This window comes from Felis catus, chromosome D3 (genome assembly GCF_018350175.1).
Source record: "Felis catus isolate Fca126 chromosome D3, F.catus_Fca126_mat1.0, whole genome shotgun sequence".
In the NCBI taxonomy this organism is placed as follows: Eukaryota; Metazoa; Chordata; class Mammalia; order Carnivora; family Felidae; genus Felis; species Felis catus.
In genome coordinates, this window is record NC_058379.1 from 18,799,328 (window position 1) to 18,941,750 (window position 142,423).

The window sequence follows — 142,423 nt, forward strand, 5'->3', positions numbered from 1 at the left end:
TGATGGGACTCGTCTGGAGTTTGGTCTGTATTTATTTATTTTTACTTCTTTAACGGCATCTAGACTTAAGCCTTCCCCAGGTGATTCTCGTGTGCAGCCAGGTTTGAGAACCACTGATTTATATTCTCCTCCCCTGTCGTATCCCCCTGACTTCCCTCCACCCTCACCTACATTCCTCTCACACACACACACCCCCTCCCCCACCCCACCTCCAACACACACACTCCAAGTAACCACCACCCTGAATTTTGAGTAGTAGTGACTGGAATCCTTTACCCTCCTCCTTGCTGGTTTCCGGGACCAGCGGCGTTTGCGATTGATCTCCCTCCCCCCACAAGAGGGCGCCAGAGAAAAATCACAACCTCCTTTCTGTCTGAGCGTCCGGTATCGCGTTGGAGGCGGCTTGGCCCTCGGGGCGCTCCGTCATCGATCTGTTGCCCCGGCAACAAGCGGCGAAACCGCCGGAGTCGGTGCTTGGCGGCCCCGGAAGCGTGGCCGCGGGACCTGTCGGGCTTGGTTGGGGCATGCGGGAGCTCGGCGGGGGCAGTCTTCGGGAACTCCGGGGCGCGGAGAAACGTGAGTCGGGCATTGGGCTCGGCCGGAGCCGGCGTGGGGGCCCGAACGCGTGGAGCCCGGCCGCCGTGGCCCGGTGTTGGCGGGAACCGCGGCGGGCGCCGGGGGACCGGCCGTCGAGTCCTCACTGTTCCCTGCGCACTCTGGGTCCGACACTTTGCTCTGCAAAGCGTACGTGGATGTGAAGGCTGCGTGAAGGAGGCGACTGATGCGGGATCGGAGTCTTGTTTCTTGATTCCCGGCGGAAAGCTTTTCCGCGGGCGGCTTGCAGGGCAAGGAAAAAATCATGTCAGGCGCGCCACAGGTTTAAGACAGGTTATAAAGGGGCACCTGCGGGCCACGTTTGGTCTATAGACGTAGATTATTTCCCCCCAGGTCTGAGCACTGAGTTTGAGGCTTGGCCTGGACCCAGACAGACTTTCCGTAAGCACTGTCGTAACCAGGCACAGTGTAGACCCTGCCCAGGACAGCTCTGGGGTCGGAACGTGTACGGAGGAAGACTGCTCTCTGCTTTCAAGTCTCCAGTTATGGCCCCATTTGCTCCGTGACCCGGGCAAATCGATTTCTTCCTGGGTCTCAGTTTCTCCATCTGTAAGATGAGGGCAGGCGAGGCCGCTCCCTGGGGGCTGCCAGAGCCAGGGCTTGTTGGTCCCAACAGGCAGACTCTTGACTGGGCCCTGGCCTGAGAGTGATATGAATTAGGATCCCACCTCTTTTATTGCCTCTCCTTCCTGGCTCTGTGGTCTTGGGCAAGTCACTTTACCATTTCGAACTTAAGTTTCTTCACCTGCCAAATAATGGAGTGATTATAACAGTGAAAAAGATCATTCATATAGGTCAAGAGCTTGGTACATTTTTTGTCCCTGAGATTATTATTCCTGTTACTTTGTGGGGAGCATAGAAAGCCCCAAGTGCTTGGTCCAGCATTGCTAGGGCTGGTTCCCGGTCTTCGTCTGTAGCGCCCTTGATGATGTCTGGCTCACAGCTGAGTGGAGTCCAGGCTTGTTTAAAGTGATGCTTTGCAGGAGCACCTGGGTGGCTCAGTCTGTTGAGCATGTGACTCACGATTTCAGTCAGGTCATGATCCCAGAGTGGTGGGATGGAGGCCTGTATCTGGCTCCATGCTGAGCATGGAGTCTGCTTGAGACTTTTTCTCTCTTTCTCTCTGACCCTCTCCCCGGCTCACGCTCTTTCTCTCTAAAAAAATTTAAAAACAGTGATGATTTGCAGACTTGATGGCACATGATTTTTAAAATGCTGATGCCTAGGGTGCCTGGCTGGCTCAGGGGGAAGAGCATGCTAGTCTTGATCTCAGGGTTGTGAGTTCGAGTTCCACGTTGGGTGTAGAGATTACTTAAAAAAAAAATAAAAATAAAAATGCTGATGCCTGGGAGCCTGAGCTAAGACTTCTTTGATGTCATTGGTCTGGAGTGGGGTGATTCTAGGGGGCAGCCAAGGGATGAGGACCACTCATTAGGGGGCTGCAGCAGGCTCATTTTCCTACCATTGCTACCATTCCTCAGATGGCACTCCCCACGCTGCCTTCCCAATGGTGCAGCCGGAGACTCCTAGACCAGCAGATGGCCCGACAGCGACACCGAGAGCAGGAGGCCCGGCTTCGGCAGCAGTGGGACCAGAACAGCCGCTACTTCAAGATGTCTGATATCTGTAGCTCCAAACAGGCGGAGTGGAGCTCCAAGACATCCTACCAGCGAAGGTAACTGCAGTGACCTTGATGGGATGGAGGCAGGAAACCACTTGTTGTTCAGGGGATGTGGCTGTAAGAACTAAGAAATCAGCATGTTTTCTTGAGGAAGTTGCATAGATTGCATGCATGGTGATGTTTTCCAACTGAAAATTGAAAAAAAAAAAAAAAGATCATCAGTGAATAATACATTTGCATTGAAAAAGAGAAAACAATAAGAAATATGTGTAGAACCTGGAAGTCTTCTTGTAACCCCGTGTCCCCAGAGAGAATCACAGTGAACAGTCTGATACACCTGTCCTCCCATGCTTTTCCCCATTTGTGTGTGTATAAATATTCGCGCACACACGCGTCCATTTTTGCAGAAATACATGTAAAAAACATGAAAGTTAAAAGCAAGGGCTTTGGAGTCAGACAAACCCAGATGGAATTCCTGACTGTCACTTGCTATATGAATGAGCCTCAGTTTCCTCATCAGTGAAGTGGCTAAAACAGAACCTACTTTGTTGGGTGTGTGATTAATAGAAAGCTATCCCTAGATATAATACCTAGTATATAGGAATTGCTCAAACAATACTAGCTAGTACTGTTACCACACGCATATGTGAGACCACTGTACATTTTCTTTTTCTTTTCTTTCTTTTTTTTTTTTTTTTAGTTTATTATTTTTGAGAGAGAGCGAGAGTGCAAGCAGGGGAGGGGCAGAGAGAGAGAGAGGGAGATCATGGCCTGAGCCGAAGTCTGACGCTCAGCCAACTGAGCCGCCAAGGCGCCCCCGCTGTACATTTTCTTTCTTTTTTTTTTTTTTAATGTTTTATTTATTTTTGAGACAGAGAGACAGAGCATGAGCAGGTGAGGGGCAGAGAGAGAGGGAGACACAGAATCCGAAGCAGGCTCCAGGCTCTGAGCTGTCAGCACAGGGCCCAGTGCGGGGCTCGAACTCACGAACCACGGGATCATGACCTGAGCCAAAGTTGGACGCTCAACCGACTGAGCCACCCAGGCGCCCCCAATGTACATTTTCTTATGGCAAAAGCAAGATTCTGTCGTGCACGGTGGTCTGTGACCCGCTGTCTTCACTTTAGCCGGAAGACACTTTACCGTGTCACCGCGTCATGTCCACCTCAGCCTCTCTTACCCACGGCAGAGAGTGTGCCACGTGTGGCTGTAGCGTGACTGACGTGGGGAGGGCTCCTTCTCACCCAGCATGCATGCCTATCAGCGTGAGAAGCTGAAGGAGGAGAAGCGGAAGCAGCTGGAAGCCAGGCGGGAGAGACTGAGGCAGCTGCTGCTGGAGGAGCAGGCCCTGCTGGCCAGACAACTGGAGGAGCTAAGGCTAAGCATGGACGCGAGGGAAGGCAGACTCCGAGAGCGGCATGGCGATCTCAAGTCGGCCCGAGAAGAGCAAAGGAAACTGGTAACTCCTCCTAGCCCTTCTGGAGCCTACGGAGCAGGAGCGTCCCCAGCCCGTCAGTGACACACACGCGGGGTCCCTGGGCACACTGGTCTGATGAGACAACGGTAAACTCCAGAGCCTGCAGGGCGAGGTGCTTTGTGCTACGTTGTTCTCCACGTGTGTTTTGCACGAGTCACCTCAGGTCATTACATCCGAGTCCTTTGTCTTTATATCAGTCCTGTGGCCCCAGCAGGCTGCGCGCTGGTATGTTTGATCTTCCAAGTAGCTGTGGGGAATGGTGAGCCCCAGTCTGTGCTTTTAAGCCTGCTGTATATTTTGAAGCAGATTGTCACATCTGGGACCCATCTGTAGCATCAGATCTTGGCGCCCTTCCATCACCACTGTGGGAGTCATTTGTCAGAGCTGTCTGGTTCCACTCTGGTGTCTCCCAGAGCCGGGGATGCAAGGCAGGCAGTAGGTCCGAAGGGCAGGCGCAGTGACAGCGTGCCAGCCGAGGGGCTCTCCGCCTCAGCTGACGCCACTGTGGGTTATCCAAAATGTGAATGAATTTGAAAAGTGACATCAGGCTTCCCTCTTTGTGTTTCCTTGACAGATTGCCGAACAGCTTCTGTATGAACACTGGAAGAAGAACAACCCCAAACTTCGAGAGGTGAAAACCAGCGAGATCCTTTGCTTTGCCTAAGTAGATAAAATCATGTTTCTCCTCTTGTTTTTGAACTTGCATCTCTTGCTGGGGTGGAACAGAGAACACCCCGGCCACCTGAACGATGCCACATGCAGATCTGGTTTCTTGGGTGTTCAGCCAATACTTATTGAACATTTGCCACATGGTCCAGCACCTGGGCACGTGGCGATTAGCTGGGGTCCCCCCTTCTTAGGAACTTGCGGTCCAGTGTGGGTTGCAGTGGGCTGGAAAGGCCCAGGAGGATGGGCATTTGGGACAGTGCCCCCAGCTCAGTTGTGGGTCAGAGTGGCATCTCAGGACTTGCGGGGATGGAGGAGTCTGGAAGGACTTGGGTGTTAACTTGATGGTGTAAAGGTGAGGAAAGGACGTTCCAGATTGAGGCAGCTGAGCGAGGAGCAGGCCGGAGTCACGAGAGCAGAGTGCGTCCAGGGAGTGACGAGTGGCTGAGAGTTTGTGATGTCATATGGCGAGCAGGGGCTGCAAGAGTTGAGGCTGGTGAGGCACGTGGGCCTGGACCCCAGCCAGCCCTGTGTGGCCTTCTCCTGGAAGCGCTGGGGAGCACCTGGATGATTTTAAGCAGGGCTGTGGCAGCACCCTGGCCGCATTTCAGATAGTAGTAGCTTTGGCAGCAGTGTTGAGGTGAGCAGGGGGTGGTGAGACCAGGGCAGTGACGGCGGAGACCAGAACAGGGTGGCAGGAGAAAGGAGGACAAATATGCAAGATCCTGGGGCAGGTGGGGGGCGGTCTGGCTTGGGTGGCATCGTTCTGTGGAGATGGGCCTAGAGGAAGATGATCCGTGATGATTTCACTGATGTATTTTAACTTAAATTTTGCGTATATGTTTGGTGGCATTAATTTATTTGTAATTATATTTAGAAAATTGCCAGCCACTAAGTAATAGAACAATTTGGTGCTTTTGAGCCTTGTGCAGTTAGCACTAAGCCATGGGAGGTCTCCTTTCCCTGGCCATTTGAGCGTTTAGGTGGGTGCTCCAAAGTCTTTTACTCAGAAATGTTTATTTAGAACACTCAAGTTGGTTGCGGATGTTTACATTTGTAAGTTGAGAAAGAGATTAAAAATTTGTATAAACAATTTCCCAAACAAAAGCTTTTGGATAGAGTTCCAGTTCATTTTCTGATCCAACAGATTCGCTAAACCCATATCTCTTCTTAATAACCCCAAATGTGTTACATCTGTTGCTGTGGGGAGTACATGTTTATACAGCCACCGCTTTGCAGAGGATGTTTCGAGGAGCCAGGCAAAAGGCTGAGTCTGGGCCTCACCCAGCTCCTGCTGTTCTGGGCCCTGGCATGCTTCAGACCAACCAGGGGTGGCCTCTGAGATCGTATTTCCATTCCAGTGTCTGCTGACCTGCCCCTGCACAACCCCCAGGGTACTGGGAGAAAAGTTTGTGTTCCTTTGTTACAACTCCTCAGATCTGTTTCAAACTGCCTGGTCCTTTGGTTTACTAACTGAGTTGCGTTCCAAATGTATATGTTGGGGTCATCTTGTGCTCCCTTGTAAGATACCTGGGCCCCTCTGAGTCCTTGCCTAGGGAACTTCTGGTCACCTGCCAGGGCGTAGCACTGTGCTCTGCAGCGTCCATCTGTCGGATGAACCAGTGAGGACATGAACATTCTCTGCCTTCTCACCCTCAGATTGAATCAGCCCTTCACAAGGAGCACGTGATAAACTCTTGGAAAATGCAGAAAGAAGAAAAAAAACAGGTGTGGTATATGACTCTGGAAATAGTCCTACATGGCATGGTGCAAGTGCTGTGACTCCAGGTCTCTCAAGTTTTCTTGTTCTGGATGTTAATGAGTCCAGTCCAGGAACAGACTTTATCTCAGTTAACTTTAACACGTTAAAAGCAGACGTCTGTTGCTCCTACATGTACGAGAATCCTTTCCGATCATCCCCAGGGCAGAATAACACCAGTGGCCAGCCACTGGCAGGTGGAAGGTGCATCTTAAAGGTCGCTTTTGCTGCCGGCAGTCTCTTTTGATGTAGCACGCTCATAAACTCTCAACCCGGGCTGACAGCAGCAACCCTGGGGACAAAAGTTCACACCTCCGTGAACCCACAGCTTTGCCTCTGGGTTCATTGGGGAGACTTTTGGAAGGGAAGGAATCCTGACATTGTTGAGCCCCTCCTCTGTGCCGGGCACCGTGCTGAGTACTTCCCCAGCACCACCTCTGAGGGAAGGATCACTCCATGGTTCCCACTGTGAGAACAGAGCCGGGGAAGACGCACCCTCACCCGGGGTCACGCAGCTGAAAAGTGGCATGACCTCCTCTGTTGTAGACACGTTGGAATGAGGAACAGCGGCGGGGAGCCGGGTCTTTGCTGGCTATGTGACAGATTCTGACCTCCTGTGTTCATCTGACCCCATGTAGCAAGAAGCCACCCAAGAGGAAGAGAACAAACGGTATGAAAATGAATATGAAAGGGCCCGAAGGGAAGCACTGGAGCGGATGAAAGCAGAAGAGGAGAAGAGGCGGTTGGAGGGCAAACTCCAGGCTGAGGCGCTGCTCCAGCAGGTGGAGGAGCTGAAGCTGAAGGAGTTGGAGGTGAGGGCATGGCCTCCTCCTGCCGCCGCTTGCCGTCATAAAGCAGGCATTTAGGAAGCGGCACCAAAAAGACCATATTGGGGAGGGGTGGTTCTAAGAAATGCAACAGTGCTGGGTTTTCCCTTTGGACACATACTCCTCGCTGTGGTTTTTCCATCCCCTTAGGTTGTGCGTCCAGATCCTAGAATGTTCACAATATGGAGCTAATAGCTGTTCTCTTACGTGTGTTTTAGGCTCTATGTGAGAGCCTTCTTAGAACTTGGATTTTCCTGGGGCACCTGGATGGCTCCATTGGTTGAGTGTCCAACTCTTGATTTCGGCTCAGGTCATGATCCCAGGGTTGTGGGATCAAGCCCCACGTCAGGCTGCATGCTGAGCATGGAGCCTGATTAGGATTCATTCATTCATTCTCTTTCTCTCTCTCTCTCTCTCTCTCTCTCTCTCTCTCTCTCTCTCTCTCTGTCTCTGCCCTTCTGACCCTATACCCAACTCACATGTGCTCTCTCTCAAAATTTATACAAAAAAAAAAAAAAAAGGGAACTTGGATTATCCAGTGCACTAAGTAGACTTGACTTAGTCTGACATTCTAGCATGCAGCTACAGCTCTCCCCAGCTAGCATGTTTTGGATCTCAAGGCATAAACCATGAGGTCTTTGGTTTCGGAGGCTGTTCTGAGAATACTGTGCAGTCTCCCTGAGCTAGATACCTGGGCTAGATTTTCCCATCTGGCTGAGGGAAAGCCCGTCCTTCCTTAGGCCCAAATGATTCCAGAACCAGATCCTTAATGCCCACTCTCTGCTAGATGCTGAGCACTGAGCTGGGTGCTAGAGATACAGCTGTGAGCAAGACCCACGGTCCTGGCCTTCATGGCAGGAACCGTGCCAGGTGCGGAAGGGAATTAAGTTATAGGAAGGTGTGAACAAGTACAGGGTCCTGCAGGAGCATGGAGCATGGATCTGATCCTTGTCCACAGGCCTGGGAAAGGCTCTTGCAGGAAGCGAGTGCGCTGGGCCAAAAGGGCTCAGAGCCCAGAGGTAAGAGGGAGTTCTGATCACCAGGTGGCCGGGCCAGCCCTGTTGCCTGGCATCTGCCGAAAATGCACATGAAGAGTGAAGGAAGCTCCGTTTCTGATGACCTTAACTGGGTGCACTGTTGTCACCACAGGCCACCAAACTGAAGAAGGAGCAGGAGAATCTGCTGAAGCAGCGGTGGGAGCTGGAGAGGCTGGAGGAAGAGAGGAAGCAGATGGCAGCCTTCCGGCAGAAGGCGGAGCTGGGGTGTGTGCGCCCAGACGGGCAAGCCTCGTGCTTTCTCAGACTTGCATTGCTGTCCCAAACCAGAAAGATCTGTAGTAAGTAGCTATCTGGCCCCCGCTAATCGTTCATAAGACACTGAAGGCAGACCATATTTTGCTTCTTTCTAGACGTTTTTTGAGACATCAGTATAATGTGCAACTCAATAGGCGGGCACAGCAGATCCAAGAGGAACTGGTAAGTCTGAGTCAGCCTGGCATTTCTTTCACCCTTTTTGGAAGAAAATGCTTTCCATCGCTCAGAATGAGTGCGTTCTTGCAAGAATATCACACTAGGGGAGATTCCCCCTTGATGAGCTCGTGACCCCCACCCCTCCCCAGGGGGGTCTGCTTTGTTGTGTATTCTAGATACATTTACCCAGCACACACAGAGGCAGTGGTGGGGTTCTTTAAAACCTGAGGTGGCATTCCTCAGCACAGTCACCTAACAGTAAACCTCAAATCCTTGGAATGAGCTTGTTCTTTTTACTGGCTGCTCAGTGTTCCTGTCAGGTATGTCGATGGGCTCTCTAGTGACACGGGGACAGGGATAGTGAATAAGAGAACCCGCCTACCTCTATCCCTGCCCGCTACTGTCAGGGTGGTCCAGGGGTGGCAGCGCCACTGCTGTTCCCGAGTACATTTTTCCGTCCCAGGACCTCCCAAGTCCCTTGTTCTTTACTGCATCTCGCTGTGGACATGTCCACTACAGCCAGTTCCCTACCGATGCGTGTTTGGGTCATTTTTTTTTTTTTTTTTTCAAATTTTTTTTTCAATGTTTATTTATTTTTTTGGGGACAGAGAGAGACAGAGCATGAACGGGGGAGGGGCAGAGAGAGAGAGGGAGACACAGAATCGGAAACAGGCTCCAGGCTCTGAGCCATCAGCCCAGAGCCCGACGCGGGGCTTGAACTCACGGACCGCGAGATCGTGACCTGGCTGAAGTCGGACGCTTAACCGACTGCGCCACCCAGGCGCCCCTGGGTCATTTTTGTTTTTCCTCTACGGGACCTCTGCAGTGAGCAAAGCAGCCTCCAGGCTCCCAGCTATCAGCACAGAGCTTGATTCCATCTCCTTTGCATTTGGTTTTGTGCCTTTGGGTCTCTAGTCCATATTCTTAGAAGTGAAACTGTTGTCCAGCCGTGTTCTCAAAAGCTGTGCTACCAGGCATGTCCGAGGGCAGGGACAGGTGCGTGGTGGCAAAGGGGCCTCTCCTGCGTTATTTTAAACCACTCCTAAGTGGTTATACCCTGACTCTTCCCATCTCTATGTAGGGAAGCTTTGGAAGCATCAGGAACGTCTGCTGTCAGTGCTGAGTGCAGAAAGGGGGCGCTGTGGGAGCTGCGGTGGGGGGGGGGTGCTGTGGCTGCAGAGGGGCGCCCACCGCGCTTCCTCCTCCACCCTCTAGGAGGCGGACAAGCGCATCCTGCAAGCGCTCCTGGAGAAGGAGGACGAGAACCAGCGAGAGCACCTGGCCAGGCGGGAGCAGGCCGTGGCCGACGCGGCGTGGATGAAGCAGGCCATCGAGGAGCAGCTGCAGCTGGAGAGGGAGCGGGAGGCAGAGCTGCAGCTGCTGTTGAGGTGAGAGGCGATGCCTGCCTGGGCTGGACCCTCCCAGCCTCTGCTCTGGTCCCTTATGTCTCCGCAGGCCACCACCAGGGTCTCCTGTTGTCCCTGAAGCATCCGTCCTTGTTAATCTGCCCATGGGGAGGAGCACATGTTTGCTAGCAGACCCGGCTTGCAGGGGTGTTTCCCTTGTTATTTAAGGTGGAAATCACTAGGGTTTAGAGTAAGGATCTGTTCATTTAAGATCTTAGAAATTTGAAAGGAAATTGTTACAAATTATGGAGATGCTGAATGCTTCTTAGGTCTTTTTTAAATGGGTCTGGATCCTAAAAATCTAGTAGATTGAAAAAATTGAATAACATGTCACATTTATTGGGCACTTCTTGTGGGTCAGACACCATGCAGAGCGCTTTACCATCCTCCTCTTATTTAATCCTGATATCCATCCACAGGGTAGGTACTCAGATCACTTGAGGAGGTCACTGACTTGCCTCAGGCCACAGGGCGAGCTAGCAGTGACCCCAGGAGCAAAGTGACAGAGCTCAGGCACAGCAGGGCTCCTCTGACTCTCCAGGGTCCTGGTGGCTTCATTTGCCATGGTGTCTAAATGGCCTGGGTGCAAGCCATCACAGTTGTGTTTTGTAAGGACGTGGGAGCATAAGCCAGGCAACTTAAAGTACTTCCTGTAGGCGTACTCTCCATGAGCTAGTCCAGAGTTGTAAACTGTGAAGAGTTTGCGTGCAGAAGTGGGTTTGAAGGTTGGCCCTGTGGAACGTGTGTACCTGATACGCTGGAGCCCTGTCACGTCTTTAGTTCTCGTCTGCCATCGGTGGTGGCAAGGAGCCTGCTGTCATCCACTCTGTGTTCCCAGGGAAGAGGCCAAGGAAATGTGGGAAAAGAGAGAGGCGGAGTGGGCCCGGGAGAGGAGCGCACGAGACAGACTGATGAGCGAGGTAATCCTGGCTGCGAGCGCGTACTGACCCTGCCAAATGTTCTGGAACACAGGCCTCTCTGCTTATTTTAAATAGACTTATTTAAAAAAAAATTTTTTTTTTGATGTTCTTGAGAGAGAGAGAGAGACAGAGCATGAGCAGGGAAAGGGCAGAGAGAGAGGGAGACACAGAATCCAAAGCAGCCTCCAGGCTCCCAGCTATCAGCACAGAGCTTGATGTGGAGCTGGAACTCACAAACCACGAGATCATGACCTGAGCCGAAGTTGGGAGCTTAACCATCTGAGCCACCCAGACGCTCCTTTTAAATAGACTTCTAATGTCATTGTGAAAGTAGTATCAGCTTTTTAGAAGAAAATTCAGGAGTACAGGAAGTAAGAACAAAGTCACTCAGGTCCTCATTATTTGCATAGTTGCTGTTACTCTGTTTCCTTCCACTCTGTGTGGAAACGTGCAAACATGTCTTTCTGCATATTCCTTATTATACTGTCTGTTGAGTTCCAGCATTCTAATGCACTATTCCATCTCCTTTGTAGATATTTTGATGATATCACACTTAATATATCACGTTGGGTGTACTGTGGGGTTTTTTTCCTATTCCCCTCTTGTGGGTGTTCTTTTTCTGATTTTTATTCTGATTTATTCCCGAGGTGTTACAAGAAACATTGCAGTGAACATCTTGGTTCATAAGGCTTTCCATTTTTAGGAAATGGAAATTTCCTAAAAAAAATCCTATTTAGGATTTTTTTCTTTGGGGTGCATAACAGAAGTGGACTCTTGAAAGAACACAACTCGTCAGTATTTAAGTAATGCATTAAGACGTACCCCAATTTAAAAGGAATGAGGGGCACCTGGGTGGCCCATTTGGTAGGACACGTGGCTTTTGATCCCAGGGTCATGAGTTTGAGCCCACGTTGGGTGTGGAGATTACTTAGTTAAAAAAAAAAAAATTTTTTTTTTTAAAGAAATCTTTTAGAAAAAATCTTTCATTATCCATGTATTGAAAATTAAAGTGGCTTAAAAATGGAAATATTTGGTGCATGTCATTTTGGAATCCGTGGGAAGTCCGGTCCCAGTGGGGCTCTCTCCCTTCTGTGAATACCGGTACTCTGCAACACCTTTGATTTTCCCTATTAAAAACGTTCCTCCTCTTGTGTTGAGCACTGGGTGTGATATGTAATTGATGAATCACTAAATTCTACTCCTGAAACCAATGTTACACTATATGTTAACTAGAATTTAAATACAAATTTGAAAATGAAAAACAAAATTCCTCCTAGTTGTGGCCACTTCACGTGTCCTGTCCCGGGAGCATAACTGTTGGGTACGGCAAGTGGCTTCCCACCGTTCTTGATTCTTGAGTCCTGACTGCTCTGGATGTGATCCTGTGCTGTGGCCAGGTCTCAAGCCCAGCAAGGTTTCTGCAAGTATTTAGATCCCGAAGGTTGAGGGGATGACCCAGATTACTTCTGGTCATCTGTGTGGCTTGTGGTTTCTTTCTTTTTCTGGAACCTACCGAGAGGGAGTGAGGCTCACAAGCTTGTTGCTGTTTCTGTGCCTGGGGAGGGAGCTCCATCCGCCTCCTTGGATCTTGTCAGTGCCCAGCTGTCTCTCCCTAACGCGTGGTCTGTGTGCATTTTCTGTGTGGTGGGGACGGTTGGGAAGCCGGGCTGACGTTGCATGGGCCAGTGCTGTGATCTGACTTGCCTTCACGTGGGGTATTCGGGCCTGAGGCTGAGGACGAGGCTCAGGCAACTGTAGCCTGTCCACAGCTTGTGGAATAGGGAACTGCTAAGTCGAACTGAAAGATGCCCTTTGCCTTCCTGCTGAGGGTAGGTTCTGACCGGGAGACAACAACAAATACAAGCAAAGCTTGAACAAAACCGACGGGCACAAGAGGAATCCCTGAGACACCGGGAGCAACTTATTCGAAATCTTGAGGAGGTCAGAGAGTCAGCTCGTCGTGAGAAAGAGGAGAGCAAAGAACTGAAATCGGCCAGGAAACAGGAGCTGGAGGCCCAGGTGGGCTGAGCCTGGTGGGGGAGGAAGCCTCAGCAGGGGAATGTGAGCGGCAGGCCGCTTGCTGTGGCCTCTGCACCGTTATGGCACCGGATGCGGGGACCCTTGACGTATTTCCACATCCAGGCACTAAGACCTTGTCCGAGAGGCCCACATTTGTGAGCTCAGTGCACCCATTTCATTTCCAGCGGAAACCCCGACCCTCCTGATTCGTTCCGGTGCCACTCCAGGTCCTCCATGTATGTGGGAGCGAGGCTGCTGTGCCTACCTGTCATCCCTCTCCTGTCTGCCTCCACAGGCATGTGGCTCGCTGGGCCACCGTTCTCCGTTCAGTTTGGAACCTGGTAGAGAACACAGAATCTTCCAAGCACGTGGCCACACCCGGAGCTTTTCACAAGCTGCACATTACCATGCGTGCAACCTTTCCAGTCTCATCAGTGCCCTTCCCTCTTGCACTTGCCATCAGTGTGCCTTAGCTTGGATTCTCTGACTGGGGCAGATCCACAGGCTTTCCCTCGTGACCTGAAGCAGGGCTCTGCCCAGGGAGCTCGGTCCCGGCTGACTTTGTTCTTGGTGGCCAGGTTGCAGAGCGCCAGCTGCGGGCATGGGAAGAGGACCAGCAGGAGGAAGAGGAGGAAGAGGAGGCCAGGCAGGCAGAGCAGTTCACTGACGCCTTACTGCAGCAGGAGGTGAAGACGATGGCCAAGCAGGGCTCCTGGCCCAAGGTAAGGAGTCTGAAGGGCACAGGCTGCTGGCGCCCAGCCTGGCCCCTGCTGTCCCAGGCCTGTTTGTAGCCCCGTCCTAAGCTCTGCTTCCCAGCCAGCTCAGATTCCTCCCTCGTTCCTCTTCTCTTGTGTTTCTCCCTTCTCGACCAGTCGGGAGCCTCGACATGTATCTTAGCCCTTGTTTTGGCCTCAGGCAGCCCTTGAGGAGATTTTACTCTGGGCCCTGACTGCTGAGGTGCATGTCACTTGGCCCTGTTTGGGACCAGGAGCCATCTAAGAGCTCTGGCACGGCAGGGGAGAGGTGAAGAGGCAGCTGTCCAGACAGTAGTGCCCGGGCGAGCAGGGGCCTGGTTTCCCTTCCTCTCAGCACCTCTGGTTGCCCCTCCCCTCCCTGATCCGCTTGTCCTCTTCCATCCTTCCCTGTCCTCGGAAGTACGTGAGAGGCCCCTATGCACGACGCACAGAGAAGCGAGGGTTGTCCCCCTACTCCCAGAGAGCTGGTAACTAATGAAGCCCCTGGGAGCTGGGGGAGGGCCTGGCGGGCATGTTGCGTCTGCCCCTCCTTTACCAGGGCCGCTCAGCCACCCTGGCGCTCCAAAGTGCTGCGAGACGAAGAGGCTGGCTCCTTTGTTTTCAGGTGACTCTGGGAAGCCTGCCCACGAGACAGAGCAGGTGCTTCACCTGCCGCCGAACTGCTTTGTCCTCATCGGCTGGGGCTCTTGAGGTGCAGGCTAACATTCTGGCACGACACTTTGGACCTTTCGTGTCTTGGGAAGGTCTCAGCGACACACAGTCCCATAATAGACATATAAAGTCAGATTCTACATCAATGCTAAGAGCTGTGGGCTGTGTCCTAGGACAGGATATATGGTTTCCTGTTGCCTCACCCTAATTGTAAGCTCACTTGACCAGGGATCATTGAGTGCCTCAGGATCAGGTTTTCACGGAGCACATGTGGAAATGTTACAAAAAAGGTAATAAAGTACCTCATTTGTGCTTTAGGGTCCAAGCTTTCTCAGTTGTAAATGAAAACAGCCAACTATGCCAGGCTTTCAGCTCTTATTTCGGTTGGGATCAATTCCCAATGCTCCAGAGACTGCTGATCTAATCAGGCTTCTGTTTTCTTTCTTTTCTCAGCCCTACGGACATCCCAGAATTGCTTGGAACTGACTTTGTTGGTGTTGGAAGCACAGAGTGAGGTCCCTGAGGCCTTTGATATGCAGGCACCAGACAGCTGTACGGTGTTCGGTTCGAGTGTTCGGGTCGCTGTGTAACAGTTCACTGAGCCTGTTGGGGTCCACAGTCAAACAGAGCAAGGGCCTCACCAGCCAGCGTTCTATAGACATGCAGCACCCAGCAGGAGGCCTTTTCCTGCCTTTCGTATCCAAGAAAGGGGCTCTTACAGTCACATGCTGAGAGTGCTGCCACACGTCCCATGAGAGACCGATAATTGTCAACCTCCAGTAAAGACTCCAGCTGGAGAAATGAGGAAAGTTTCTCAGTTTTTAAACTTGCCACTTAAATTTCACTATTCTGTCGATAACAGACTCCTAAGTGTCAGTTCAGTTTCTTTCACAGTTTATTAATTTAGTGGCCCCAAAAGGATCATGTCTTATTTTCTGGAAGAAGAAAAGCTGTGTTCTCTGAGACAGTCTCATGTGCTCCACGGATGCTTTCTAGAAGGGTGTCGAGAAATAGGTCTTTCCTCCTTTAGGAAACGTGGTGGAATTTCCATGGAGCACTCTGTGTGGTGATCCCAACATGTATGTTAGTTACTAAGCCCCAAAAGGGGGCCTCAAAAGGCCACCTGGTTGGCTAACGTTTTGGCACGACACTTTGGACCTCTTGTGTCTTGGAAGAAGGTCTCAGCTACAGGCAGCCTTGTAGGATTTATGTGCCCAGAGGAAGGGGCACGGGGCCTGAAGACTAGATCACACTCAACCAGATCCGCCAGAACTTTCTCCTCCCACTGTTCTAACAATGTGACACAGTTCTAGATTAATCTCTACAAATAGCTACAAGTTCCTTGCAGCAATAACCCTATTTTTATTTGTATTTTTTTTTTCATATTCTTCCTCTGAGGTTTCAGTTTTCATTATACTGTATTTAAGGTTCCACATTTCAGTAAATTATAGCTAATTATAGATAGGGCTGTGTGCCAGGTTGTTAAAAACCAGAGTTTATTTTTTAAAAATCCTGAGTGTAAAGGCTGCATTGCCTTTCACATCCATTGTGCTATAAAAACAAACGGAGCAGCAAACTGCATCCTTAATCTGTTTTTCGTTTTCTTGTCTTGAATTTCTTTGGATAGGACCCCCTGAGCACCACTTTCGTTATGCTTGCTCATATTTGCTCCCTCCATTTCAGATGTTCGTTTATCGTGAAATAAAGTTTTGGTCTGACAGCATGGCTTCCAGACTTTGTTACTGTTGCTTGTATTAATTATCGCAAAGTGGGTTGTATGGAATGATAGGTTTTTACTGATTTAATCCATCTCTCCTACAGCTTTCCATATTTTCTATGACTGCTCACATTTTCTAGGTTCTACTCATTTTTCTTGTGAAAGTGGTGTTGTCTCCCATCCAATTTCCACTGGATCCTCTTTTAAGTAAACCACAGGGAATTATTAGGAATCCTATACTGTCTGAGCTCCAGTACAGAGTAGATGTGGACAGATGGGAGATAAGAACATAAATATTTACTGAATATTTTTTATTTCTTTGAATATCTTGTTTTGGAAGCCTGCTGGTAATATTCCTTATCGGCACTAAAAATCTGTGTTGTGCTGGTTCTCTACCCTAATTCAGTTGGTTAAGCGTCAGACTCTCGGTTTCAGTTCATGTCATGATTTCATGGTTTGGTTGGTGGGATCCAGCCCTGCCTTGCTTGGGCTCCAGGCTGACTGCAGGGAGCCTGCTTGGGATTCTCTCTCTGCCCCTCCCCCGCTATCTATCTCTGAAAAGAAAGAAACAAAAAATAAATGTTTCTTTAAAGGAAAAAAAAAAATTCCTAACCTCGGCCAAAATAATTGTTTCTAAGTTTAGAGCTCCCAGGATAGCCCACACAGTCCTCTTGTCTCATGCATAGTTTGTGCTGTGATTACGTATGTATATCGGCTTTATTGTTTTTAAGCACCTTTTTCTACTCCCTGTAAAACTAGTGATTTCTTGGGGCACCTTGGTGGCGCAGTCGGTTAAGCGTCCGACTTCAGCCAGGTCACTATCTCGCGGTCCGTGAGTTCGAGCCCCGCGTCGGGCTCTGGGGTGATGGCTCAGAGCCTGGAGCCTGTTTCCGATTCTGTGTCTCCCTCTCTCTCTGCCCCTCCCCCGTTCATGCTCTGTCTTTCTCTGTCCCAAAAATAAATAAACATTGAAAAAAAAATTTTTTTAAAACTAGTGATTTCTTAGGTTATTCTTCACAGATCTTCTGCGCAGTTCAGTTCCTTTAGAACAGATGGTGCAGAAGCCACTACTAATATAAAATGCTTATTTTTTGTATTTTTACTCTTTCTGCTCATTCAGCACATATTCTGGGTTAATTCTTGAGAAGGGTGTAAGGTCTGTGTCTGGATTCATGTGTTTTTGGCCTGTAGGTGTCCAGTTGTTCCAACACCATCTGTTGTATGGACTTTCCTCCTTTGTCAAAGATCAGTTGACTGTATTTACGTCCGTGTATTTCTGGGCTCCTCACTCTGTTCCATTGATCTGTTTATTCTTTCGCCAATAACACAAACTTCTATAATCAATACCACTGTCTTGATTACTGTTGTTTATTGTAAATCTTGAAGTCAGGTAGTAGCATTTGTTCTTCTCCTTCAATATTATGTTGGGTCTTTTGCCTTTCCACATCAACTTTAGAATCATTTGTTCAATATCCACAAAAGAACTCGCTGGAATTTTTTTATTTTTAAGTAGTCTCTATACCCAACATGGCACTCCAACTTGCAACCCCGAGAAGAAGAGTCGGTCTCACGCTCCACTGACTGAACAACCAGCCAAGTGCTCCAGTTGCTGGGATTTTGACTGGGACTGTATTGAATCTTAGAGCAAGTTGGGAAGAAGTGACATCTTAACCTTCCTATCCATGGATGTGGAATATTTCTCCATTTCTTTCTTTTCAGAAATTTCATTCATCAGAATTTTGTAGTTTTCCTCATCTAGCTCTTATACTTTTTTTTTTTTTTTAGGATTTATACCTACAGTATTTCATTTTTGGGTGCTAATGTAAATGGTACTGTGTTTTAAATTTCAAATTCCACCTCTTCATTGCTAATGTATAGGAAGATAATTCATATTTGTACATTAACTTTGTATCCTGTACCTTGCTATAATTGCTTATTAGTTCCAGGAGGTGTTTTTGTTAATTCTTTCAGATTTCCTACATAGAGATGATCATGTCGTCTGTGAACAAAGACAATTTTATTTTTTCCTTCCCAATCTCTACAGCTTTTACTTCCTTTTCTCCTCTTCCTGAATTAGCTAAAATTTCCAGTACTTTGTTGAAAAGGAGTGATGAGAGGGGACATCTTTGCCTTGTATCTGACCTTAGTGGGAAAGCTTTGAGTTTCTTACCATTGATATGATATTAGCTGCAGGTTTTTGTAGTTTTGTTTTGTTTTATTTTGTTTTTGTCAAGTAGAAGTTCCCCCAGAGGCACCTAGGTGTTTCAGTCAGTTAAGCATCTGACTTCGGCTCAGGTCATGATCTTGCGGTTCACGGGTTCAAGCCCCGTGTCAGGCTCTGTGCTGACAGCTCGGAGCCTGGAGCCTACTTCATGGATTCCGTGTGTGTCTCTCTCTGCCCCTCTCGTGCTCATACTTTCAAAAATAAATAAAACATTTTTAAAAAGTTCCTCTCTATTCCTATTTGCTAAGAATTTTTATTATGAATGGGTGTTGAATTTTTTCAAATGTTTTTTCTGCATCTATTGATATGATGTGATTTTTCTTTTTTAGATTAGTGATGTGATGGATTACATTAATTGAATTTTGAATGTTGAACCAGCCTTTACACCTGGGACAAATCCCACTTGGTTTTGGCATATAATTCTTTTTATGCACTGTTGGATTCGATTTGCTAATATTTTGTTGAGGATTTTTGCATCTGTGTTCATGAGATACTGATCTGTAGTTTTCTTCTCTTGTAATGTCCTTGCCTATGTTTGGCATTAGGATAATACTGACCTCACAGAATGGGTTGGGAAGTATTCTTTCTGCATCTATCTTCTAAAAAAGATTATGGGGAATTGGTATACTTTGTTCCTTAAATGTTTGGTAGAACTCACCAGTGAATCCATCTGGGCCAGCCTGGTGCTTTATGTTTTGGAAGGTTATTATTGATTGAATTTCTTAAGTAGAGATAAGCCTGTGTAGATTGTTTCTTCTTAATGTGAATTTTGACATCATGTCTTCCAAGGAATTGGTCCATTTCATCTGGGTTATCAATTTGTGGGCATAGAATTGATATAGTAGTCCTTTATTGTTTTGATTTTTATATCCATGGGAACTGTAGTGATGTCCCCTCTTCATTTCTGATATTAGTAATTTGTATCCTCTCTTTTTGTCTTAGCCTGGCTAGAGGCTTCTTGATTTTATTGATCTTTCTAAGGGACCATTTTTTTGGTTTTGTTGATTTTTGTCTATTGATTTTCTGTTTTCTAATTCTGTTGTAGTTAACATACAGATTTGTTGCTCCATCTGGGTTGACAATACAAATGGGGTTCTTTGGGCACTTATGCAAAGTCACTCTAGCCTTTGCCAGTTGTAACCCGTGGAGTGCCAGCCTTTAGTTCCAGGCCTCTCTTCACCACACAGGCCCTTCCTACGTGATATGAGCCAGGCTTCTGGACTCCAGCGCCATCTCCACATTAGTATACCCTGGATCTGTATCTCTAATCCATACTTCTATATCCACCACCACTTTTACATCCCTACTTTGATATGCATCTCAAAGGTGCCTCAAACTCAGCACAACAAGACTATCAAATGACCTTTCCTAACTCCTATCATTAAGTAAAGCAACAGCAACAACCATCTGGCTCTTCTCCAGTGTTCTCAGATAAGTCAATGGCACCACCATCCATCCTGCCAGCTGCAGGAGCCATAAGCCTAGGGGCAGTGAGTCCTGTTACTCTGACCTCCTGCAGCTTCCATCTACTTTGCTCCCTCTGCCCCTATCTTTCATGGCTACCACTGACTTCTGTCTGAAGTCACTCCTTCACCTCACTTTCTTCTCTAGAATGTATGTGCCATGCTACCTCCTGGCCCAGGAAATATACATAACAATCAGATTGGTACAAAGGTTTTCCTCACAGCATTAGTTACAATAGCAAACACTGATAACCTGGATGTCCAACACTGGGAGGCTGTTTGAGTTTTGGTTATTATGCGGTACATTAAAATGAAATGGAATGCTTAAATTATTTTTTTTTAAGTTCTGCAGAAATGTTCATGCTGTGTTAAAATGTCCAAAAGTGGGTTGCCTAGCTGGCTCAGTCAGTAGAGCACGCAACTCTTGATCTTGGGTCATGAGTTCAAACCCCACATTGGGTATAGAGGTTAGTTTTAAAAAGAACTAAAAAGCCCAAAGGCAATATTTACATAATTCAAGGGCCCTTTTAAGGAAACAAAACACTCTGTGGGTATTTCTAAAAGTTGGGATAATGGCTATTTTTCATTTTGGGTGCTTTTCTATATTTTACACAGAGAACATAATCTTTGAAATAAGGGGAAACTTTTTTAAAAAATGAAAAAGGCAGGGGTGCCTGCGTGGCTCAGTTGGTTGAGCGTCTGACTCTTGATTTTGGCTCAAGGTCATGATTCCAGGGTGGTGGGATTGAGCCCCACGTTGGGCTCTGTGCTGACAGAGGGGGAGCCTCCTTGGGATTCTCTCTCTCTGCCCCTCCCCTGCCTATGCTTGCTCTCTCTCTCTCAAAATAAGTAAATAAACTTAAAAAGAGAAGGAAAATTCCTATGAATAATAATAATAAAAACAATAAATAGAATCTAATGGAAAAATGGGTAAACACTCAAATAGGCACTGCACAAAAAAAATCTAAATGGCAAATAACACGGAAAAGCACACAACCATATTATAATCACAGAAATGCACATTGAAACCAGGAGATACTACCACAAACCCACTGAATTGATACAAAGCATTTTAAGATTTTATTTTTCAGTAATCTCTATCCACAATGTGGGGCTTGAATTTACAACACTGAGATCAAGAGTCACACACTCCACTGACTGAGCCAGCCGTGTGCCCCTGGATTGACAAAATTAGTAGAGCTTTTTATACCACTGCTCATGAAGATGCAGAACAATGGGGAATCTCATATTCTGCTGGTACAACACTTTGGGAAAAGGAATAAAAACAGCATTACTTTTGGAGATGCACATTCTCAATGACCCGGGAGGCTCCACACCCAGGCATATATGTATCCCCTAGAGAAGTAGAGCCCTATATGTACCAAAAGACATACCTTTCAAAGCATTTTCTTAAGAGCCAACAACTAAAAATAACTCAAATGTCTGTCAATAAAATACTAGATAAATAAATTGTGTGTATACGTTCCACGAATGCTACACAGCATGGAAAATCTAAGCAGAGGCACGCACTTTGACCTAGTTAACTCACAATGTTGAGGGAAAGAAGAGAATACATCCGTAGGGTTCCATTCACATATTGAAAACCGGCGAAACAAAGCTCTTACTTAGGGCTGGGCACACACACGGCGTGGAACCAAAAAATGAGGAAGCAGTGTGCACGAAAGTCTAGGGGAAGGAGGGGCCCACGGGGACTCTTAGGTGGTCACTTTATAATTTGATGAGGATGTGGCAGACATATTTCTGTATTTAGATTCATATGGGGGTGGTGGCAAAGTGTATGGGTGAAGAGCAGAGAGCATGGCCCTGACTGGCCTGGGCTCTTGTCCTGACGGTCCACCACACAGAGGCCAGGTGACCCCTCTTTGGGCCCAGTTCTTCATCTGTGAAATGTGGAGAACAGCAACGTGTGTGTGTGGTAAGAGAAACAATGCGCAAAGGACAAGTGGACCTGTTTTCCTGCCAAGCGGGTACCTCCCTGCCCCTAGGAAACAACCTGCCTATGGCGGAATCACCCTTGTCTCTGTCGTTGGACTTGGGCAGGATTTTCATCTTGTTTTAATTGGAAGAAGCAGGTCAGATTCAGGCTTCCACCCTCAATGGGGAGTTGTCCCCCTGTTCTAGGGCTGGGTGGACACCCCTCTACCCTGTGCCGCGCTGTGAATAGAGTCCTCCTGCTTCTAGCAGCAGGTACAGGGCTTCTCCTTCCAGAAGGGCTGACTTGGGGCAGTCAACATGCCATGTGGAATCTGTGAGGTCCCCCAATCACTGAAACTGGTGAAACGGGCAATGTCCTCCACTCACAGATCAGTCTCACTTGAGCAGCGGTTCCCGAGTGTCTCAATTTGAAGCAGACCAAAACGATTGGAAATATTTGTGGCAATAGTAAGGAATGGAAAGACTCAACACAAACACGGCCACCCAGACTCCATTCCTCCAGGCCTGCCAGGCGGGCAGAGGACCACACAGAGACCAGCATCGGTCTTTCTGTTCTGACACTCCCAGGCAAGCGGAATGTTTGGAGATGGGGGCCACCGAGCCTGCTCCACGTCTCCTTCCCACCTTACCTCTGCCAAGGTCTAGGCTGGTCTTCACCTTCTTCTGCTTCCAGAGGCTCTGCCGCCTGCCTGTTCCTCCAGCCGCCTTCCTCAGATGGTCCACTGCACCAGCAGAGCCCCGTAATTAAGAGCACAGGCCCCATGCTCTAACTTCCTGCACCGCCACCAACTGGGCTTTGAGGTCTGAGCCTCGGTTTCCTCATCTGCAAAATGGGGGTAGTTTCAGTTCCTACTTTACGAAATGGTACCCACAGTATGTGCTAGTATTCACTCAGCCCCTGTGTGCAGGAAGGGGGTAGGTGTTGGGGGGAAGTGTTGAAAGGGTCAGGGCCTGGGAAGGGCAGGGCTGGAAGAGGGAAGCAGATAACAAGTGTGGTGCAAGGGGAGGCCCAGGCCAATCTTAGATCTGAGGTCCGAAGGGGGTCCAAGTTAGACTTCAAAAGTTCCCTGTCCTTAAGGTGTTCCGGGCCCATGGGCCAGACAGGGCCTGCGGGACAGAGCAATGGGGAAAGGCCATGGCCAGGGAGGAGCTCTGAGGGGGATGGGTACAGAGCTGGCCAAGGGGAGGGCAGGACACGGATCCCTGCTATAAGAACGGGGGAGGGGTGCTGAGAGGGAAGAGAAGGGGAAGAGGAGTCCCTAGGGAGGGAAGGTGCTGGAAGGGGTGAGAAGAGGGATTTTGGAGGAGGAAAGGTGGGTCCTAGGAGAGAAGCTGCATTTGGGGGAAACGGGGCAGATGTTCTCAGTGTGTTGAGGCAGTTTTGGGGGCCTGGGAAGGGAGTACAGTCGGGAAGCTGTGCAGCAAGAGCCTGGGTGGGAGCGAAGATGGCAGGGAGGAGGGAAGCAGCAAGGTTCGCACACACCTCTCCTTGTCCCCAGCAGCCCCTCCCCTGGGGACCTGCTCCGTGGTGGCTGATCGAGCCCCTATAAAGCAGTGAGGAGGGAGTCTGTCCCACCTCATGTGGCCCTGGCTTTTGGCGGGGTGGCTGGCTGGCAGAGGCATGGACCACAGTGTCCCCTGCCTGGCGTCTGTGGGCCACGGGGCCCGACTTCCAGACATTCCCGCACGCCAGTGTGTTGGGCAGCGGGTCACCGTCGGGTGGTTGCCGAGTTGTCCCTGTGGTGAGGCTGCCACCGTGCAACCGCACAGGTGAGAAAGCGCTGCTCACAGTACTTGGGAGCCAGTGGACAGTCTTCATGGGTCATCTGGCAAACGCTGGAGGGGTCCCATCTTAGGGGTCACAAGCCGACTGTGCCCCACTTGTCCACAATGTCACGTCACACACCGGTCCCCCTCTGATCTCCGATCTCGACCCTGGGGGAACAGGGCCACCCCCTGGCTTCTCCACATTTTCTGAGACTGCGGTATGGGCCAGGGTCAGGAAAACCCAACTGGGCCGATTAAGAGGAAGAGCGACTGGACTAAGGATAAGTCACACGCTCCCCAATGTGGGGCCTCAACTCCCCAGGGGGTGATCTTCCCCACCGCACAATGGAACAGCTCCTGCTGCATGGGGTGCGGGGGGATTAAATGCGTGAACACGTGGGAAGACCCCAGCACAGTGCCTCACAGGGCCAACAGCTGATACAAGCTAGCGGTCATTAGAATTCTTATGAAGACATGTCTAATATCAGAAGGCAAGGAGGTGTGTGGTGGGGGGCTGTAGACGGTCTACAGCAGTGCTTCTCTAGTGTGGGTCCAGACCGGCAGGCGCAGCACCTCCTGGGAACCTGTCAGAAATGCCAACTCCCCAGCTATGGTCCGAGTTGGAGGCTGTGTTCCAGCAAGCCCTCCCGGGGGCCATGACGCTGGTGCCTGTGAGAGCCTCCCGGGTGTGAGCTGCTGGGTCTGGGGCCTCAAACCGGCTCACAGAGAGAGAATGCTCCATTTTCCCCAGCCTTGTTGCTTGGAAAGGCACTGTGATGGCCAGGCCCCGCCCCTTCTTCTGAGAGAAGAGACCCGAGTCACCTCCCCAGAGGACAACTGTTGGGGACTAAGGGTGGCCCTGATTGAACCCAGGTACATCCCATCATCCCTGTGGGAACCTACCTTAAGAGACCGAAATAACCCCACAACTCCTTCACCTGGTAAAGGAGGTGAGGGCTACTGTGCCCGGCTGGCTTTTGCTGAATTTGAAAAATTAAACTTTAGGAGTGAACACATCATGGTAAGATCAATGGAGCAGATAATCCTGATGCACAATTTCTTTTAAGAAAGCTACCTGCTAAGGGGCGCCTGAGTGGCTCAGTCGGTTGAGCGTCCAGCTTCAGCTCAGGTCATGATCTCACGGTTCGTGAGTTCCAGCCTCGCGTTGGGCTCCAGGCTGACAGCTCAGAGCCTGGAGCCCGCTTCAGATTCTGTGTCTCCCTCTGTGTGCCCCTCTGTTGCTTGCACTCTGTGTCTCGCATTGTCTCAAAAATAAATAAACATTAAAAAAAAAAATTAAAAAAAAAAAAAAGCTACCTGCTAAGCACAAGGAGGAAAAAGGTCGTAATTCCTGTAAACTCACAAGAGTCCCCCGGGTAGAAAAATACTCACTACTGTCTCATTAAAGATTAGGCTATGGGAGAACTTTCTTGAAACTTTGACAGAGTATCTGGAAACATCACCTCATTGACGTGAACAGAATTACCACAAAGACACTATAGAGCCTGTTTATTGCATAACTAGCAGGCACAAATTCCAAAACGATTTTACAACGCTTACAGGGTTGTACAATAATTACAGGAATAGAATGTACAATAAACACAAAAAGTACAGAATAACGAGTGACATGGATAAAACACATCTGAACAAAAGGCATTTCGTTTTTCCTATGCAGCATTTTCTTTTGTAAAAAAAAAAAAAGGGTGCCTTTCACCGGGACAAGGAAAGAAGGAACATTCTATGATTGGGGAGCTCACAGCCGCTGTGGACAGACACATGCTAGCCTCACTCTTGGTTCCGCAGCATCAATCCCTGGAGGCATGGGGTAACAGCTCCCGAGGTGCGCGTCTACACTTCCAATTTTATGAAATGCCGCATTTGATCTTTGGGCCCAATTCCCTGTTCTTTGGCAAATAAGAACTATTTGCATTCTGAGGCAGAGGAGGACTTCAGCTAAAGGAGCTTCGGGGCGGAGCGGTCTCCTCTTCAGCAAGCGCCAGTTTCATAAAGTGCACCTCCGTCCTCTCGGCTCGGGCGGGAGGAAGATTTGAGAACTAAGAGTGACGAGTGACCTTAGAGAACGCAGACGTTAGTGCAAGGCTACGGGACACACGTGCAAAAGATGGTGAACAGCCGTTCAGACAACAGAACTGGGTCTCAGAAGAGGTGAGGAAGTGTTCAGGGCACCAAAGGGAGGCTGGCAGCCCCTCTGTCATGCACGTCACTCCACCTAGAACTTCCTTCGGGGCGTTGGCACTGTGGGTTGACAGAGCAAACGTCTGCGCCGCTCTTACAATCAGAGATGCTCTCTGGGTCCCACACTCTTGGACTTTGTCTAGGGGCACAGAGACAAGGTCCTCCATCACCAGTCCTTGAGTGTTCTAGTGAAGACGCCACCACACCCACCGCAGACAACTCATTATTTAGAAGCCCGCCCTCCCTGGGAGGCCAAGGCACCAGCCCAGGACTGCCATCGGGCTTCCCCGAGGCCCCTGCATGGGCCCAACATGAGGGCAGGTGTGTGCAAGAAAGAGAAGGGACAGCTAAGTATGTGCAGCATGCAGCAAAGGTTATCAGATGGGGCTCGAACTTAATTTAAGGTAGAAGGCATCCCCTCAGCATCCAACAGGAACATGGCACTTAGGATTGTGCAGAAAAGTGGATGAGTCTTTTGGAGGTGTGGACCCTTTCCCCGCGCTACTCAGTGTAGCAAAATCTGGCAAAAGCATCCACACGCTGGGCCTTAGTAAACCAAACACCATCACGGTGCTTCCTTCATGACAGCATACGGTCAAGCTATAAAGATGTTTGTGAATCAAACAGTTCTGTGAAAACACAGGCTTATTTAGCACGTATTTAGGCAACTGTGATTACTTTGACTTCTTCACGTGTATGAGCACTACGGGACAGAATACATGGGTAAGATGAGGACTCAAAGCAACTTAACACAGGGTAGGGGTGGCCACGTTACAGGTAAGGCTCGGAGGTAAACCAGGTGCGACCTCATACTGCAGCTGACAGGACCCCCGGGCAGAGGCTGTGAGCTGGCAGCCCAGAGGTCACAGTTCCCCCGCACGTGTGCTCTGAGAATGTTTAGTCACCAACATTTATAAACAGAGGAATGGCACAAATAATATCCATGTTTTGGGGGTCTCTTAAAAAATCAAAGCTCCGGCCAGCTCGGGCCCACTTTTCCACAAGGCAGCCTGGGTGAGGCCGGGGAGCTGCTGTCCCCATCAGGTGCACCGTTGCTCCCTGACTGTCCTCCGCCCCTGCTCTACACCTGGCTCACTTCATTCATCTCCATCAATGCTGCCTGGCCCCTCTGGTCTAGGTCAGGGTCTGAGCCACACCCACGCAACTGCCGCAATAAGCGGGGGCAGGAACATGCTTTAGCATTCAGAACAAGAAAGGTCTTTTCTTCAGTAGCTTAAAAACCAACGTCAGTATGTTCCAGAACTTAAACCTGTGCTTTTGTAGCTTTGGGATAGCCGGTGGTCAGCTAGAGCACACTCTCTAAGGAATTCATGAAAGAGGATGTCTCATTTTTAAGTACCAGAGAGACAATGGAGGAGAAACAAACTCAGATGACCGCAGACACCTTACCTTACGAGAAGTCCTTAAAGGTGATGAGATTTACCAAACAGGCCACGTGACGAAGCTTTCGTGGTTAAAGGAGTAATCGAGTTCTGGGGAAGAGATATGTTACCACGTCAGGGAGCGGCTAATTTCTCTTCCCATGGTTTATGGCAGTGGTATCTGAATGGGGTGGCACAGAGTAAGTTATGGCTTGTGGGACGTGGCTCCTCCTTGCCGCACGTCTGGAATGACACATCTGGTTTCCTGTGAGAAGGCAGAACCCTGAACCACGCGTGATGATGTGGCAGCACTCCCACCTGGACTGGGCCACAGGACACGTGACGTGGGGGATGAGTACTTATCTGGCACCACGGAGACTTCAGGATGATAGCAAAATAGAGACAGAAGATCAAGACAGAAACATCAAATAAAAGAACGTCTACCAAGACAGAATAGGTAAAACAAATGGAGCAGTCCATTGTTTCCAAGTGAGACTGTTACGCTACTTTTAGAGAGTGGCAAAGTCCTTTCTCTATATCCATGTTTGGAAACACCCTAAACTTAAAGATTCCTGCACTAGGGTGGAAAAACTCGCTTATTGCACAATGCTTGGTAGGGAACAGATGAGGTGGAATTTTTTTTTTTTTTAACCCAATTCTCTCCAGAAAATGTTTCACTAAAAATCTCATTTATAGTTTTAACCCTAGACGGGCAGTTTTAAAGGGATGGAAAAGTTCTAACAAACTTGAAACGATGAAGCTATGCTTTTGACTGACTATGACCATCAACTCAACAACAGTCACGGACAGCACAACAGAACACTGGAGAGGAAACTGGCAGACAGGCACAAAATAAGGCAAGTGGGTTAAATTAATAGTCAAAAATTTTGTTAGAAAACATGCAAAAATAATACTGAGTTTCTTAAAAACAGTTTTAAACTTTCATTCATTGAATGTCTGTTTCTGTAAAAACTGCCAGAATTCCACGTCTGCATCTGAAACTGGACTTTTAAAAAGCCTAGAAAATAGGAGGGCTGGCGCCGAGCTGCTCAGTTGTTGTTCTCTTTGGTGGTGATGGTGACCAGCTGCTTGGCGGCCTTGGCAATGTCGTACGCGCACTGGATGACCTGCTGTGTGACCAGCTGGATGTCCGTGGGCGGGCCGGCGTCCCCCGGGAGGGTCTTCTTGCACTCTGACTGAAGTCGGTAGGCGCTGGACGTCAGCAAGCGCAGGGAAGTCCTCACCGTGTCAGACTTGGGTTTCTAAACGGAAGAACACAGTCATCTGCCGTGAACTGCAGGCTGGACGCCCAAGAGCGGGGACGAACCTTCTTGTGAAGACAGCTCAAGCTGTTCCACGGCAAACGGCGGTTCTGTCACGCCCTTCCCCAGAGGCAGCGCACGGGACACAGCAAGCTGCCCGGCCCACAGCGTGCGAGATGCCCACGTGCTTGCACTCAAAGGTCAAAGTGCATGCAGTGTCAATTTAGTAGGATATCCTATTCGGAGGTGGTTTTTGACAATGTTAATCCACTTGGATGAAATATTCCAGACACCATTTTAACCTATTAGTGCTTTGCCTTTAGCACGGTGCTCACACATTCTTATTAAAACCAAGATCCGTGTAGGACAAAATTATTCCCATGTTTGCATATTTAAAACGTATGCTACAAAGAGGTTAATATAAAAGGTCCTGAGAAAATTTCTTTCAGTTCATTTAAGAGGGTCTGAACCGACTGGGGTGCCTGGGTGGCTCAGTCGGTTAAGCATCCAGCTCTTGATTTCGGTTCGGTTCATGATCTCGTGGTTCAGGAGATTGAGCCCCACGTCAGGCTCTGCAATGACAGCGCAGAGCCTGCCTGGGATTCTCTCTCTCCCTCCCTCTGTCCCTCCCCTGCTCGCCCACTCTCTCTCTCTCTCAAAATAAATAAACATGAAAAGAAAAAGGGATCTGAACCAAGTAGGAAGTGACTTACTTTGGGGAATAATGCTGCCATTTCAGTAACAGCTACGTGTATCCTCTCTGAGCAGGGAATATAACTGCAAGAATATTGAAGAGGTTATTCAAAGACAGAAGAAATAACGCAGAGACAGAGAGTACCAGGGGGCTAGAATGGGTTCCCTTTATATGTCCCCCACGAAGGGGCTGAGGCTGCAGACAGCCCACCGTGGATGTCACCCCAAAAGAAGCAGGGTCCACACCCTTTCTCCAAAGTTCATTCATTCTGATAAAAAGTCTCCACACATGGGACATAGGTGACATACACGACTAGTTAGGGGAAGCCACAGAACAGTCTATAAAGATATTCACACTTCCTCCAGTAGGTCATTTGTTTTTCAGGTGCTTCATCTCCCTAATTTCTTGAAAGACAAACAAGGATTCCCATGCACAGGCCACAGAACTTAAAAATAAAAGACTGGAAAACATTTCTTAAAATTACAACTGGAGCTTGGGGCACCTGGATGGCTCAATTGGTGTCCAACTTTGGCTCAGGTCATGATTTCACGGTTTATGGGTTCGAGCCCTGTGTTGGGCTCTGTGCTGACAGCTGGGAGCCTGGAGCCTGCTTCGGATTCTGTGTCTCCCTCTCTCTCTGCTCCTCCCCCATACATGCTCTGTCTCTCTCTGCCTCTCAAAAATAAAGAGAACTAATTTAAAAAAAAATTTTTTTTTTTTAAATTACAGCCAGAGCCTATACCTCAACACCCACATGTTGGTTAAAACTGAAGGACACTTGTAAATTCCTTCTATTCAAATGCATCTCAACCATTAGGGAATTGAAAGCTTTACTTTGGGTAAAGAGAAAACACTGAGTCAGCTCTTATACTGGATCAGACACTTACCTACTTTCTCATGAAGCTGCCATGACTGTTTGTAACAGGCAGCCATGAACACAGCCGGCACTCTCTCTGCTCGCTTCACGAGCTCTAAGAAGACAAAGCGCATTGGCTCTGCCTGTCCTCATCCTTTCCACCAGGCCGCCTGGCCTCCTAGGGACCCCCTAGATGACAGTCTGAGAGCTGAGGCTTCAGGAACACTGATGCAGTACCAACTCTGTTCTCAGCACTTCGTGGAGACTCATGTGCTCCTCCCAATGGCCCTATGAGGCTGGTATTATTAACACACCCATTTTTCAAATGAGCAAACTGAGGCCTGGAGAAGGAGAGAACTTGCCCAAGGTCCCACCACTGGTGAGAGAGAGCTGAGCTCAAACCCGGCTGTCCAGCACCTGGGCCTGGGCCTCTCACTGACACATCACAGTCCTCTCTTGGGATCAGAGACACAACAGATTTACGTCTTTCTTTATAGCAAGCCTCTTTCCACTCGTGACTAGTGATTCTGACTTCTCATGTGATGGGAACTGGAAGAATGGAGACTTCGGTTTCATTCAGGATTCTTATTCTTGATATTGTAATATGCGACATATGAGGCTAGTTTCCTGCGCCTTAAAAACGTTAGGCTTCTGCCCTGAGTAGTATGTTTTACAAACTACTACTGCAGAGAAAAGACAGACTGAAGATGAGACTGAGCAACAGTTCTGAGACAGCACACTGCCACCCAGGCTTGGGTTTTGTTTCTGGGAGAGCTGACCCACAGAGCCCAAAAGGGAAATGCAATATGGGAAAAACTCTTTGGTAGCCTGTTGGTGGCATGTTAGGAAATACAGTGCAAATATTCAGGTTTGGCCTTCCACAAGCACCCATGTGGCTGTTTAAAAATTTCCCTTCCAAGATGGAACCAAATCCTGTTCAGCATCCAGCCTAACAACTAACATTCTTTCCCCATTTTTTAAGTCATGAAGTTAGCTTCTGCTTAAAGACTGTCATAAGCACCTCTGTACTTCATCTTTGTAAGAAATCTAGTCTCAAAACTATTTTAATTAAGACTGGGGCATCTGGGTGGCTCAGTCGGTTGAGAATCCAACTTCGGCTCAGGTCATGATCTCGAGGTCAGTTGAGTTTGAGCCCCGTGTCAGGCTCTATGCTGACAGCTCGAAGCCTGGAGCCTGCTATGGATTCTGTCTCCCTCTTTCTCTGCCCCTCCCCAGCTCACACTCTGTTCTCTCTGTCTCTCAAAAACAAATAAACGTTTTAAAAAATTGAAAAAAAAAAAAACAACTGTTTTAACTAAGACTGGCTATGTTTTAGTTAAACCATTACATTTCCAGAAAGTGGTTTATATTATCCCAAAATACTTTCAAATGGGAAATCCTGACTTTTACCTTTGCAAGCAATTAGAACCACACACCACATCGTAACAAAATGGCCCACACAGAGGGGTTATTTCACTTGTAAATGTGAAGGGGCAACGACCCATCTGGTCACACAAATGCTCAGAAAAAGACCCTCTTATAGCAGCCACTGATTCAGGCCTAAATGTTACTTAAACCAACATGCCCATTACATTAACACTGGTTAACATCTTCATTTTGACTCCAAAATAGAATTCAACCTTCCCCTTGCTGCACAGAAGCAGGGACGCCTTGCTTTTCCTAAGGATACCTCCCCAAAACTCACTCAGTATGAAATACTTTAGGATGTCCTCAATGAACCACAAAAGCAAGCATGCACAGAGTAAGGAGAAAGTTCATGTTCACAACTTCCAGCTCTTATCTTTCCTCAAAGAAGGCTTGTGTGCATACTGTGAGGTCTAATAGTGTGTGCATGTGTGTGTGTGCGAAAGAGACAGAGACGGACCAGGAGTGGGGCTGTAAGCTCAGGGTGGACACCAGACTCAGAGAAAGCTGTGGGCAGCTTGCTAGGCTCAAGGGACAGGGGCAAAGCCTGAGTGTGCCCGCATGGGCTGCTGGTCTACTCAGAGCACAGGTGACAGATAAACAAGAGGAGAAAATAGGAGGAAAAGGCATAGGTTTAATCAGTACAACTCAGAGTTATAAATGAAAGTGTCTCGCACATGTTAAGTAACCACAGACTTCAGTAAAGCAGTGGGCAATTCGTAAAACATAAATTCTCTAGGTCAATTCTGATTTAAACTAAAAAGAGTGAACTAATGATTAAACTCTGCATCATCCTCTCAGGGTCTTAAAAAAATCAGATCTTCATGTTTTTGCATGGATTTATACATCTTAAAAAAAAAAAAGGTGTGGGGGGTGGAACTTCCCCAATTGTGCCAAGCACCGTATTTCTTTCGGTTGAGGACAGAAATGGCCTCCAGGCAGATGTTTCTTTTTTTGACAATGCAATGTAAACATATTTTTTTGTTTGTCTGAAATACAAGCATGGTACTTGTGAACTAAAGTAAATCTGTTGTCAACTGGTAAGCACCAGCAGCTTGTGGAGTGCGGGGGATGGGGAGGAGCAGTGTGTGATAAAGAGGCTGCCTGGGAAGGAGGGAGATAAACAGGCGCCTAATTCCCATGGACCTCTGAGGACCCTCCAGCAGTCCATCCAGGAGGACAAACGCTCATCCTTCACTGAACACAGACTGCTCCTTTCTCACCAAGTAGGAAACAGTGACATTAGGGAAAGTCAGAACTGCAGAGAAAAAAGGGAAAGGGGAGAGCAGGGCAGTCTAGCCTGGCGATACCGGGAATACAGAGAAGGCAAAAGATTCTGGCCCATCTTTATGTGGAAGGAGAGAACAGAGAGGACCAAGAAGGAGCAGTACCGTGTCCCCTGAACAACTTCTGTTACTGCACTGCACGCAAAGGAGCTCTTCACCCGAGCACTAAACTTTACTGACCTACGGAAAACAGTGAGATCGTTCTGGGGTTTCGACGGACCTCTGCTGCTTTCTTAAACCCAACGGGAGGATGTTAAATGCTTCATGAGTGTGTCCAGATGCGGCTGGCCATGTGAAACTAGGACACTGCTCAGGACAGTTAACGACCCACCACTAGTTCTCAGAGAACCCGTGCTCAGGGAACAAAAAGATGAGCTGGAACAAGAGCCAGTCCCTTCTCCACCGGAAGAAATAACTTTGCAGGATATGGTTCTGCTCAGAGTAAGATGAATCTCATTTCAGGAGCGCAGGTGACGATTAGGTCAATTGTTATTTGTAAACCACTTGTTTCTTAGATGTTTATGCACGCGTACACGCATGAACACACATACACGCACACGAGGGAGGCCTAAGAAATCAAGTTCATGCCAAGATACCTTTTATGCCAGGGGCGCCTGGGTGGCTCAGTCGGTTAAGTGTCTGGCTTCGGCTTAGGTCACGATCTCACGGTTTGTGAGTTCAAGCCCCACGTCGGGCTCTGTGCTGGCAGCTCAGAGCCTGGAACCTGCTTCAGCTTCTGTCTCCCTCTCTCTCTGCCCCTCCCCCACTCATGCTCTTTCTCTCTCTCTCTCAAAAATAAACACTAAGAAAAAAAAAAAAGATACCTTTTATGCCAGCCAACTCAACTCTAGCAAGGGCACACACAGGGAGCACAGTGGCTGGAAGAATCAACGGCAAGCCCTAAGGAGCAGCTTCTTGCCCCTCACCATCCAGCACCAGCAATATCACTACCCCAACCATGCTGCAATTTTACTTCTAGAGGCATCTGCTTCCAGAGCCCTTCATAAGAATGCAGAAAATTGAAAACATCATGTTAAAAAAAACTCACCACCCAAATCTACAAATCTGTTCTTAAGCCTGTTGTGTAAACCTGAATTTTCAAAAAATCTTAAAAAAAAAAAAAAAAAAAATCAGTATATCGGGAAAAAAAAAAAAAAAAAAAATCCCTGTTCCTAATGGAGCAGCCTCTCTTGCAAAGCATGTCCATTTTTCCGGGCAGGATTTTCAAACCTCCTTACCTGTCGTGTTTATTTTCTTGAGCTGCTCGTAGGAGCTCCTGTATGTTTTTGGTGATCTGTTCAGTTTTCCGGATGACGTCTTCTGTGCTGGGGAGGATGGGGCTTGGGGCTGCGTGGGGTTCTGCCGTATCTGGTACTGAGCCATCGCCTTGCCACACCACACTCCTCTGCCTTCCTTTTCTGCCTGACCTGCCAACATTAAAGAAGTGGCCTGCTGTGACAGGTGCTCATGAGCTGCTGCTCTGCTTCTAGGAGCCACTGCATGTGCATCTGCTGCTGCATGAGCTGGCTGCTCTTGTGTCTTGTGGTTTCCTTTATCCTGTCTTGCAGGGGACTCACAGTGAGGCTGTGTCAACAACAGGCGGCCACAGCTCACGGGGCGGCTGTTTCATTCTACCACGGGGCTGGAAATTATGACTCCCGGAGAAAGGGTAAAGATGGCAGCAGGGAGGAGGTGCTGTCATTAAGCCATCCCTAATCCAGCTCATCCCTTGGGGTATAAGCATAGAATGCGACCTGATGTTGACTTAAGATACCGATTTTAAGCACACTATAGACACTCAGAGATGGTCTGTGACAGGCCGGTAAAAGAACAGGCCCCTGGGGTAAATATGGAATAAGAGGTTGGACTATGAACTTATGCGTCCATATTTCATGACCTTATGGGTCTGAACATAGAGTGGAGACACGTGGGGGATGAATTGCATCCCCTAAGCATGGCCACTAGGTCTCAGGTTTGAGAGCCCGCCCCAGGGCAGTCCTCCCACACAGTACCCTGTGTCGTCCGGGTCTGTGTCATTGGGGGTGTTGTCATAGTCACTTTCAGGCGTGCTGTTCTGCTTCTCCAGCCTGGATGCCTGAGAGAGAAAAAGGCAACACCCGTTAGTTTTGAGCACAAGACATCTGGGAGCCTTGCCTAGGAATCATTACCTGTTAGGCCACGGGGCCTTTGTGGCCCAGATCTCACTTGGGCCAGGAGCCAACCCTTTATTGAAAATTTAGTAAAAGATGAATAGTAGACCCAGAAATGGTTTCTCTTTTTCTTGGCACCATTTTCTTCTTAGCTCAGTGGCAACTCCATAAACAGATCCTTGGTATAAACTAACACAGACATGCAAGGCAACACCCATGTTTGGTTCTCTAAGGAATATGGAGTTTAACTATAATATAATGCACAGGCCAGCGCTTACATATCCAGAGACCGCCAGCACTGGAAGCCAGCTGTAGATTATCTACTCTAATACCAGATGAGAAAATGAAGGGCCAAAGAGCTGGGGGACAAAGCCAGTGCCACAGAGTCAGCAGAAACCCAGCAGCGAGAACCTAGGTCCTGTCTCCTACCACCTCCACTATTCCATGCCTTGCGCCCTGACGACTGTCACCATTCCAAACATTTAGGGCTCTCTAAGAACTGCCCTCAGACACAGTTTATACGAGCCACACAAGAAAACCAGCACTATTAACTTACTGCTGCATGTCGTTTGTGAACCAAAATGGGTTAACCCGGCACGACACTTGGTCTCCAACCACTTTTATGTTTCCCAAAAAAATCTATCTCTTAGAATATAAATATCTGATGCAAATGTGGAGATCAAAAAATGGTGCACAGATTCAAAAGAGGGATCCTAAAAATGTTTTGGGCAAATGGCAGCATGGCAAAGTACAGGGCCTTCCAGGGTGACAGAATTTGAAGGGGAACACATTTCTCTGAAGGAGACTATGTTAGTTCTGGAGTGTTTAATAAACATAATTTCCCCTCAGTATTTATTTTATCCATAGTGCTTGAGAATTTCTTCATCTAGAACAGGTGTCAGTGGAAGCTGATTCAAAACCTAACCTGATTACCTTGCAAAATACAAATATGAGCAATTTCCATCTTTATACCTGAATTTAATCCAAGTTAATCATGTGACTAAGGAATTTTATCAATGATGCAATAAAATGTGGCTAAAGATACAGCTGTAAACTAAGACCCTTGTTTAAACCTATGGAGACCTTGTAGCTTCATCCCAAAAAAAATGGCTACCACAGAATTGGCCAGTTTTAAGAGTCTATATAAGGTCCAATTATTTGCTCCTTGCTGGTAATGCTGCTTGGCCCTCTGAAGGCCGGATGCAGACAGGCAAGACCGTGAAGAAAGACTCCTTATTCACACCACATTTTGCTTTACTCTCCCCATAGCCTCTTTCTCCTCCCAGGGCAAGGGCTCCTTTCTTCTGTGGGCTGAGGTTTTCCCACTTTTCTGAGGGCTCTATTTGGTCCTAGCCACTCTAAGATAAGATACTTGCTAGGCTCCTAAAATTCAACGTGAACTCATACTTCTCCCACTCAAACGCATCTGGCAAATGATTTAAAATACTGGCTTGGTGCCATAGGAGAGTCTGTAAAGCTGAGTTCTATAAAATCTACAACCTTCCAGATCCCTGTGTTTACTACCAGTAAGCAGTTCTACTTCAACCGCTGCCTTATTCTGACCTGGCCTTATGAATCTATCAGTGAGTTACTGACCACTACAAGTGTAGCTGGAAGACCAAAGCTAGGCACTGTACCTAGTGCAGGGAATGGGGACAGCTGGCTCTTCCAGAGGTGATCTAAAAAAAGCTCCCCCAAAACAAACAAAAATACCCCATCTTACCTTTCACAGGGAATGCTTAATCTTTAAATTTCTTTTCCTTTAGTTTTTATATATGCACATACAAGGATGAGTGTATGTGTGTGCGTGAGTGTGTCCGTACACACACACATGCACACACATACATAAATGAAATGTAAAAAACTTGCACTTAAATAATTATTCTAGAAAATTCATCCAGAGCTGCTCCAGTGGAAATATCTAGAAAACAGAATTAAACCCAGAGAATCTCACATTTTTATAATCAATCTTTTTGCTTTCCTTGAGGTAAATGTGATAATTACAAATCAAATGCATTACCCCACGATTAACAAAAGCACCAGGTCTCATTTAAACATTTTAGAAGAGTAACAACTCATATATCTAATAAAAGTACTCAGGAAACGTTCCTCAAGCACAGAAAACAACATATGGCAGTAACCATCCAGGAAATCAGTTACTTACGGATTCAGTCTTTCATCGTTGTCAAACAAAAGCACAGGACAGGATTTCAAATTAGCCAGCATTTAATTTTATGAAAATTACTGTACACATGCAGAGCTAAGATCAAGACCTATTAGTTCAAAGTGCTGCTCTCTCAAAGATGTTAGTAGAAAAGTTACCTTCTAGCTGGTGCTGGTTCAGTTTACTGAACAGATGTGCAGTTGTCTCTGAATACAGACATGCCATAAATACCTAAACTCATAAAGAAGCAGTCAGGAATAATCAAGATTATCAGTTTCAATGATGTAACTGTTAATCTTGTATAAAACACTGTCTCAGCAAGCAGTCCTTGCAAGGATTCTCAAAACTACCAAAGACGACAGACTTTTTAAAAGACAAATCTCCCAGTGGGCAAAAGAGGTCTACTTGACTCTTATTAACAAAATTTCAAAGGAGAGGTTTCATTTCTATTTAACTGTCCCTTAGTTTAACCGAAAAAAACCATAATAAAAACATCGCAGTTCAGAACTGCCAAGACTCAGTATTGTACATCAAGAATGCTTTTCAACCGACTACCTCCAAGTGCGGAAGAGAGCCCCAAAGGGCCCCGATGAGCCATATGGCACCTGCAGTGGGAAAGAACCACTCTGTCATTCCTACTGATGTGGAGGGAATGGAAAAAGGCCCAGTGCAAACCCCACCCTATCTGTGAGGGTAGCTCCTCACGCACAGCCACCTTCCCTCCTCTAGGATTGGTTACACTATCCTTCTATTAAAGAAAGAGTGAGCCATGACCTGAACTCAGGCCATCAAAACATATGCTCTCTCCACCATGATCCCAGCTTACCATCATGCACTCTGTGCAGGAAAGGGATTTTTTTTTAAGTTTTTTTTTTTCTTTTAAATTTAAGTAGTCTCTACACCCAACGTGGGGCTCAAATTCAGGACTCTTGAGATCAAGAGTCCCACGCTTTTCCAACTGAACCAGTCAGGTGGCCCAGGAAAGGATTTTTTAAACTGACGGTGCCTTTGGGAGCAGGGAGTCCCTAGGACCCTTTGACTTACCAAGAGGCTGGGTGTGGAGGAGGTGCTTAATAGACACTGCTGTCTGCCTACTCTAAAAGAGCTTACCTGAATCATGTGTGGTTACTGAGAATGTAAATTACACATCAGCAAGCTGGCCTTGACCAACTCATCAAGTGAACAGCTTCATACTAACAGCCGCCTACACCTCAAATGCTGCCACATGTTGCAATCCTGATGTAGGACACAGGGACTGCAACACCTGGGTACATCAGGTATGGCATTCACATAAAAAATGCAACAGGTTAAAAAAAAAAAAAAACAAAAACCATGATGATGTCTTAGTGTTTCAGTTGGTCCAAATATCTGATAACTGTTGCTCTGGACAAATTTGACATGTTTGCCTTGCTACAATATTTAACCAGCAGCCAGCTAATTTTCTGAAGGTTTAAAAAGACCATGTGTTTCAAATAAATGTTATAGGGTGAACTGCAAACACTGTTAAATATTAAGGGAAACTGAGCAACGTTGGGTTAGACCAAAGGGAGACCGCTTCGGACAGACATGCGCGTGTGCGTGTGCCTGCGCGCCACTGTGCTGAGACACCAGGGTGAGCACTGCCTCATGCAGGACAGAAGGGCAGTTAGTGGAGGGACAGGAGGGCCAGGGGAAGCACAAAGCGCCCAGGAGCACTGCCCCTCCTCCAGAGAGCAGACAGGTCAGAGTGTACTTAACCCTTCGGGCGCTTTCATCCCTCGACCAGGAAAGTGTGGAGGGGAAGGAAGGCAGAGACGAAGAGGAGGTCACAAGCGCACTCCTCCCGATCTGGAAGGGGAAAAAGAAACACGCTCGGGGAAAATACAAAACAAACAAAAATCCCTACCACCTACCCTGGCTTCAGCCTGGGGTTTCCTGGTCAAAGAATCCTAAACAGCAACTCACTACGTGAGATCAGTGCTGAAATTTCTGTGACAGGCAGGCTGACTGCCATGTTAGCTGATGACAGGTCCCCAGAAATATTTACTCCTTTAGTGAGATACCTCCCAGAAATTACTCAGAATTTATAAAGCTACTTTTCCATAAGAGAAAAGAGAACACCTAGCATAATTTATGAATTTTGTCAACAGTTTTTTTTAATGGATAGCCTAAACAAGTATTTGTTTTTTAATCAGGACATACAGGAAATGAGAAACTATATAAATGGTTAAGTTGGTTTATGTTATAAATCTACTCTTCAATACAGATACAGAACTTTTGCAATAAAGTGACATCACATTCCAAGTGTTTCTAAAGTAAAAAAGTATACTATGAAAACTGACAAAGTGGCTTTTCCTAACTTTTGTTTTTAGCTAAACAAATATAAGATTCTTCCGTTAGTTCAATGGCATTTCTATGACACCAAATGTATCAAATCAATTGCCTTAGAATGTTTTGGTCCAAACAACTTAAAAACTTGAAATAAAGGAGACCTAATTACAATATAACATCACTGAAATTTTACCACACTAAAGCTTGACAAAATTAAACTAGGGTTTAATTTACTAGACCATATCCTTTACTCTGCATTTACTCTGAGAATTTTTAGAAAACTCCTATAAAATTTGAAGAAATAGTAACTTTCACATTCGAAACGATAAAGACTACTCTCTGAAAAAACAAGTTCCCAATGTCTATAGCGTCCTGTCAAAACATGGGTTTTTAAAAAATAATCCAAGACAGATGTAATATTTGAAAACCTCACAACACAATACTCATCCCACTGTAAAATAAGATTGTTAGCAGCCTGTTACGGAACACAATCTTTGGAATACAATCCTTGTAAAACCAGTGTAGAGTTTTTACATTTCATTTGTGTGAAATGACAAAGCCACATTTTCTCCACCAAGGGGACAAGGGGGTGCAGAAGTTAAGCAGGCAGGCTGACCACACGCGGAGAGGCTGCGGAGGCCCAGAGGCTTCCAGACCTGCCCACCGGCAGGAGCAGGGAAGCACCTTGAATTCTAAGGGCTCCATTTCATAAAGGGGCAAGTGCCTGTCTACCTCAAAGAAGACAGCACTTTTGCTGGTGACCTTCATAATTTGTTTTTGTTTTCAGAAGTGGGGAAGGAAGCTTGTTACAAAGAACGTTCCAGTACTGGCTGGCTGGGAAAGATATTATGGATATGAGGGAGAGCAGAGGGAGAGGAGCTGAACAAGAGCCAGAGTCCCAAACTTTGTTGGGAAACTTTCAGCCAACGGCCCTATCTGCTTGTGGGAATACAAGCATCTGTTGACATGTTAATACAGCAAACACAAGGATAACTCTCCTAGCCTAGTTTGGCAAAGCAGAGACACGGGGATGTGCTGGTTCAGAAGAGAGAAAGCAACGGTCAGGATGGACAGAGAGTGAACAGCAGAAGCGCCAGTGGTGTTACTTACGTGCGCGGGGAAAGGCTGGAGTCTCGTCCTGCTCTCTTCGGGGTGGTTCACTTCTCCCATTGGGAGATATGGTTTCTGACCTGATCCCGTCTCGTACATGGACATGGGCCTACTGCCCCGGGCAGACGGACGTCGCTTTAAGGAAGAGTGGTTGGAAGTGTCTGTGTACTCAGAACCAGTTTGCACCTGATATATATTGGTTGTGGCCTGTTTCCTGAGGTTCGAATTTTCACTCTGGAGTGTTTGAAGCTGAAAGAAATGTTTGGCAGTGGGACGGTGTTTTTCTACAGCAAGCAGAAAAAGCAAACACCAAGTAAACGCATACAACTACCAGCTTTAAACAGTAAGAACAGTAACGGCTAGCTGGGTCGAAAGTTACAGCAACTACAAACGAGAACTCTTTCTCCTAGAATGAGCGACACGCAATCAACTCACTTCATCACTTCGGCAAATTAAACAGCTTAGTTTCTCATTGTGGCAAAGTTGCAGTTTGGACTTGTTAAAAACGAAATGTCTAACTACTTAAAAACTGGTCATGGTGGGCCTGGGAAATGTTTGTGGGCAAGCTGTATTCTGGAGTGTTCTTAGGCTGTTTCAAGCAAGAGTTTGATTGAGATCATTAAGACGTCACTTAGGTAACTCGCTTTTCAAATGATTCCTGAGCGATTTGCAAATGCCAAAAATGCCAGCAGACACCATGGAAGCAGCACAGAGATAACCAGGGTTGCTTTGCAAAGCAAGAAAGACAGTGAAGTTCAGCTTATGAAAAATCAGATGAGCTACTGCTTCCCAAAAAGCCAACAAGGAAAATTAGGATCAATAAATTTTTATTGCAGAATACTCTTGATATTCCAAACAATTTAGCACTTTTAAAAAAGAGAGGGAACTGAATCACGGTACGTTTGCTATATTAACATATCACAAAGAAAACTGGAGGCCTATCGAACTACGTTAACATCTTCGTCTGAATGCTCCACGTAGCACGCGTGCTTCCCTCTGGTGATCGGTCATCTTTCCGCCAGGGCCGGGATACCTGGCTTCGCTCTCCTTTGGCTTTTGTCACTCAAAAACGCGACCATGGCAGTGTCAGCTTTAAACACTCTAATGTGCCTGGCACCACCCTACTTTAGTTAGAGGCTGTCACTTGGAGACCCTGATTGCTCTTTCCATTCCTCACATGCAGGCTGCTTCATGGTGTTTGATGAATTAGAGTTAGGGGGTCAGCAAGGAATCGTGTCACTCCTTAGCGTCTGGCATTTCAAACACAATTAACTGAGTCCAGTCCTGCACAGTGTCCTTCCTCTCTGGTGCTCCTTCATCTTCCATGACAATTTATAAGCTGGGGGTGGTGTAAGTTCAGCTGTCTACTCTTTGACAGAGACTGTAAACTCTGACCAAATTCCCCACCAGGGCCAAGGCTTAAGTCCGCAAGCAAATGTATTTGCACCAGAAGATCATTACTTTCTCAATAGCAAGCCCACTCAGGGTTAGGAGTTACTTTCAATTTTTATTTAGAAAGCACCGATCTGTGAAAAATACACCAATAGTGGCTGCTCCTCTTCATTAATTAGCATCTTTTCCAAGCAACTGTTAAATATGAAAGATCAGATACAAATCATGCTACTTTGTCAACTATAAATATACAAGAACGTTTACCTAACTTTGAAACAAAACCAACACATCTTTGCAAAATAAGCAAATTCTACATACTTTATAGTCATAGTGCCAAATTTTTGTGACAGTCTGACTTACTGCTTCTGCCACAGAAATCCCCTCATTTCTTGTTTTTTTTCTATATGTGATCCACTAAAGAATGGCAGACAGATTGCTTCTATACCACAAAGGCTTTCAGGGTATAACTTCTATCTGCGACTTGTTTTCCAAAGAAAGAACAGCTGCAAAGTGATAAGCAGCCACTGAAAATTCCTACATTCCAGGACAGAGGCAGGCATAAGGTGCCTGTCAAACTATTTATTAGAGAGCCCCCATCCTAAAGTGAAATGGACACAGTGCAGGGAGTGAGGAGAACAGACACATGCCTCTGGATGAGCAACTGGGGTGTCTGGTCATGTGTCTGTGTAAAAACCTTCCCTTAGGGTTTTTTAGACAAGGTTTTGAAACGTGAAACTTCATCTTAACGCTTTTCATGCCTCTAAAACATCCAGCGTGGATTTTACTTGAATGTGTTTTGATGAGCACAAGTTCCTTGTCTTGATTTCAAAAAATTTTAGTCCTCTGTATTTAGAGAGATGTTCTAGAATAAATTTGATTGATGCCAATCTTAATAAGAATCAGATCATACTTTTTGTTTGGAAGGAGTGTAACAGGTAATGAAAACTTACAGATAATTCAATAGTTCCAGAAATCAAGAGCATTTCTAAGAATTGAGGAGATAATCCATGAGCAATGGCAAATAATTTCACTCTGCATTTCTCAAGATTCAAGACATTTGTTTTCAAAGATACGAGGTTATCTCTGGTGACTTCTATAAATACTAAAAGAGCCTTTTAGAAAAAAAAATGAAAATGAAAAAAAGGTGATGCTTAGCAGACTGATTTATACTGGCAAAGTCGGCATGTTTCAGAAAGAGTCACCTCAACAAATTTATTAGTTCAGTTAATGGGACAAACTATAATTCATTAAATAGAAGATACTTCAGAAAAGACAGAGGAAGTGCAAGCCCTCTATGATTACACAGCAAAAGGGCTCTTGGTCTGCCTTGTTCATGGCTGCACACCAGCCCTAGACAGGGCCAGGCTGGCACAGAACAGGTGTTGGATAGAAATCTGGTTGATCTTGAGGCAGTATTGTAGGTTTGGAGCATTTTTCTAAAAAAAAAAAAAAGGTCTAGATCTCAACATCAAAAGAATTCTAGACCAAGCCCCAGGTGAGAGTGCACTGCGGTGCCTGTCCTTGACAGGCAGAGGGGACAGACTTTTTAGTTCTTTGGCCTTCCTTTAGGGAGCGTCACTGGAAAGGGCCCAGTCACAAAGGGAGCGAACCTTGTCCTCTGTTCTTGATAATGATTCTGAAACACTACTCTTCCAATGACAGAATTAAGGCACAGACACAAACTTTGTTTTGTTTCTGCTTAAGGGAAGCGTATAAAATCTCATCTTGTAGAGAATTGAATGATGGTAATAGCACCCACAAAGTCTTGGACAGAATTGAGAATTTTTAAAGCTTCCTTTTCTTAGCCTTCTCGTAAAGAGTTATGTCCATAACCCCCCTCTTAAGCATATTCCTTGCTACTATTAGCCACACTCCTTTTAGAGATTAATATGTTCATATATTTCTCACTCTCCCAAAAAGGAGTGAATGAGAAAATGCCAGACAAATGGGATTTGTACAGCTCTCACTCATGCACATGAAAAATGTTTTCTTGTATTTACTGAGCGCCTACTCTGTGGCAGGCCCTGCTGTAGGCTCTGAGGATATCATAAATTAGAAGTACCGGTGGAAAACAGAGCGGGGGTGTGGGATGGGGCTGCTGGAGCTGGTGGGTAACAACTGAGACTAAGAGTGAGCAGGGATGACAGCCCCTGCACGGAGTGCTGGTCAGCACAGACACCTGTCCGGGGCTTTTGTCCGCTCTGTCTTCACGGTGTGATTAGTCTTTAGAAGGAGCAATAAACAGCAAGGACTGCATCCCTGGAGGGGCATGCAGATTCCCAGGGAGCACGGAGTAGTGCAAAGGTGGCCGCAACTAGGTTATTACGTGTCAACTACTTGGGAAATTCACTCTGGATTTATTTCCCATCAAAACCACTTCGTCTGAACTCCAAATACACACTGCTCCCAAAAAGACAGCTTGGCCAAAGGTTCTTAGGTCTGTTACAATAACTGCTTTTCTCCCCCCTCTGCCCACAAGCATCGTGCCTGGGATTCTTCCTTATGCTACAGGGTTAAAGAGTCAATCATCCTGGCATTTATTGACATGTTACCTTTTTCTGCATAATTCTCAGCTCGTCACTCAAGTTGTTATTCACCTTCATTAGCTGTTGTATCTTGGCCTCAGAAGCCACTAGAGCGTTTTTGACCTCCATAAATTCCTGCACAGTGACTGGTCCATCTGATAAATCTGAATCTAGGCTCTAAAAATAAATTGGGGAAAATGTTCACAATCGGAGATGATGATAACATTCAAGACTCACAGCTAAAGAATTTCTAAAGTCTGACCATGCCAGCTGGACTGCAAAGTTAATCAAACCAAATCAAGCCTTCAGGGAGTAATGCAAAAATAAAACATAAAGGTAGAATTACTGTAATACTTGAAAAATACTAGAGTCGATATTTTCTAACAGAACAGGAGGTGCAGCCCTAAATCTAGTCTGACGATGACTCTCTCAGTGCATTTTTCTGGTATTGCCTGACTTTCTCTTGCCCATTCCTTTTTCTTTAAAGGTTTTAAGTAATCTCTGCACCCTATGTGGGGCTCGAACTCACAACCCCAAGATCAAGAGTCACATGCAACTGAACCAGCCAGGTACCCTCCTTTTCTTTTTAAAAATTCGTTCTTTCAGTAATTCCTTCATTCCAATCTGTATTGAGCATCAGGCAGTGTTCTAGGGACTTGGGATATGTAAAAAGGGAAAACAAAGATCCCTGCTTCCACAGTGTTTGCACCCCAGCAGAGTGGGAGAGAGACAGAAGATGACAAGTGCTGTGGAAAAGAGAATATGGAGCAGGGTAAGGGGCTGGGGAGAGAAGCAGGGGTGAAGTGGGTGCGTTTTAATAAGGCAGGTGAGATAAGCCTTTGGGTAGGTGAGACATGAGTAACAGCCAGAAGGACATTAGTCAAGTGGAAGGACAGTAGTTGAGTGACTGTCCGGAGGAGGAACGTTCTAGCCAGCAGCAGAGCTCAGCTAGAGGGCATGGGTGTGCAAGGCAGAGAGGAAGAAGCCAGTTGGTAGGATCTGGTCATGACTTTGGCTTTTGCTCTGACTGAATCTGGTGCTTCAGGGACACTGGACAGAGGCGGATAAGATGGGGCAAGTGACCTCTGCTGTCCCCTCCGCATCCCCTGCATCTGCCAGGGGCTCCACCCTTCTTACAGTCGTGTGAGCTAGACAGCTCTGGACACATCCTTTTTAAGTCCATACCCCCACTGCACACATCCAACTTATCACTGTTTATTTGTCTTCCTGTCCACCTGTTCTCAAACATTTGCTGAGCCCCTCTGTGGGCCAGATCTGGGGCAAGGTCCTGGTGACTCAGCAGTGGTGAACTGGCCAGGCCTCTACTGCTTCTCCCTGGGCCCACGTTTACTCTGCTACCAAGACTTCCCTTCCACCTAGACTCTCTCAGCACGGGGCCCGTGGTGGCCCGCGTCAGCTCTTGTCTGGACCTCCAGCACTACCCCACCTGGGTTTCTTATCTTCCTCCACTCTCTGACCCGCCGAGAACAGTACTCCCAAAAGAGAGGAACCCAAACTGCTGACCTTAGCTCTCCTCACCTGCCTAAGAGCTTCTCGGGCTCTGTGCTGTCCGCCAAGGTATGGACTCTTCAGCCTGGTGTCACATTCCTCTGTGGTATGAGCCCTGCCCTCTGCTGCAGCTCTGAGTTCCACTCATTTTTGGCTGTCTCTACACATGAGCGGGTTGGGTTCCTCCAGATGCCCTCTTTCACCTTCCCTCTGCCTAGACCACCCTTCTCTGCCTCTCCACATGCCTAACCCTGTGCATCCTTTAAGGCATATATTAACTGCCACCCCACTTACACAGCCTCCCCTGACACCTGTCCTCAGCAACAAGCTGCATCTCCTCACACACCCCTACCCCCCAGCTTCCGTTTGTGCTTCTTATGACACTTTGAACCATTGAGAGCAGTTCTCTCTCCTACTAGGCAACTAGGCAGGGAGAGCCTCACAGGAAAGGGACCAGGCCTCATTCGGGAGAGTATTATCCAGAGAAGTCACTCAGTAAACATTTGTCGGAAGAATAAAATGCACTGGTCCCTGCTCACAAGTTTTATAAAGTCACAACTAAAGCTGTGATTTGGCAACGGACTTAGAGACACGGACCCCCTGTTGACCTCACTGGTCTAAGCTGGTAGTAAGCCGAACAGTACCTCCAGAGCACTTTTCACAGTGGTTGATAAATAAGGCGATTTTGCAGGAGGAAAGATTTCAGAAAGAAACATGTTCTTCCTTTCTGTGTGCAACATGTCACCTCACCTTCTGCCTATTTGCCTTGCTTGCAGTAGGTTCCAGATCCGTGTCTTCATCTGAGGCCACACTGTCATAGTCCGGCTGGTCATTGTCTTGACTCTCGACACTGTGCTGGTTACTGATTGTTTTCAGTATGAGCTCCACGTTGTCTATCAACAGAAACAAACAACTTTTCTTCAGGCCTAAAAAAACTTTTATCCCCAAAATCCACTGGGAGGATTTTTGGGTTTAGCCATTTAAAGACTAAAAGAAAACGACAGAAATAGCAATGTTATATTCACACCAAACCAGGAATCACAGAGGTTATCAACCAGAAAGGGCCTTACTATCAACTGCATGGAGGTATTTAAGCATCCCTGCAGGCCACTTAGCAAATGTGGGCAAATTAATTAGGTGGTTTAGGAAAAGTGCGGCTCAGATTGAGAAGGCAGGCTCCCAAGTTTCTCATTATTCCAGGAGACAGAGCACAGAGCTTAGTTCCAACTCATGGAAATAACACTGTAACTACTATAAGATTAACTGGGATTCTATTTTAATTGTAACTCGTTTACAAGGTAATGACATGGAAAAGAAACTGTTAAAATGGAGCCTAGTGAACTTGGTGCTCAAAGAACAGGCTCCTGGCATTTAGTCAGCTGACTGCCAGAGAGGAGAAAACAACTCAGTGGACACACATACCCATGCCAGGAAGGTATGGCCTACAGAGGAGCAGGGATGATTCCACAGGCTCTAACACGCTTTGAATAAAACATTTCACAAATTATCCAAGCCTCTCCAACTTCTCTCAGTCAACTCAAGCTGACCTCTGATTTCCAGTGTTATTTCTGGTTTGTATCTGGGTGACAAATTATGGTTACTCAAAAGGAATTTTAAGTTTTCAAATTAATATTTAAAATATATGTATCATCTGACTACAGAAATAATACTCAATGCTGGGGTGCCTGGGTCGCTCAGTCAGTTGAGCGTCTGACTCCTAATTTCAGCTCAGGTCATGATCCCATGGTCCTGCGTTGGGCTCTGTGCTGAGTGTGGAGCCTGCTTAGGATTCTCTCTCTCTGTCTCTCTCTTTCTCTCTCGCTCTCTCTCTCCCCACCCCCTTACCCCTCTACCCCACTCACTCTAGCTAAAAATATATATAATAATAATAATAATAGAAAAGAGGCAATACTCCATATAGAATAATGGTAATCACTCCTAGCTATTGATCTATGTTGGTCTATACCCTTCCAGAGTTTTCCCTAAACATATACATATAAAGAGCCAATTTCATCAATAGCAGTTGGTATGGTATAGAAAGTTGCTGTGAAGACTAAATTAGCAAATCCTGAACCAGTGACCATCGTTTCTGTGGAAACACAGGGTTGGGTTCCTGCCAGCCTCTGGTCACATCATTTCTGTCAACCAATCAATATAGAACCTTACTTTATGTGTGTTTCTGTTTAAAGGCACCTTTAGAATATATATCTATATATTTTTATGAGCGCCTGGGTGGCTCAGTGAGTTAACCATCTGACTTTGGCTCAGGTTATGATCTCACAGTTTGTGAGTTTGAGCACCACATCGGCTCTGCGGTCAGCGTAAAGCCCGTTTCAGCACCTCTGCCTCGTCCCTCCCCCACCTCACTTATGCTCTTTCTCTCTCTCTCCCTAAAATAAATAAACATTGAATATATACATATGTGTTTATTTATATTTATGTTTAATATAATATATATTTATATTTAATGTTTATTTATTTATTTTGAGAGAGAGAGAGCACGCACATGCAGAGGGGCAGAGAGAGGGAGACTGAGAGAATCCCAAGCAAGCTCTGTGCTGTCAGCGAAAAGCCCAATGTGGGGCTCAAACTCATGAACCATGAGATCATGACCTGAGCCAAAATCAAGAGTCAGACACTTAAACTGAGACTGAGCTACTGAGGTGCCCCTAAAAACACCTTAAAAAATTTTTTTGTTTTTAATGTTTATTTTCGAGAGAGAGAGGGCAAGGCAGGAACAAAGAGAGACACACAGAATCCAAAGCAGGCTCCAGGCTCTGAGCTGTCAGCACAGAGCCTGACGTGGGGCTTGAACTCATGAACCGTGAGATGATGACCTGCAGAGCCAAAGTCGGACACTTAATCAACTGAGCCACCCAGGCGCCCCATAAAAACACCTTTAATATACATTGTCGATTCATTAACATTGAACTGACAGCGAACAGCACTATCCAATTCATGTGCGAACGAACCTTATCTCACACAGGTATTTTCTCCATAAGGCACATCACAGCCTCCTTGTGCTTAGGAGCCCCAGAGAGCACTTGAGTACAATGCCGCGGGCCCATTTTAAGCAGCAAAATCATCAACAAAAGGCACAAAAATGTAAAAATGTGGTACTAAGTAGACCTAAAAAGGACACTTATTAACAATATGAGAATTGAGACAAAAAGGCAGAGCACGGCCTAGTTCAGTTTCAGCTGGGAATGTGTGTTTTGGGTGACTCAAATATTTTGCCACTCTGCACATGTCCACGAGTTTCCATGGGGAGTACTGATGTTGAGGTTACAGATAAATTTCAGTTAACAGATAAATTTGCAAATATGGGATCTGCAAATAACGATGGCTGATTATGTATTTACACAGTACTTCCAGGTGATATATTCACTTGCACATATGTATGTGTATAAATGGTCTTCTTACAAAACTGCGATTACACTAAACCTTTTTTAGAAAAACTGATTTATTACTTTATATCACTCTATATTCTTTGGGAAAAAAAGGTTGCACTACTCAAATATATTCAAATTCTCACTGCTTACCTGTTGCAAACTGTTACCTGTTTCTAATGTTTTCAGCGTTACATATATGTGTAACATCTTTGATTATTTACCCTCAAGTTAGCTAGAAATGGAACCACCAAATCAAAGAGTATGTACATTTTGACATTTGAAATTTACATAAGGACCTTTACCACTACACCTTTGCCAAAATTTAGTAAATTTCCTTAGAATCTGCTTATTCCTGTTGAACTAGTAAAATCAAAAACTGATGTCAGTTGATGATTATTGTCTTTGGGGAACACGCTGCTAACTGAAAACTTAATTTTTATAGTCTGTACTTCTTCCGTTTAAATGCTTTAATAATAGGGACACCTGGGTGGCTGAGTCAGTTAAAGCATCTGACTTTGGCTCAGGTCATGATCTCCCGGTTCGTGGGCTTCAGCCCTGTGTCAGGTTCTGTGCTGACAGCTCAGAGCCTAGAGCCTGCTTCGGATTCTATGTCTCCCTCTCTCTCTGCCCCTCCCCCACTCATGCTCTCTCTTTCTCTCTCTCTCTCTAAAATATAAATAAACATTAAAAAAATTTAAATGCTTTATAATAAAAAACATATTCTACGGGCACCTTGGGGGCTCAGTCAGTTGAGTCTACTCTTGATCTCGGCTCAGGTCATGATCTCACAGTTCGTGGGATTGAGCCCCACATCAGGCAGGCTCTGTACTGACAGCATTGAACGTGCTTGGGATTCTCTCTCCCCTTCTCTCTCTGCCCCCACCCCCCCCACTTGTGTGCACACACCTTCTCTCTCTCTCAAAATAAGTAAACTTAGGAAAAAATGTATTATATATAATTAGAAAAAAACCAGTAAGTATAGAGTAACGGGAGATGGGGAAAAGTGTGTTCCTAAGCACAGACTTAGGACGCTGAGCTACTGAACTAGATGCAACAGGGCACCTTGGAAATGGGGCTTGGTGCTCTCTACAATTTTAAACCACAACAATTCTTACTGAAGACATCTAAAGTTTATAGTAACAAGTTTTAATTATTTAGAACTCAGTTTTGTATGTAAGCAACAGCAGGTAAGCTGTAATATCAATTAAGAGGGTTGATTTTCTTATGCCCTTTAATAAGATCTAAGTAAGACTTTTGGGTTAATTTCAGGATGCATTTTTTGTTTTTTGTTTTTTCAACGTTTATTTATTTTTGGGACAGAGAGAGACAGAGCATGAACGGGGGAGGGGCAGAGAGAGAGGGAGACACAGAATTGGAAACAGGCTACAGGCTCTGAGCCATCAGCCCAGAGCCCGATGCGGGGCTCGAACTCACGGACCGCGAGATCGTGACCTGGCTGAAGTCAGACGCCCAACTGACTGCGCCACCCAGGCGCCCCTCATTTTTTGTTTTTTTAACTGGGAGGAGTTGGGGGGTTTCCAGTAAGGACTGGAAAACCTGACAGACAAATTCTAAAAGAGCTGTAACACTCCGGATGCAATTCTATAGGAAGATAGGTGATCTAAGAGGAAGAAACATATAAGGTAAATTTGAATAGCAGTTAGTAACACTGAAATATTTATCATTCATCAGGGCTCAAAAAAGGTAAACTTTTCATTATGACTGCTTTAATTAGTTTGTCATTTTAAACTTAACACGTGTGTCAAGTTTAGAAGACCACAGAAGCAAACATTTAGTGCTTTGAAACAGTTACCTTTTGAACCAGAAAGAGGACTGCCTTGCTGTCTCCTCTTGGCATCACTGAGAATGTCGATGACCAGTGTGGCAAACTCATGGGCGTTAAACCGAGCTAGTTTCTGTCTGCCCTGAGTGAGAAAATAATTGGAAATATTTCCACATGTGAAAACATATGCGTCAATATTCACATAAAACCAGTTACACTATCGTCAGATTTCAGCAGACTTCCAAACATGATCAAAGTACCACCGCAGGTTAATGGAGTCACACATCAATGTTTTCCTTGCAAATAGTCTAGAACCATCTACATAAGAGAACTAGATACGATTTAAATTCTCACAGTGCACATTTCTGAAAAAAAAAACAAAATGTTTCTACCTGATGCTTTTTTTCCATTACAATTCAATTTTAGAGTAGACCCAATAATGAAAAATTTGGAAGAAAATTGTAAAACTTCAAGGTAAAGTTAAAAATGCTGGGAACTGCCATTGCCATTAATCAATAAACATTAACTTAACAGGAACCCATGGGGGAGGGGAAGGAAAAAAAAAACAAAAACAGGTTAGAGTGGGAGAGAGCCAAAGCATAAGAGACTGTTAAAAACTGAGAACAAACTGAGGGTTGATGGGGGGTGGGAGGGAGGAGAGGGTGGGTGATGGGTATTGAGGAGGGCACCATTTGGGATGAGCACTGGGTGTTGTATGGAAACCAATTTGTCAATAAATTTCATATAAAAAAAATCAATAAACATTAAAAACCCTTCCCAATTTACTCAACTTTTCTCCTCATTATGGGTGCTTAGGCTGTTTTGAATGCCCTATTATTTTATACAGTGCTTTGAAGAAAATCACCGTGCATAATTCTTTTGTATTTTTATTTTACTAGCATATATCCCCAACTAAAGATTTCTGGTGTGAAAGGGTGGACTTAATTTTGAGGCTTTTAAAATCAGTTAACAAACTGACTTTCTGAAGTCTACAGCAACAGAAACTCTTACCTGCAGCATCAGAAAGCCCATTTCACCATACCCCTACCAGCTTCAAGTATCCTTTATTACATTCTTTATTAATTGGGTTGATGAAATTTTCATTAATGCCTTTTCATTAATGCTTTCTTGGATCACTAATAAGGTTAAACATTTCTTCACATTTGTAAGCCATTTATATTTCCTCCGTGAATTGTTTCATATTCTTTGACAGGCTTCTGTTTACATTTTTTGCTTTTCTTACCAATTTCTTGAGTTTTTTGTGCGCGCGTGTGTGTGTATATATATAAAGGACAGTTAACATTTTAATCAAACAAAAATGTAAAATACCTGTCCTGGGAAAATGAAATACCATGTTATCAGCCATTCTCCAAATAACACTACCAGTTCCTTCTCAGATTCGGCCACTTGCCTGATTCCGTGTTGAAGAGTACTCAGGATTGACCGGAAGGAAGGGGACGACAGTTGTCTCGGTTACCAGGGTGCTGTGGTTTTGCGTGGCAAGCCAGACTAGCCAGAGGAAAGAGCCAGAGATAGAATCTTATCACCATGGGTGCGCCACCGCCCCTCTGACAGCCGCGGCTCCCATGTCATGAAGGAGACTCGGGGAAGCACACTCCGAAACCAACATACACAAAAGTAAATGTCGACACACGCATCATCAGGACAGGAGAAATCAGGCAAGTAAAACACTGAGGTGGGTAGCTTGTCACTGCCCACTGACAAGAGAAGCTTATTAGAAAAAGCCACGTGTTCAGTCACCTGCATCAGTCTCTCGCCTGTCAACTTCATCGTACACATCCATGGCAAGTTCTTCAAACAAATGATTACTTAGCTGCAAGTAAAAAAATATCAGGAACACAAGGGACAAGGATTAACACTAGCAGAATGAGTGGGCATTGTGACTTATTCACCCTTTGATCTCCAATGTCTTATCCAAAGCCAGTGCTTAGTAAAATACCGACTGTTAAACAGACAATAACATTTCCAGAACAGTACAGCTCCTCTAAAAATTTCTGCCTCCCACAGCAGCCTCACTCCTTTGTAATACGTAGACAGGGGTGTGCTATGAAGGAGTAAGAGGCATCTGAAGTGCACAATCTCAAAAGTAGGGTCCAGTTCTCCACTCTTCGCGTGACATCACCCTTTAAAGTCCCCCTCTTCTGCTCGTGAGCAACTGCCAGTGCCTCTGAATATAAAGAATCCTAAACCCTTGATGGGACAGAGACACCAAAACATGCCATTCTGAAAAGATAAAACATGCCACTGAAAAGATAAAAGATAAAAGCTACCACCCAGACTTCGGCAAGTCTCTGCTGTATTCTTCAGTAAGCAGGATTCCAATCCCCCAAACCAAGTGTCCCCAGCAAAAAACACCTGTCTATACTCAGTACATCGTGCAGTGTTGGCCAACAAAACAATCTCCACACTGCCTGGAACGCCTGCCTGGCGGCCACTGGGATAAACAAGACACTCGGGGTCTTCCTCAAGCCACCTGAGGCTAAGCATCCACCAGGTGGCTCTAGTTCTCTGCATTTTTCCCCTCATAAAAAACACCCAGATGTTTGGTGGCGGTCACTTTTTAGTTGACACTGAATGTCTTTTATTCCTGACCGTATTCCTTACGTCCACGCACAGTACCTGGCACAGAGATGGGGCCCAGGAAATATCCAGCACACGCTGACCAGAAGGTATTTTATGTGGCAATTTAAAATGCTGGCTACACAGACCTTGTGAGAGCTTGCTAAAATGAATACAATTGCTGGATGAAAGAAGCAGGATATAAAATCCTATAATTATGATTGACCTTCCATTAAAAAAAAATGATAGGCATATGAAACGAGAATTAGAAGAAACTTATCAAAACACTGTGCCTGAATCCATTAAGAATACAGTGAATGAAAAGGATTCCCCTTGCCTATTTTCCAAATTTTCTCTAGTGTGGTTAACTTATATTTGTAATTGAAAATAAGCTCTGATAGCGTTTTGCTGGATAAGGTGACGAGCGACTAGAGACCTAAACTTGCATCACAAATATCGGTCTCTTTCCAATAAGGGGCTACAAGCTAAGATTATTATTACTGACAGTAACTACAACAGCAATACTGAGGGCTCACACCTCAGGTACTGTGCTACTGTCATCATATTAATACTCATGACACTTCTGTGCAGATAGAAACTATGATCATCCCACCCTACAGACAAGGAAATTGAGGCCCAGAAATTAGCAGCTTGCCTAAAGCCACAAAGCCAGCAAGTAATGGACCTGAGATCCAAGTTTAAGTCTCTCCAAATGTTAACGCTTAACTAATTCAAGAAACACATTAGTCTAATTATATTTTTCTCAGTTTCTTATCAGGGAGGGAGATACTGTGGGACAACCACTGAAGTGGCACTGATCAAGCTGTCCCTTGTGAGGAGACCACTGGGTGGGGTCAATAGGTATTGACAGCAGCCGGTCTCACTGAGCAGTTCAGATCTGCAGCCACTGATGGATCGTAAGTCCTCTTTCCAGGAGAGGACACCACAGCGCACAAAGGCTAAGGAGCTTGTCAGAGATGAGCTCTTTAACCAGTCTGACCACAGCCCAGGTTCTTGGGATCTGTACTCAACTTTGTTCCACATATTTGTCTAGTGCCTGCCACATGCTAGAGATATTACAGACATAACCCCACCTTTATGCGGTTTTCAGTCTAGCAAATGTAGGTTAGTTAAGGGAGCCGGAGTATTATCTATAACGTCTGAATTATTTAAAATAAAAATTGGCTTATATACTCTTAAGTAATTAAAATGAAATCACAGGCTATTTGGTGCTATCTGATTCCAAAGGTTATCATCTTAATCATGCTACCATATGACCGCCTTAATTTAAGAAAGGTGATAAAACACACAGACACACAAAACCACAGATACAGAACACAGAGACACCAGATTGCATAAAATACATTTATTTCATATCACAAATACTAGTAACGATAGACTCACTTGTATGTCATATTCAGTACTTAGTATTATTTGGAGCGCTAGTGAAGAGGAACGAGGAGAAAGTCCTACATTAGGGGAGAGGTGCAGCTTCAGAGTCAGGCTTGGGGAAACTTCCACCTATACTGTCAAGGTGGTCAGATTTCAGTTACTTGAACGACAAAAGGGCTGGAAGCTGGGGAAGGAGAAGACTGCAGAAAGACAGGATTCCCGAGAGAGGTCCTGAAGGTGGCCTTAGAGAGTGTAAACCCAAAAAGAAACAAACACTTGCGCTTGCACACATGTGTGCATGCACACACACGCACAAACACACACATGCATGTGCGCAGGTACGCAGCGGGAATCAGATGGAAAGCAGGGCAAAAACTGAATGGTGAGAACTGGATGACACTCTTTGAGGTGAAGAAAAGAAGTTAGGAATCTTGGTTCAGATCCAGAGGGCTGTGAGGACAGCCAGAGGTGGGAAATCTGGTGGTTACAGTGGTTGGGGAAGCACCCTGGTGAGGCTTCAACTGGGGGGGGGGGGGGCAACAAAGGGAAAGCGCTCCCAGAGAAGCTGGCTGGTCAGGGTCCTGACTAGGGCTGAGGTGGGCAGGCTGGAAAGAAGTATGCAGACCGAAGGGAGCTGGGTGAGCTCTGAGTGCACACCCGGGGCAGGACCACCAGCCCTCGACAGCATGCACTTACAAAGCTCTGATGAATGAAGCGGGCTAAGCAAGACCATGATACTGGCGGCTGGACCCCAGATGGCAGCGGGTGGAGCTGCGGTACTCACCATTCCAGTACCAAATTGTGCCATTCCCTAGTGTGCTATAAGGCTACCGGAAGGAATCCTACGAAGTGTGTCCCGCTTACTGTTTTACAGGGAGAGAAACTAAGGAACTCTTATGAAAAGAAACAGCTTCCTAATGTCAAAGGCACAGTCTTCACTTTGAAAATGACAGAGAAAAAACGCCATTACTTGAAGCAGAGCCAATAAATTGGATCCACTAAACTTAATAGTACTTCCCATCTTCTTCTCTACATACTCAGTGCTCTGCTTCTGATTTAACAACATCTGAGAGTATGAAAAGTCATCTGATGTAACAGGTAACGGGCTAAGGATAGGAATTAGCAGGATGCATGAACTGAACTCCACACTGAACTTCACTAGGAAACAGAGATACTCACAGATTGAAGCTTCTTCTTAGCAGCTTTTGCCAATTCAGACAAATCCAGGCTGCTAAGAAAATGTACAAAACTAATAAGCACATAAATAAAAACCATTTTTGTGAGCTTGGCAGAAGATTAAGATAGTCAAGGCATCAAGACATTAATTACAGTTCATGGACATGGTCAGAAACAAAAATTCTACAGCCCATTAGAGTTAGTGAGAAAACTCTGAACACAAAAACTTGTAACTCCTTTTAGAAATATCATGCTCAGGTAACATAGTAAAGGGAAAAATAATCACCGGATAACTAAAAGACAAAAACTACTGCCAGGCTAGTCGCCAACCCCTTTATGTGAGAAGTCACAATTCTTAAAGTATTAAAAAAAAAAAAAAAAAAAGCACGACAGAAGGAAATACGAAAAGGGCAGAATGAGAAAAACCAGAAGGGCAAGATTACATCTAGAACAGCAGCTAATCATTTCATAAACTCTTGACAGTATTTGTGCAAAGGTAATTGGTTAAATAAGAATTTCAAGTTCATTCCTGCAGCTGTGAACTCATCTAACCTCACAGACCAGGGGTAGGCAGATTATAGCCCATTTTTTTGTTCGGTTCCTGAGCTAAATGTTTTTACATTCTTACATGGTTTGGGAAAAAAAAAATCCCAAAACAAAAGAAAAATATTTCATAATGTGAAGAATTCTATGACATCCACATTTCAGTGTCCAGAAATAAAATCTTCTTGCAACTGATATGCCCTTCATTTACATAACATTCACGGATGCGTGCATCTACAATTGGCAGAATAGTTGTGACAGAGGCTGTGTGGCCCACAAAGCCTAAAATATTTATTATTTAGCCCTTAAAAATTTTGTCAGTCATGGTTATAGACAAAGAATATCTTCTATTACAATACAGAAATATTCCGAGATATCTATAGACACAATACACTGTCCCAACTGGCTAAAATTGGGACATCCCTAACTCCAATTTTCTTACTAGTAAATTTGTTACGTGTACTCTTTCAAGCTTAAGTTTTACATGGTGGTTTACTTACAGCCGTCTTATTTCCAAATTGTATAGCCATAAAAGAGAAAAATGTATGGGCTTTGTTAAATACAAAATATAATACACTTAAACACTATACAACCAAGGAAATAACAGTGACAGATAAAATTGATTGGTATTTCAACAGCCTTACCTGTCTGCCATTTGAGGTATTATAAAGTGCTGTCCATTTTTGTGATCTGAAAGAGAAATCAAGCCAAAGTTTTGGTCATAGAAACACTGATAGGATCTATAAAGGAACACCATCATTATTTTTTCAATTTACATTTTGCAATTAGCATTTTCTCATAATTAGGAATTATGTGGGAGGGGCAGAGGTTGCCAGTTTGGCTACAAACTCCCTAAGGCGTGGCCAGTAGCAAGAATCACAGTCCCATTTTCAACTGATACAAAGGTCCAGACACCATTAGGCAGAAAAGTTATGTTCACGTTAATCCTACACTTCATCCATCCCCAGTATAACTGATGACCTTTAGTTATGGACAGAACTTGTGGGGAGCTGAATCAGCTCAGAGCAAGCTTCCATCAGCTCTCCATGTGGGATGGGGGAGCACCCTTGGGGTCTTGTAGCTCACCTTCAAATTAATCAATTAGCATAAAACCATCAGGGCTGAGGCAGGCGGTCTTGGCAGATCCAGGCAGGGCTTAATGACCTAGTCCTCACCTAGCTTTTGGAGGGCACTGATCACATGCCAATGAATAAAAAGCCATTCTATGCATTCACATATAGGTTTTTGTGTAACTATCAGTCTTTATTTCTCTTGGATAAATAGCTAGCAGTGGGGCTGCTAGGTTGTGGGGGTATTAGGTCAATGTGTGCACAACTTGGTAAGAAACTGCTAGACTTTTTGACAGAGTAGCTCTATCATTTTGTTTTCCAACCAGCAGTGTATGAGAGTTACAGCTGCTTCACATCTTCCCATTCAGATTGCCAGTTTCTTAGGGGTTTTTAAATTTCAGTCATTCTAAAAGGCGTGTAGCAGTACCTCACTGTGCTTTTAATTTGCATTTCCCTAATGGCTGATGATGCTGAGCGCCTCACTTCATGTGCTCATTTGTCATCTGGATATGGTCTTTGCCCGGTTTTTATCGGGCTGTTTGTTTTCTTACATTTGAATTTTACATATTTAGGTATAAATATTCTAGATCCAAGTTCTTTGTTGGACATGTGATTTTCTAGTATTTTCTCCCAGGCTGTGGCTTGTTTTTCACTCTCTTAATTAGTTTTTGCAGAGCAAAAGCTTTCAATTTTGACAAAGTCCAATTCATCAGTATTTTCTTTTATGGATTGTGCTTTTATGTTACATCTAAACACTTCACCTAATGCAAGATCACAGATTTTCTTCTAGACATTTTATAGTTTTACATTTAGATCTATGATCTATTTTTAGTTTTTATGCCAGTGTGGGAGGTACTGAAGTTTCTACTTCTGCACATGGATGTCCAGTTCTTCCAACACTGAAGACTGTCTTCCTCCACTGAATTGCCTTTGCAACTATCCAAAATCAACTGAACATATTTGTGTGTCTACTCCTGGATGCTGTCTACTGTTTCAAAGACTTGTATGTCTGTCTCTTCACCGTCTGAGTACAGCAAAACTTGACAGCAAGAGTTAAAATTGGATGGTGTGATTCTGCCCACATTCTCCTCCTTTTGCAAAATGGTCTCTTGGCTATTCTAGTTCCTCTGCCTTTCCATGTAAATTTTAGAATCAGCACATCCAAGTATGCAAGAAAATCCTTGAATTACACTAACTTTACAAATTAATTTGTAGAGAAACGACATTAACTCTATTGAGTGTTCCAACCCATGAACAGTTCTCTTTCCACTTATTCAGGTCTTCCTAGATTGCTTTCAGCATTTGGTAGTTTTCAGCATGCAGATCCCACAAATATTTTGCCAGATTTCTACCTAAACTTCCAATGTGGAGCTATTATAAATGTTACTGTTTTTCTAGGTTCAGTCTCCAATTATCCAATGCTAATCTACAGAAGTATGATTGATTTTTGATTGCTTCCCTTGTATTCATTCTGCAACCTTGCTAAACTCACTTATTTGTTCTAAGAACTGTAGATTCCTTGGGATTTTCAACATAGAAACCATCTCATTTATGATGAATTGTATCTGTTTCATTCCAATCTATATGCCTTTTGTTTTTCTTGCCTTATGGCACTGGTTAGGATTTCCAGAGCAATGCTGAATAAGAGTGGTAAGAGTAGACATCTTGGCCTTGTTTCTGATAGTCAAGCAAAAACATTCAATCTTTCGTCATTAAGGAAGATGTTAGCTGTGGGTCTCTACTGATACTCTTTATCAGGTTAAGGAAGTCCTTTCTATTCTAAGTTTGCTCTTTTCTTATCATGAAAGAATGTTGAATTCTGTTACATATTTTTCTGCATCAACTGATAAGATTGATGCCTTTTTTTCAGTCTGTTAATGTGATAAATCACATTAAATGATTTTTTTTAAATGATTTTCAAATATTTAATCACTTTTGGCATTTAGAAACCTCACTTGGTTATGATATATATATATATATATATATATATATATATATATATATATATATATATAGAGTCGGATTTGATCTGCTAACACTTTGTTGAGGATTTTAGTGTCCATGTTCACGAGGGCTATTTTTTTGTGCTGTTTTTGCTGGGTTTGGTACCAGGGTAACGGTGGCTTCACAAAATGACTTCAGAGGTGTTTCCTACCTTTTATTTTCTAAATATCATGCAGAATTAATGTTATTTCTTCTTCAAATACTTGGTAGAATAGTTTCATTTAATGTGCAAAACCTGAAAAGTGAATTCCTAACACTTAAAAATACCCATTAAGTATCATAATTGCAAAGCTAGCAAATCACAGGAGTTATCAAGCATATCTGTTGTATAGTTATATGGCAACACCACTTCAGCTAGTTCACAGTACTTAACAGTGAAATCATCTGGGTTGGGGTTTTCTTAAATGGAAGATTTTAAAGTACAAATTCAAATTTTTTAAAATGTAAGATTATGGATTTACATGATCTCTTTCTTATTGGGTGGTGGTTGGTAGTTTGTGGTTTTCAAGGAATGGTTACTTTTTTTTTTTTTTTTTAATTTTTTTTTTTTTTTCAGCGTTTATTTATTTTTGGGACAGAGATGACAGAGCATGAATGGGGGAGGGGCAGAGAGAGAGGGAGACACAGAATCAGAAACAGGCTCCAGGCTCTGAGCCATCAGCCCAGAGCCCGACGCGGGGCTCGAACTCACGGACCGCGAGACCATGACCTGGCTGAAGTCGGACGCTTAACCGACTGCGCCACCCAGGCGCCCCTTAAGTTTATTTATTTTGAGAGTGGGAGGAAGGGAGAGAGAGAGAGACAGTGAGTTCACATGCATGAGCGAGCAGGGAAGGGGCAGAGAAAGACACCGCGCTGTCAGTGCAGAGCCTGACACAGGGCTTGAGCTCACGAACCGTGAGATCATGACTTAGGCCAAAATCAAGAGTCTGACACTTAATCGACCGAGCCACCCAGGTGCCCCAGGAATTGGTTAATTTTATCTAAGTTGTCCAATTTGTGTGCATAGAATTATTTATAATATGGGTAGACCTTTATCAATTTCATTGAAATTTTCAAAGAATCAGCTTCTGGTTTCATTAATTTCTCTCTACTGCTTTCCTTTTTCAATTTCATTGATTTCCACTCTTATCTATTATTTCCCACCTCCTACTTGCTTAGAGTTTATTTTACTCATCTTTTCAGATGAGTAAGCAGTAAGAAACTCATAGTTTCTTAAGGGGAAAGCTTAGGTTGAGGACCTTTCTTGTGTTCTAATGTAAGAATTTAATACTATAAAATTTCCTCTAAGCATTGCATTAGCAGCATCCCTTAAATTTCGGCATGTTGTACTTTCATTCATCTGAAAGTATTTTCTAATTTCCCTTAAGAGTTCCTCTTAGACTTATATTTAGAACTGTGTTGTTGGGCACCTGGATCGCTCAGTTGGTTGAGCATCTCACTCTTGATTTTGGCTCAGGTCATGATCCAAGGTGGTGGAATCGAGCCCAGCATTGGGCTCTGCACTCTGTGTGGAGGCTGCTTGGGAATTCTCTCTCCCCCTGCCCTTCTCTAACTTGTGCTTTCCCTCTCTCTAAAAATAAAAAATAATAATAATAATAAAAAAGAACTGTGTTGTTCATTTCTAAGCATCTGGTTATTTCCAAGTTATATTTTTATTATTTATTACTAGCTTAATTCCATTATGGTCAGAGAATATACTCTGTAGAATTTTAATTCTTTTATTTATTTTTAAGTTTATTTATTTTGAGAGTGAGTACTCACGTGAGCACAAGAATTCATTTTATTCTGAAAATGTTAGGCAGAGCATGCTATAAATGTCAACTAGATGCAGTTGGTTGACGGGTTTCAGCTTGCTATCTTTGCTGATTTTAATTAAATTAATTTACTTATTTTAAATAGGCTCCATGCCCAACATGGGACTTGAACTCATGATCCCAAGTTCAAAAGTTGCATGCTCTACCGAATGAGCCTGCCAGGTGCCCCGTATCTTTGCTGATTTTCTATCCACCAGTTCTGTTACTAAATGAAGACTGCTGAATGAATATCCAAGAATTGTGGATTTCTCCTTTCAGTTCTATCAAAATTTGCTTCATGGATTTTGAAACTCTGTTGCTGGGTGTATACACACTCAGAACTGTTACATCTTGGTGAATTGACTGCATCACCAAGTTATGTCCCTCTCTATCCCTGCTAATTTTCCTTGCTCTCAAAGTCTACTTTGATGTTAACACAACCCCTCTAGATTTCTTTCACTTAGTGTTTGCATGCTGTATCTTTTTATACCTTTCTGCTTTTAAATTACCTCTATCATTATATTTAAAGTGGGTTTCTTGTAGATAGCACATAGTTAGAGCTTACTGTCTTAAATCCATTCTGACAATCTTATTAGCTTTTTAGTTGGTACATTTAGATCATTAACATTTAATGTAATTATTCACATGTTTGGATTTAAGTCTATGATTTTATTATTTAGTTTCTGTTTGGGCCTCAGTTTTTTGTGCCTATCTCTCCCCTTTTCTCTCTTTTCTGGATTGTTTTGAATTAAAATATCTTTTGATAGTATTTGAGTAATTTTTAACATTCAATTTTATCTCTAGATGTTTTGACTACATATCACTGTATAGTCCAATTTTAGTGATTGTGCTAGGCATTACAGTACACATAACCTTTTAGTCTACTTAGAAATAATATTTTGCCATTTTAAGATGAATGCAGAAACCTTATCTCTGTATTTCTTTTACCTGCTTCCTTTTTATGTTGTAGCTATCAAATGTATCCCAGTGACATAGGCTGAAAATCCCACTAGACAATACTGTAACTTCTGCATTAAACTCACTCATATTTCAAAGAACTTAAGAGGAAAATATAATCTCTTATATTTATCCAGATATTTATCACTTCAGTTGTTCTTGTTTACTCCTGAAGTTCCAGATTCCCTCTGGTATCATTTCCCTTCTACCCAAAAGACTTTCTTTAGCATTTCTGTTAGAGCAACTAGTTCTCTTACCTTCATCTTAAAATATATTTTGCCTTCGTTCTTGAAGGTTCTTTTCACTGGAAATGGAATTCTGAGCTGACAGTTCTTTTCTTTTTTTCAGTACTTGTCTCCATGGTTTCCAATTAAAATCCATAGTCATTCAAATAACTGTCCTTTTATATGTTATATGTCAGTTTTTTTCCTTGGCTGCTTTCAAATGTTTTGTCTTTAGTTTTCAGCAGTTTGATTTTGATGTGTCTGAATGAGGATTTCATTGAGTTTATCCTGTTTGGGATTCTCTGAGCTTTCTTGAATCTGCAAGTCTGTCTTTTGCCAAATTTAGAGTTGTTGTGAACCCATGTTTCTTCAATATTTTTTCTGCACCACGCTTTCTGATCTCTTTCTGGGAGTCTGAAGATAAAAACATAACTTTCTGATATGGTCCCCTACATCCCTGGGGCTCTGTGTTCAGTTTCTTTTTCCTCCCACTTTTTTATTCTATTGCTCAAACTGGGTAATTTCTAGTGATGTATTTCAATTCATTGAGTTTTTTCTTTGCCATCTCCAATCTATTAAGCCCATCCATGAGTTTTAAATTTTTAGTTACTGTATTTTTCAGTTCAACATTTTTTTTTTCATGTTTATTTATTTTTTAGAGAGAGAGAGATTGAGAGATGGTGTGGGCAGGGGTAGGGATTGGGGCGGAGACAGGAGAATCCCAAACAGGCTCTCCACCGCCAGAGCAGAGCCCAATGTGGGGCTCAATCTCACGACAGCGAAATCATGGTGAGCCAAACTCCAGCGGGGGATACTCAACTGACTGAGCCACCCAGGTGTCCCACAGTTCAACGTTTCTATCTGGTTCATTTCTATATCTTCTGTTTTTCTACTAAGACCTTCTATATTTCTATATGATTCAAGAACATTCACACTTACTTACTTCTTTAACCATGATGTTCCTATTGCTTTAGACTGTGTTAATTCCAACATCTGTGTCATCTGGGGATGGCCTTTGTTGACTACATTTTCCCCTGCAAGTCTTTTGGGATTTTCCTGGTTCTTTGTATGTCAAGTAATTACGGTTGATATCCTGAACGTTTTGAATATTATATTGTGAGACTCTGAGTCTTCTTTAAATTCTATGGAGAATGTTAACATTTTTGTTTTAGCAGACAACAGAGCAGGTTAGGCTCTGCCTCCTGGGCCAAGTGGTGAGAGAACAGAGAGAAAAATAAAAGCAATCAGAATTCCTCTCACGCTCTTGGTCAGAGACTCAGGCAGCTGTGCTGCCATTGCTGCAGCCACAGGAGTGCCCAGGGTCTAGGGTGGGAGGAAAAGGAGGAGGAGAAAAAAAAACCCAGGGGAATCCCCCACCTCTCTGTCCTGTAGGAATCTCATTTACTGCTCCTTAGACCAGAGAGAGAAGGCTTCTTGCACCTGCTCCGCACTTCCAGGTTTCAGGCCATCTCCAAGGCCATCTCAGAAGTAAAATAGACAGGACACTCACCACTAGCTCCGTGGTACTTTGAGTTCCTAAACCACCAGCCAGAGTCCTCAGATAGCTAGTCCACGCATTTGGTCCAGGGTTTTTATCGTATTAGCAGGAAAGAAACGGTGGGGTATGCTCACCCCATCTCACTGGGAAGTAGAACACACCAGGGGCTCTTAACTCTGTAATACAGCCAGGTTAGGGAACTGCTGTATATGTGCACGAAGATATCCTAATCAGGAACTGGCAAACTTTCTGTAAGGGACCAGACAGTAATATTTTTGGCTTTGCAGCCATATGATCTCTCTTGCAAATACTCAACCTATTCCTTTCTTTCCTTCTTTAATTACGTAATCTCTGCACTCAATGGGGAGCTGAAACTCGTGACCCCAAGATCAAGAGTCACATGCTGTGCCAACTGAGCCAGCCAGGCTCCCCTCAACCTACTCAGTTCTGCTGTAGTAGTGTGAAAGCAGCCGCAGACAATATGTAAATGAATAGGCAGGGCTATCTTACAACAAAACTTTATTTAAACAAACAGGTGACAGGCTAGATTTGGCCCATAGACCATGGTTTGCTGACCCTAGTTCTACTTCATAAATAAAGTTGGCTAATGGCAAAGTTTACTTTTGACCTCTTTTCCATTCCTTTTTTTTTTTAAGTTTATTCATTTTTGAGAGAGAGAGAGAGAGAGAGAGAGACAGAGACAGAGAGAAAGTGAGTTAGCGGGGGAGGGGCAGAGAGAGAGGGAGGCACAGAATCTGAAGCAGGCTCCAGGCTCTGAGCTGTCAGCACAGAGCCTGACGTGGGGCTCAAACTCATGAACCGTGAGATCACGACCTGAGTCATAGTCAGACACCCAACCGAGCCATCCAGGCACCCCTTTTCCATTCCTTTTATAGCAGAATTCTTCAAATAACTACACAAGTTACTGCTCTGCTCTTCCGATCCCAGTTCCATTGTGTGCAAGAACTATGGCGTACATTCAATTTTGGTTCAATTGTGCTGATTCTTGAAACAGTCACTCCTCTGGAGCTAAAATAAAGTCTTAGAGACTAAAATTCAAGGAGATTTGACTACCCTTATATCCTTTGCATGGAACTGAAAATGCTATAGTTATTTCAAGAAAAATCCTTATTTATTTGTACTTTTCTTGAGGATATGTTAAAGCAGTGGTCTTGGGTAACAGTGTCCCAACTTGTTTTTCCAGAGGCTGACTGACTGAAGGTGTGGAGAGGCCACTAGCCTTTCACTCACCTGGTTTCCTGCCGCAGAGATAGAAGGCTAGTCTGTCAGTCAGCTCATACTGTATTTCTACAAGACGCTCTGCCAGCTCATGGTGCCCTCCTTGCCTATCAAGAGAAAACAAAGTACCAGTTATATTCCTCACCAGCCACTGGCTCTAGAATAAAAAAGGACAGAGATGTCTTCCAAGACACCTGAGCAATTTACCAAATGCAACTTCTCAGAATAATCAACCTTTTGTGTGAGGTAAACTTCCAAGGTCTACTCTTATTCCCACCTCTATAAACTATTTGTAATCTGAACTACTCTCTTTCCTTTAATTTACAAAACAGGATACTTAATAAGGAAATCATGGACTTCTGGGAGGGATGAAGAATAACTTCATCTAAGGAGGTACAACATAAAACTAATAAATGGTCTAGAGTACAGGTTCTCAAAATTGAATTAGAATGCTTTAGAAAACATACAGATATCCAGGCCCCAACCTCGGAAATTCTGAATCAGTCAGGATGGGATGAGTGTGAACATCAGTATTATGAAGAAGGTCCTTCCCCTAGAGGCTCTTGCAGCCAGTCTGACTCTGGATGAGTTCAGTAACCACTTCAAGGTCTTTAATTCAGGGAGAGACCAAAAAGAACACACAGCTCACACCTGTAACTATTTTACATCCTTAACTTCAATTTCCATAACAGAAAACATTAGGTTTGCCTTTAGTGTCTTATGAAATAAGTATTTAAACTGTTTGAAATCCTTCTGGTAACACGGCACATAAATAAGTTATTACATTGAGAGACTATTATACATGCAAGGTACACATGAGGAAATTCCAATGTAAGTGATAGTACCATGTACCTAGGGCTCACTTCCTCTTAAAAGATAAAGCCTAGTTTCTGTCAGTTTCTCTTCCCACCATTCAAGACACTACAGAATATTCCTCCAACATACTACACGTTTGATTTCTGAGATACGCATCTTTTTTTCCTCATTTTTTTAAACAGCTGTGAAATTAGGAAGTATGTGACAATTGATGATACATCCATCATTTTTTTTTTAAGTTTATTTATTTATTTTAAGAGAAAGAGCAGGGGAGGAGCAGAGAGAGAATCCCAAGCAGGCTCCACGCTATCAGCACAGAGCCCAATGCAGGACTCTAACCCACAAACTGCAAGACTGTGACCTGAGCCAAACTCAAGAGTCAGATGTTTACCAACTGAGCGACTCAGGTGCCCCTATCCATCATTAAATTGTCCGAGTTTTTTCTCATTTTTTAGTGGTATATGAGATAATTATGACCCGTACAATCGGCGGAGTCTCAGATCTGATGAAATACTATATTCCTCGGTATCTCAGCTCACCCTGCTCTATCCAGTGAAGCACTTTGCTGTGCTGAACATGCCCTATCCATCCCTCCCTCCTGAACTTGACTCAGGCCTTTCTTTTTCACCTGGAATGTCTTACTTAGCTTCTCTTTCACACCCCCAAATCCAACCCATTTTTCAAAGTCCAACTAAAGAAATTTCTTAATGATTTAGGCCACAATGAAAAAACCCTATATATGCCTTTTAAGATGAGTTGTCCATTCTGGCAATGAATTCCATGTTATCTTGCTTCATTTAACTCTTTCATGCATTTTTGAATCATCTCCTCTATGAGATAATAAATTCTGGGAAGGCACAGTTTTGTCATCTCACCCATTTTATCCTCTGCAGAAAAGAGTACAGTGCCTTGCAGTTAATAAAGTTAATTTGCAAGAAGAAGAAAGATAAGCCACCTTCTATCATTTAAAGGATATTCAAGACTAATTTATGGATTTGTTTATTCTTCCAGCATTTCACAGTCAAAGTTTTTAAACCAAGAAGAATTTTATAGCAAGCACTCATATGTCGGCTACCTAAAACCTACAATTAACATTTTACCCTGTACTTGTTTAATCATAGATCTATCCATACAGATCTGTTCTTAAGTTCAAGCAATGACTAAACATGTTAAAAAACTGAGGGGTGGGGTCTGCAATTCTTGATACTTGATTTGGCTCAAATACCACTGCATTTTAAGTCACGTGAAAGACTGAAAGCTAACTGGTTAATGGCTCTACCCTCTGTGACTTTGCCAGCCTCTGCGCTCGTTTGTATCTGCAAAATAATAGGACGCAAATCCTTAACTTCAAGGGGTTAAATGTTAACCATATGCAATTTAGCCACCTAACAATGAATCATACCCAATATAAATAATCCCTAACCAAGGGAGCGACCAGAATCTAGGTCTCTTACCTTGCATAATCAACAGGAGTTTTTCCACTAGAATCCTGTGTGCCCGGGTCTGCTCCATATACTGCCAATAATTCCGCCTGTAAAATCTGCCCTGCTTTGGAGGCAACATGGAGTGGGGTGTTTCCTTTTTCCTGAGTATTAATAAAAAGTAGGCAAACAAGCAAATTAAATAAAACTAAAGGCTACACAAACACAACCCACTTAGTTTCAATTTAATATCTGAATCAATTCATGCTTTTCTCACAGGGTGAAAGAAGTTGGCTTGTGCTCCTAAAGATAACAGCCTCAAACAGGTTTCGAGATTCCCTGTTCTCACGCTTGAATGGAGTTGCTGAAAAACACAAACCAAAAAAATGTTTACTAAAAGCATAAAGAACGGTGTACTAGAGCAACTGGCAGATCATTTTAACATAAATTACGTGAGTAACAATCTTCATTTAGCTCAGTAAGATGGATGAAGCAGTCTCTCCCTTGCTGGTCACAACCACCTCTGGGCTCTCAGGTGGGGCCAGGTGCACTTTACTGAGAAGGAAACAAGGGCTGGGAAAGCCGACAGGCCCAGATACATGATCTGTCTAGGGGGCACAGCCAGACCTGGAGTGACAGGCAGTATGAGAAGGGGGTTGAACATGGTTCTGAAGTCTCAAAGACCAAAATTTCAAACCATACACCCTTCAAGTTGTGTGACCTTGCGGAAGTTCTTTAAGCAATCTGAGCCTTCGTTTTCTCATCTCTAAAATGGTGATAACGATGCCACCTATTATTCACAGGGTTACTGTAAGGAGTCAATGATATAACAAAGTGCTTTGCATGGAGCCTGGTACACAGGAAATGCTCAAAGAATACAGCTGCTGTTGTTTTTATAACCGTTGTTATCATCCGCTGTTGTTATTGGCCCGCTCCATATACTGCATATCCCACACCGCATAAACTACAGGATTCTGCCTTATAGCACACCCTCTCCACAACACCACTCTTGGCGCTGTATACAATACTTTAACCAAGTCTTTCAGGGTCTATTGAAATAGGCCTGTGTATACCAAATTCTGTACCACTGCAGAAAAGCTTTTACACATGCAGAAGATGAGCTGCTTTCCTTCAAGTCCAACCTAGAATTGTCCAAAATGCCGTATCTCTTAATCTAAGAATGCAGAAACCTACTGCAGCAACTATATCCATGCCTTATTTTTAAAATTAACTTATTTAATAATTTTCAATTGGTAAAAAAAAACCCATGCCAAGCCTTATTAATTAACAGAAACAATTACATGTACTTCTTTTTTTTGGAATGTTTATTTATTTTTGAGAGAGAGGGACAGAGCATGAGCCAGGGAGGGGCAGAGAGAGAGGGAGACACAGAATCTGAGGCAGGCTCCAGGCTCTGAGCTGTCAGCACAGAGCCCAACGCGGGGCTCGAACTCACAAGCCGCAAGATCATGACCTGAGACGAAGTCAGACGCTCAACCGACTGAGCCACACAGGCGCCCCCCAATTACATGTACTTCTATGCAAACTTTAAAAAATCTGACTTGTGAGTGCCCGTGCTCTGCGTGAACATTTCCTAAAGGCAATGCTTTGAAAATAAAGATACGTATTTCTCAGGGCATCTCTCAAAAACATGCAAAGGCCCACATAAAGAAAGCCGTCTACTCGTTTTGCAAGTATAATAAAGAATCCTGAGCACTACAGCTTTGAGTCATCCTGCTTCCTGAAGACTCTACTCAGTATACAACCTGGATGCCTAAAGAAGTCCCTCAAGCTTTCTAGTCCCTTCTAGAAACAACTCAAGGATGGTTCCTATTTCAAAGTTAATCAAAAAACTTATAGAAATATAATTGTGTTGTTTTATTAATAAATATTTTTTTAAGTTTTATTTATTTATTTTGAGAAAGAGAGAGTATGAGCAGGGGAGGGACAGAGAGAGAAAATCCAAGCAGGCTCCACACCGACAGCGTGGGGCTCAAACCCATGAACCATGAAATCCATGACCTGAGCCAAAGTCAAGAGTCCCAGATGCTTGACCAACTGAGCCACCCAGGCGCTCCTAGAAATACAACTTTAAAACTGTACCTGAAAAACACAAATTGTTTTCTAGATACATACTTATTTTTTCTCTTTGCCCTTGTACCTCCACTAAGATGAATGGCTGCCATTTCAATTAAGATTAAAGATGAAACCAATTCCAAAAAAGGCTGTTATTAATTATTTAGAATACAGAAAGGAGTTTTTGTGCTGTTTTTCCCTTCTTCCTCTTTAAGTTTTTTTTCAAGCAAAACAATACACTGTTTCATCCAGCAACAGTAAGGATTTTAAAAGGTGCGGCCCACCTTGCTAAGGTCTTTGGCAGTCACACTGTCGTCATCCCGGCAAGGCAAGCGATGCACAAACGCCAACATCTGATACTTGGCTCTGATGAATTCTGCTTTATTAGGACTGTTCGAAAACAAAAAGGAAAACAGCTCACTTGCAATGCAGATGCAACATTCCCCATTCTTCAGGTTGTAAAAAGAAGAGGAAGTGACCCGTATCTCCCACTCGAGAAGAAAATGAACAATAGAGAAATAAATTCCAGCAGGAGTTTAAGACGTGCAGTCTCAAAACATCGATTAGTCATTCTCATGGCCAGGACTGCAGAGGACTTGCTTTTTATAGCACCTCTCCTCTCTTTGTAATTCTCTTTTTTAAAACTTTTTTTTAAGTTTATTTACGTATTCTGAGAGAATGAGAGAGAGTGCACAAGAGGGGGAGGGGCAGAGACAGGGAGAGAAAGAAGCCTAAGCAGTCTCTGTCTGCACTGACAGTGCGCAGAGCCCAATGCGGGGCTCAAACTCATGAATCGTGAGATCGTGACCTAAGCCAAGATCAAGAGTGGGACATTTAACTGACTGAGCCACCCAGGGGCCCCTCTTTATAATTTTAGTAATTGACCTAGTGGCCTTGCAAGGAAGGGGCATTTCATCCCATCCTTTAGGTGAACCATCAGGCAGACTGGAGCCCAGAACCGAGATTTCTGGTCTGACTGCCTCTTGTTTGAGCACCTAAGCTTAAATCTGATTACATGAACAGCCTCTGAGCCTTTGTCTCGAACTGGAGAAGCCACTGACTTGTGCTATGCAACCATGCAGAAGAGATGGTCCTGTGCCCGGTCTTCTGCATTTCTAAAAGCAAAAGGCTCAATGCACAACTGAGGTGTACCCACCTCCTGTGCTGCCCTGTGAAAGCTGGTCAAAAGTAGCTATGCACCTTTAAGTGGGCCCCGTGTGTCACAAAGAAATAAAAGTATTAAACATTCCACTCACTGTACTTTATCCTGTGGATTAGCTTTACGTCTTCCGCTCATAACAGAGGCAGGGTCCAGCAATGAATGCTCCCATATAGAATTAGCACCATTATTATACAAGGTTTCAACCATCTAAAACCAAGCAGTGTAAAATCATATTTTAATTTCTTTCCACAAATATTCCCTGGGAATTGTAGTAACTGAACTGGGAAAACCAAGCCCCATTACAAATACTAGCATGATGGGGATATCCCACAAATCACTGCTTTCTGATTCTAGAATGAGAACAATGAACCTGCATGCAGGATTCAGGTTTGACCAGGAGGACAGCTAAAGACCTAAGAGGGTTTGATTAAATTGTTTTTATAGATTATGGAGGAAGAGTACTTTGGCATTTTAGTGCAGTATTTCCCAAGCCTGATCATCCAAATACTATTTTCAAGATTCCTAACAACCCACATACTGTCTAGACTATCCACCTAATATTTTTCTTTAAATCCACCCATTTTTTAAAACTTGTACTAGCAATTGTGGCTTGATGTGCTAGTTAAAGTTCTCTTATACACATTAAAATAATGCAACCATTAAAATAAATACTTGAGTATTACCTACATCTGTCTTGAGTACCACTGGTGGTTCATGTGCCATACTTTCAGAATTGATCTTTTAGGGTCAAGCCTGGCATTTTAAACTACTCATCTCTGGACTTTCTTCAGGCCCTATAATGAAATCTGTAAACAAAGACCTGAGAGCAGTAAACACCTACTTTCACATGAGATGGAGCTGTTAGAAACTTCTCAGCGTAAGTTGTTAATAAACCATACTTCCAATGTCATTTCAAAGCACGCTCCTGACACAGCCCCATCTGTGCTTTGTATTGGTGCAGATACCATCACATCAGAGACCCAAACCCACTTGTTTTGGCTCCTTGGTTTATATGGGTAAGTTTAAGGGACACGTTGTACAGCTGCCACAGATCTAGTAAAATATGTACTCAAGACAAATGAAGGCAAAACACATGCTAAATTCTGAGTTCCAATGGAACTTGAAGAATGTGTACCCCAAAATAGAAGTACAGGTGACATGACATTCAACCCCAAATAAAACAAAGAGCTCACTTAACACTTAGCAGGGTGTTGGGCATTCAACTGACACATGTTAACTTAATTTGGTCTCTAACTGGTTAAGAAAAACTTCAAGAAAGCTTAAATCACATGTTTCGGAAATTTCTGAGGAATCTCAGTTCATGCTTCCAACAAAGCAGGAAACGTAATAAAAAGTTTCTGAGACTGCAGCCTTCAGAAACATTTATCATAGCATAGGGAAAAGATGGGCCATTTAACAACAATTTCTGGTGACAGTCTAGAAAGTCAGCAGTGAAACATTACCAAAAAAACTTTAACAATTATTTATCTATCTATAATTGAGCTTCAGGGGCCAGATTTATTTGTTAGGAGAGGGGGAAAAAAACAATCGTAAACAACGAATTCAGTTCTCACACACAGCACTGATAGGCACGGCACCTCTATTCAGTTATGATTCAAACACTGCTGTTAAGATTTAAGAAGCACAGTGGAAGAAATGTTAGTTGCTAAAAGCAAGAGCCCCGAAAGCTCCAATTACATTCTGGGTGAGTCCTTACTCTTTACCTGCAGCAGCGTGGGAGGCCACGGCGCGTGCTTCAGGTGCCTTACTTGGGAGACGTGGCGCCCCAGGCTCCGGTGGACGCTGCAGCACTCGTCACAGATAAAAGTCCCCCGGTTTACTGATGCCCAGGAAGGGTCTGGAAGGAAGAATGACATCTCAGTGGCGGGGACACCGGAGACTGCTATGCTGCCAGACAGGCCCAGGTGACCGAGGTTTGGTTTTTCAGAAAAACTAGACCTTTCTGCTGCTCTAGAATGCTAGTGGACATACCAAGCTGGTGAGCCTGTCTGATGGTGCCACCTATGTTGGCTTGACTCGGCACAACGTGAAATGAGACTAAACACGAGTTGAAGCCCTAAATAAGCAGCTGTCCCCTTTCCGGTCCAGGGCCACAGTCTGTAGCCCTGATGGGATCTACCATCTCAGATGCTCGCTCCTTCATTCCACGTAAGACAAGCAAACTGAGAGGGTACGCATGAATCATCTCAAACCCATCTCCACGAAGGGCAAGAGAACATAATCATGTCACTGAATAATCCACATTATCTGAAGCATTACCTGAAGCAAATCTACTAATCTACTGCCATACCTCCACACAGCTCCATGCTTAGCAGAAAGCTGCAAGAAACATGACAACAGACCTGCTTGGCTATGTGGCTCAAAGGACGGACTGAGGAACCTGGCCTTTGTTAGGAAATGTTCTATGACATCCATTACTCATTTCAAATAAACGGCCGAGTCCCCCCCTCCCCCTCCCCACCTTACAATTGATCTGAAGGAACAGAAGCTGTAATGGCAGCAGCTTCACAGAGGCAAAGATGTAAAATAAAAACGAGTAATATTTTTGGTGCGGGTACAATACTTTTTTCCCACGAAATCCCACGGAACTTCAGCAGACATCCTCTGAGACAGGAATAATTCGCACCTGGTAGGCAGTAAGAACAATCCACACCAGGCAAGTAAACTGAACACATACTTAGAAACCCCAGATAAAAACAGACTTTCTCCATGTCGTCAGACTCACAATGGGGTGACAATAGGTGCCACTCAAGCTGCCTGATCTAAGAATTATATTTAAGAATTCTTCAATGTCCACAAAAATCTCTGAAATGCATGTACACCATCTTTACCATGTTTAACAGTTTATTCAAACCCTTTCCGACCGTACAGTGAAAAGTTATGATTTTAATCAGAGACAAATCCTGGGAGTCAGAGGGTGTGGTGGTTGAGACGGTGGTTCTGCAGACAAGCAGTCTGGGTTGGAACCCCAACTCTGCCACTTCCTGCACAATGATCTCAGGCCAGTAATTTCTTTGAGCATCCTCACCATGGATCAAATGGGAATAATAGGGGGCGCCTGGGTAGCGCAGTCGGTTAAGCGTCCGACTTCAGCCAGGTCACGATCTCGCGGTCCGGGAGTTCGAGCCCCGCGTCAGGCTCTGAGCTGATGGCTCAGAGCCTGGAGCCTGTTTCCGATTCTGTGTCTCCCTCTCTCTCTCTGCCCCTCCCCCGTTCATGCTCTGTCTCTCTCTGTCCCAAAAATAAATAAACGTTGAAACCTATGAGGGGTCGTAATGGATGTAACAATCATAAAAAAAAAAACTTTAAAAAAAAAAAAAAGTGGGAATAATAGCATACCTCAGGCGAGGGTGGCCAGAAAGGGTAAAGTGCCTTGTATATAGTAAGTACTTAGTAATATCAACAGTTCTAACTTTTCTAAATTATTTTCTAAGTAGTGTTCAGATATTTTCAAGAGGCCACTGAAATTCATGACAACTGGAAAAAGGTTTTGTCAATACTTAAAACATCAAATGTGTCAGATAAACACAACTATAGCGAAAAGACTCAAGTGGGGTTTCTGGATAGGTGGGTGCAGAGGAGGAGCTATTTAAAATGAACTAGATTCGGGGCGCCTGGGTGGCGCAGTCGGTTGAGCGTCTGACTTCAGCCAGGTCACGATCTCGTGGTCCGTGAGTTCGAGCCCTGCGTTGGGCTCTGGGCTGATGGCTCAGAGCCTGGAGCCTGTTTCTGATTCTGTGTCTCCCTCTCTCTCTGCCCCTCCCCCGTTCATGCTCTGTCTCTTTCTGTCCCAAAAATAAATAAATGTTGAAAAAAAAAAATTAAAAAAAAAAAAATGAACTAGATTCACTAAAAAAAAAAAAAAGAGTAAAATATTTGCTAAGATGTGATCATGGTCAAGTGCTTGCCATGAAATAAAACAGAAACAAAATCATTCAATGAAGTAGAACTCTGTCAGTACGAGTATAGAATCCTGAAAAACAAAAATTGAAAATATCAAAGTGAAAGATACCTACAAAGATACATAAGAACCCTTCTTTTTGTAGTACAGTACTCATGCTACTACTATGGTGGGGGGAGACTAGTTTGAAACCTAGCTTTGGTTTTCAAACATCATTCAGAGGATTCACAGTGTTCTTGGAGAAAACTAAACAGGAACAAGACGACAAGGATTTAACACCCAGTAAGCAAGGTTCTCCATCACTTCAACATCATGGATCAGAATCCCACGGAAAAAAATGTTAGAATGTTCACAACAGAGTAAAATCAAAATCGAGTTCTTATGACGTTGGGTAGAACCTTCCCAGTTTACCTAAATGTTCTGTGCTGGGGCTTCCTGACCAGGACTCCAAGAAGAACACAAATGAGCTTCAGAAATGTCTGGGACCCCATGAAGGAATTATAACATGAATTCCGTGTGAAAGAGTGACTAAATGTGCATTTTCCAGAGAGAAGGGCTTCGCAGTCATCAGAATTTTTAAAGGGACCCCTAAGAGAAAGAGGTGACTCTTTGACTAGGGCTCTGTAGAAAAGGCAGCGCAAATTCCTAGCTGCTCAAGTTCACACAACATTTCAAGGTAGCCTAATTATATTCAAAACAGGAAGGAAATGACTCAAGTCTCTGTAGATTAGGCATTTGAGACAACTAAAACGATACAATGGAAGAGAAAATGTTCTGAAATACGCACAAAATGCTGCACAAGGGCAAGACAGTCATAAGCATGGCAATGGAGAACTCAGCTTTCCTTTGTCCCCTACCAACTAGTGGGGAGTCAAGAACACACGTTCCAAGAGGAAGTCTGAATCTAGACTCATGTGAATCAAACACATCACAGAAAGTTCAACTGCAAACAAGAAAATAAGGAAGTGGAACAAATAACTTTTTTAGAGAATACGATGGAGTCTGTATAACCCACACTAACTTGAGGTCCTCTTTTTCAGCTATCCACCCTCCTCCCCATCTTCAAAGGAAACTGGTAACCCCACTTGCACTACACAGGCCATGAAATAACCACATAAGGTTTGAGTTATCACAGTACTATTTAAAATCAGTCTCCACTTCCATATGACAAGATGAAGTTCAGAGCAGTTGCAAAAACACTGCTGTGCAATGATTACGTTATGGTTGTTAATTGGACACTAACATACCAAAGAAAGCCATCTTACCTTTGAATGACTTCAAATTTCAAAGCACTCAAAATCCAAGCACAGAAAATAGCATAGAGACCTGTCAATTCAGTTCCGATTGCTAAGAGGGATCTGAACTCTAAATCTGAAAATTACACAGGGAAGAATGGTTTTGGCCTTTCAACGCACCCATATGCCTATCCTGCCCGAATGCCCCCAAGTGTGTCTATTTGCCAGTGATTTTGTTTGTTTTGTAGGTTGTAATTAATGTAAGATTCAGAGACTCAACTCTAGCTTTAAGAGACTGCAAAGGTTCTGTACCAAACACCACAATACAAAAAAGAAACAAACTTTGATGAGATAATCCTAAGAATATTCATTGACTCTTACCACTGAATGTGGTTCTCCCAATTATCTCCATCGGAAAATTAAGGAAATTAAGGCCGGGCCAAATGAAATCACCAGCCCAAGGTCACCCACAGGCAAACCTAGTTTGAACCCAGGCCGTCCAGATCCCAAAACTCAAGACACGCACTGCCTCCCAAGTGCTGGATGTGTTTCCAAGACCCCGAAGTCCTGGAGATTCTCCCGGGTGAAGGTGGAGTGGGAACCGGGATGTTAGGAGCAGGGAAATCATCTACGGGAGTCCCCTGGAGAGTATCGGTGGACGGAAGCGACGAGTGCGCCCACCCTGGGCAGGGCCCCCTCGCAGGGCGGGGGTCCGGGGGGGACTGTGAGGGGAGGGAGGGAACACCTGCAGCCTCTGGGGGCCGCAGCCGGGAGAACGCTCGCATTTTACTTCTGTAATTGGCCTTCCTGTGCATTGCCCAAGCCCCTTCCTGTTGGGGAAGCGGCCCCGACCCCGCAGCCTCCCCGCCCGGCCTGGGACAGAGAAGACGAGAGGGGATGAGTGGGGATGAGAGGGGAGGGAGGGACGGGAGGGCGGCGGCCCCCTTTCCCGCCCGGCTCTGACAGGCCCGGGACGGGTCCCGTTCCGAGGCCTCCCCGCCTCTTCCTCCCCGCGACCCCAAGTGTGGGGTTCGGCCGCCGGGACCCGCCCGACCCGAGGGGGCGGCCCCGGGGCAGGGGTCCCTCTGAGTAGAGCTGAGCAGAGCGGGCCTGGCCGGTGCGACTCACCCGGCCCGCTACAGTCCGCGCACACCTCGCTGCTCCGAAGCCGCTTCGACATGGCTCCCGCCTCCCACCTGCCGGGAATCAGGGTCCCGGGGACAGCGAAGGCGGCGGCGGCAGCGCTTCCGCTCTAACGGGTCCCCGCGGCGGCGGCGGCGCTGGCGGCGGCGCCTCTCCCCTCAGCGCCTCGCAGCCGCGGCGCAGCACGCACGCGCGGGGAGGGGCCCTTCGTTGATGGGCAGATCACGTGACAGGAAGGGGCACGCTGCCTTGTCGCCATCTTGAGTGAGGGCAGCATCTTCTGCCCTGCTTACAAGTTTTCTTCAATTTGGGTTTCCCTTTCTGGAGGAGATTCTTTGTCCCCGCACTGATTAATACCAAGGGAAACAGCAAAATCTAGTGGCCAGAGCTCTGCAGCCACAGCCTTCCTGAGGCAATCAATAGTTAAGTCACTTAATATAATTGGTCAAGTTCACTCACTTATTCATTCTTTTGGTCAATAAATACTTATGGAGCATCTATGTTCCACACACTGTTCCCAGCGCTGGAGAAAAAATTGAGCAAAGAAGACAAAATTTCCTGTCTTTATGGAGCTTATATTATGTTGTGGTAGATCTACAATAAAATATGTAAACTTAGGAACGTTAGATGTGTCTTTGAATGCAATTTTAGTCTCATCTGCAAAATGGAGCTGATGGGACCAGTTGTTTTGTTTCGTTTTGTTTTGTTTTTTTGCATGTTATGCCACATAAGAATGATTCTTACATTTTTAAAGTGTTGTAAAGAAAAAAAGAAGATGAAGTGGATGAAGAATATTCCATGAAACTCATATATGGCCTGCAGAGCTAAATATTTATTGTGCGACTAAAGACAAATGGAATCACTTAACAGAAAAATGTGGTGTGCCTGCCTCATAGTAAGCACTCAATAATAGTAGCTCCCACAATTATTGATATTTGGTATTACTATTCTTTTCTAATCTCAATTTTTTTTTGTTTTTGAGAAGAATAATAACCTACAATGATTTATGGGATGGTGTGAAATGAACACAGTGAAGGGAGATTAATCGGCATGAGAGAAGAGATGTGACCCTATGCTAATGAATATTTATTGTATGTCTTGTATGTAAATGCAACCGTGATCTCCATTCCGCAAATCCTGGATGCCTTTTAAGGGTCAGGCACTGTTTTGACTTTAGATATTCTGTGGAGTTTTTCAACTTATGAATAGGAGAGATGTTTAATAAACATGGAACGATGAACAGAAAGATTAAAGATTAAATTGCACAAAGCATCTGAAAAGATAGGAAGTCTTGGAAGAGATCAAAGAAGCCCTGGTTTTGGTCCATCTCTCCGTTTTTGTTTTTGTTTTTTTTTTCAATGTTTATTTATTTATTTTGAGAGAAAGAGAGTGTGAGGAAGAGGGAAGAGAGAGAATCCCGAGCAGCCTGTTGGTGGGGCTTGATCTCATGACTGTGAGATCACGACTTGAGCCTACATCGAGTCAAACCCTTAACCAACTGAGCCACACTGGCGCCCCCAGCCACCTCTCTATTTTGATAAACGTGTGGTGTAGGAATAGCTGCATAATTCCCACACATTCCAGAGTGAGAGCCTCGGGGTGCCATCCTGATGCTCCTGCATCCTGTTTTGGTTCACAGACTCACAAATCTTCTGGACTCAACACGTGTGGACAATGGATTAGGCCAGGCTTCTTGAACAGCTGCTGTTGCAGGCATCTGAAAAGCTGGATGTGCACAAGCAGGGGAGGTGGAGGGTATGCTTTCAGGATGCGTTAAATAACTTTGCCCAGCTGTGTGGTCTCGTTGTAGACAACTGTGCAAATAGCTTACGCTGGTGAGTAGCTGTCAAGTTGACTTGGCTCTTCAGTGAATCAAAGAGCTGTAGTGCCTTAGGTTGAAATCCAAAGAATGAACTTAATATTTGCAAGCTGTGGTCACGTTTGGGTAGTATCTACCCAAGTATGGCCTTTTCTGCCATAATCCAAAATTCAACTGGCTAGCTTCAAAAATAGATGAGCCTCATATGTGGGATAAACCACTGCCATAGGTAACTTTGAATCTTAACCCAGTTCGGAGTTCAGATGGGGACAGTGGTTCTCAACTGGGAATGATGGTTCTCTTCCAGGGGTCATTTGGCAGTGTCTGGAGACATTTGGGGCGGGGAGTGCTAGTGGCATCTCGTGGATAGAAAGGCATCCTACAAAGCACGGGACAACCCCCACAGAAAGAAAATTGCTCACTTTAAAACGTTCAGATGTTGAGAAACCCTGAGAAAGAACTGTCTCCTTGTTAGGCAAATCTTTAACGCCACTTCTCCAGAGTTTAGAATCCTTCCTTTAAATTTGTTTGGTGTTGCCCACTTCCAAAATGGCTTCTGGCCAATCATGCACGCACTGCCCAGTTCCAAAAAGGCTGCAAGGGAGTCAGTTACTGGAATGGTTTGGTCCAGGCCTCCGCTGTCACCCCCTGAACTCAGAGCCGATGGAAGAGGCCCAGTTGTGGGCCGAACCATGTGAGCTTGCTGGAGCAGGGGGAAAGGGGCTGGTGACGGGTAGGCCGAGTTTTCCACGTCGAGATCATGGGCTAAGGAAGAGAGCTTCCTCTCCGTTTTGGGATTGCACTGTGTTTCCCGGTGCGCATCTGGGGGTAGGGGGGATCGGGCCGACCAAGGGCCGGGTGGCTGGCCTCGGCTCCCCCCGCCTCGGTGTGCGGTGGTTCGCCCCGCGCACTTCCCAGTTTGGGGCAGTTCGGCCCGCAGAAGTCGGTTCGAGAGCTGTCAGCGCGGGCGGGAGCGCGGCGGGGCGCGGGGTGGGCGCGGCCGACCCCCGTCCCCGACCCGGCCCGCGACCCCCGACCTCCCGCGCGCCCCGCACCCGGCCCGTAGGCCGCCCCGCCGCGTACCGTGCCGCTCGCTTGCTGCGTTTTCTCTCTCTCTCTCTCTCTCTCTCTCTCTCGCCGGCCTCCGGGCGGGCACCGGAGACCCCGCCGAGGCTGAGGCTTGTCAAGCGGGCGGTGAGGGCCCGGCTGCGGCCTTCTCGCCATGTCCTCGACCCGCGACAACAGCGGTCACTTCCCCTTGCACCTCCTGGTCTGGAACAACGACTACCGGCAGCTGGAGAAGGAGCTGCGGGGCCAGGTGAGGGGCGGGGCGGGGGTCCGCCCACGGTGAGGGGTGGGGGGAGTCAGGGGTCGCTTCGAGCCCCTGAGCCCATCTCTAGCCCTCTGCCTTCGGGGCCCCTCAGACCCCTTCTTCACCTCTGCAGCCGTGGGACAGTAATAGTAGGACGTGTATCGGAGTGCTTACTGTGTGCCAGGCCCTGTGCCGAGGGCTTTATATACCATCTATACTGCCTTTCCAACAGTCCTAGGAGGTAGGTACCTTTATTACATTTGCCATAGAAGGAAACTGAGGCTCTCAGAGCTTCTGTGCCTTGCGTAAGGTCGCCCACCTAATAAATACCAAGTCGAGATTTTAACTCCGGCCGACTGGCTCCAGAGTGCACGGTCTTAACAAATTAGGCTCCACTGCCTCTCCCAAAGAGGTGAGAGCAGCACGCACCGCTCACCCCCACCCCCCTCCTCCCAACCCTTTTTGTATGAAAGGGCTTGGTTGGGGTTTGGAGTCCAGGTTCTAACTCGCCCTGTGACCTTGGGCAAGGCCCGTTCCCTCGCTGGCCCAGGGAGGCTGATGATACACACCAAAGTTTGAGAATCTCTGGTGCACAGGGTTCTTAAAATCCCTCTGGTCCTAAAGTGCTTTGATTCCTCGTCTTTTATTTATTGCCTTCTCTTTAAAGCAGTGGTTCTCAATTGGAGGTGATTTGAACACGCACCTCCTGACTCCCAGTGGTAATGCATGGAGACATTTTTGTGTTACAAGTAGGGAATGGGAGCTACTGGGATCTTAGAGGTAGGGATCAAGGGCGCTGCCCACCGTCCTACGCTGCACAGGACAGCTCCCCGCAACAGAATTATATGGCCCAAAATGTCAGTAGTGTTTTGCTTGAGGAACCCGGATGTTAAAGGCACCTCAACAATTCTGGGAGTTATTGGTGCAGTCAAGTTACAAGCTCACGTACTTAGCAGTTAGGGTAAGGATTTGTACTTTGGTGTAACTCTTGTTGACTTCATTTTATCCAGTGTGTTGCTTAAAAAATCTGTTGAGCACCCACTGGAAGTCAAAAGTTGCTCTTTTTTCATTTAAACCCTCTGTCCAGACAGAATAAACTTTTATTGGAAGAGTCATTGGTCTTAATTAGATCATGCCCCCAGAGTAAATGACTCACCATTAGGTGTCCCGGTATACCTGGTGAGTTAATTCCCTTTCTGTTACTGGACGTGGCCCAGAGGGAATCCTCCATCACTTTGCTCTCAGCTGAAAGTGTCTCACCTTGGACAGTTGAAAAATGACCCAGGCAATCCTGCTGTGTTTTGCATCTGCACTTCCTCAGTATTGGGGCTACCCCCAGTTTCTTGTGAAATAGTGAGATAAAGTACAAAGAAAGTCCTAGAACTAAGCTCCCTTTTGCTGGACAATTTTGTCATTATCATTAAACCACATACTTTTTCAACACTGATTCCTGAAAACAGCAGGCTTTCTAGTCATTGGAGATGAAGAAAAGAGTTTGAGTGCCGTGCAGTTTTTCTCTATAGAAAAACTTGTTTGATAAGAACACAGTGTCGGTTATAGTCTAAAATGTGGTAGGGGCGCCCGGGTGGCTCAGTTGGTTGAGCGTCTGACTTCGGCTCAGGTTCATGAGCTCGAGCCCTGCATTGGGCTCTGTGCTGGCCGCTCAGAGCTTGGAGCCTGCTTTGGATTCTGCATCTCCCTCTCTCTGTGCCCTTCACCTGCTCATGTTCTGTCTGTGTGTCTCTCTCTCTCAAAAATAAATATTTAAAAAAATGTGGCATAGTTATCTCCTCATTCTGTAAGCTGTGTAAAAAAAAAAAAAAATGTCCATTGAAAGTTCTCTGTGCTTCTTCCCTTGAGAAATGTTAAGCACATTCGTGATGAGAGAATTCTAATTTTGCAGCAGATTTTCCTGGAGTGAACTTGTACTGTCAAGGGAGTCAAAGGAACAATACTCATTCTTGCTAATTATTCGGTTTTGCCTCTGTTACCGGTTATCACTGTAGACCATTTCCCAGTATACCAGTTTCCTCTGGATAAGAGGTAGTTAAGTGTATTCATAAAGAACATCTTCCCCCTGAAAGCTTGACTGTCATGACCACATCGTCTAATCTCAGTCCCGAAACTTGGCCACTGAAGGGGTCGAGATGGGGCTGGCTGGCTTCAAGGGTGTGTGTGCTACCTGTGGTCAGCAAGGGCCTGTGCTTGGTTTAATGCTCTGCTGTCACTGTCATGAAATTCCTCATTATTTTTTTTTTTTTGGAAAAGGAGCCTTGCGTGTTCATTTTCTGCTAGGCCCTGCAAATTATGTAACCGGTTCAGGGTTAAGAAGTTGAACGTGGCCCTCATTAAAATATGTGACAGGAGATACTTCGTTGCTTTCTTATTTGTCAGGCTCTCTTGATGATGCAACAGCTTCCTACTTCTGTGACTTAAAGGCAGTTCTGTTAAATGCTGATTACGTTGTGAGCCTGGGCTAGTTATTCACCCTTGCTGGATTGTTTCATCTGTAAAAACAGGGAGAGTAGCACTGCAAGCCTACTCTTTTGCCAGGCACTGTGGCAAAGTGCTTTACATGCACTTTTAGATTTGATTCTCACACCGAATCCCCTGGAGTGAACGCTATCACGATCCCCATTTTACAGATAAGGAGACCAGATGAGGTGGAGAGGCTCAGTTGCATGCGTAGCCAGTGGCTGCACCAGGGTGTGGACTCAGAAAGCTGGACTCTGCCCTAGTGCTGTATTCTTAACCCTTCCATTCTACTTCTTTCCATAAAAGTACCTCCATTTCACGGTTGTGGGCAAAAAGGCAGAGAACAGATCGGAGAGTGCGGCCACGTAGTAAATGGGAGTAACCTCCTGTGTCATCATTGCTGCTGTGATTCTGTTTCTTTTCTGTATGCTCCAGTTTTTCTGCAAGGAACCTATACTGGGTGCATAATTAAAAACAAAAAGTTCCTGTCGCCCAGCAGTACAAGCAGCTGTTTCACTTGGCGTTTCGTTTGCCAGAAAGCCTCTGCTGGCCGGTCCTTCATTCCTTCCATCCCACGAGTGAGACTTGAAGCAGGCACACGGGTGGCTGTAAGAATTGTGTTTTGTTCTAAGAGCAGCAGCACAGAAAGAATCAAGTTCATCCAGAGGAAGAGGACAGGCACGTTTGTGAGTGTGTGTGACTCAGCCCCCACCCCGAGGTCTTGCTGCAAGCCGGAGTGTGGAGTTTGCCAACTCTGCAGTAGTTTTAGGCTTTCCATGTTGGCTCAGCAGAAGCACTTTATTAAGTGCCTCTTAACGCATCAGCTCTCTGGTCTTTAATATTCAGTGGGGCCTTGAAGTTGTGCAGTGGAGATGATTTGTGTCATGGTTATGATGTTTGTCATTTAGGTAGAGAGGTCTGTGAAACATCTCCGGCCTTCTTACAGATGCTGGGAGAATGAGCAAACACTTAACAGGGACATATGTAAAGGTCAGCAATGTACCTTATACGTGTGGCGGGGTGGGGGGGGTACCCAGGACCCAGTAGGGTGGAGGGTGGCAGATGAGGCCCAACTCAAGGGTCAGCCCCCAGTTGGGAAGCCAGCAGGTGAAAGCCCACCACCATCAGGGCAAGAGGAAGAGGATGTTCTAGGCAGCAGCAGTACTCAGAGCTGAACAGGGAGCCACCCCGGGGTTCTCGCCCCAGTCTACGGCAGGCCAAGTCGGGCACTGGGTGCACATTCAGGTTGGCGCCTGTTGGCTGGCATCCTGCCAGGAGCCAGGCATCCAAGATGAAGAGCTAGCCTGCTCTCGGGTGCTCTCCCGTGGCCCTGGGGGCTCAGGCTCACCGGAGGGAACTACACCCATGGATACCATTTCCTGCCTGATTTCGGGTGGGGGAGTCAGTGTGGGCCACAGCTGCAGAGGACCAGGGCAGTCTGAGATGCACAGGAATGAGGGTGGTTGACTCTTGAGAGAATGGAAGGCCAGTTAGCAGCCTCTTCCCGGAGGCCCTGCAAGAGGTCACAGTGAAAGTTTATGAAGCACTTGCTTCATGCGAGGTGCTAGGTGCTAGGTGCAGTGGGGAGGCCCAGAAGGTTTGAGAAATTCACCTGAGGCCGGTCAGGGCCTGGAAGCGGGCCTGTCATCTGGCTCTGCAGCCTACACTCAAAGCTTGGCCTCTTCCTGCCTCCGGAGGGCGGCAGGATGTAAACAAGGCTTGGAGCAAGCAAAGTTAGTGGGCTTAAATTAGCACATAGGAAGGAGATGTGCAGAACTCTCATTCCTGTTCCTCTTTGGGGGAACTGTTATAATTTAAAGAGGTGAACATTTTTAATTTGGTACAGTTCATGATTGAAGAAAGCTAAAGGAAAAACCAAAGTGATCAGCTTCCAATGTGAATTCCAGTTTAATTCCAAAAGCTCTCGCCCACCGAGCTAATGTCGTTGGTTGGAGACCCTTATATTAACTGTAATGAAATTTGAACAGATCCCTGTTAGGGAGAAAGTTTCAGCTTATATGAAACTCCATATGTGGGTGTATGATAATAAGAGCTAATTCTTAGTGCTTCTACGGGGTTAAGTATTGTGCCCTAACTCTTGTAAGAACTCTGTAAGGTAGGTGTTTTTTATTGTTCCCAGTTTACAAGGGAGCAAACTGAAGTCCAACCGAAATTAAGCAATCCGTTAAACAGTATACAGATAATAGGTTAGTTGTGCGTATTACATAAAGCACATACATACGTAGGATTTTTTTTTTTACGTAGGTTTTTGTTTAAACATCTTTGTTGAGATATAATTCACCCATTAAAGTGTATCATTCAGTGGTTTTTAGTATATTAACTGAGTTGTGTCACCATCACCACTATCAAATTCCAGAACATCTTCATTACCCCAAAAAGAAACCCCATCCCCCTGAATCACTCCCGATTTCCCCTCAGCTTCTTCAGCCCCAGGCGACCTCGAATCTACTTGCTGCCTCTATAGATTGCCTATTCTGGATGCTTCCTACAAATGGAATCATACAGTATGTGGCCTTTTGTGTCTGGCTTCTTTCATGTAGCACGTTTTGGAGGTTCATCCACATGTGGTATTTATCAGTACTTCATTCTTTTCTATGGCCGAATAATATTCCATTGTCCGGGTGTACCACATTTTGTTTATCCATTTACCAGCTGATGGATATTTTTGTTCCCCCCTGCCACTATTTGGCTATACGAATAATGCTGCTATGCACATTTGTGTATAAGTTTTCATATGAGTGTGTTTTTCTTTTTCTTGGGTAAATACGAGAGGAATTGTGGGGTCATATGGTCACTCTATGTTTGACTTTTTTTTTCTTTTAACCCACACTTGAGTTATTTTTTTTTTTTTAGTAAAATTTTTTTTTAACGTTTGTTTATTTTTGAGAGAGAAAGAGAGATCAGGAGAGGGGCAGAGAGAGATGGAGGGGACACAGAGTCTGACGCAGGCTCCAGGGTCTGGAGCTGTCAGCGCAGAGCCCAACGCGGGGCTCAAATTCACGAGCTGCGAGATCATGACCTGAGCTGAAATGGGGTGATTAACCAACTGAGCCACCCAGCCGCCCCTATATTTGACATTTTGAGGAACTGCCAATTGTTTTTCCAAATTGGCTGCACCCATTTTACATTCCCACCAGCAGTGGATGAGGGTTCCAGTTGCTCCACGTTCATGTCAACACTTGCTAGTCTTTATGACTGCAGTCATCCTAGTGGGTGTGCAGTGCTACCTAACTGCAGTTTTGATGGACATTCCCCTAGTGGTTAGTGAAATTGAATCTCTTTTCACGTACTTCTTTGCACTGGCATATCTTCTTTGAAGAAATGTCTATTCCAATTCTATTTTCATTTAAACATTGGGTTATTTGTCTTTTCTATTCTTGAGAAGTTAAGGTTCTTCATATATTCTGGATACTAGCCCCTTATCAGATAAATGACTTGAAACTATTTTTTTCCCATTCTGTGGAATGTTTTTTTTTGTTTTTTCCTTTTTTATGATATCATGTGAGGTACAAAAGTGTTCAATTCTGGTGAAGTGCAGTTTGTCTGTATTTTCTTTGGTCTCTTATGCTTTTGGTTTTGTATCTGATTAGATTTTACCTAACCCAAGGTCACAAAGACGTACTCCTATTTTTCTTCTAAGAGTTCTGTTGTTTTAGCTCTTACATTTGGGTTTATGATCAACTTATTTTTTTTAATTTAACTTTTTTAATCTTTATTTATTTTTGAGAAAGAGAGAGAGACAGAGCATGAGCTGGGGAGACGCAGAGAGTGAGGGAGACACAGAATGTGAAGCAGGGTCCAGGCTCTGAGCTGTCAGCACAAAGCCCCATGTAGGGCTTGAACTCATGAACTGCCAGATCAAGACCTGAGCTGAAGTTTGACACTTAACCAACTGAGCCACTCAGGCGCCCTTCAATTTATTTATTTTTTTAAGTTTATTTATTTATTTTGAGAGAGAGTGAGAGAGAGAGAGAGCGAGCAAGCAAGCACCAGCCGGGGAGAGGCAGAGAGAGAGGGAGAGAAAGAGAATCCCAAGCAGGCTGTGTGCTCACGAACCGTGAGATCATGACCTGAGCTGAAGAGTCGGATGCTTAACTGCCTGAGCCAGCCAGGTGCCCTGGGCTGATGATCAGTTTAGAGCTTAGTCTTGTTTGGGCTGCTGTAACAAAATACCATAGACGGCATAGTTTATACACAATGGAAATTAATTTCTTACAGTTCAGGAGGCTCTAAGTCCAAGAAAATGGTGCAGCAGATTAGGTGTGGTGGCTGGAGAGGGCCCTCTTCCTGGTTCCTAGCAGTAGCTTTCTCACTGTGTCCTCACATGGTGGGAGGGGGGCTGGCAAGCTCTCTGGGGTCTCTTTTGCTAAGACACTAATTCCACTCATGAGGGCCCCACCCTCATGACCTAAGCACCTCCCAGAGGCCCCACTTCTAATACCATCATCTTTGAAGGTTAGTATTTCAGAGCACATTCACATGCATCTACTGAGATGATAATGCGTTTTTTATTTTATCTTATTCTATTGATATGATATATTACACTAATCATCAGATGTTAATCCACCTTTGCATTCAGGATAAATCTCACTTGGTCCTGGTGTTGAACAGCTCTTTTTATGTGTTGCTAAATTTGTTTTGCTAATATATTGTTGAGGATTTTGCATCTATGTCAGAGGTAGTGGGCTGTGGTTTTCTTTTTTTGTGATGCGTTTGTCGTCAGGATAATACTGGGCTCGTACAGTGAGGTGGGAAGTTTTCCTTTATCTTCCATTTTATTTTGGAAGAGTTTGTGAAGAATTGATATTAATTCTTTGAATGTTTGGTAGAATCCACCAGTGAAGTGATCTGGGCCTGAGACTTATTTTCCTGGGAAGTTTAAAAATTACTGATTCAGTCACTTGTTAGAAATTGTTAAGATTTTCTGTTTTTTCTTCAGTCAGTTTTGCTAGTTTGTATCTGTCTAGGAATATGTGCCTTTTATTTAAGTTCTGTTACTCAGTTGGCGTACAGTTGTTCATAGTATTCCTTTTAAATATTTTGTGTTTCTGTAGAGTTGGTAGTGATATCCCCTCTTTCATTCCTCCTTTCAGTAACTGGAGTCTTTTCTCTTTCATTTCTTGGTCAAACTAGCTGAAAGTTTGTCAATTTTGTTGATATTTACCAAGAACCAATTTTTGGTTTTGTTGATTTTTCTGTGTTGATTTGCTATCCTGTTTTGCTAATTTCTACTTTAATCATCCACTGTTTAAAAAAAAAAAAGTTCAAAGTTTATTTATTTGGAAGGAGAAAGAGAGCATGAGTCAGGGAGGGGCAGAGAGAGAGAGAGAGAGAGAGATTGAGAGAGAAAGAATCTCAAGCAGGCTCCACAGTGTCATTGCAGAGCCAGGCACGAGGCTCGAACCCACGAACTGTGGGTTCATGACCTGAGCTGAAATCAAGAGTTGGATGCTTCATCGACTGAGCCCACCCAGGTGCCCCTGGCACAGTCATCCGCTGTTTTTTTTTTTTTTTTTTTTAATTTATTTTTTTTTCAACGTTTTTATTTATTTTTGGGACAGAGAGAGACAGAGCGTGAACGGGGTAGGGGCAGAGAGAGAGGGAGACACAGAATCGGAAACAGGCTCCAGGCTCTGAGCCATCAGCCCAGAGCCTGACGCGGGGCTCGAACTCCCGGACAGGGAGATCGTGACCTGGCTGAAGTCGGATGCTCAACCGACTGCGCCACCCAGGTGCCCCACATCCGCTGTTTTTAATAACAGTCACCATAATATAGTATTCTTCTTTCCTTCTCTCCTTTCAAAGGGGAAAGAGACACATGAGGCCCTTCAGAGCTACAATTAGCAAAATACACAATGTGCTGCTGTCCATCTCATACATGTGGTTTTACCTGTGGTTCGAAATAGGAAAGAGCCAACAACTTAGTGTATTTGGCTTTGATTTTACACATCATATCTAGTGGTTGCCCAGGAGCTTGGGTGTCAATCCTTAGTCTGAGATGTTAGTTTTGTTCTGGGTGTGACCTGCATTAGGTAGAATTTCCCCATTTCTGTGATAAATATTGTTAAGCATTTCCTGTCTGTCAGGCCGTGTCCTAAACCCAACACCTTTCCTGTAGACTGAACTTGTTCGGTGAGAAAACAGTCTATATAACAGACGTGTAAGGAAATAATGAATTTGCTAATTATTTCTTTCCTGCTAAACTTCAACTCGGTTAAAAGTCTTAGCTGTATTACTTTTTTAAAAACAATGATTTACTGCAGAGTAGAGACTAGGGTGGTGGAGGAAGGTAAGAAATATAACACTTGGATCTGGCCCTTTGGAATTCTCAGTCTTTGGTGAGATAGACAAGCCATACCCTTGGGAAAAGCCAGGGAATCCTGGGAGGTGCCCTGGGCCCCATGCCAGGAGATGTGTTGGTATTCCAGTGCCTGAGAGAACACTGAGGCCTGGGATTGGTCCAGGAGGACGTGTGTTCACTCAGCAGAATGCCTTCCGCCACTGCTGTTATTCCTCGATAACAGTTCCTGTCTTCACTGCAGAGTGGCCATGATGCAATTAGCGAAGCAGGGAAGTTCAGTAGCTGGTGGACAGCAGTTGCCTCGTTCTGCTTGCCTTCCTCCCCTGTGGCCAGTACGTGGCATGTTCTGGGTATCTGTGGAGGCTGCGTAGCAACTGGCATCTCAAATCAAGAGAAGGCACATCTTCTAAGAAGTAGATGGCACTTTTATATCCCAAAAGTCCCATGGCAGTTTACTGTGTCCTTGGAAGAACGTTCAGTGTCATCTTTGGAAGGCAGCATTCAGCGTTCAGACTGAGCTCCCGCCAGAGAAACTGCCACTTGGCTCTGGCCACCCAACGCAGGTGGCAGAGGGCGGGCCGGAATAGGCATAAAGAGCGAAAGCCAAACCGCTGTGTCTGGCACGGGGAAGAAAACCTTCAAGGGGAAATGGACCAAAACGGCATGTGCTTGTTCTCACATTTACCTATAAATATGTCCACATGCACGCCTGGCAGGTCATGTGTGTCACAGGACCCGTGGATGCTGCTACGTTAGGGCGCTTGGAAATCCGTTCAGAGTAATGAGAGTGGCGTTTTGGTGGGAACCCAGCTAGAGAATGTAATTTTATTCTGACCCAAATTATCTTCTGAACTTTCAGTTTTGCTTGAAGTCCTACACTTCCTGTTCTAGACCTGAGTGCTGACATATGCTTGAGAAATCCCCCATGTTCTGTGTCAGAGGGTGGCTGCATTTCATGAAAGCTCCTAGCCTTTACTTAGTCTTACTTTGAGTGCCGTTGAGAGCAAAAGATGTGTTTCATTATCTGAGGCTTATAGCCAACGTTTATTTATTAGGCATTTAACTTTATAGAAAAAGGAACTCAGTAGTTATCATCTTTATTTATAGCCAAATTAATATTTCAACCACGCCCATGTGCAAGCATTCATTTTCCTACATATTTCTGTAGTTAATGTGTAAATACTATTTTCTATTTTTATACTAAATTAAAAAAAATTTTTAAGCTTATTTATTTATTTTGAGAGAGAGCGTGAGCAGGAGGGGCAGAGAGAGGGGGGAGAGAGAATCCCAAGCAGGCTCTGCACTGCCAGCTCAGAGTCTGACCCGGGACTTGAACTCACGAACCGTGAGATCATGACCTGAGCTGAAATCAAGAGTCGGACACTTAACTGACCGAGCCACCCAGGCGCCCCGATTTTTATACTAAATTTTATCTCATAAACACATTTCCATGTTTTGATATAATATACAGTATACGATCCTGTAAACACTAGTGTTTACTTCACAGAATGTGGAGGCTCTGGATCCACGAGGTCGAACCTTACTGCACCTTGCTGTTTCTCTGGGACATTTGGAATCTGCTAGAGTCTTGCTCCGACATAAAGCAGATGTTACAAAAGAAAATCGTGAGGGATGGACAGGCAAGTATACTTTTAAAATCAAATTGAAAACCTTTTGTTTTGCTTTCATCTGAAACCAAACTGAATAAAGGCCAGTCCCAATTATAATTGTCCTCAGGTTATCTTTACCTTAAGACTCTTTCTCTCTTGGGACCAGGGACCGGGGTGAGTTGATGAGGGCCTTGGAGGCTTGCTGGCTGGCCTGCAGCACGATGGTCAGAATTGTGTCCTGGGCCAGAAGCCCTCAGTAGAGGGTGACTCCTATCCAGAAAGCAGCTCTGAGTACAAACCCTTGTACCATACACGAGTATGGAGGCCGGACTCCCTCTGAGGAATGTGATGTTAACTCCAGTGAATCTGTCAGCATAGGCAAAATCAAAAAGAAATTATGGCTAAAAGTAGCCTTTTCCAATGAAACTCTGGCATTTCACTTGACTGCAAGCTATCTATCATACTGTCGGTCAGAGTGATTTTATGTTGGCTGAACAAGGAGATGCATAAGCGCTACCTGCCCGATCCCCACGTGACCACAGTTGTGCGATCACACAGATAAAGCCAGCTCAGCTCTCTGAAGACACGCAGGATTTCAGAACCAGTGGGAAGAAAGGGGGTGTGGGGGGAGGATCGAAGTTGGTTTGATCAAGAGGCTACGAGTGCTGTATTTTCTTTTCACTGTTAAGAGCTAGCTATAAGCAGCCATGGTCATAAAAGTGAGGTGGGACTGTAGCCTCTGTGTCTCTGAAGAAAATGTTAGTCTTTGATCTGTAGATTCTTTTCAGACTGGCTGAGGAATTTGTCAGAGGGCATGAGACTACTGGGCGATGACGTTTCACCATTTTGGTTTCCAGTTTTACATGAGGCTGTGAGCACTGGTGACCCCGAGATGGTGTGCGCCGTTCTGCAGCACCGGGACTACCACAACACGTCCATGGCCCTGGAAGGGGTGCCTGAGCTGCTCCAGAAGATTCTCGAGGTATCCATAAAAATCTGACGATGCCATGATGTGGGTCAATTGCTGACAGCGTAGCCGGAGACACAATTGGACATCCACGTGTACCTTCGTGAGAGTTTTTCAGTCATAAACATGCTCTGTTTAATACCAAATAGTATTGTTGCTTTTCTACTAAATGTATGAGGTCTTTCACAAATTACGTTTCTGGGTCACTAGACCTACCCTTTTAAGTGCTACTTAAACATGATAGCTTAAGACAAATATACATCAACTAATTTGTCTGGGTGCTCGTCTTCTTAACAGTGGCCTTCTGAGCACAGGTCATCTTGAGGAAATTGTGATGAGCATTGGTTACTGTACCGGGGTTTCCAGGGCCCGTGAGCTCCGATGTCTGTGTGCACCTTCTCCTTGCCACACCTGTTGACTCCAGCCATTAGCATTTTTTGACTTCAAATCTGTTGGCTTCGTTTGTTGACAGCCCAGTGGCTTTTGGCCAGTAATGACAGTTATCTGTGAATTAAGGTTTATGGGCTCTGATACTCGAGGGTCATTTTTATAGCAGTTTGCCTCCAGGCTCATCGACCATTTTGCATGATGGCTGCCATTTTTCAGACAGTCTTTGTTACCTGCAGCAACGTTCTTAGGAGTCAGTTGTGCAATATTCTCAGGGCAACAGGAGACAAGAAAGGACCTGTGCCTCAATCTTCCTGTCATTTATTCTCCATTTAAGCACATGAGTGAGCTTCCCAAAATATCTCCAAAGATATTTGCCAGATAAGTCTGCTGCACAGCTTTAGTCAATATTTCTTGAGAAAAATTTTTCTTGAGAAAAATTAACAGCTCTGTTGAGGAAAGGAACAGTTTTGCAATGAGTAAGCCAATCACTGCCCGTTATCTGAGCACTCTTTTTTTTTTTTTTTAATTTTAATTTAAAATTTTTTTAAATTTACATCCAAATTAGTTAGCATATACTGCAACAATGATTTCCGGAGTAAATTCCTTAATGCTCCTTACCCGTTTAGCCCATCCCCCTTCCCACAACCCCTCCAGGAACCCTCAGTTTGTTCTCCATATTTATGAGTCTCTTCTTTTGTGTCCCCCTCCCTGTTTTTATATTATTTTTGTTTCCTTTTCCTTATGTTCCCCTGTTTTGTCTCTTAAGTCCTCATATGAGTGAAGTCATATGATTTTTGTCTTTCTCTGACTGACTAATTTCACTTAGCATAATACCCTCCAGTTCCATCCATGTAGTTGCAAATGGCAAGATTTCATTCTTTTGTTTGCCGAGTAATACTCCATTGTATATATATACCACATCTTCTTTATCCATTCATCCATCGATGGACATTTGGGCTCTTTGCATACTTTGGCTATTGATAGTGCTGCTATAAACATGGGGGTGCACGTGCCCCTTTGAAACAGCATACCTGTATCCCTTGGATAAATACATAGTAGTGCAATTGCTGGGTTGTAGGGTAGTTCTATTTTTAGTTTTTTGAGGAACCTCCACACTGTTTTCCACAGTGGCTGCACCAGTTTGCATTCCCACCAGTTTGCAGTGCAAAAGAGATCCTCTTTCTCTGCATCCCCACCAACATCTGTTGTTGCCTGAGTTGTTAATGTTAGCCATTCTGACAGGTGTGAGGTGGTATCTCATGGTTTTGATTTGTATTTCCCTGATGATGAGTGACATTGAGCATTTTTTCATGTGTCAGTTGGGCCATCTGGATGTCTTCTTTGGAGAAGTGTCTATTCATGTCTTTTGCCCATTTCTTCACTGGATTATTTGTTTTTTGGGTGTTGAGTTTGATAAGTTCTCTATAGATTTTGGATACTAACCCTTTGTCTGATATGTTGTTTGCAAATATCTTCTCCCATTCTGTTGGTTGCCTTTTAGTTTTACTGATTGTTTCCTTTGCTGTGAGCACTCTTTTTTAAAGACATATTTGTATGACACTCAAGCAAAAGCATTCCTAGAGATACTCCTTTTTCATGGGCTGCATGAATCCTTCCATGAAATACGAAATGGTTGTATGCATTGTTTTTAAACAGTTGTGTCTGGTGTGCAAAGACCAAGTGGGTTTATTGTTTTCTTATCTAACGTACCAGAGGAGGAACTAAAAACACATCTGCCCACTCAGCAAAACAGCAAATGACTTAATGTGGACTCACCCTCTTTTAAAAAATTCAGTGTAAAGGACTTTCTTTTCTTACCTGTATTGATCCATAGCAGTAAACTGCATTGTACTGTGCTCTCTGCTTGAAGGTGTAGACAGCCTGTGAATGACCTGTGTGCTCAGTGGCACCAGATGCTGTGGTAGACATTTTGTCTTTCAACAGTCTCCTTAAAACAAGCCCACCTTTTCTTGTGTGCTGCCCCTCAGAGGGCCTTTGTCCATCACTGGAATTCTGGTTTTACTCTAGGCTAGATCCTTGCCCTTCCTGTCCTGTCCTGTAAAAACTGTGACAAACCACGGGGGTGGGAAGGAACAGAACAACATCTGGGATTTCTAGCATTTCTCTTCTTGGATGGTAACTGCTGGACTTCTTAAGAGCTCTCCAAGAACCTTCTGTAAAAATTCCTGGCAGGTCAGGGGCGCCTGGGTGGCTCAGTTGATTGAGCATCCGACTTTGGCTCAGGTCATGATCTCATTGGTGGGTTCGAGCCCCACATCGGGCTCTGTGCTGACCGAACCTGCTTTGGATTCTCTGTCTTCCTTTCTCTCTCCTCCTCCCCACCCCCAACCCCCTCACCCCCTATGTGTGCACACTCTTTCTATGTCAAAAATAAATAAACATTAAAAGAAAATTACAGAATTCATGGTAGGTCAGAAAGTCATCCTAAACAGGGCTGCTCTGGTGGTGTAAAATTTTATAAAGCCAAGTACTAAAAGTTTAAGAGGAAAATGAGGGCAGAAGTCTCTTCACTGGAGGGAAAATCAATTTCCTGGGGAAGTGATGTCTGGCAGCCTCTTCTGGTTTCGAGGTCCAGTGAATATGAAGCACTTGCCAGCACACAAACTTTTACAGTCAAGTTCCCTGTAGAATAGACGGACTTGACATTCCTTTCTCGCTGCCCAGGACAGTCTGTTACCCACACTGCCTGGCAGTGCGTAAGCCCATCTTCCAGGCTCATCTTTCTGCTACTGTTAGGAACCAGACTCTCCTAAATCAGATTTGATTTTATCCCCCTCTAACCTTGTTGCCTTCAGTTAACTTTATTGACTGTCTAGACATATTTTATATCGAGGTAAAATATCAGCCTGCGTATAAAATAAGCACTTATTTTTGACGGGTTTGCATTTTATGTTTCTTCTTATTTTCTCTGTTCTCTCCTCCTCCCCCTCTAAAACCTCATTAACCCTTACCATGTTTGCGTTTAGTTTATAGCGCCAAGGGTCATTTACTTTAAACCTTTGTCCTTCAGGCTCCGGATTTCTATGTGCAGATGAAATGGGAATTCACCAGCTGGGGTGAGTGGCTCTGGGCTTAAAATTTATTTGTTTCCAGATGTATTGACCCTGAATAGAAGTTTATTTTTCCTTTCTAAGATTTTAATGTGTATATATTTTTAAGTCTAAGAAATGCATGGTAAAAAAATAAAGAAAAACCGTCACCTATAGTCTCACTTAAGCACAACTTAAGCTGTTAATGCTTTGGATGTTTTCCTTCTCGTTTTTGCCCCTACGCACAGAGATTTTTCTCCCAAGTATCTGTAAATATAATATAGAGACAGTTTTTTCTCCACTTTTTGTCACTTAATAGGAGACACTTGTCCATATTATTAGTTTTTTAAGATGTCACTTTAAATGGCTACAATTTTAGTAAGAAGATTTACCCTAATTTATTACTCATTTCCTTATGTGGTTCAACTTGCTTCTTTTAAACTTGTTATTAGAAAGAAGAGGAGGAGATGGATGTTGGAATAGCTTGATTTTTCACAAAGTGGATGTATTGCTCCAAAATCTTATATAAGGCGAAGTGACTGACAGTAATTTTCATAGATGTTCCACTTTTATTCTTTGTAGATCAGTTAATAACAGCTCCTAACTCCCAGGCTGCCAGCCATTTCACTCTGACTTCCCTTCCAGGCAAGAAGTCACATTCGTAATGAAACATTTAAATGAAGTAAAAAAGTTTTGGAAAGAAGAGAACTTCAGGTTCTTCTGGAAAACTTACAAGTTCTTCTCTCATGCAAATATCTGCATTTTTCAGATATTTTAGGTTTGATATTTTGAGGGGCGGATATGCCAGTGTGTTAGGGCACAGCGACGTGGTAGGAGCAGCATATGTGAGCAAGAAGGCCAGATGGACACATTCGGTAGCCCTGATGATGGTCAAAAAGACAGGTCCGTGTTGGGATCAGGGATGTCCTTGGGAAATTCACGTGTCTGGACAAAGACACATCTGCACCTCCATAAAGAGCTACAGAACAAAAGGTCCATTTTTAGTTTTGAAAAGTGGCTTCCCTATTGTAAGTGGGGGAGCCACACCCAGTTCTGAGGGTCACCGTCATGCGTGCCGCTCCTGTCTTTTTATTATTAAAGCTGGAATCCTGATTCCTTGGGCCTGTGTGCTCTGCTTGGCCCTCGAGTTTTTCCTCAGTAGTACACTTCTCTTCTCCAGTGCCCTTGGTTTCCAGAATATGCCCGAATGATGTCTGTCGCATTTGGAAAAGTGGTGCCAAACTGCGTGTGGATATCACGTTGCTGGGATTTGAGAACATGAGCTGGATAAGAGGGAGGCGCAGTTTTATATTTAAGGGAGAAGGTGAGTGATTCTATTCAGTTTTCATAATCACTGTTCACACTAAGTGACAGTGATTTTTAATTTTTTTTTTTTGTTTATTTACTTTTTGAGAGAGAGAGAGAAACAGAGCTTGAGCAGGGAGGGGCAGAGAAAGGGAGGGAGGGAGACACAGAATCTGAAGCAGGCTCCAGGCTCTTAGCTGTCAGCACAGAGCCAGACACGGGGCTCGAACCCACAAACCGTGGGATCATGACCTGAGCTGAAGTCAGACGCTTAACTGACTGAGCTACCCAGGCACCCCGACAAGAGTGATTTTTAACCATCAAAATGTGTTTGCATTCCTATACCTTATCTGATACTGTCTGGGGCATGTGTTTTGTGTTTTTTGTTTTTGTTGGTTATTCTTGTTAATTATTCAACTCTCAATTCCTCTATTTCTTTTTTGGATAGTTCTCTCTCTCTCTCTGTTTCTCTGGGGTTTTGTTTGTTTGTTTGTTTGTTTGTTTGTTTGTTTTTCAGGGGTCTTCTGGTAAGGACCGGAAAGCCTGCTAGACAAATTCTAAAGGAGCTGTAACACTTTGGATAGTTCTGTTCATTCTCTAGCCCCTATCATTTACCACCAAACACTCTCACCATTTGGAATGTCCCACATTCCTGAGCCCAGAATTTGAGACTCTGTCTTATATCTCTTTATATCCTCTCTGTAAGCAGGCATGATCCTCCTATCAGAGGGTGAGAAAAGTGGCATTGCCAGCCCAATGTTGTGCATAAATGATTTATGTTAATTGTGTAAATGGTATATTTTAAAAAGTACACAGATGTATTGCTAACAAATAATGCATATTGTTGTAAATGTCTGCAACTTTGGGGAAGACGGCCCCGAGCCTCCTGTGGGTTGTGGCAAACTGGCCGGATAATCCCCATGTAAGTAGGTGGTCAGTAATCATAGTATTCAGGTTTTATCTGGTAGGTGGCCCTTGGTGGGGGGCAAATGTGAAAGACAATGCATTTTAACTTGTGAGGCTTCCTTGTTTTTGCATCTTGCTGGCATGGCCCTTAGTTACGCTCTTGTTTCCATTAACAGACAACCGGGCGGAGCTGATGGAAGTCAACCATGATGACAGGGTGGTCACCACCGAGCACTTTGACCTGTCCCAAGAAATGGAGCGCCTCACCCTGGACTTGATGAAGCCAAAAAGTAGGGAAGTTGAGAGACGGCTCACGAGCCCAGTCATTAACACCAGCCTCGATACTAAAAATATTGCTTTTGAAAGGTACGCATTTAGGTTCTGCATTTTAATGTCCGATCCCTTTACTGCCATCTTTGGTGGCATGTAGATATGAATTGGAAATTATGGGTGGATTGGGATTTCTCTAATATGGCATAATAAGCACTAGTGGATTTTCAAGTTGCTCTCTGTTCTAACCAAGAAGAAGCCATAGCCGACATCCTCTTTCATAGATCATTTTATAGACATTAACGTTGGTTAAGTCTTGGAGAAACATCTTCATACTCTTTTATGGGCCCTTTCTAATGGATTTTACTTGAATTTTATTTTTGTTTTGGTGTTTGGGGACCCACAAGACCCCTAGTCCCAGACCATGGAGCTTTGCGAGTCTCTGGAAGCTAGAATTGACCCAGTATTGATTGTGGTTGTACTGATACTAGTCAGATCCACACTTACCATATAGTTAAATGTGGTTCTCTTCCCCTGTGAGGCCTAATAGTTTAGAGCCAAGAGTCTGGAGGGATTGCAGTTCTATTCCAGACTCCACCAGAAGAAGCTTCTGAAGAGGTTTGTGCCTTGGTTCACCTGGATGAGAACACTGTCTCTGGTCATCTGCCTCTGAGCCCTGCAGAGGCATGAAGAGGTTCGGAATGTAAGGGAAGCGGAAGCTGTCAGAGCTATTTGCCTGAGTGATTTCCCCACAGAACGCACTGAGCTGAGGGAATCTGTAAGAGCCCTGAGTGTTTGCCTAGGATGTCACATCCAGCTCTCTGTAAACCAAAGCAGCATAACCTGAGCTAACGTGGACACACATTATCCTGGATCTAGGCTTTCTTTACTCTTAATGAATATACTAACTCTCCTCTTTTTTTTCTTTTTCTTTTCTTCTTTGTTTCCATAAAATATGTTAGTGAGACAAACTTTTCTGTTGAGTCAAACATAAGACTCAAGTGCCCTTTTTCTTCTGATTTAGATGGAGCTGTGGAATTAGGGCATCTGTTAGCAGTAGAAGAGAAAGCCAAATGCCAGCCCACGTGATGTCCCAGTACTGCTGCTGTGTTGGCAGCGGTAGCCCTGGGAGGCAGGCTCAGTCCCCCATCACCAGACTCCTGGCACCCCAGCCTTGCCAGGTGACGGCTGTCTGTCAGGAATGGGCCGTGGCTTTACCTGGTAGCATCTCGGGAAGACTCCTTCAGGCTTCGGCACACACCTCTGTAGACAGGGAGGGCCCCTGCAGCAAAGGGCTCTGTTCGTAAAGCTGGGAAATAGCGGGGCCCGTCCTCAGTGCCACGGCCCGGCTGCGGAGGTGGCAGTTGGAAGGACTGAATGCCATGGGCAGGGCTGCTAAGTAACCATGTAGCTTTTGGGAGGTGTCTCTGTCTCTCCACGTTTCTGCTTCCTTACCTGAAAGAAAGAAAGGAGTGAATCTCGAGATGACGTTGGTAAAGCCCCCACGGCTCTACGATGCCATGAGGAGAGCCGCCGTTCCCTCTGGGTCATCGGCAGAGTTGCTAGAGTCACTGTTCTGACATGTAACTTACAAAGCGTGTGCCGATTACTGGCGGCTACCCCACGGAGGGCAAATGGGAAACGGTGGCACTTCCCATTTTTACTGAGGGCTGAGGCACCTCTGGGATTTGTATGGTCACAAGTTCTTCAGACGGTTCGGGTTAACCTCCTTTGGCAACTGACAGCGGGTCTCTGAGAGAGGATTTCTGGAAAACAGCTGCTTTTTTTCTGTGGTGCTCAGAACTCAGTATATGCAGTCAGTGAGCTGCTTATGCATCGAGCAAGGGTTTGAGCCACTTGAGTGTGAGATTTGCTGGTAGAGAAAGTGCACACCTCCTTCTTACTGGAGGTGGGAGCATGCGCTTGATTGACTTCGGAAGGTGTGCTCTCTTAGGACAGTTGTTTTCGTCCATTCCTTTCTTCTGATCTGTTGCTGAGAGCTTGATGCTTGCTTCCTGCATGAGTTTTTGGCCTGCCAGTATGTCCCCTCTGGCTGCAGTCTGGGTTTTTCTCTTCTCTGAAAGAGTATGCTCTGGCAACCTAAAGCAGAACATTCTCTGCTGCCCTCAGAGCCTCTCTCTGAATTGCATAGCAGCCTCCAAGCCACAGGGCTTGCTCAGCGGCTTTTGGTGTGGCAGCCTCAGCGGAGAAGGGCAGAGGTAAAAATGCAGAGGGGGAGCTGGGTCTTGCCCTGTCATCTTCAGATGCCTCTGTGCATAAAGTTAATCAAGGGTTGAGGAGTTATTAGAATTTGGGGCTTAAAATAGGATGCCGAATTTAATAACCAAGCTGTCAGCGTGGGGATGGAAAGGGAGGCAGAGCAGCCAGGATTGCCAGTTGAGCGGATGCAAAGGAGTGAGCAGCCTAGTGGTCTCCAGGGAGAGGGGGCGGCTCCGTCTCCCCAGCATGCTCACGGGATGAAGCGGGGCAGACGGAGTCATCCTTTGGTACCTCGGCAGACCGTGTGCCAGAAAGCAGTCCTTTCCCAGGCCAGAATATCAAGTGACTAGGTGAACGGCAAGGAACCGAGGACTGACTTTGTTAACTATAAAAGGACGATCTTGATTTTCAATTATTGAAGCTAAGAGGGGACTCTGGTTTGTTAATCAGTGTGGACCCTGCCCCCCGCCCCCAGGATTGTGGTTTTGTTTCTGAAGTGTGAAGTGGAGATAAGCTAGCATTTGGTGTAATCCCTTTGGGGTTTCCCTCTCTCCCTCCGTGGGTCATGCTGCACTAATTGTGGACAACTACTTGGAAAATTAAAGCCCTGGTCCTTCCTTTCTCTGATGAGCTGTAACATACACGTAAAACTCTGTATGCCCTGTCTGGACTAATGAAACTGGAAACACGAGACGCAAATTACACGGATCTTTGTGAGCTGGCTAATCTGCTGGCTCCCGGAGCTTCCTGCGTGATGTCCCCACTTTCCTCTGGGGTCCGGGTGGAAGGCAGGCAGTTGTCCTACGCAGGGCCAAGTGCAGCAGTCACAGTGGAGCTAGGATGTGATGTCCTAGACAAAAGGGCAGACCAGGCTTGTCAGGGCTTCCCTGTGAGTGGTAGTATTTCCCAGGACGCGCTGCTTTGAAAAAGAACCAGAACCTCTTGGCTGCTCTTGGTTCCTAAATGCATTTTTCCCCAGGAGTATGTTGAGTCGAATCACTGGGTTTTCAGGCACTTTAGCAGTGCTGTCGTTGCTGCTGGGATGCTAGGCTACTTTAATAGCAGTCCTACAGACCTGGAGTCATTGTCTGGGCTGGAAAACTGCTTTTAACATCCTTTCCCCTGCTGCACCAAACCTGGTAAAACGTGTGACTCCCAAGCCGTTTCGCAGGCATTAATGGCTTCTCCAAGCAGCTCGCCACAGTGAGGAGTTCCTGCCCCACCCGCTCTCTCCTGAGGAGCAGGATGGTCTGTGCCTCGTTGTTCTAAGAATTCCTCAGTTGAGATGCGGCTGCTCATGGGGACAGAGCCACTGATGTCCATATCCACAGTTAAGGTGATCCGGATAAATGCTCTGACCCAGATACCACCTCGTGGCAAGCCCTTGGACGCTGGTCATCTTCACTCATTTCTTTAGGACAGCTGTCCAGTCAATGTCACCACCTTTGTCGCCTGTGCTGGCAGTTTTTGTAAAGACGCCAAGAATGGAGGCTTTCTATGCCAGGGGTGAGGCGAGCTGATTAGTAACAGTGGGAGGGGGTGGGGCTACTTAAGCCATCTGTCACTGAGAGCATCCTTTTGTGGACAGTAGGACCGTAATCTCCAAGTGTCCTTCACCAACTTAAGCTGGGGGAAATAAACTGTAAAGGCTGCAGGGATAAATCTGAATGGCATATTGTACATGTAGAAATTTGTGGTGTTCACTTTTTATCAGAACTAAATCCGGATTCTGGGGCTGGAGGACAGATAAAGCAGAAGTTGTTAATGGTTACGAAGCAAAGGTAAAAGGAAACTCTTAAAATAAGATTTAATATAGCTATTTAGCTTCTATGCAAATGAGGAGTCTGTTGAGATTTTTTCATGCATCTGTGCCGTGGAGATGCTCTGGGGGAAAAAGTGCTGCTTAGTGTCTCTCACTTGGATTTGTATCTGATCTGATGTGCAGAAAATGGGCTCGCATGTCCTGAGGAGGTCCCTAGGTATGCCAAAAGAGAAACTATGTCGTAGAGAAATGAACACGGGTGCCAGTTGTCCCCAGAGGAGTGACTGTTCCTTTAATTCTTTAAGCAGAAAAAGAAAGGATTAGACTGAAACCTGCATGTTGATCTTTTTTTTTTTTTTTTTAATAACCTGAGTGGGTTAAAAAAAAAAAAAAAGTAAAGTAGCTTTAATGAGCCTCCATTTTCCTAGTCAGCCTAATTGGAACCAGTGGCCTGACACCCACTTACGTGACATCAGTGCGTTAAGAACGTAGTTGTCATAGTGCAGACAACTGTCAGTCGAGTCATCTGGCATCTTGTTAGCTGGGACGCCTCTGTCTCCTGGCCTGTCGTTAGCCCTGCAGTACAGCAGGGACTGATGGCTCCCGTGCCGGAGTGCGGTGCCGCAGGATCCTCTGGTGACCTCGGAGGGGGCAAAGAGGCTTACGTCATGCTCAGCGAGACACATTTAGACACAGTCGTTCCGCTGCTTCCTCAGTCTTTGAACGTTGGGAATCCACGTATGGCATACAGCTAATTCTCTGTTTACCGTGAGATTTGATCTTCCGGACCCCCAAATTTCTCAGTCAACCTTGACAACAGAGCATTCACTCTGGTGGTGAAAATAATTTTTTGTCCATCGATGGAATCCCTTTTAAGTAGTGACTCGCTGGTTTCCTCTGAAGCCTCACAGGTAGAGAGAACCTTGTGTTCATTCCGTTTTCCTTCTGCCCAGCAGATGGCTGTCTAAGTCCGTCCTATTATAAGATCGCCACAAATCAGCAGAGAAGTACGTGGGGCCAGTTTGGGTGCCTTAGCGCTAGAAATCCAGCCGGGAGGCCTCAGTCTCAGGACATTTGTTTGAGAGCGATTAGCAACACAAAGGGCAGGCAGGGAGATGCAGCCCGTCCCTGCCCCGTTTACTCCTCGGTCTTTAAAATTGTCAGAGATGCCAAGTAGTTGCTGATGCATTTCTAAGTTGATTAGCTTGTATATTTTCTCGGAGGGATCCTAATGATTGTCAACCATTTCTCATTTTTATTTTGCTGGAATTTTTTTTTTCTTTTCTTTTCTTTATTTATTTTTTGGCTTCAGCATTCTTGCTCTTGCTATGCTTATTTTTTGAGTTTTGATTCCCTGTGTCACTGTTTTCTTTTGCACACGTCTCCCAAGGTTTACACAGTAAACAATGTGAGTGTGATAACCAAAATCCGGACGGAACACCTGACCGAGGAAGAAAAAAAGAGATACAAAGGTAATTCTCCCCGCTTTTCCTTAGGCTAGAGAGAGCCTTTGTTGGTTTCGTTCATTTTGGGGGTTAACATGATCAGGTCAGGCTAATCCTAGCCCTAACTTCCTTTTTACAAAAATCTCCTTTAGACTGACCTGTTCTTGAAGGTATTACCTGTAGTTAGCTTCAAGGGGAGTTAAAGCCATTCAGGCGAATCGTTTCCGAAGAAACAAGAAGGCAGGGAAGGTAGTTAAGGATATCGGAGACTAGTTCTCACCAGAATGAGTGATTTAGTCCAAACTCTCACCGTGAAAGATTTGGACAGAACCGGGGCTGTGAGCCAAAGCATTGCCAATACGTGGTTGTTCTCGCACAGCCCCACCGGTGGCCAGTCTTGTGGCCTTGTGAAGTTACCTGCACCCTCTGTGGCTCAGGTCCCTCAGCAGTGAAACGGCGGTGCTTGGGAGGATGAGATGAGCTGCCTCACGCAAACCTTTGAGACGTTCCCTCAGTGAGGCCAGCGCTCAGTTACTGTTCGCCGCCCCCACTGCCACCAGGACTCTGGTTTGACAGATGAGGACCCTGCGGCCCAGTCAGCCTCACTCCTGAATCCAAACTCTTGCTGCTTTTCTGCTTTACTTCTTGTAGCTGTTGTTCATCTAGGTTAGAGACCCTGATAAAAAGTATGTCCTATAAGGGATAAATTAGCCGATGGTTGACTGGATGATTTTGCCACCCTATCCATAAATGGACTTCCTGATGTAGGTAGCTGGGATCCAAAACTTTAAGATAGCATGAGAATCTCTTTCTGTAGTCACAAGTAAGGTATAATATTAGACATTAAATCTTTCCCCCCTCCTGTAGCGGACAGGAACCCCCTGGAGTCTTTGCTGGGAACCGTGGAACACCAGTTTGGTGCTCAAGGGGTAAGTGGAAGCAGCGAGTTCTCAGGTTCAACAAAGGACATGACTTTTCTGTGCCGCGATGGCATTTACTGAATCCTGAACAGGCCACTCTGGCTGCAATGCTGAAGAGCGCTCCCAAGCCAGAACTCGAGATACTCTTTTAGAAGAGAATTAGATGAATCTTGCAGGTAAAAATTTTAGAGGAGGGTCGTGACTGTAGAAGGTGCCTTCTCATCTGTAAACTTAAACAGGATTCAGGACTTTTTATTTCAACCGAGTGCCTTCACAGACATTTTCTGACTTGATCCTTTCTAACTACATGAAGTTGGTACAGTCGATCGCAGAGGGTCAGAGAAATGAGATTCCCTTTCCAGGGTCCTGAGCGAGAGCATGACAGATTTGGAACTTAAACTCCCATGCCTTCCAGATCTTCCATGATGTCAGATATTTCTCTCTCTGTTTCTATAATCAGGAGATAAAAATGCAAAGGAGAGTGGAGAAATGTTTTGACACGGGGAAACCCATTAGGCTTGCTACATAATGCCTTTATAGATTTTCAGCGCAGTAACTGAAAGACAAGGGGAGAGGAAATGACTAGAACTTCCTGATCTGTAGTTGGTTAACGTGTCCGCCTCAGAGGCTGAGTGCTGTAGGCCTCCACTTGTGAGCACCATTTGGCATTTCTAATTCCCCCGAGTTCTGGCTCGGCAGGACCTCACCACAGAGTGTGCCACCGCCAACAACCCCACGGCCATCACGCCGGATGAATACTTTAATGAAGAGTTTGATCTGAAAGACCGGGACATCGGAAGGCCAAAGGAGCTCACGATAAGAACGCAAAAGTAAGACTCAGCGGCCATTTTCAGCTTACAGATTCTTGTCTCAGAAGTTCTGCTGTTTCCTGGTGTCCTGTTGTCATTTTTGTGTCCCCTTCCTTTAAACATAATTTGAAGTTACTTCACCTGATAAAAGCTAACAGTAGATTGCCCATCTTCTTATTAAGCCCTTCTCCAAATAGAATAGAGATGGGATGTAAGAATTCCTTGTGTTTTTTGCTGCCAACAAGCTTCAGCTGATCAAATGCAATGATCGCACCAGCTATCCGCTTCTTCAGTCAATTCAGACTGCTGCAGGGGGAGGTCACAGGGCAGGCCGTTTCTCCTGATTGCCAGATTGCACGGTGATCTGCATTCTTCACGGGTCTCGCCCCTTCCCTGCTCCGCATTAAGAGAAGTACGGTGACTGGGCAGACGGGGCAGTGAGGAAGCTGGTGTTGTCTAGCTGGCTGCGTAGAAGCGGTCCCATTTCTCTGGGGATGACGGCCTCAGCCTTGTGTCGGTCGGTCCCGCAGGTTTAAAGCGATGCTGTGGATGTGCGAGGACTTTCCGTTGTCCCTCGTGGAGCAGGTCGTCCCCATCATTGACCTCATGGCCCGAACCAGCGCTCACTTTGCGCGGCTCAGAGATTTCATCAAGCTCGAGTTCCCACCTGGATTTCCTGTCAAGATAGGTACCGTCTACCATCTGGAAACCCCGGAGCATCTGTAGGCTTTTGTGGGTGACAGGATGTGCTTCCGGGCTTCGGAGCATTTGAGGCAAAGGTGGCAGGCGGCAGCTGATCAAATGATCAGGCAAAGGTAGCAGACCTGATGGAGCAGGACACAGTTACCCTCTCGCTTACCACGGCTGGAGAAGTGTCATGGTTCTTGGTTCTTTTGCATGTCAGAATTAGATCCCCCAGCCACCAGTTCTATTTACCGATGATGCTGACAGATGTAAAAAGGCACAAAAATGTGACACCTTCATTGTTTTCATGTCAAACCTTACTTAAGTTAAGCATCAGATCAGATAGTTTCTTGAGGAAGACCGTGGACACCATCAGTATGTTTTAGGGCCCGCACTGGAATGCCTAACACCGTATATAACACATACAACTTGTAAGGAACTTAAATTTTGGACAGTTGCATATTTGTGACACATTGTTCAATGCCGGCTCAACCACTTATTCACTGTGATCTAGGAAAAGTTGCTTAACCTCTCTGAATCTCAGTTTCCCCATCTGTATATTGGGGAGGGTTGTTATGTTAGGGAAGTCCTCCTTATAAAAAGTATTTGACATTGACTTATAAAAAGTATTTACTAGCACTGTAAGCACTCAGGAAATGATGGCTACTGTTATTATTCGCGTAAAGTTTATTTATAAAAGCTTTTATTTTGTTAGAAATTCCTTTGTTTCATGTCTTAAATGCACGGATTACATTTGGAAACGTTAATGGCTGTAGCACTGCTGAAGAAACTGGATCTCAGAATGTGGAGGGGACCCAGGTGGATTCAGGTAAAGAAAAGTTGGGGCTTTGTGATTTAAAACACACACACACATACACACACACACACACACACACATTCAGTTATTATAAACTAATTATTCACTTTGACATTGGAGTATCTTATGAAGTAGATCTCTGCTCTGAATGAGAGAAAAGTTTAGATTTCATTTAGAGTCCGTGAAAAAACAACTTGTAGAATATGACCCCACTTGTATTAAAAAGACAGCATAGTCCTAAGACCCAACTTTATTGAGGTGTATGAATGCTCCCACTTTAAGTGTGACAGTTCAGTGCATTTTTTAAAAATGTATATTTTATTTTATTTTTGAGAGAGAGAGAGCATAAGCGGGAGAGGGGTGGAGAGAGAGGGGCAGATCCAAAGTTGGCTCTGTGCTGACAGCAGAAAGCCCGATGCGGGGCTCAAACTCAAGAACTTCAAGATCATGACCTGAGCCAAAGTCAACGCTTAACTGACTGAGCCACCCAGCTGCCCTTAGTTTATGTATTTTACAGTTTATTTACTTATTTTGAGGGAAAGTGAGTTGGGGAGGGGTAGAGAGAATCCCAGTCAGGTTCTGTGCTGTCAGTGCAGAGCCTGATGAGGGGCACAACCTCAACAACCCTGGGATCATGACCTGAGCCAAAATCGAGAGTTGGAAGCTCAACTAGCCACCCAGGTGCCCCTAGTTCAGTGCCCCCAGTTCATTTTAACAAACGTGTGTACCCATGTAACCACCACCACAATCAAGATGTAGAATAATTCTGTTACCCCCCAAAATTTCCTTAGGCTCCCTTACCTTCCATCCAAATTCTTTTGGATGCTACTGTAAATTTTTTTTTTTCAACGTTTATTTATGTTTGGGACAGAGAGAGACAGAGCATGAACGGGGGAGGGGCAGAGAGAGAGGGAGACACAGAATCGGAAACAGGCTCCAGGCTCTGAGCCATCAGCCCAGAGCCCGACGTGGGGCTCGAACTCCCGGACCGCGAGATCGTGACCTGGCTGAAGTCGGACGCTTAACCGACTGCGCCACCCAGGCGCCCCATTGGATGCTACTGTAAATGGATTATTTACTCAATTTTATTTTCTAGTTACTCATTGATAGTTTATAGAAACATAACAATTTGTTTTTGTTTTTGTTTTTTTTCACTGTGTAAAAAATAGTGTTCTGTGTCTTGGGCTAGTTGAGGGATACATAGACATGTTATTATCTTTTTATTTTAGTTTACAGACCTATACTTTTTTCATGTGTTTACCATATTTCATAAAAAGGAAAAAATACAAAGAGATCTTGATGTGACTGAGTATACACATATACGCACTGCATTCCTCAAAAGACATACAAGTAAACACTGGTTACCTCTGGACTTTGGAAATAAGAGAAAGAGTGTGGAGAGAGAGAGAGAGAAATCTTTATTTTTCTTGACTATGAGTTAATTTTATTACTAAAATAAAAAAAACAAAAACAAAAAGGCGGTACTTTGGTACTTTTCTCTGTCAAGGTTTTTCTTCCTCAAAATCTCTCATAGTAGCAAGCCTTGATTTTAATCATTTTAATTCTCTCATTTTTTTAACTGAAAATGTTTTTATAAATTTTAAATTATAAACGGGGGTGCCTAGGTGGCTCAGTCGGTTGAGTCCGACTTCAGCTCAGGTCACGATCTCACAGTCTGTGGGTTCAAGCCCCGCGTCGGCCTCTGTGCTGACAGCTCAGAGCCTGGAGCCTGCTTCAGATTCGGTGTCTCCCTCTCTCTCTCTGCCCTTCCCCCACTCACGCTCTGTTTCTGTCTCTCAAGGGTGAATAAACATTAAAAACATTTTTTTTTTTAATTTTAAATTATAAACGTAAAATGGAACTTCATTTTACTGATTCAGGCACCGGACTGTCACCCCTTGTGTTTCAGCTTCCCAGGTCACAAACTTTGAGGTTGATCAGTCTGTTTTTGAAATCCCGGAATCTTATCACGTTCAAGACAATGGCAGAAATGTGCATTTACAAGACGAAGATTACGAGATAATGCAGTTTGCCATCCAGCAGAGTTTACTGGAGTCCAGCAGGAGCCAGGTGCCTTTATCAGAACAAATGGCAGGGAAGGGGAGGTTTCCAGTTTTAGCTAACTCGGAAGACTCACCCTACATAACGAGAGTTTGGTGTAGTCACGGTATTTACAGAGATATTTTCTGCACCTGGTCTTCCACAAAAGCATCTGACATGACACCATCTGCACAGCCCCCATTAGGAGCATTCACAGGATGTCTCCCGATAGACTTTCCTTCCAGGTTCACCCATGCAGCCAATAACCATGTATTTGTCAGATGGAGTGTGCTAGTTTTCTAGTACTGAAACCGTAAGTCCATGCCAGTTCACATCATTGTACTTTTTCTGGAATATCGTCCATGTGTTGGTAGGTCTCGTAAGACTGCATGTGGATTTAAATCCCAGCTTTCTCCCCATGGCAGACCAGTCACACTGTTGTGGCCGCTCAGTAAGTGTGTGATGAAAACAGTGGCTGATTCTTTGTTAAATTTTGTTTTTTGCTCAAATGTTTTATTGCATTGTAAGGGGCATAATCCCAAACTCTGGCCGAGTGCCTAGCTAAGGGTGGAGCTAAGGATAGGGCAGACCAGCATAAGAACCCTTGCCCTCTGTCTTTTCAGGTGAGTCTTTCCCCAGGTCTCCTCGCCCAACATCAGTCCTTCCATCCCGACAGTGTGGTCCCCTCGCCCAACATCAAGTCCTTCCAGCCCTGCCCCCCGTGGCTCTCCTTGACACTGCTGGGGTCCAGACTGCTTCTGTTTCCACCACCTTTTGGCGTGTCCTGGGCTCCTGGAGCCTGTCTGTCTGTTGGTTGGTTTCTCGTTTCCTTCCATCATTCGTCCAGCATGTTTGCAGAGTGGAAATTCCGTGGTGAAGCAGCCCCAGCCCCCGCACTCACAGGTCGGCTAAGCTTTGAGAGGGGCACCCTCTCAACGCTCCAGTGTCCAAGCTCAGATTTTTGGCATTCTGGTTTTATTCTGGAGACTCAGAGACTGGGCAGTGTGAGCCCTACCCACGTCCATTTCCCATGGCTCCACTCTTAGAACCATTCAGTTGCTGCTGGGCCAAGGACCACACCCACGGCCAGCATATTCCCTTTGTGAGGCCTCCTGGGAGAAGACTCAGTGCCTGGACATCACGGTCAGTCCAGTACGCTCTCCTTCCCCTCAAATAGTGAGCTTATTTTTCCCCCTAATACCTGCATAAACCTTTGTTGAGCATAAATTTTGCAAAGGGGAGTAGTCAGAGTCAAAGATGACAAATATTGAATTAGGTAGTGTCACCTTGCTTAGGAGTTGTCTGCTTTGATCATTTAAACTTTGCCCAAAGCTGTTCTGATAGACTGTTCTGTGTCAAGTATGAGAGGCTGTGGGTGTTAATCACAGCAGCATACCATATGCCACCTGACAGTTAGGTGTCGTTTTTGAGATGACCCAAGTCCCTGTTCGTTTTTCGCACAGTGCCACCAATAATGGGCACGTCAACATTTCCAGTTTTGTTCTTGCCACTTCCATTTCCTAATCGGTACGACACCTGTTCCTTCTAGGAGGTATTCATGTCCATCACGTTTGTTTTTTGTAGGAACTTTCAGGACCAGCTTCGAATGGAGGGATCAACCAGACACATGCCTATGACGCCCAGTATGAGAGGTGACTGGCATGACTCTTAGTGATTACACCCAGGTGGACATAGGCACTCGGTGCCAGCATCCTGCCTGGCAGGAGAGACTTGAGAGTTGGCTCTTCTGCTGCCTCTTGTGGCAGTTACTCGCTAAAGTGGTTCTAAACGCCTGGTAGCCTTGTTTCCAGGAACCGTTGCTAGAGTTGTTTGTGGACTAGTCCCAGGCCAGTGCCATTGGCAGAAAGGTGCCTAGTTAATGGCTTTTTGATCGGTCTGATCTTCTGCAAAGACTGTATGATTACACAGGGTCTGAGAAACCCTCAGTGGGAAGTTTATACGATTTTAAAAATGATGAGGCTTTGGGGAGCAGCTACAGACACAAGTAGATTATCTTTTTAAAGGAGGGGGTGGTAGACACTGGAAGCCTTTATTCTGTAAGTATTTTCACATACTCCAGGCAGAAACGAAAGCCTGTTGAAGAACTTGGGTTTTGCTTTAAAAGAGATCAAGTGCCATTCCTCACCCCATCACTTAGTAGCTGCGTATCTCGGGCAGGTTTCTTTACCTCTCTGCGCCTCGGGCTTCTCCCCTGTACACGGCACCCACGCCTCCAGGGTTCTGTGGGATTGTATGGCACGGTGCACGTGCAGTGCCGATCAGATGCCTGGCGTGGGGTGCTCTCGGTGAGCGGTCAACTGTAGATGCTGCTGCTGATCGGTCTTCCTCCCCCTCTTCCTTCTACCGCAGGGCCATCCAGGAGAGCCTCCTCACCAGCACGGAAGGCCTGTGCCCTGGTGCTATGAGCGAGACAAGCCGTTTTGACAGCGACTTGCAGCTGGCCATGGAGCTCTCTGCCAAAGAGCTGGAGGAGCGGGAGCTCCGGCTGCGGGAGGAGGAGGCGGAGCTCCAGCAGGTCTTACAGCTGTCTCTGACTGACAAATAGACCTTTGTGCCCACGGCCGCGCCCAGAGGAGGTTCTGGGCTGCACTCGAGCCGCGCACCAGTGCTGCGTCACCAGTGCCCCGGGGCCGAGGGCCTGCGCCTCGCAGCCTCGCACGTATGTGGCAGACAGCAGCTGCCCTTTCTTTACTCAGAGGTGCAAGACCAGGGGCTCCCGGGCCCACCCACGACCCTCCCCCTGGAAAGGGGCTGGGGACCGGCAGGCCCCATCTCCAGGCTAAGGGGAGGAGAACATCGTCACTTTCCATTAGCTATATTGGCTTGCAGGTCACGTTTTTACTACCAGCTTTAGACAAAAACCCCAATCCCCGCGAGTTTGTAGATTACTTTTTACCAAGGAGTGATAACAAAACAAGTTATTGCAGAGTCAGGGTGCTTTTATATATGAGAGCAGCAGCCTTTTTAGAGCGTGGTTTATGAGAATTTATGAGACGCTTCTTTACAGTTCACCAAAGAAATGGATAATCTGTGCCGATCTACTCTTTTGTTTTTACCTTTATACAGGGTTTCTAGGACACTATCACTGTTCCTCCTCCTTCTCCACCTTCGTCCATTCCTTCCACCCCCAGCTAAAGTTAAAGAGGAGACATGTACAGGACAGGTTTTAGATTAGGGCTATTTGCATCACATTAGGATATACAAATGACCACGGATGTTGCCTTAGCCTTAAAAATTACCAATAGTTTCAAACCACCTCACTCCACTTACTGAGGGGTCTGAGTTGAATTTATAAAGGCGGTTCCTTTGAGAGCAGGATCTTCCAGGCTAAATCCAAGGCAGCTAATCCTGGCCCTGAAGGAGCAGCTAGGAGAGCCTGAGGCTTGTTGAATGGGGCAGGCTGGCCAACACAGCGGACAGCCCAGAACCAAAACCAGGTGTGTTCCACGCCCTCCCTCGTGAAAGATTTCCACGTCGAGGCCTAGGACGCCCCCCCCCCCCCCCCCACCGCGGGCCTGGGCTCACTACAGAGGAAGGGGTAGACTTGTAGTTAGAAGAGTAGCTCTGTGTTCCAAAGGGAAAATGATGACTCCGCATTGCTTTTTAGAGTTCAAGTCAGCATCTTTCTGGATAAATATATTTTTTAACAGAATCTTTTTATTATTTTTAAAAGATGTAAAAACAACCCCTCCCATCAGTAGCAATACAAGGTTATACATTTTAACCAGATTTTTCTCAGGCCTTTTTGGGATACCTTTAGTAGTTAACGATTTTATCTGACCCTTCTGTAAATAACCATCGCACAACACAACGGAAGAAGCCAGGGGAACAGAGATGAGGGCACCGTCCCTCTGGCCCGCCTCTTCTTCCCCACAGGCTGCACTGAAATGCCCTGGTAAACAACAGCCCCCTTCGTTCTGCATCTATTTCCTATCTGTTGCGCTCCTTTAGGGATCGGAAGGGAGACATAGACTACTCTCAGAGTGAACATCTGTATCCTACAGTGAGCGTTGCCAGTAAAACGTTCTTAGCCACAAAGAACCGTGCTTTTGATTCCACATAACCATCTGCCTTGTCTGTCACGGTCCGGCCAAGATTCTTTGTCTGCACACAAGGCCAGTGTACTGCAGTGTCACATTCGTTTCAAAGACCCAGCTTGGCACTCTTGTTCACCTAGCGTTTTCCCTGCGTGAAGACGCTTCTTGGGAATAGCTGCAGTTAGGCCACGTTGTTTACTCACTGCGGTGAATCATCAGTAATTTCTGTGTTTGCATTCCATTGTTGTGCTTCCTGAGGTCTTGGGCTCCCCAGGAAGTCAGTTAAAAAGGGACTGAGCGTGTGTCCACCGTTGCAGCGTGTTTCATTTACGTGTCCACTCTCGTAAAATGCAAATAAAGATCGCTTCCCAAGAGGGTGCTCGTACGATATCCTAGAACGCCTTGGAGTCCTTTTTTTCCCTTTTCATACGGTTTCTCTGGTCGCTCCCACTTCCTGTTACGTACGTGACCGGAGCACGAGGATGCCTTGCGATACTCAAGAGTATGTGACAAAGGTGACCTGCCCCTCCCAGCCTTCCCACCCAGGTCGTACGGTCCACACACCAAATGCTACTCGTTTCAGAAGGAAACTAAAAAGCCAGCTGGTGCCGGGGCTGCTGCCAGACCCCAGTCCGCCTGCCGGAGATGGCTGGCCCTCGAGGAGCGCGGGGAGCCAGGCTGACATCAGATCGCTCATGTGACCGAATGAATCCGCTCTCCCCTCTGAAGCTGAAATGCTTCATGAGGCTGTCCTCACAAGTTGAGGTGAGGGTGGGGGCTTCCAGGTTTATCCTACACCTAATTATGTTGCGATTAAAACAAAAAAAGGGCAGTGACCGGCAAAAAATGTTTGGGTTCCAGAAACGAGGCCTTGGTGTTTCCCAGAAGATGTGAAGGAGCTGCTCTGCTTTTGGGGGTAAAATAACACTGAGCCGGGGGGGGGAGGGGTTGTGGGGGGAGGGACACCATGAAGAAAACTTAGTCGTCAGTCATGAGAGGCAGTAGCTGGATTATTTAATTAAAAGACTAATGGTTTCTTTACCTTTAGGTTCATTAAAGCTTAGGGGGCCCGGCCGAGCAACTTCTGCACGTAAGACAGTGCTAGGAGCTAAGTACAACAAAGTGCTCGACTCTCTGTTCCCGGAGCACGCGTAACGTGAGGGATCTGCCGAGGAAGCTAAGTGTGTACGTGACACCAGCAGACAGAGACCTGCCAAACCACCACTTTCCTGCTGAACGTGAAAGACCTCAAAGACAAAGTGCATGACAGCAGCCCCACGGGACTATGTGCAGTGCCGTGAAGGGCTTCAGAATCCACACGAGGCCTGTGCCTGGAAATGTGTGGATTTAAGATTGAGGTCCAGCTGGAAAAAATGTAATATACTCCTAAGTCTTCCAGAGTCCCTAAATCCCGAGCAGCGCTTGCAGATTTAGTAATCTCCATTTTTTTTTAATTTAAAAAAAAATTTTTTTTTTCAACGTTTATTTATTTTTGGGACAGAGAGAGACAGAGCGTGAACGGGGGAGGGGCAGAGAGAGAGGGGGACACAGAATCAGAAACAGGCTCCAGGCTCCGAGCCATCAGCCCAGAGCCTGACGCGGGGCTCGAACTCACGGACCGTGAGATCGTGACCTGGCTGAAGTCGGACACTTAACCGACTGCGCCACCCAGGCGCCCCAGTAATCTCCATTTTAAAGGAAGTTGAGATGAGGGGCGCCTGGGTGGCTCAGTTAAGCGTCTGACTTCGGCTCGGTTCGTGGGTTCGAGCTCTGCATCGGGCTCTGTGCTGACAGCTCAGAGCTGGAGCCTGCTTTGGATTCTGTGTCTCCTCTCTCTCTCAAAAATAAACAAACGTTAAATTTTTTTTTTAAATAAAACTAGTTTACTAAGAGAAATCATTTTTATGATTGGTATAAAGGAAGTGAACGTTGCTCATCTGGGTATACGGTAGGTATTCAGGGCACTGTTCAGTTTGGGAGGTCTGGGCTACCTCCCCACCCTGTATAACCAGAGATGAAGGTAAAATAATTCCATGTAAAGGACTAGTGGTCAGTCTCTCATGCATGAATGTTTTGGGTAAAATTCGCTCTCCCCCAGAATTGAGATTTGTATCCTTACTCTGTAATAAGCCTCTTTCGATAAAGATTACCCTGTCTAACTTTAGCTTGCAGTCTCATACTGAACAGATGGTAATGTTGGAATGAAGGTGTAGGCTAGGTTTGGGTTCGTATGTGGAAGAACTATTGCAAGATTGTTTCAGAAAACCGGAACATGATCCTACTGTAACCTGCCTAGTGATCACTGAGCAAACAAACAGCAGGCTACAAGGTTTATGGGCCTACCAAGTTCTTTTTTTAATTTTATTTATTTAGAGACAGAATGTGCAAGCAGGGAAGGGGTAGAAAGAGGGAGAGACAGAATCCCAAGCAGGCTCTGCGTCACCAGTGCAGTGCCCAATGTGGGGCTCAAACCCACGAACCGTGAGATCATGACTAGAGCCAAGATCAAGAGTCTGATGCTTAACCAACGGAGCCACCCAGGCACCCTGGGCCTACCAAGTTTTTACTGTCTCCCTTTAAAATCCAAAAAATTGTTACACATTTTTAGTTAGCATATCAAAACGGCGCTCCAGATGAGATGGAGGTGTGCACTTCTGGGACTTAACTGTCAATGCCAGTCTCAGAATCCCACCTACTCCTCCCCACGCAGTCAGTCAATAACCACGGTCTTTTATAGGACAGGCCAAAGGTGGTGACCCCTCCTGATTTATACTGGTTTCACAGCATTTGATCTTCACCACAATTAAGAAAGATAAAGTGTGTACACATCACTTTACAGATGAAAAAACCAAGGCTCTAGAGAAGTTAAGCCTGTCTGTAATTAGAGCTGGGACAAGAATCCAGGTCTTCTGACCCCTAACCCAGCCTGAGAGATTACTTACGGCCCAGTCTTCTGAAATAATACCTGGGCTTGGGGCAGCTGTCTTATTTTACACATAAACTTAAAATTCAACTTCACGGTGCTTCCCTGAGTAGATCGGATTCAAATGCACACCAGCATTTTAGACGTTTGGGAAATAATCACTAGGAGTAAAACAGCATGTTAAAGTTTACTTTAATTGACACTTTGCTCAACAGTGAACATTCAATGGCTCAATGTCAGGGTTACAAACAAAATCCTTAAGTCAAACAGTTACAGTATCCCACATTAGTTATTTCACATTTAGTGCAGATTAAAAAAAAAATCAGTGCTGTGACTGAAGTACAAGGTAAGCATTTCAATTTAATAAAAAAATTAAACTTAGCACCCTTAAAATAAATACTGATAACCACTTTGTATCATTTCAATAAGAAAAAAAATCCAGTCTAACAGTGCAAAATAGCAGCGTTTTCGAGGTTGAAATTAAATCTGTGCAAACACACACCCACCTGCCACTTTGCCTCCTACAATGAACACACGCTTCTGTTGGTTGAGAACCTCCTCACCCTGGGCTAAAAAGAGTTCCTGCTGAGTTTCTTTTAGGTTCCAAATCTGCAAAGCTGCCACAAGTTTTAGGCCACCACCTAGAAAGACTTAAGGGCAGCCCAAGGGAGATCAATGTGTTTCGGTGGGATGGAGCTCTTTTTCAGATAGACCAACCAGTAACGTTTCCAGTCTAACTCAGAACCTTCCAGCCGAAGGTGCGTGCGGTCACAGGCCTACGTGATGTGACCCTGACCTGAACGGGGGCATTTGAGTGCAGAGTCGATGCAGCATGAGGAGTGACGGCCTAAGTTCCCCACAGCTGACACTGCTCTGCCACCGGAGCATTCTAGGCCAACTCAGTGTGATTAAAAACATATGCGATTCTAAACCCCACTGTGACCAAATGGTTCTTCTAAGAAGGGAATGTCTACGTGTTAAGTCTACTTCTAATGAGTATTTTCAAACATTCAGACCTTCCCAGTGTGGTTTTAACACTGCTCACATAGTTACTGTCTTCTCATCTCTACACGAAACCTGGAGCTTCGGGTCTTCCTTGTAACAAGTGTAAGTGCAGCCAGGTACAAAAAGAAACACTGAGAAGCAGACCCAATTATTCGCATTACAGTGTTAGGAAAAAATAACTGCCAGTTGTTTTTTCTAAATCATTTCACATTTGACAACAGTCCAGACTGAAGGTCATCTCCAAGCAGGAAGGTGCTGATTCCAACTTCTCCAATGACCCACGTGCAACACAATTTATTCTTTTCTCAAATACTCGTGGAAGAACTGGTTTGCTCGGCTGTCACCGACGCCGAATGGGTTTATAGACACAAAATGCCAGCAGGATCACGGTCACCAGCAGGATGCTGAAAATGGTTCCCATCAACACTGCAAAAGGAAGACAGGTTACCTCCTAGCGGCAGCTCCGGCTTCTGTAGCTCATCCGTTCACGGACGATGATTTATCAAATGCCACTCGGTGCCAGGCACTGCGCCGGGTGTGTGGGAGACGGACACAAACAGATTCTCTCTTGGGATGTTTCCACGTATGTGGGAGAGAAAACGTAAATAAGAGCATCTCACGTGGCTCGAAGAAATGCGACAGTGACGGGTAGAGGCTGGGTAACAGCAGGGAGGGAGGTGGAGAGAGGACCTGAGAAGGTGACACACAAATGGCAGACCACGATGAAGGAAGGAGCTGGCCGCCCAAAGACCTGCGGGGAGAGCACTGCGGCCCCGAGGGCCAGCAAGGGAAGGCCCTGAGGGCCACACAAGCCCAGAAAGCCAATGAATGGAACGAGGCAAGCATGGCTGAAGGGGAAGGAAGAAAGGCAGGAAGTGAAGTGAGAGGAAGGCTGGAGCCAGTTCACGCAGGGCTTTGTAGACCATGAAGGCAACATGGGATTTAAGATGACTTTGAGGACCTTACGTAAAGAATGACATGATCTGGTTCAGTAGGGAAAACAGATCCCTCTGGCTGCTATACGGAGAACCATCTGATTATAGGGCACAAGAACAGAAGCAGAGAGCCCAACCACATTTTTAAGTTTAAAAAAATTTTTTAATGTTTATTTATTTTTAACAGAGACAGACAGAGCACGAGCAGCAGACGGGCAGACTGAGAGGGAGACACAGAATCCGAAGCAGGCTTCAGGCTCTGAGCTGCCAGCACAGAGCCCAACATGGGGCTCAAACTCACGAACCATGAGATCATGACCTGAAGTCAGATACTTAACCGACTAAGCCACCCAGGTGCCCCCCATTTTTTTTTTAACGTTTATTTAGTTTTGAGAGATAGCATGAGTGGGGAAGGCGCAAAGAGAGAGGGGGACAGAAGTTCTGAAGCAGGCTCAGTGCTGACAGCAGAGACCCCAATGTGGGGCTTGAAATCACAAACCGTGAGATCATGACCTGAGCTGAAGTTGACACTTAACCGACTAAGCCACCCAGGCGCCCAACTACGTTAAAGTCATTCATAAAAACTGAGATGAAAAAAAAAGAGTGAAGCATTTCAATCTCTAGATGAGTCTTGACAAAGGCCTTCTGAGCCAAGAAGCAATGAACTAAGTTCACAAACCTACTACATTTTGGAGAGCAAATTTCACATCTAAAATCTCCAGGAGCTCCGGTGAGAAATAGGGCCTCCAACTCATCACTTGGGTTGAGCCCCGGTACACTACTAGACATAAGAACCAGGGCTTTGGGGCGCCTGGGTGGCTCAGACGGTTAAGCGTCCGACTTCAGTTCAGGTCACGATCTCGCAGTCCGTGAGTTCGAGCCCCGCGTCGGGCTCTGGGCTGACGGCTCAGAGCCTGGAGCCTGTTTCGGATTCTGTGTCTCCCTCTCTCTTCCCCTCCCCCATTCATGCTCTGTCTCTCTCTGTCTCAAAAATAAATAAACGTTAAAAAAAAAAAATTAAAAAAAAAAAAGAACCAGGGCTTTAAACTAACATAACCCAGGGCACCTGGGTGGCTCAGTCGGTTAAGTGTCTGACTCTTGATTTCAGCTCAGGTCACGATCTCACAGTTTGTCCTGTGTCGGGCTCCGTGCTGACGATGCAGAGTCTGCTTGGGATTCTCTCTCTCCCCCTCTCTCTGCCTCTCCATCATGCTCTTGCTCTCTCAAAATAAATAAAGAAAAAATTTTAAAATAATTAACGTAACCAGCAACCCAGCGAAAGAAAGGGCAATCCCATTTGTGTGACTACCTCAGAGCTCTTTGGAGAGTTCAAAATGTTACCTTCACCAAGCAAATGTACATTTGTTTTTAAATATGTGGGCCCATGCCAGGTTCCAGTTGAAGCCTAACCATGGTTGCTCTCCACTGTGGCTAATGAAAAAATAAGATTTGACCACAGTTTTATTTAAGTCAGTAATGTGGGGGTATTTGTGATCCCTACAAAAATGCCCCCACACTGAACCCAGTTATTATTTAAAAGCTGACTCTCTCTCTCTCTCTCTCTATATATATATATATTTATGCAAGGGGGGGAAGGGGAAGAAAAGACACAGGTGACAAAGACAACCTACAACTTATACAAGCTAAAAGTCATATCTCAAAAACAGGCCTCTTTACCTAAATACCTGCCCTTATTTTCAAAGTCTTGAATTCCATGAATTTGACTGAAACTGAACCTAGGTTGCCTTATTCTATTTAAACCATTTTCTTGCATTTTACATTTTGGAAGCGCTCTGGAAAAAAAAAACAAACTCCAAAAGCAGGTACGCAGGTGACTGGAAGTGGAGAATGGAATTTCAAAACTGTTTTAAAATAATGAATTGTTAGCTACACAATATCCGTTTGGACAGCGATCCATTTGGGGCCTGACAAATTCTATTCTTCATCTTTTTACCTCTCTCATACTTTGCACATGGTATTAGCTGCCTGAACCGCAGGTGCAGGCAGAACCTAAGACTATTTAGGTCCTTCCTTACGGTTACTTCCCATCGGTCAGCTTCATTTCCTACATCTATCAAATGTGGCAAATAAAACCCACCCCACCAGGGTTCTTGAAACCTACCTATGGTAACCTATGAAAAGCACTCAGCAACGGTGTGGACATATAACATGCATATTATAATTGAAAGCCATTATTATGCCCTGAATAGGCAACATAGCACAGTGGTCAAGAATTCAGGGTTTGGAGTCAGACTGGGTTCCCAGATTGGGAATCCCAATGTAGATCATAGACAGGCTGTGTGATCTTAACGTAAGTTATACAATCTCTCTGTGTTTGTTCCCTCCTCTGAAAAGATGGGGAACAAAAATACCCACTGCACAGGACTGTTAGGGAAGTGATTCTCAAACCATCTGTGGTAAAGGACTAGATTTTATAACTTTTAGCCTGTCCCAGGTCATTACTATGTGCATGACTATTTAGCAGCTCCCTCTGCCTGCAAAGCATTACAGTCCAGGGACACCTGGGACTGGTCTCTACTTGCTTGCAACAATGTTGCAACAATGTCAAATTTTTAAATTTCTAAACGCTTAGTTTCTGTAGTCCTCTCTTTGCAGATAAGTGGTTTGGGGACCCACTGGTCTGCAGACCACTCTATGAACAGTATTTTTCTACAGCACTGCTTCTCAACCAGGGGGATCTGGCCTCCAGTAGACATCTGGTAATGTCCAGAGATATTCTGATTATCCTCATTAGGAGCCAGGTGTGCAACTGGCATCTAGTGGGTAAAGGCTGGGGATGCCACTCAATGTCTTCTTTTTTTTAATGTTGTTTAATTTTTAATATTTTTAAGTTTATTTATTTTGAGACAGAGAGAGTGAACAAGATAGCAAGTGTGCAAGTGGGGGAGGGGCCGAGAGAGGGGGGTGGAAACAGAGGATCCCAGGCAGGTTCTGCACTGTCAGCACAGAGCCCTAGGTGGGGCTCGAATTCATGAACCATGAGATCATGACCTGAGCCAAAGTCAGATGCTTAACTGACTGAGCCACCCAGGCGCCCCTAATGGTGCTCAGGACAGTGGGCCTCGCCTCCCCCAAACCCCACCAAAAACCATCTGGTGTCAGTAGTACCCAGGTGGAGAAACTCTGTTCTAAAGGATTAAGCCACAGAGCAGTGGAACCCACTCAGGAGAATTCTGCGTGACAGAATGCTGAATGTATCAATACAGTAAGTGGTCGATACATATATTCAATATGAATTCATGAGGAGTCAAGATAACCCAAAATGATTCTCTGTGGCATAGAGATACAGATGTATCCATGATGTACAGTGGGAAAGGAAGGACTTTGACTTTGGCAGAAGTTGGCCAAGCTTTAAGCTTCAGGACCCCTTTCAAAGCCAGCCACATGTATTTATGTATGTTTGTGTGTGTGTGTGTGTGTGTGTGTGTGTGTGTGTGTGTATGTGTCTTTTAGAGCTCCTCCCAAAAGGTAGGTTTCAAGCTCCACAAAACCGAGGTTCTAGTACAAGTTTCTCCTGCTCTCTGAAGGTAGTGTGCCTATGAAATCTTTAGTAAGCAGAAATAGTGGGAAGGGAAAAAGCAATTACCATTAATTTACACGGAATCACGTCTGAGCTTCCCAGACCCCCAAACAACCTGTCTTAGACTTTTCCGATTCCTTAAGACACATCTCAAAGCTATAACGGCTTGATGCTAAGATGCCGAGTGTAGCTCCAGGGAAGAAGTTTGGTGGTGCCACTCCCGCTGCTCGGAGGTGTGCACTGCAGAAAACCTGCCCAACGCTATTTCCACTTTTTGCCTTTAATCCTCTTCGGGTTTCTTTAGGTTAGCGAAAACAGGTACTAATTTGGCTCTTTTCTTCAGAGTGAAGGGGCATAACGAAAACGCTCGAAAAGCAGGGCGGGGGGGGGGGGATACACTGTCTTCCAATACCACTATTCTAGCTGTGTAAACGTAGGCAATTAACTTCATCTCTTTGAATTTCACTTTGATCCGTAAAACAGGGCTGCACTCCTCCTTACCTTTCTCATTAAGTCACCCTTGTTGTCTAGCCTGGGCCCGCGCATCCAGAGAAGTGGGGGCTCGACTCCCAGGTCATTCATGCAACCAGCACACAGGCAGAGCCCACTGGGCACCAGCCCCGGCGCGGAGCCTTCGGAAAAGAGCTGCACCTTCACACCCCGCCCCCGCCGCCCGCCAGCCCGCGGTCGCTCACCCAGGTTCTGCCCACGCAATACGGCATACGGCCTGCTCCGCTCCGGCGGCTCCACGGGGCTCGGGGCCTCCGCCTGCCCCGCCAGGAGGCTGCCCAGGCCGAGGCACAGCCACCGCCACACACGACGCAGCATCTTCCCAGGCTGGAAGCGGCGGAGAGCTCACTTCCGCCGAAAGCCTCGCCTCCGTCCCCGCCCTCGCGCCTCCTTCCGCTGCTGCTTCCGCCCATCCGGCACACGCCGTTACCAGGGTAACCATAAATCCCTGGCCCAGTGTAGCCCTGTCGCAAGTGGTTCCTACGGGATTAGCATTCCCGTTTGGCGAGCGTTTCCGCCCGGGGCCAATTTTCAGCGGGATCACCGGTCCGTCTGGGGCAACGTCCACCTCGATCACCATTCCGCTGTGACCAACGTTCCCCTTTTTGTGAGCTCCACGCGGGTTACGTAGGAGTCTGCTGCGTCCATTTTGGGTCTATCGAAGGTTTTTTGGTTTGTTTTGTTTTTTGTTCGTTCGTTTGTTTGTTTTAACGACTCTGCATTTTCTTTTTCGATCTTCGCCACAGGCCCAAGAAATAGACACTGTATTGCCATCTGACAAATGCCACCTTCTCAAGAAGCCCTTACCTGGACATCCTTTTCTAAAATTGCAACTCTCCCCTTCACTCAACATACATACATTCTCCCTCCCCTTGTTCCCTCTCTCTCCCGCATCCCTCTTAACTCATCCCCATTTACATTAATGCGTTCAATGTACATTTTATTATTTTCTGAGTACCTGCTATCCCTCCTAGAATGTCAGGTCCCTGAAGGCAGAGATTTCATTCTTGCTCGCTGCTCTGTCCCAGAGCCTAGACTAGTAACATAGTACGTTCTCTGAATGCTTGCTGAATAAATGAGGAAACAGAGCTTAGTTAAGTGTTTGGCTTTGTAAGTGGCAGAGCTAGACTTTGACCCATATATAGTTCTGAATCTGGAGGCTTTACCACTGCAGGCACTGCCTGGCCTCATTTTTAAGGCTTGATTTGCAGTTTCCCATTGTTTACCTCACAATGCAAAGAGATGGAAAAGCATTCTGTCAACTCTCTGTAGTCCTATCCTGTGAAAATTAATAAAGAGAAACCTTGTTAAAACGGACTTAGCAAGCTAGAAGGGGAAGCTTCTAGCTTCTAGAAAGGGAGAGGCACACCACTTAATGTCACTTATAGGAAGAACTGTCAATTACAGACCCAACAGAAGAATCCTCCAGAGGAAAGAATCATCAATTCCAGGCCCCTGTAGGAAAAGATATACATTGCATCTCCTACAATAAATTGACTAGCCCATGCAACCCAGACAATGAGAAACTGTCATTGCCCTGAATTCTTGCTTTTCTCCAATGGAATTTCCTTCAAAATAACCCCTCCCAACTTTGTTCCTCTTGGCCATAAGTTTCTCTCCTTTGTTTGTTGGACTTGTCTATGGTTTTGCCATAGCTTGCATATCCTGAATTTCAATTCTCTTTTAATCCCAAATAAACTCATTTTTGCTGGTAAAATATCTGATTATTTTTTTCTTAAGCTTAACAATCCAAACTCAGGAGATCCCAAAGGGGAGTGTCTTCATTTATTAAAACAAAACAAAACAAAACAAAACAAACAATAGTAGGTGCCTCTCACTCACCTGACCTCATAGCTTTCACGTTAGTTAAAAAGACAGATATTCACCAATCACACGGAGGTTTATATAATTCAAAATTGTGACAGATACCATAAGAAGAAAAAAATAATGACAATAATAATAACAATTTTGAGTTTAGGCATCAGCTAAGCCTATTGCCAGTAGGCTGGTAGATTTCCTTTGTAGATATCTGCCCTGGGAACTGCTGGAATGTAGGGCATGCAACAAATCTCTGCCTGAAAGAAGGAAGGAAAAAGCTGCTCTTTAGCCAAGATCAGGGACCTAACTCATTTTTCATGGAAAGTCAATCAGCCCATCCTAATATCCATGGGTTCCTGATGTCTTTAAAAGTAGAAAGAGGTAGTACAGCATAGTGACAAGACTTCCAACTTCTGTCTTGCTGACCACTAGATTACCTCTGTGGATCTCAGTGTCTGAGATAATAGGGATGATATATAAGAGAGTTTGCTTCTGAGTTGCTAGAGGACTGAATGAGATAATACATGCAACTGACATCATACATTATAAGTGATTGAGATGTTGACTGTTACTATTCTCGAAAATAGTCTTGGAAAAGTGGGTTTAAAATGGGCCCTGGGGCGCCTGGGTGGCTCAGTTGGTTAAGCATCTGACTCTTGGTTTCAGCTCAGGTCATGATCTCACGGTTATATAGACACAGAGGTTGACAGCACGGAGCCTGCTTGGGATTCTTTCTCTCTCCCTCTCTCTGTCCCTTTCCCACTCATACTTTCTCTCTCTCAAAATAAATAAATACACTTAAAAATTATTTAAAAAATTAAATGAACCCTGAAAGTCATTGTAGTCTAACAGTTTGTGGGTTATTGGATGCCTAGCTTCATCTTTCTTGGCTGCCTATCATTTAACCATTTCAATTTGAACTTACACTCCCTTCAAAAAAAGAATGAGGGGGCGCCTGGGTGGCGCAGTCGGTTAAGCGTCCGACTTCAGCCAGGTCACGATCTCGCGGTCCGTGAGTTCGAGCCCCGCGTCGGGCTCTGGGCTGATGGCTCAGAGCCTGGAGCCTGTTTCCGATTCTGTGTCTCCCTCTCTCTCTGCCCCTCCCCCGTTCATGCTCTGTCTCTCTCTGTCCCAAAAATAAATAAACGTTGAAAAAAAATTTTTTTTAATAATAATAATAATAATAAAAAAAGAATGAGAAAAACAAGAGAATAAGCAATTGTTTAATGAGAATATATTGTGTGAAATTACGCCCCAGGCACTTTGACCTTCTTTTTGTTCCTGCATCAGGATTTTTACTGTTCCCTTTGCCTGTACTGCTCTTCCCTGAGATATGTGCATGGCAGGCAACTGTCCACCATTGAGTCTTCTGCCCAGATATGCATTCCTCAGAGTGCCCTTTCTGGAGCCCCCGACACAGCCTCCACACTCACTCTTCTTCAAGCCCATCTTCTCTTCTGTATAGTTGTCATCACTATCTTTTTTTTTTTTATGTTTATTTATTTATTTTTGAAAGAGAGAGAGAGTGCACTATCAGGGGGAGGGGCAGTGAGAGAGGGAGACAGAATCTGAAACAGGCTCCAGGCTCTGAGCTGTTAGCACAGAGCCTGACACAGGGCTTGAACTCATGAACCACGAGATCAGGACCTGAGCTGAAGTCCGTCACTTAACCAACTGAGCTACCCAAATGCCCCAGTTGAATGTTGAGTAAGCAAAAAGGTGAGGGGAGGAAGAAAAACAATAAAAATATTGAAAATAGCTTGTTTTCTCCACTTAGTAACATTACATAGATTTGTACAGTACTAAAACAGCAGACCATTTACAATTAAATGTAGTAATTTCTACCTCCAAATTCTCACACCCTTGACTTTCTGATGCTCGGCTCGTTGTACTTTATACTCTGGAGATTTGTGAACATCTTATTTCTCTAACGGGACTGTAAACTTCTTCCATCAGGGTTGTAGGACATTCAGTTAAATTTTAATTTTGCATAAACAGTGAGTAACATTTAGTAAAAGTGCAACCCTAATATTGCATGGGATATCATATTAGTTGTTTACCTGCAACTCAAACGTAAGTGGGCCTCCTGTATTTTTATTTGCTAAATCTGACAACTCTACCTTCAGAGCACAATCTGAAACTCATTCATTTTTATACCTTTCCTTCCCAACTTCCTAACATGGTGTGCTTTGCACACAGTAGGTGCTCAGTAAATGCATGTGTAATGAATACTTGCGTGATCATAGACTGTAGTATTAATCTGTGATGTCCAAGTCCCTACGGTTTAGGTAATACATTTCCATTTATAGTTTTTTCCCCCATAGAAACATAAACAAAAGCAAAAATGGCAAAATTTTGGGACTTGCCAATAATCAATCAATCAGCTAATTAATTAGTATTGTGGTTAAAGATACATAATATTTATCATTTTTTACCACTCATAAATGTACAATTCAGTGGCATTACATTAAATACATTAATAATGTTGTATAACCATCACCACTATTTATATCCAAAACTTGTTCATCATCCTCCACTAAAACTCTCTACCCATTAGACAATAACTCTCCCTTCTCCCCTCCCCAGTCACTGATAACCTCTATTCTGTTACCAGTAACAGAATAACCTGTACTGTTTTTAAATTCCAGGTAACCTCTACTTTCTCTTCCTATGAACTTAACTATACTGGGTACCTCATGTAAGTGGGATCATCTAATATTTGTCCTTCTGTGTCTGGCTTATTTCACTAAGCATAATGTTTTCAAGGTCCATTCATATGATCACATACTTCAAAATTTCATTCCTTTTTGTGGCTGAATAATATTGTTATATATATTTCTTTTTTTTTTTAAGTTTTCTTTATTTAAGTAATCTCTACACCCAATATGGGACTCAGATTCATGACCCCAAGATCAAGAGTCATGTGCTGTTCTGACTGAGCCAGCCAGGTACCCCTCCATTATATATATTTCCATCTATCTATCTATCTATCTATCTATCGATATCTTGTGTATCCATTCATTCATTGTTGGACACTTGGGTTGTTTCCACCTTTTGGCTATTGTGAATAATTTTGTTATGAACATTATTATACAAATACATGTTTAAGTTCCTGCTTTCTATTCTTTTGGATATATATACCTAGGAATGAGATTGCTGGATCATATGATTAGTTCTACATTTAGCCTTTTGAGAAACTGCCAAACCGTTTTGCATAAGAGCTGCATCACTTTATATTCCCCTCACAAATGCAGGAGGGTTCCAATTTCTCCACATCATTGCCAACACTTGCTATTTTCTGGGTTTTTTTTAATTACATAAAAAATTATATCTACCCTAGTAGGTATAAAGTGGTATATCATTGTGGTTTTGATTTGCATTGAGAGGCACCAGTTTGTTAAAAATTTACATGTATTTTGAAATGTATTTATTTATTTTGAAATTCCAGTGTAATTAACATACAGTGTTGTATTAGTTTCAGTGTATAATATAACAATTCAACAATTCTATACATTACTCAGTGCTCATCACAGTAAGAGTACTCTTAATCCCCTTCACCTATTCACTCATCACCCCACCCACCTCTCCTCTGGTGCCCACCAGTTTGTTCCCTATATTTAAGAGTCTGGTGTTTTGCTTGTCTCTTTTTTTCTTTGTTCGTTTGTTTTGATTCATAAGTTCCACATATGAGTGAAACCATATGGTATTTGTCTTTCTCTGACTGGCTTATTTCATTTAGCATTATAATTTTTAGATCCCTCCATGGTGTTGCAAATGGCAAGATTTCATTCTTTTTTATGGCTGAGTAATTTTCCATCATATGTATATATATAAATATATATATATTTATCTCCATCATATATATGTGTATATATATAATTTTCCATCATATATATGTGAATATGTACCACATCTTCTTTATCCATTCATCAATCAATGGACATTTGGGCTGCTTCTATAGCTTAGCTACTGTAAATAACACTGCAATAAACATAGGGGTGCATGTATCTAATTCAAAAAGATATATGCGCCCCTATGTTCATTGCAGCATTATTTACAACAGCCAAGATATGGAAGGTGCCAGTTTTAACTTAGGAAAGGAGTGTTTTGTGACTGTGGTTTGGGAAGATACTTTGGTGGCCTTTTTGGTTATGAAAGGCAAAGCCCAGATGATGGCCTGGAATGGAGAACTGAAGACAAAAGAAGCTAAATTGCTTACATAGTAAAATCATCTTAATTTCTCATTTTCACCTGACACCTGAAATATACATGGTGGAGGCCCTGAGATGAAAGCATGATACAGATGGGAGAATGGCTGGGTTTGGAGGAAGCCAACCCCAGCCTTCTGGCATCAGAAGGCTCACAAGATGGACGGTTGGTGCGATCTGGTATTTGGGTGTCTCTGGTTTCCTGTGATGGGCTCCAAAACCACCCCTTGCCCAAAACTTTAGTCCACCTGGGCTGCTATGACAAAATACTATACGCTATGGAGTTTATAAACAACAAAAATTATTGCTCACGGTTCCGGAGGCTGGAAAAGTACAAGATCAAGGCAGTGTTGTTACTGAACCAAAATTTGGCTGCCCATCACTCGAAAGATCATCATTCATTGTTGCTCAAGAGATGAGTTTTGACTGGAAAGGAATTTGAGGTTTATTCAGGAAGCCAGCAACCAGGTGAGAGGGTGGACTCCTGTCCAAAAGCCAACTTCTGCCTGGCCCAGGCATTTTTATTTTTTTAAGTAGGCTCCACACCCAGCATGGAGCTCAACGCAGGACTTGAACTCACAACCCTGAGATCAAGACCTGGGCTGAGATTAACTGAGCTACCCAAGCACCCCATGGCCCACGCATTTTTAAAGGGGTTTAACCAGGACACCTGGGTGGCTCAGTCAGTTGAGCGTCTGACTCCTGATCATGATCTGGTGGTTTGTGGGTTCAAGCCCCATGTTGGGCTCTGTGCTGACAGCGCAGAGCCTGCTTGAGATTCTCTCTCTCCCTCTCTCTCTGCTACCCTTCCCCCCAACTTTCTCTTTCTCTTTCTCTCTCAAAATAAATAAACTTAAAAAAGATTAAAAAGGGGGCTAGGGTAGTTAATAACCAAAGGGAGTGCAGGGGCCTGCAACATTTCTTCATCACATACAGACTCGATGCCAGCCACAAATGTTATTTCAGTGCTTGGGGTTTGAGCCAGGGGGTCTCATTCTTCTTTCATAATGTGCATGAGTATTCTGTTCTTTGTGCAAAGGAGGGCACAGGCTACAGATAGACATCTGTGTGACCTAAACAAAAGAAAAATATTTTGCTAAAAAAAATTGCTAGGCTAATCAGACAGGCGAGGTGGCTTCAAACAGACTTGCTGGCCTCTGTGGCCTAGGCAAGTTCTGATGCTTCACTCAAGGCCAGTGGCCTGCAAATCTCAAAGCACGTAAATTGGTTCTGTTACAGATCAAGGGCCTTAGGTTAGCAAGTAAGGAGTGTGTTCACTTGAAGCAAGTTAACCCTTAAGACCCGCTGGAGTGCTGCTATAGCATCATGGTCATTTTCGCACGAGACACCTTTTCCTGTTCACAGCTGGTGCCTTCTTACTTTTTCGTGGTGGAAGGGGCAAGGTAGCTCTATGGGATGTCTTCTATAATCCCATTTGTGAGGGCTCCACCTTCATGACCTAATCACCTCCCAAGGCCCCACCTCCTGATGCCATCACATTGGGGGCTAGGATTTCAACCTGTGAATTTAGGGGTACACAAGCATTCAGGTCATAGCGGGGGGTCATGCACAATAATGCATAATGGGGCATTTGGGGAATAAAGGAGGGGGGTTGAGTCCATGTTTGGGGTGACTCAGGCTAAAGATATGACTGCAGCCTTAGGAGTGTTGAGGAAATCACGCGGGGTAACAGGAAAGCATACGGGAGAAGTTCTGAGCAAGAAGTGAACATCAGGAGACTCACTGGAGATGTTGAAGAAGGCTCAGGACATCCCATGGTGTTGATAAAATGAATTCTGGTTTTGCCTGCCCAGCATCTATTCCCCTTCTTCCAGTTATAGCAGGTGCCCTGTAGGGAATCACCCATCCTACCAGGCTTATGGGGTAATACACTCCTACATAGCCCCACCGGTGGACACGTGACCCAGATGTGACCAATCAGCATCATCCGTCCCTCTGGCTACACTGATTGGTTCCCAATCCTGAGCATGTGACTCTGAGCTAGCCCACTGGGAATTACAGCCAAGCCGGTTTTTGTGTTTTGTTTTGTTTTGTTTTGTTTTGTTTCGCCTGAGTTACTTACTAACCGCCACTTTGGGCATCTGTTGTTGGGATGATGAAGCCAACACACCAGAAAAGAGAGATCTGAGATCATCGCGTGACATGGTGGAAGTACGATGACAACTGTGCCTCTAGCCGGGACTCCTGGGCTAGAGTTTGCAGTCACTGCAAAATTCATGTAGAGTCCTACAGTCACTTAAGCCAATCAGTTTCTTTTTTTTTTTTCTTTAGCTTATTTGTTGAGTTGGGTGGCTGTGACTGTCACCCAAAAGGATCCTGACATGGTGGACCCTGGAGAAGCCCGAGTTGAAGAAGTACTCCAGTTATCTTAGCAAAGGGAATGGCTGGCTGGACTGTTGACCTGTCGCATCGGCTGAAGCAGGACACAACCGTCTGTGCTCCCATCTCCTCCCTCTGACATTGGCAGTTCATCTCAGCGCACGTTGTCCTGAAACAGGAATCCCGATATGGCCTTCGTGTCCTTTTTGACTATTTTTCTTCCTGGGGCATTAAAGATTACAGTTTGAAAAATGTTAAAACTCTAGCAGAAGTGGAGTGTCAGATGATGACAGGGGACTGGCGTCCAAAAAAGTTATGTATTTAAAATACAGCTGCAAAATGTACATTTGCAGCTACATTTGGAGCAGAAAAAAGCAAGGGCCTTCTTCGGTACAGCTTGTCCCTTTTGTTGTTAACGAAGGTTGCCTTTTTAAAAATTTCCTTAAACAGGATCATGTGTGTGCTCTTGTGTCCTGAGACAGGGTGAAATTTACTTCTGCGAACAATCTCATTTTATGTATCTTTATTTTTTAATGTTTATTTTATTTATATTCTGAGAGAGAGCGTGAGCAAGCAGGGGAGGGGCAGAGAGAGAGGGAGGAAGAGAATCCCAACCGGGCTCTGCACTGTCAGCCCGAATGTCAGGCTCAAACTCACAAACCGTGAGATAATGACCTGAGCTGAAATCAAGAGTTGGACGCTTAACCGAGCCACCCAGGTGCCCTGCCAACAGTCTCATTTTAAAACCATCAACTCCAGCAGCTTTTGTCCTTTGTCAGTTTGAGTGCAACCTACTTTGAGCACTTCTGGAGTTACATATTTTGTTTGTTTGATGACACCAAGTCATAATTGTATTTCAGAGACTTCTGCTCCTGGCCAGGGAGTTTTCTGTGCAAATGAACCTTCTTTTTTTCCCGTAATTATTCTGCCTCAAAGTTGGTGTTAAGAGTCAGGAATTAACTCCAACAAGTAAACCATTTGAAATCTGTCACCAGACACTTATTTTCAACCAGCAGGAAGCAAATGTGAGTTCATTTGCCTCATTCTCTATGTTTGGCAGTTTGTGTGGAAAGGCTCTTGCCTAGGGAGAGGGCAGGGAGTGGGGGAAGGGTGTTTGAAGAAATTACCCTGATATTTACATGTGCTGGATGCTCAATATTTCCTCAGGGGCTGTGGCAAGTGCTTGTCTTTTCCTCAAGACCATAATGTATCGACTTTCCCCCTGAACTGGGGACTGAAGGATGCACCTAACTCTAGATTAGAAGGAGTTAAAGGAGACATTTGCAATGCAACAGAATTGACAAGCCATTGCATCACGCTTAGATTATGTGACTTGAAGCCACAGTTTTTTCTCTGTGCATTCTAGGGTCTGGAAAGCCACCACAACTCCATCATTTTCCTTACCATGTGCTTCTGACTTTCCTTTTGGAAAGTCTGTTTATTTTCCTCTCTCTGTACCCTGAACTGCCCCAAGCCAAAAGTAGAATGGGGTGGTTACAAGCATAGAGTCTTGAGCCAAAACGCTTGGGGTCAAGTTTTCACTTCTTTCTAGCTATGTAACTTAACCTCTGTAGGCCTCGGGTTCCTCTTCTGTAAAATGGGTGTGATAGCAGATATTCTGCCTTGTAGGGTGGTTGTAAGGGCTAAATGAGGTGACACTCATGCATGGCAAGTGTTGGTCAGAACTGAAACTCACCGCTGGGTTAGCTGTAGGCTTATCCTCCACCCAGACTGTTAGGTCTGTTACAGTAAGGATGTGAATTTGCATGTATGTATGTTAGTCTGTATAAATGGTGACAAAGACTAAAAATGCCGTGTGTCTCATGTCTGCAGAGTTAAGCTTGGTGCAAGTCATGAAGGAGTCCGGTAATTTGGTAGAGTCAGTCCAAAGACAAAGAGGCTCTGCAGGGGTGCCTGGGTGGCTCAGTAGGTTAAGCCTCTGAGTCTTGATTTCGTCTCAGGTCATGATCTCATGGTTAGTGGGATCGAGCCCTGCATCAGACCCATCCTGACAGTGCGGAAGCTGCTTGAGATTGTTTGTCTGTCTCTCTCTCCCTCTGCCCCTCCCCTACTTGTACTGTCTCTCAAAAATAAATACATAAATAAATACATAAGTAAATAAACAATTAAAAAAAAAAGGCTCTGTCTGTTTGAAAGGCCTGGACATCTAGAGGGAGGGAGGGTCAGGATTAGAAGTGCAGCCTGTTCTCTCTCCCTTACTCAGTCCTTCAGCTCAGGCCCCAAAGTATCTTTCTCCACTAGGGGGCGTCGACATCTGACTCAGGCTTTGAGCCTCAGTTTGGCTTCTCTGGCCTCAGACACGCATCCAGATGCTGGGGGTTAAGGACATGGAAGATGGGCTAGTGAGGAGCTTTCTGTTGGAATTTACTAGTGAGAGAGACTGCCAGGTCACGCCTTTCTATTTTGTATTCTTTCTATCCCAGTATCAAGACAATGATTAACTTGAAATCTTTCTTTCAGCAGATGTTTTTGAGCACTAGTATAAATCTGGAACTAGGTTGCCCATAATTCATTATCTTCTTTTTTCTGTTTTATTATAATGTATAATCGATATATATCCAGTGCAAATAATTGGTCTAAATACAATGTTATATTAGTTTCAGGTGCACAACATATTGATTGGATCATTCTATACGTTACTCTGTTGACCATGACGAGTGTAGTCACCGTACAATGTTATTAAAATATTATTGGCCGGAGGTGCCTGAGTGGCTCAGTCGGTTAAGCGTCCGACTCTTGATTTCAGCTCAGATCATGATCTCACGATTTGGGAGTTTGAGCCCCACACATGCTTGTGTCATTACAGATTGGATTGTTCACAGATATGATTCGAGCAGCGAGGATGAAGAACCCGCAGGGAGGGAACAGCCCTCAGGTGCATCAGGAAACGGTTCCCGGGAGCAGTCAGGTTATACCTGCAGCTTTGGAGACTGAGGAAGCGGGGTGTGAAATCAGAGAGAAAAGGAAATGTGTGTTCTTCTCGTATTTTAATGATGTAGGAATAAGAGCTGTCGTGTCTGTTGGCTTAGGTTGTACTGTTTTGAATCATTTTTTCTTGCTTTGTTATTTAAAGTTTCTCTTTCCCCCAAGACCGGCTCTTTTCTGCTCTGCCTCTGCCAAGCGTCAAAGCCTCGGCGATGTTAGCCTCGCACGTCTTGGGAATCGAGCAGGGGCAGTTACTGGGTCGGGTTTGGTGCGACCTGTGACAGAGGCGGTCCGATGAGGCACTCTGTCACGCACACTTGAACTGGAGACAAAGTGCTTCCGTGTGAGCCGGGCGCTGGGGACCCGGGGACCCTCTCCCTCTGCACCTTCAGGTCACGGAGCAGCACCTCCATGGGCCACCCGCAGCTTTGCCCGTGGGTGAAAGGGCGCTCCCGGGGTGGGCATCACAGAGAATGTTCCCTCTCGGCCTCCTTCCTGCGCGTGCTCCCGGGACCTTCTGCAGAAGCGAGGTGAGAAGTGCTCCCTGGAGCACATTTCTCTCCTCCTCTCCTCATCCAAATCCCCAAATCCCGGGTCCCTGGACCAGAATAAATCCCGTACTTGCCTCCCTGTGAGAGAGACCTCTGTGCGGCTGTCCCGAGGCCCTCCCTCGTTGGCAGGAATTCTAGAGGCCTGTGTGAAGGCTTCCGGGCCGGCCGCACACACTGGCTCTCACAGCCCCGCTGAGCTGTCTCCTAGGACTGAACAGGCCCAGGACAGAGGCTCTTGGCAGTGGGGCTGGAGTTCCTGCCCCTGTCACATCCCACTCCTCCAACCACACAGCAATGGGCCTGCTCCCCACACCACGCTTATAGCCCACACTGTGATCTTTCTTGTGCCAGCCCGGGCCCTCCCCTACTCCTCCCAGTGCTCAGGGCAAAGGCTGGCAGGCACAGGTGTTTCTGTGGCTGCACCAGTGGGTGTTTTCCCTTTGCTTTGCCTATAGACTGGGCCACTTTGGATAAATTATATTACCTCTAATGTCATGGTCTCCCTTCCTAAGGGGCTCGGGGACCCATATGGAGGACAAGGTTGTGTGAACGTCCAGTGTCTCCCAAGTACCTAAGGTCGGAGCAGGCACAGGTCACATGATATGGGGAATTGGTGGTCACTCTCCACGGGCCCAGCACAACCATGAAGGTGCCCCTGGATTTGGCTGGATCGATTAGTTGATGGATTGACTGGTTAGGGAAGGTCGCAGTATACCCATGGTTGTGGTTCCACTGTCCCCATAGTGGAGAAAACTACTAAGGTGGAGGCTGACCAGGAGACGGGAAATGGACAGGAATCAGGAGGCGGGAAGGAGGCCAGGTGGTCACTGGGGGAGGGAAATTGGCAGGCGGGCAGTGTCTTGAACACAAAGTCCTGGGGACAGTGACTGCCACTCGGAGGGACGGGGTGGCTCAGGTGCTACTTCCTGGTCCCAGGTATGGAATCTGAGGGCTGGGAAGGACCTAGAGACCCTGGACCTGCTCCTCATCACATTGGAGAAAGGATCGGATCAGGGCTCCAGGGGGACTGCAGCCCTGAGGACAGAATTGCCATCTGGGGTTGGGGCAAATCCCGGGGGCAGCGGCCTGAGTTCTCACCTCACCCTGACATCACCCTCCCTTCCCCAAGGCCACCCCATCACTGTCGCTGCCTTTGTGTGCACAGAAGTCTGCTTTACAGATCCTGAGGATTAGGATGCAGACCCCAGCCATCTGCATATAATTTACTTCCCACTTCCAGCTCTTTTCTATTTATTTTCTGCCCATAAATCTCCTGTGTGACTCTTCCCTGCTCTCTCTTTGGACGATTCTCATCCTGAAGGACCTGGTCCCGTCCAGGCACAGGAGGTCCTCGCATCTCCAGTGTCTATACAATCTCCCTGCCACCCCCTCACCCACTTTCTCAGCAGCACCCTGGCTCCAGACCTGAGCTCTGCATGACTGAATCCTGCTGAGCAGCCTTGAGTGGTGGGCCAAGAGCAGGGCTGGAATGAGGAGGGCTGGGCCCACACTGCTGGAGGGCCCCCCTGGAAGCCTGGGTCTGCCCTGGTCGACCCCCTCTTGGTGCTCTCCTGCCCCAGAGAGGGGGGTGGGGGCCTCTGGAATCACATGACTGTCTTCTGCCTTACAGCTACCAAGGTCACACAATTTTAAAAAAAGAATTATTCCATCAGGAATCTGGTTCCAGAAATCCTCCTGTCCTGGACTCAAGAGAATGAATCAAGAAAGAAGGGGCATGGAGTGGAACAGGAGGAGGAAATGGAGTGCAGAGAGGCAGGAGGAAGGGCAGAAGGCAAGCAAGTGCCCTTCAGGGAAACTCAACCTCCAGGAGCACGCTGGGGTGGCTGTAAATGCACATGACCTCTCGGGAGGACATGAAGGTCATGGCCACTGCCACAAGTGAAGAGTGTACTGACAACATTTCCCAGGGAGTGGACACCCTACATTTGCTGGACCGAGGCCTCCACTGGCTGCTGAATTTGGGAGACAGGGCTGGAGGCACCTGCTGGGCCACCGTGTGCCGGACTGCAGGAGGAGCAGGTCACATTGTGTTCTTTGTGAAAAGTGTCCCTGGAGGGCTCAAGAACCCAGTTCTGCAGGACCCTATCCCGCCCAACCCTCTCAAGGTAAACAAGGAGCACTTCAGCCAATCAATATGGTGAGACAGTGCAGAGGTGGGCTTGACTTCTCCTAGTTCAGGCTCCAGGGGGAAGGGGGTGGAGGACAGAGGCCCAGAGCCTCCCTGTCAATCAAGTAGGGCAACTCCCCTGGCCCAGCTCCGCATCCTCAAGGGCACATAGCAGCCTGCCATCAAGTAGGGGCCATAGCAGCCTCCAATCCAGGCTGGGAGGTGCCCAAGATCAGGAGTCCCCTCAACCCCTGCAGAGTCCTGTGGACGAACTGGGTCACCTCATGGCACCATTTCTCAGGCTGGGATTCTATAGATTTTTCATACATACATATAAAAACCAAACAGAGCAGAAAAATTTGAAGGAAATTCAATGCAGTGCTAACTTGGAATATGTTAAGGAGTTAGGATTACAAGTTACTGACATTCGTCTTTCCAATTTTGTAAATAAATAAAACAAACATAACTTGTATTGTTTTTTTTTATTGTTTTTTTTAATTTTTTTTTTCAACGTTTATTTATTTTTGGGACAGAGAGAGACAGAGCATGAACGGGGGAGGGGCAGAGAGAGAGGGAGACACAGAATCGGAAACAGGCTCCAGGCTCTGAGCCATCAGCCCAGAGCCTGACGCGGGGCTCGAACTCACGGACCGCGAGATCGTGACCTGGCTGAAGTCGGACGCTTAACCGACTGCACCACCCAGGCGCCCCTATATTATATTTTAAAAAGCAGTGTCTTCTGTGACCTTACCCTGCTGGAATATGCTAACGACATATAATTCATGATATTAATATGAAGTGTACTGGCTGTGTTTTAATTGAAAGCCGTAGGCAAAGTTTGACAGGGTGTTGTTAGTAAGAAAGATTATGAGCGAGGAAAAGGGGGGAGAGTTTGACAGTCCACTGTGACTGTGCAGGTGTAATGATGGGCTGTAGCGCACTCCATGTGGGGTTGGGGGGCAGGGTCACCACTCTCACCCTGTGCCGTTAGACCTCTTGCTCCTCACGGGACCCAGAGGGGGGAACTTATCCTTTTCCTCTTGTAATTCCTTACATTGTGTTCCCCAACTGGAGCTTTGCATAGAAAGGAGCTTGCCTGCTTCCCCCTGGGATAGGGGTGAAGTGTTCCTTGCCCACAGGAAAGGGTCTGGTCTATAAGGGTCACCTATATTTGACTGGACCTTGTGTTTCAACATCTCACTTAGCCGAGGCCAATTCCTATGTCATGTCCCGGAGGTGAGTCACAGGACCTGGGACAGGACAGATGCCTCACCTTGGTCCTTCAGCACCCTTCTGTGAAGCTTAGAGAAGTTCTCAAAGGGCACTCCAGGTCCTCGATCTTGGATACCAGCTTCCCAGCTGGCCATCTGTCTTGATCTTATCCTTCCGAATGACTGCAGACAGAATGGGCCACAATGATCCTTCTTCACAGGGCTCCTTCTGCCATGAATTGATGCACTGGAGGCAGCAGACACAACATAGGTTTTTCAAGGTAACTGAGGCAGATGAGACATCTACATCCTTCTTTAAAATATTCAGCCATATCCACTCTCTGTGGAAAAATGAGCATGATATTAGAGTTTCCTAATGACTTAAATGAATAGGAGTGCATGGAGTTTTATCCTCTTTCCTTGCATAGAAATGTCATGTACCTACTATGTGTCATCCCTATACTAGGAAATGACATACACTACAAATAAGTGACTCTTAGTGCCGATCTTTTGATATTTGAGATGCTAATTAGAATAAAAGACTCGATTGGTCATTCAGCTTTGACCTGAGCTGGTAAAATGGACCAGACATGAGGTGTCCAATAGTACAGCCACCAACCACATGTGGCAATCAAGCCCCTGGAATTCAGCTCCTCTGAATTGAGCCGTGTTCTGAGTGTAAAATGCACACTGATTCGGAAGACAGAATAAGGAAAAAAAGAAACTCTCTGTTGAGATTTTTAAAACAATGTATTTTTTTTTAACGTTTATTTATTTTTGAGACAGGGAGAGACATAGCATGAACGGGGGAGGGTCAGAGAGAGGGGGAGACACAGAATCTGAAACAGGCTCCAGGCTCTGAGCTGTCAGCACAGAGCCCGACGTGGGGCTCGAACTCACGGACCGCGAGATCATGACCTGAGCCGAAGTCGGATGCTTAACCGACTGAGCCACCGAGGCGCCCCTAAAACAATGTATTTTTGAAATCAATACATGTTGATGGACTTCAAGCTGATTACAAAGCTGTAATCATCAAGACAGTATGGTGCTGGCACAAAAACAGACACCCTGATCAATGGAACAGAATAGAGAACCCAGAAATGGACCCACAAACATATGGACAACTAATCTTTGACATAGCAGGAAAGAATATCCAATGGAATAAAGACAGTCTCTTCAGCAAGTGGTGCTGGGAAAACGGGACAGCAACGTGTGGAAGAATGAACCTGGACCACTTTCTTACACCGTACACAAAAATAAACTCAAAATGGATGAGAGATCTAAATGTAAGACACGAAGCTATCAAAATCTTTGAGGAGAAAGCAGGCAAAAACCTCTTTGGCCCTGGCCACAGCAACTTCTTAGTCAACACATCTCCAGAGGCAAGGGAAAAAAAGCAAAAATGAACTATTGGGACCTCATCAAAATAAAAAGCTTCTGCACAGCAAAGGAAACAATCAGCAAAACTAAAAGGCAACTGACAGAATGGGAGAAGATATTTGCAAACGACATATCAGATAAAGGGTCAGTATCCAAAATCTATCCAGAACTTATCAAACTCAACACCCAAAAAAAACAAATAATCCAGTGGAGAAATGGGCAAAAGACATGAATAGACACTTCCAAAGAAGACATCCAGATGGCCCAACTGACACATGAAAAAATGCTCAACATCATTCATCGTCAGGGAAATACAAATCAAAACCACAATGAGATACCACCTCACACCTGTCAGAATGGCTAACATTAACAACTCAGGCAACAACAGATGTTGGCGAGGATATGGAGAAAGAGGATCTCTTTTGCACTGCAAACTGGTGGGAATGCAAACTGGTGCAGCCACTCTGGAAAACAGTATGGAGGTTCCTCAAAAAACTAAAAATAGAACTACCCTACAACCCAGCAATTACACTACTATGTATTTATCCAAGGGATACAGGTGTGCTGTTTCAAAGGGGCACATGCACCCCCTGTTTATAGCAGCACTATCAACAATAGCCAAAGTATGGAAAGAGCCCAAATGTCCATCGATGGATGAATGGATAAAGAAGATGTGGTATATATATACAATGGAGTATTACTCGGCAATCAAAAAGAATGAAATCTTGCCATTTGCAACTACGTGGATGGAACGGGAGGGTATTATGCTAAGTGAAATTAGTCAGTCAGAGAAAGACAACAATCATATAACTTCACTCATAGGAGGACTTTAAGAGACAAAACAGGGGAACATAAGGGAAGGGAAACAAAAATAATATAAAAACAGGGAGGGGCACAAAACAGAAGAGACTCATAAATATGGACAATAAACTGAGGTTACTGGAGGGGTTGTGGGAGGGGGGGGGGTGGGCTAAATGGGTAAGGGCACTAAGGAATCTACTCCTGAAATCATTGTTGCACTATATTCTAACCCACTTGCATGTAAAATAAAAACATAAAAAAACTTTGCTTAATCATTTTTATTTTGCGCAATCTCTATGTCCAATGTGGGGCTCAAACTCATGAGCTTTGAGATCAATAGTCACATATTCCGCTCGCTGAGCCAGCTAGGCACCCCTTCACTTCCAATCTCTTATTTTATTTCTTTTCCCAATCTTTTATTTATTTTTTTTTAAATTTTTTTTCAACGTTTATTTTTTTTGGGACAGAGAGAGACAGAGCATGAACAGGGGAGGGGCAGAGAGAGAGGGAGACACAGAATCGGAAACAGGCTCCAGGCTCTGAGCCATCAGCCCAGAGCCTGACGCGGGGCTCGAACTCATGGACCGTGAGATCGTGACCTGCCTGAAGTCGGATGCTTAACTGACTGCGCCACCCAGGTGCCCCTTTTCCCAATCTTTTAAATAAACCATGTCTCTGGGGCTTACATGGGTGGACTTTCAGTTATAGTTAAATCAGGTTTGGGGGGCATGTGATCAGCATATTTGTTAAGTAACTTATGAATTAAACCAGCCTCGAGTGAATAATAAAGTATTATAATCATCTAACATCAGGTCCACTGTAAGATGTAGTTTGCCATATAACAACTCAAAAGGGCTGAGTCCTATAGATTGTTGTGGAGTAGTCCTCATTCTGAGAAGTTCTATTGAAAAAGTAACCTAATTTTCTTGTCTCTGGACTAAGTTTAGTAAGGTGTCATTTTAAAGTATGATTAATATGGGCTCCTGGGTGGCCTAGTTGGTTGAGCATCCGACTCTTGGTTTCAGCTCAGGCCATGAACTCAGGGTCATGGGATAGAGCCCTGTGTTGGGCTCTGCACTGAGCATAGAGTCTGCCTAAGATTCTCTCTCTCCCTCTGCCCCTCTCCTCCACTGGCTCTTTTTCTCTTAAGAAAAAAAAAAAAAAAAAAGTATGATCAGCTTTCTCTACCTTCCCAGAGGATTATGTGGATGCCAGGCTGAGTGTAGAAAATATTTAACTTTTTTTTTAGTGTTTATTCATTTTGAGAGACAGAGAGAGAGAGAGAGAGAGAGAGAGAGAGAGCGCCAATGTGTGAGCAGGGGAGGGGCAGAAAGAGAGGGAGAGAGAAAATTCCCAAGCAGAGCCCAATGCAGGGCTTGATCTCGCTAACCATGAGATCATGACCTGGAGCTGAGATCAAGAGTTGTACTCTCAAACAACTGAGCCACCTAGGTGCGCCAAGAAGAGGTCCTTTAAATCAAAGAACCGTAAACCAGTTAGCATCACCAGGGATATGGGTGAGAACAGTATATGGATTTGGCACTACGGGATGGAAGGGTACAATTGCCTCGTTTATAAAGGCTCTTAAGTCTTGCACAGTTTGATAGTCCCCATTTGGCTTTTTTACTGGTAAAATTGGAATATTATAAGGAGATTGACAAGGCCTTAAAATACCATGTTTGAGAAACTTATCAATAAACGGTTGTAAGCCAGCTTTATTTTACCCAGGCGCCCCCTTTAAGGTCACTTTAACTGGTTGGGCTTTAAGAGCCTGTCCTGGGACGCTGCAAACCCAGACCTGTGGATTTACTTCCTTCCACATATTAGAAGGGATATCAGGGTAAGGTTTGAATTCTCCAGATGTTAATAAGCCATCTTCCTAAGAACAAACCTGCTCCCTAGCGTATACATTAAGTCTCATCCAAGTAATGGAGTGGGACAAGACAGAAGGAAGAGAAAAACATGACTAACAACTGACTTTTGTATTTACAGGTTAAAGGCATTGTCTGACAGCATGTTTTTGTTTCCCTCTCTATGCCAACACTTTTATGGTTAGAAAGACTAGGCCAAGTGCTGAATAAGAACAGAGTAAGCGGCTCGTGTATCAATAAGGACATTGATAAACTTACCTTCCACACCCTGGGCAACCCAGGGCTCAGTCATCTGAGCAGTCTTGGGGCCCTGTCAGGCCAGATCCTCTGGTTCCTGCTCTCTGATGGGAAGTGAGTTGCTGCCTCTCTCTCTCTGGAAATGAGAACAGTCTCTCTTCCCATGTCCTTCTTTCTCACAGACAGGACATGGCCCCAGTGGAGAATGTTTGTTTGGACATTCCTTGCTGCAATGTCCCATCTGGCCACACCTATATATAGCATGAGGTCTTACCTGGTCCTTTCTCTGATACCGGCTTTTTCTTTGGCCCCTGGTTAGTCTGGCACTGGGGTGAATCCACAGCAGTAGTAGCCACTATTTAGGCCTGTATTTTAACCCTGCAGTTTAGTTTTCTGGTCCTTTTCCTGTCTTAAAACCTTATCTCTAACGGGTGCCTGAGTGGCTCGGATTTCAGCTCAGATCCTGATCTCATAGTCATGAGATCAAGCCCTGTGTTGGGCTCATGCTGAGAGGGGTGCCTCCTTCAGATTCTCTATTTCCCTCTCTTCCTCTCTCTCAAAATAAAGAAATAACCATTAAAAAACACATGACCTTATCTCTATTTTGAAAAGTTCAATGGGGTGACGCGGCGCCTAGGTGGCTCAGTTAGTTAAGAGTCAGACTTCAGCTCAGGTAATGATCTCACGGTTTGTGAGTTTGAGCCCCACATCGGGCTCTGCGCTGACAGTTTGGAGCCTGCTTGGGATTCTACCCCCCCCCCCACCCCCGCCGCCCCTTCTCTCTCAAAATAAATAAACTTAAAAAAAGAATTCCAGGGGTGCGTGACTTGCTCAGTTGGTGACTCTTAATCTTAGGGTCATGAGTTCAAAGCCCCACACAAGAAACAGAGCCTAGTTAAAATTAAAAAAAAAAAAAAAAAGTAAAAATAAATGAATAGAAACTCCAGTAGCTATCTCTGGTAGGCGCTGGATGGGAGGGGTGAAGGGTCTAAACCATTTTAGTCTATTTTCGGTGGATGTCAGGCGATGACTGATATAGATAAAATACATGTTTAATATAGTTTTTCCCTCAAGCTATGTTGGGTCTAGATTTGTATATTTTACTGATGGCTGCTACCAAACGACCCTGAAATAGACCTGGATATGAGAGACTAAGAGAAAAATTACCAGGTGTACTCACAACTGCAAAGAAAAGACCTCCCCCCCCCCCCCCCCCCCCCCCCCCCCCCCCCCCCCCCCCGCCGTTCCAGAGCCAGCCAGGGCTGCCCGGTTGTGGTCTGACCTAAAGGCGGGAACCAATCAAGTTCTGCTGAGTGGTTTGAAAAAAAGGCGGGAACCAATCAAGTTCTGCTGAGTGTTCAAATTTAAATGTCAACCAATAACAGCTCTGTAACCACAAAAAAAAATCCCTAACTTGTTTGTGCCTGTCTATAAAAGAAGCTGTAAGATCCTCCCTGGGGGCCTCTTAGCGTCACCGGCAACGAGTGTGCGGAGGACCGGGTTCGAACCTGCAATAAATGACCCTTGCCGCTTGGCTTTGACTCTGGACTCTGGTGGTTTGTTTTTGGGGGGTCTCTCGAATCGGGGCATATCATTTGGGGGCTCATCCGGGATCCCCCCAAACCCACCAGACCCCAAGTCAACGGGTTGTCCCTGAGACCGGTCGGTAAGTGAGCCGGCTCTGTTTCTGCTTGTCTGTTCGTTTCTGGCTCTCCCCCGCAGGATCTGTATCGGTGACTGACAGCCCTGGCGGACGCGCTATAGGGCAGTTGGTCGGGTCCAGTAGGAGACGTCCACTGGCACCCGTCTGGGGCACCTTTTTGGGCCCATCGGAA

At 45.2% G+C, this 142,423-nt stretch overlaps 4 protein-coding genes, 1 long non-coding RNA gene and 2 other non-coding genes across 25 annotated transcripts; 2 read left to right on the plus strand and 5 right to left on the minus strand.

Annotated features, from left to right (window-relative positions):
• Positions 1-442: 442 nt before the first annotated feature.
• On the plus strand, positions 443-15,905 carry TCHP (trichoplein keratin filament binding). The gene is made up of 13 exons (XM_003994848.6): positions 443-576; positions 2,097-2,290; positions 3,485-3,695; positions 4,288-4,344; positions 6,039-6,107; positions 6,777-6,950; positions 8,115-8,227; positions 8,374-8,440; positions 9,650-9,822; positions 10,679-10,760; positions 12,594-12,779; positions 13,358-13,501; positions 14,639-15,905. The coding sequence occupies exons 2-13, from the start codon at positions 2,097-2,099 to the stop codon at positions 14,669-14,671; spliced, it is 1,503 nt and encodes a 500-aa protein (XP_003994897.2). The 5' UTR covers positions 443-576; the 3' UTR covers positions 14,672-15,905.
• LOC123381183 (vegetative cell wall protein gp1-like) lies at positions 2,289-24,475 on the minus strand. The gene is made up of 2 exons (XM_045041617.1): positions 22,175-24,475; positions 2,289-2,424 (listed from the first exon to the last, which is right to left on the minus strand). The coding sequence occupies exon 1, from the start codon at positions 23,362-23,364 to the stop codon at positions 22,426-22,428; it is 939 nt and encodes a 312-aa protein (XP_044897552.1). The 5' UTR covers positions 23,365-24,475; the 3' UTR covers positions 2,289-2,424; positions 22,175-22,425.
• Positions 24,476-24,806: 331 nt separating this feature from the next.
• On the minus strand, positions 24,807-77,187 carry GIT2 (GIT ArfGAP 2). Of its 18 annotated transcripts, none has more exons than XM_023241520.2 (20): positions 76,988-77,186; positions 72,427-72,560; positions 70,797-70,909; positions 69,825-69,930; positions 67,742-67,828; positions 67,498-67,628; positions 65,240-65,334; positions 57,084-57,129; positions 55,900-55,948; positions 52,510-52,582; positions 52,160-52,257; positions 50,779-50,890; positions 46,324-46,466; positions 44,092-44,241; positions 40,148-40,396; positions 38,465-38,554; positions 34,426-34,508; positions 33,652-33,840; positions 28,866-28,929; positions 24,807-28,152 (listed from the first exon to the last, which is right to left on the minus strand). In XM_023241520.2, the coding sequence occupies exons 1-20, from the start codon at positions 77,037-77,039 to the stop codon at positions 27,940-27,942; spliced, it is 2,277 nt and encodes a 758-aa protein (XP_023097288.1). In that variant the 5' UTR covers positions 77,040-77,186; the 3' UTR covers positions 24,807-27,939. The 18 variants fall into 18 exon arrangements, with proteins under 18 accessions (XP_023097288.1, XP_044898216.1, XP_023097287.1 ...); XM_045042281.1 differs by having other exon boundaries at positions 44,137-44,241; positions 55,900-55,951; XM_023241519.2 differs by having other exon boundaries at positions 55,900-55,951; positions 76,988-77,185.
• On the minus strand, positions 50,495-50,556 carry LOC111557387. Its single transcript, XR_002737437.1, has one exon. It is a non-coding gene; the product is annotated as a U7 small nuclear RNA (small nuclear RNA).
• On the minus strand, positions 54,680-55,893 carry LOC123381437. Its single transcript, XR_006588401.1, has 2 exons — positions 55,505-55,893; positions 54,680-54,962 (listed from the first exon to the last, which is right to left on the minus strand). It is a non-coding gene; the product is annotated as an uncharacterized LOC123381437 (long non-coding RNA).
• Positions 77,188-79,837: 2,650 nt separating the features above from the next.
• ANKRD13A (ankyrin repeat domain 13A) lies at positions 79,838-112,573 on the plus strand. Of its 2 annotated transcripts, XM_023241540.2 has the most exons (15): positions 79,846-80,139; positions 90,438-90,570; positions 91,398-91,522; positions 94,929-94,974; positions 96,128-96,271; positions 97,335-97,524; positions 101,363-101,429; positions 102,801-102,882; positions 103,723-103,784; positions 104,475-104,605; positions 105,115-105,272; positions 105,984-106,097; positions 107,995-108,155; positions 109,710-109,777; positions 110,496-112,573. In XM_023241540.2, the coding sequence occupies exons 1-15, from the start codon at positions 80,044-80,046 to the stop codon at positions 110,689-110,691; spliced, it is 1,773 nt and encodes a 590-aa protein (XP_023097308.2). In that variant the 5' UTR covers positions 79,846-80,043; the 3' UTR covers positions 110,692-112,573. The 2 variants fall into 2 exon arrangements, with proteins under 2 accessions (XP_023097307.2, XP_023097308.2); XM_023241539.2 differs by lacking the exons at positions 109,710-109,777; positions 110,496-112,573 and adding an exon at positions 108,749-109,702 and having other exon boundaries at positions 79,838-80,139.
• Positions 96,768-96,829, minus strand: LOC111557386. Its single transcript, XR_002737436.1, has one exon. It is a non-coding gene; the product is annotated as a U7 small nuclear RNA (small nuclear RNA).
• Positions 112,574-142,423: the final 29,850 nt, after the last annotated feature.

Excerpts from the sequence above, each read along its gene's own strand:
- TCHP (XM_003994848.6), top strand. The coding sequence starts at position 2,097 with ATGGCACTCCCCACGCTGCCTTCCCAATGGTGCAGCCGGAGACTCCTA. Across the intron at positions 6,108-6,776 it reads AGAAAGAAGAAAAAAAACAG|CAAGAAGCCACCCAAGAGGA; the intron begins GTGTGGTATATG and ends GACCCCATGTAG. Across the intron at positions 9,823-10,678 it reads GAGCTGCAGCTGCTGTTGAG|GGAAGAGGCCAAGGAAATGT; the intron begins GTGAGAGGCGAT and ends CTGTGTTCCCAG.
- GIT2 (XM_023241519.2), bottom strand. The coding sequence starts at position 77,039 with ATGTCGAAGCGGCTTCGGAGCAGCGAGGTGTGCGCGGACTGTAGCGGG. Across the intron at positions 70,910-72,426 it reads GGCCTCCCACGCTGCTGCAG|ATGGTTGAAACCTTGTATAA; the intron begins GTAAAGAGTAAG and ends GCTTGGTTTTAG. Across the intron at positions 38,555-40,147 it reads TCCAGCCTTTCCCCGCGCAC|ATCGGGAGGAGTGCGCTTGT; the intron begins GTAAGTAACACC and ends TTCCCCTTCCAG.
- ANKRD13A (XM_023241539.2), top strand. The coding sequence starts at position 80,044 with ATGTCCTCGACCCGCGACAACAGCGGTCACTTCCCCTTGCACCTCCTG. Across the intron at positions 94,975-96,127 it reads ATGGGAATTCACCAGCTGGG|TGCCCTTGGTTTCCAGAATA; the intron begins GTGAGTGGCTCT and ends TCTCTTCTCCAG. Across the intron at positions 105,273-105,983 it reads TGGATTTCCTGTCAAGATAG|AAATTCCTTTGTTTCATGTC; the intron begins GTACCGTCTACC and ends TTATTTTGTTAG.
- LOC123381183 (XM_045041617.1), bottom strand. The coding sequence starts at position 23,364 with ATGAAGACTGTCCACTGGCTCCCAAGTACTGTGAGCAGCGCTTTCTCA.